At 37.3% G+C, this 144,179-nt stretch overlaps 1 protein-coding gene across 3 annotated transcripts; it reads right to left on the reverse strand.

The window, feature by feature from the left end:
- Positions 1–1,676: 1,676 nt before the first annotated feature.
- Slco6a1 (solute carrier organic anion transporter family member 6A1) lies at positions 1,677–92,325 on the reverse strand. 3 transcript variants are annotated; one of them, XM_016004197.3, is made up of 14 exons: positions 91,826–92,325; positions 89,586–89,846; positions 82,971–83,162; positions 80,877–80,973; positions 75,121–75,236; positions 70,519–70,628; positions 56,509–56,653; positions 46,795–46,990; positions 31,526–31,679; positions 28,073–28,260; positions 23,775–23,839; positions 22,523–22,660; positions 16,929–17,082; positions 1,677–1,835 (listed from the first exon to the last, which is right to left on the reverse strand). In XM_016004197.3, exons 1-13 carry the CDS (start codon positions 92,145–92,147, stop codon positions 16,940–16,942), a joined length of 2,127 nt encoding a protein of 708 aa, XP_015859683.1. In that variant the 5' UTR covers positions 92,148–92,325; the 3' UTR covers positions 1,677–1,835; positions 16,929–16,939. The 3 variants fall into 3 exon arrangements, with proteins under 3 accessions (XP_015859683.1, XP_076405804.1, XP_042115844.1); XM_076549689.1 differs by lacking the exon at positions 22,523–22,660 and having other exon boundaries at positions 91,826–92,310; XM_042259910.2 differs by lacking the exons at positions 31,526–31,679; positions 46,795–46,990; positions 56,509–56,653 and having other exon boundaries at positions 91,826–92,294.
- Between the last annotated feature and the right edge of the window lie 51,854 nt (positions 92,326–144,179).

The raw sequence follows: 144,179 nt of genomic DNA on the forward strand, positions 1-144,179 counted from the left end.
ACACCGTGCTACATGGCAACATATAGATTAATAGGAATGAGTTAAGATGAAAGAGCTAGATAGCAAGAAGCTGAAGCCATAGGCCATACAGTTTGTAATTAATATAAGCCTCTGAGTCATTATTTTTCAAATGGCTGCAGGACTGCGGGTCTGGGCAGGACTGAGAAACATCCGGTTACAAGCTGGTATGAGAAAATTGGCTCCTGAAAACTACCCATGCATGAATTATTGCAGGAACACACACTGTCCCCACAATTAAAGCAAGAAAAAAATCCTAATCCACAAAACACAATTAGAAATGTTTTATAAGAGGAAGCAGATGCAGAAATCCACAGCCAAGCACCATGCTGAGCTCCAGGAGTCTAGTCGAAGAGAGGGAAGAGGGATTGTGTGAGCAAAGGGCATCAAGATCACGATGGGGTAAACCAACATTGCTGCCTAAACATGAGCAGAACAGGAAAAAAAATAGACATGTTAGTGTGGATGGTGGAAAGATCATGAGGTCTCAGCCCTTCTAAGGAATGTGGAAAGTGGAAGAATAGTCTTCCCCATGGAAGCACAGACCAACTGGTTATTCACTGCCAAATAGTCAATCTTGAAAACATATGTACAAGTAACATTATATAGATGATTTAGACGTGTGTGTGTGGGGGGGCGGTGTAGCGTGTAGCAGCAATTAACAAGAAAAGAAACTCAATTTGAAAAGGAACAAATAAGTCCATGGGAGGGTTTGGATGCAGGAAAGGGGAGGAGGAATAATTATGTAATTAAATTGTGATCACAAACAAAACAAATAACTTTAAAAAAAGCGATCACAATGGGGAAATCTACAGAGACAACCAAACCAAACTAGTGGGAACTCATGAACTTTAGACAAATAGCTGTGGAGCCTCCATAGGACGGGACTCGGCCCTCTGCATATGGGAAACAATTGTGTAGCTTGGTTTGCTTAAGGGGCTCCTGGCAGTAGGATCAGAATCTATCCCTGGTGCATGAGCTGGCTTTCTGGAGCCCATCACCTATGGTGGGACACCTTGCACAGCCTTGATGCAGGGGTGTGTGTGGTGGTATTCTAATTATACTGAAATGTGACTTTGATTGTATGTTAATAAATAAAGTTGCCCGGGGGTCAAAGCTATTAGAGCCATAGACAGAGTGTGGCGGTGGTGGCACACGCCTTTAATCCCATAGGTCTCTGTGTGTTCAGGGATACAGCCAGCATTGGAGACATATGCCTTTAAGACCTAGGGGGCTGTACATTCAGACAGTGACGAGGCAGTCACGTGTTTGGGTTTACAACCAATGAGAAGGCAGAATGACTGGAAAATCGATTTACACACAGGAAATAGCTCTCTTTTCAGGAAGCTGGGACAGCAGGAGGAAGGGTGAGATTTTAGCTCTGAGCTCTGACCTCTCGGCTTTCTCTTTTACATTGTTTCTGTGTTTCTTATTTAATAAGACGGTTGGTTATATCTACAGGGGTGGGGCTTGGTCCTACCTCAACTCAATGTATCATATCAGGCTTTGCTGACTCACCATGGGAGGCCTTATTTTTTTGGAGCAGGGGATAGGGGATGGGTTGGGGGAAGACTGGGGAGGAGAGTGGAAGAAGAGATGAGAGGGGGATCTGTGGTTGTTATGCAACAATGAATAAAAATTTCTTAATAAAGAAAAAATGTTTCATAAGAATATTCTTTATAGTGAAAATGAAGATCCAAGTAGATACTTTTCCGCTATATTTTTTCTTCTGAATTATAGTCCAGCACAAATCTTATGAAATCTTCAAAGGATAGAGTGTTATCCTTAGAATTCAGATCCTCACAGGTTCTCCAGTCCTGTGGGTTTAAGCCAAAAAAAGTCAGTCAATTTTCATATAAAACTAGCTTATAGATTTTCATATTGCATCTTCAATCTAAGTAGTGTGAGTACAGTAATTATTTCCTGCTTCATGCTCTCCTCTGCCTGCCATGGTCATGGATGGAACTGCCCTTCCATGTAGGGCCACATTACACTAGTGACTGCTCCCAGAGAAACAGCAGAGAAAACTGGCTTATGTGTTCTTGCTATAACAAAAATCATTTTTATTTAGTATTTGGAAAATATAAAGAAATACTGTATTATATGAAAAATTAAAATCTCTTTGGAAGCACATTTTAACTGGAGAAAAATTCCACAATTAACTGATACATTTCTATATTCAAGTACAAATGTTTCTTTATAAGAAATAGTTGTGATTAATTATAAATTGAAGAATAAAAAAGCAGGCAATTGATTCAGATTATTAGGCACTGTTAATAAAACTCAGGTGAGAGTAAAACATAGAGATATGTGATGACATTAAATTTTATGTCTTCTAAAATAAAAAGTAGCAGAAAATATATACTGCAAATTTTCTGGAGTAATCTTTTATGTCAAATCAATGAATATAATTTTTACTCTTAAAGGTTAAAATGTTCTATTTTGGGAGTTTAATATGATTTTAATTTAAATTTTCATGACATGATCTAGAGGAAAATAACTAATTTGATTTACAGGATTATTGAAAGACAGTTATCCATATGCCAAATAAAAAGTAACAAAAATAGATGGTAGGGGCTGGAGAGATTGCTCAGCAGGCAAAGGCTCTATCCTCCAAGACTGAGGATCTTAGTTCAATCCCTGGGTCCTACATGGTAGAAAGAGAGAACAAAGTCCTAAAATTGTCCTCTGTACTACACATACGTGCCATGGCACACACATGCACATACTGGCAGGCACACACACATATACATACACAAATGTAAATAAATATATAAAATTTAAGTATATATATATATATATATATATATATATATATATATATATATATATATATTTTGAGACAGGGTTTCTCTGTGTAGCTTTGCGCCTTTCCTGGATCTCACTCTGTAGACCAGGCTGGCCTCGAACTCACAAAGATCCGCCTGCCTCTGCCTCCCAAATGCTGAGATTAAAGGTGTGCGCCACCGCCGCCCGGCAAATTTAAATATATTTTTAAAAAATAGATTGAGTCCCATGCTCAAGTAGATGGTCCCATACATATATACACATACACACATATACATATATACATATACATATATATACATATATATTACATGAAATGAACTTGAGAATGGTACATTATGAAAGGACATGAGAGGAGTTGTGGGGAATGAGTGTAGATAACATTTTATTGTATATATGTGTGAAATTCTCAAGAATACAGTAGAACTCTTTAAATAGAATCTAAAAAACTTAGTTAATCCCATATTGCCTATGTCTAGTAACTAATAGGGAAGTCTAACACAAAACATCCAGGATATCTGGGATACCATAAAAAGACCAATTCTAACAATAATAGGAATAGAAAAAGATGATTCATAGCTCAAAGTCCAAAATAAGATTTTTAATAAAATCATAAAAGAAAAATTTCCTAACCTAAACGAAGAGATGAATATAAATGTACAAGAAGCATACAAAAGACCAAATAGATTGGACCAGAAAAGAAAGACCCCTGACCACATAATAATCAAAACACTAAACACAGATATCAAAGAAAAAATTAAAAGCTGCAAGAGAAAAAGGCCAGATAACACATAAAGGCAGAACTATTAGAATTACACCTGGATTCTCAATTGGAAATTCTAAAAGTCAGAAGGTCACAGACAGATGTACTTGAAACTATAAGAGATAACAGATGCCATCCCAGATTATTATACTTAGCAAAACTTTCAACGACCACAGATGGAGAAAATAAGAGATATTCCACGATAAAGCCAAATTTAAACAATATCTATGTATAAATCCCATACTACAGAAGGTACTAGAAAGAAAACTCTAACCTAAGGAAGTTTACTACACACATAGAAGCACAGGGAATAATCTCACACTAGCAAAATCAAAAGAGGGAACACAGACAGACAGACAGAAACACACACACACACACACACACACACACACACACACACACACACACACCACTACCACCACCACTACTACTAACACCACCAGAAGAAACAAAATAACAGAAATCAACAACCCTTGCTCATTGATAACTTTCAATACCAGTGGTATCAAATAGACTAATAGAATGGATGCAAAACCAGGACATATCTTTCTACTGTGTTCAAGAAACACACCTCATCTTTCTAGGATAGATATTACCTCGGGTTAAAGGGTTAGTAAAAGATATTCTAAGCACATGGATCTAAGAAACAAGCTGATATAGTCATGTAACAGCTAGCAAAATAGACTTCAAACCAAAACCAATCAAAAGAAATAAAGAACCACATCACATACTCATCAAAGGAAAAATCAACCAAGATGACATTTCAGTTAACATCTATGCCATAAACACAAGGGCACCCAAGTTTGTAAATAAAACACTACTACCACTTAAATAATATATTGACCCTCATACACTAATAGTGGGAGAATTCAATACTCTACTCTCACCAATGGACAGGTCATGCAGACAAAAATGAAATAGAGAGATATGGGAGCTACAAGAAATTATAAACCTCTTCCTACCCCCTTGCCAAGAAAACAGCCCCCTGTGACACCAGCGAAAATCAGTCATAAGCCCATCCTGCACCCATTGGCAACAGGTAAGACCCTATCTCCAAACTGGGCAGACCAGGTTCCTAGCCCCTAGGACCCAGGGGCACATTTTGTGCCCCTCCCCCAAAGCCATTGGAGCCCCAGGGAACCTCTAGCTGCCTCTTCCCCCACTCCCTCACCAAGAAAACAGGTCCCATCCTGAACAAATTAGGAATAGCTGCTCCCTGAGGCAAAGCCCACTGGTGCCCATAGGACTAAGATCTGCTACCTGAGATGCAGAATCCACCAGCATTGATCAGACCAAGAGCCAGGATTAGACCAAGAGCTCCCATTAGACCAAGAATATCAACTGGACCAAAAGAGGCTCCCTCAGACACAGCACCACTTGCACGGAGTGGAGGAAGAGATGAGTAGACACCAATGCAAAAATACAGTCAACAACATAATGACCAATATGACACCATCAGAACCTACTGGTGCAACATCAGCAAGACCAAAACATCCCAAAGCAGAAGAAGCAGAAGAAATCAACCTTAAAAATGACTTTAAGAGGATAACAGAGGCCTTTGAAGAGGAAATGAACATTTACCTTAAAGAATTTGAAGAAAAGACAAACAAAAAATTGGAAGAAATCAATAAATCCTTTAAAGAAAGCCAAGAAATAGCAACTAAATAGGTGAATGAAACACTCCAAGATTTGAAAACTGAAATAGAGTCAATAAAGAAGATACAAACTGAGGGAATCCTGGAAATGGAAAATCTGATAAATGAATAGGAACTACAGATGCAAGCATAACCAACAGAATGCAAGAGATGGAAGAGAGAATCTCTGACATTGAAGACACAATAGAGACAATAGATTCATCAGTCAAAGAAAACACAAAAGCCAAAAACCTCCTAATACAAAATGTCCAGGAAATTTGGGATACCATGAAAAGACCAAACCCAAAAATAATAGTGATAAAAGGAGAAGAATATCAACTCAAAGGCACAGAAAATATATGCAACAAAATCATAGAAGAAAACTTTCACAACATAAAAAGGGAAATGCCTATGAAGGTACAAGAAGCTTACAGAACACCAAATAGATTGGATCCAAAAGAAAAAGTCCCCTTGCCACATAATAATCAAACCACTAAACATACAGAATAAAGAAAAAATATTAAGAGCTGGAAAGGATTCCAGAAGCCTACCCATAGACCAGAAACAGATCCCGATCTTCCTGCCTGGGTGCCCCCCAAACAGTTCGAGCCAAACAACCGTCTTCCTTATCCAGAGGGCCTAGTCCAGTTCCATGGGGGCTCCACAGCCACCAGTCCACAGTTCATGGGCTTCCACTAGTGTGGCCAGTCATCTCTACATGTCCTCCCATCATGATTGCACAGCCTTGGTGCAGTGGGAAGAGGCTTGGACCTGCCTAGGCTCAGTGTGATGGACTTTGCTGACTCCCCATGGGAGACCTCGATTTGGGGGATGTGGGGATGTGGGGTGGCTTGGAAAACAGGGCTGGGGGTGGGAGGAGGGAGGAGGAGGGTCTGTGGATAGCATGTGGAGTGAGTAGAAAATATCTTAATAAAGAAAAATGAACAAAAATTAAAAAAAAAAGAGCAGGAAAGGAAAAAGGCCAAGGAACATATAAAGGCAGACCCATCAGAATAAAGCCTGACTTCTCAATGGAGACTCTGAAAGCCAGAAGGTCCTGGACAGATGTAATGCAGACACTAAGAGACAATGGATGCCAACCCACGCTATTATATCCAACAAAACTGTCAATTGCCATAGACAGAGTAAACAAAATATTCCATGATGAAACCAGATGTAAGCAATATCTTCCCATAAATCCAGCCCTATAGAAAGCACTAGAAAGTAAAACCCAACCTAAGGAAGTTAGATACACCATGAAAACACAGGCAATAGATAATCCCACACCAACAAACACCAAAGAAGAGAAGCATGTAACACTACCAACAAAAAAAGTAACAGGAATTAACAATGACTGGTCATTAATATCCCTTAATATCAATGGTCTTAATTCACCTATAAGAAGACACAGGCTGACAGAATGCATACAAAAACAGGATCCATCCTTCTGCTATATATAAGAAACACACCTCAACTTTAAAGACAAACACTATCTCAGAGTAAAAGGCTGGGAAAAGACTTTCTAATCAAATAGATTTAAGAAGTAAGCTGGAGCAGCTATCCTAATATCTAATAATAAAATAGATTTCAGACTAAAATCAATCAAGTGATTGGGAAGGACATTACATACTTATCACAGGGAAAATCCACCAAGATGAAGTCTCAATTCTGAACACTTATGCCCAAAATACAAGGGCACTCACATTTGTAAAAGAGACATTACTAAAGCTTAAATCACACATCAAACCCCACACACTAGTAGTGGGAGATTTCAACACCACACTCTCACCACTGGCTAGATCTGCCAGACTGAAACTTAACAGAGAAATAAGGGGCCTAACAGAAGTTATAACACAAATGGACTTAATTGATACCTACAGAACATTTCACCCAACACAAAAGAATATACCTTCTTCTTAGCACCCCATGGAACCTTCTCTAAAATTGACTACATGCTCGGTCACAAAGCAAATCTCAACAGATAAAAAAAAAAATTGGAATAAACTCCTGTATTATGAGACCATCATGGCTTAAAGTTAGCTTTCAACAACAAAAATTCCAAAAAGTCTACAATCTCATGGAAACTGAACAATGCCCAAATGAGTCATCAACAGGTCAAGGAAGAAATAAGAAAGAAATTAAAGATTTCCTAGAATTCAATGAAAATGAAAGTACAACATACCCAAACTTATGGGACACTATGAAAGCAGTGCTAAGAGGAAAATTCATAGCTCTAAATGTACACATAAAGAAGATGGAGCAATCCCATGCCAATGAATTAACAGCACACCTGAAAGCTCTAGAACAAAAAGAATCAGACGCACCCAGGAAGAATCGATGGCGGGAAATAATCAAATTGAGGGCTGAAGTCAATGAAGTAAAAACAAAGAGAACAATAAAAAAATCAATAAAAAAGAGTTGGTTATTTGAAAAAATCAACAAGATAGACAAACCCTTATCCAAATTAACTAAAAGTCAGAGAGAGAGAGAGAGAGAGAGAGAGAGAGAGAGAGAGAGAGAGAGAGAGAGAGAGAGAGAGCATCTAAATCAACAAAATCAGAAATGAAAGGGAGATGTAACAATAGACAATGAGGAAATCCAGAGAATTATTGGGTCATACTTCAAAAACCTGTACTTCACAAAATTGGAAATCTATAAGAAATGGACAATTTTTTTTTCTGCACAGATGCTGCATACCAAAATTAAACCAAGACCAGATAAACTATTTAAATAGACCAATAACCCCTTAGGAATTAAAAACAGTCATTAAAAATTTCCCAACCAAAAAAAGCCCAAGTCCAGATGGTATCAGTGCAGAATTCTACCAGATTTTCAAAGAAGAGCTACTTCCAATACTCTTCAAATTGTTCCACACAATAGAAACAGAAGGAACATTACCAAACTCTTTTTATGAGGCTACAGTTACCCTGATACCCAAACCACACAAAGATGCAACAAAGGAAGAAAATTACAGACCAATCTCCCTCATGAAATTGATGCAAAAATACTCAACAAAATTTGGCAAACTGAATCCAAGAACACATAAAAAAAAATATCCACCGTGGCTTCATCCCAGGGATGCAAGGATGGTTCAACATATGAAAATCTGTCAATGTAATACACCAAATAAACAAACTGAAAGAAAAAAAAAACACATAATCATTTCATTAGATGCTGAAAAAGCCTTTGACAAAATCCAACACCCTTTCATAATAAAGGTCCTAGAGAGATCAGGAATACAAGGAACAACCCTACACATAATAAAGGCAATTTACAGTAAGCCAACAGCCAACATCAAATTAAATGGAGAGAAACTCAAAGTGATTCCACTAAAATCAGGAACAAGAGAAGGCTGTCCACTCTCCCCATCTTTATTCAGTATAATACTTGAAATTCTAGCTAGAGCAATAAGACAACAAAAGGAGATCAAAGGGATAGAAACTGGAAAGGAAGAAGTCAAACTTTCTCTATTTGCAGACAATATGATAGTGTACATAAGTGATCCCAAAAATTCTACCAGGGAACTCCTATAGCTGATAAACTCCCCCAGTAAGGTGGCAAGATACAAGATTAACTAAAAAAATCAGTAGCCCTCCTATATACAAATGATAACCAGGCTGAGAAAGAAAGAAAAGAAACATCACCCTTTACAATAGCCACAGATAATATAAAATACCTTGGGGTAACTCTAACTAAGCAAGTGAAAGACATGTATGATAAGAACTTTAAGTTTCTGAAGAAATTAAAGATCTCAGAAAATGAAAAGCTCTCCCATGCTCATGGATAGACAGAATTAACATAGTAAAAATGGCAATCTTACCAAAAGCAATTTACAGATTCAATGCAATCCCCATCAAAATCCCAACACAATTCTTCACAGATTTGGAAAGAACAATACGTAACTTCATATGGCAAAACAAAAAATGCAGGATAGCTAAAAGAATCCTGTACAATAAAGCAACTTCTGTAAGCATCATGATCTCTGACTTCAAGCTCTACTATAGAGCTACAGTAATAAGAACAGCTTGGTACTGGCATAAAAACTGACATGTGGATCAACAGACTCAAATTGAAGACCCTGACATTAATCTGCACACATATGAACACCTGATTTTTGACAAAGAAGCCAAAACTGTACAATGGAGAAAAAGAAAGCATCTTCAACAAATGGTGCTGGCATAACTGGATGTTAACATGTAGAAGATTGCAAATAGATCCACACCTATCACCATGCAGAAAACTCAAGTCCAAGTGGATCAAGACCTCAACATAAATCCAGTTACACTGAACCTGATAGAAGAGAAAGTAGGAAGTGGTCTTGAACACATTGGCACCGGAGATCACTTCCTAAATATAACACTAGTAGCACAAACACTGAGAGCAACAATTAATAAATGGGACCTCCTGAAACTGAGAAGCTTTTGTAGGGCAAAGGACATGGTCAATAAGACAAAACAACAGCCTACAGAATGGGAAAATATCTCCACCAACCCCACATCCGACAGAGGACTGATATCTAGAATATATAAAGAACTCAAGAAACTAGCCATCAAAATACCTAACAATCCAATTAAAAAATAGGCTACAGAGCTAAACAGAGAATTCTCAACAAAATAATCTCAAATGGCTGTAAGACATTTAAGGAACTGCTTAACATCCTTAGTCATCGGGGAAATGCAAATCAAAATGACTCTGAAATATCATATTACACCTGTCAGAATGGCTAAGATCAAAAACCCTGAGGACAGCTTAGGTTGGAGAGGATGTGGAGCAAGGGGAACACTCCTACACTCTTGGTAGGAATGCAAACTTGTACAGCCACTCTGGAAATCAGTATGGTGGTTTTTCAGAAAATTGGAAATACGTCTTCCTCAAGACCCAGCTGTACCACTCTGGGGCATATACCCAAGGAATGCTCAATCACACCACAAGGACACATGATTAACAATGTTCATAGCAGCATTATTTGTAATAGCCGGAACCTGGGAACAACCTAGATGCCCCTCAACTAAAGAATGTATAAAGAAAATGTGGTACATATACACAATGGAGTACTACTTAGCAGAGAAAAACAATGACAGCATGAAATTTGCAGGCAAATTGATGGAACTAGAAAAAATCATCCTGAGTGCGGTAACCCAGATGCAGAAGGATAAACATGGTATATACTCACTCATAAGTGGATACTAGATGTAAAACAAAGGATAACCAGACTGTAACCCACAGCTCCAGGGAGGCTAGCTTGTAAGGAGGACCCTAGGAAAGACACATGGATAGCTCAGCAAAGGAGAAATAGATGAGATCTATATGAGCAAACTGGGAGTGGGGGAGGGTAATGGAGGGCAATGGATGGGGAATGAGAACATAGGGGAATAGGAGGTTCAAGCTGGAACAGGGACAGAGTAGGAGAGCAAATAAAGAGATACCATGATAAATGAAGGCATCATGAGAATAGGGAAAAACAGATTGCTAGGAAAGTTCCCAGGAATTCACAAAGGTGAGCCCACCATAGACTACTGGCAATAGTTTAGAGGGTGCCTGAACTGGCCTACTCTGGTGATCAGATGGCTGAATACCCTGTCATCATAGAGCCTTCATCTGGTGACTGATGGAAGCAGATGTAGAGATCCACGGCCGGGTGCCAATCTGAGCTCCAGGAGTCCAATCACTGAGAGAGAGGAGGGATTCTATGAGCAAGAGACATTGAGACCATGATGGGAAAAAGTATAGAGACAACTAGCCAAACCATTAGAAACCTATGAACTGTGGACCAATAACTGAGGGGCCCCCATGATACTGGACAAGGCCCTCTGGATAGGAGAGACAGTTATTTAGCTTGAACTGTTTAAGGGTCCCCCAGGCAGTGGGATCAGAACCCATCCCTAGTACATTAGCCAGCTTTTTGGAGCCTATTGCCTATGGTGAGACACTTTTCACAGCCTTGGTGCAAGATGGAGGGGTTTGGACCTGCCTCAACTGAATGTACCAGGCTCTGCTGACTCCCCATGGGAGACCTGGCCTTGGAGGAGGTGGGAAGGGGGGAGGTTGGGGAGGGATGCTGGGGGGCAGGAGGAGGAAGGACAGGGGAATCTATGGTTGGTATGTAAATTGAATAGAAAAATCTCTTAATAATAAAAAAAAGAAATTATGAACCAAATGCTCCTTACAGATATTTATATAATATTTCCCCTCAAACCAAAAGAATATACCTTCTTCTCTGCTCCTGATAGAACTCTCTCCAAAATTTGCCACATACTTGGACACAAAGCAAGTCTCATCAGATACAAGAAAACTAAAGTAACTCCCTGCATCCTCTCATACCACCATGGATTAAAACTGGATATCGACAGCAGAAATCTTTAAACCCTGGAAACTGAACAACTTTCTACGGAAAAAAAAAAATGGGCCAAGACAGAACTAAGAAGGAATTGAAGATTTTCTGTAATTGAGTATGTCTTAGTTAGGGTTTCTATTGCTGTGGGGCATTTTCTTGGGGCTGACTTACAGTTTCAGAGGTTTAGTCCATTACTGTCATGTTGGGAAACATGGCAGCATGCAGGCAAACATGATGCTGGATAAGGAGCTGAGAGTTCTTGGTCTGAAGGCAGTAGAAGGGAAGACTAAGTGTTGAAACCAGGCTTGAGCTTGTATGACCTCAAAGCCCATGCCCATAGTGAAGCACTTCCTCCAACAAGACTATACTTCCTCATAGCGTCACTCCCTATGGGAGCCATATTCTTTCAAACCACTACACAATGAAAATGAACACATAGTATTCTCAAACTAATGAGACACAATGGACATGCTTCTAAGAAGTAAATTCATGGCACCAAACACCTACTTAAAAAAAAAAACTGGAGAGATCTTATACTAGCAACTTAAAACAATACTAGAAAGCTCTAAAAAAAAAGATGTAATCACAACTAAGAGGAGTGGATGGAAATAAATAATCAAACTCAGGGCTGAAACCAACAAAATGGAAACAAAGAGAACAAGACAAATCAATGAAGCAATGAGTTGGTTCTTTGAAAAAAAAAACAAAGAACAAATAGACAAACCCTCATTGAAACTAATTAAAAAGACAAAAGAGGATATCAAAATTAATGAAAGAAAGAAGACGGGAGACACAACAGCAGACACATAAAGATTCAAAAAAGAAAGAATTATAGAGCAGTTTCCCTTATGGACATAGATGAAAAAATATTCAATATAATACTTGCAAACCAAATCTAGGAACACAACAGAAAGATCATCCATCATGGTCAAATAGGCTTCTTCACTGAGATACAGGAGTAGTTCAATGTACAAAAATAAATAAATGTAATCTACCATATAAACAAACTAAAATTAAGAAAAAACTCATGATCATCTCATTAGATGTGGAAAAGGCCTTTGACAAAATCCAATACTCCTTTACCTTAAAAGTCATGGAGAGAATAGAGATACAAGGGACATAACTCAAGACAATAAAGGGAAATTAAATGGAGAGAAACTTAAAGCAAATATACTAAAATCAGGAACATGTGAAGGTTGTCCACTTTTCCCATACACATTTAATATAATAACTGAAATCTTAGCTAAAGCAATAAGACAATGGAAAGAGATCAAAGGAATACAAATTGGAAAGGCAGAAGTGAAAACATCATTATTTGCAGAAGACATGATAGTATACACATGTGACCCTAAAAATTCCACCAGGGATTTCCTAAAGCTGATAAACACCTACAGTAAAGTGGCTGGATACAAGATTAACTGAAAAAAAAAGTAGCTCTTCTATATACCAATGATAAATAAACTGAGAAAGAAATCAGGGAAATAACACCTTTCACAATAGCCTCACATAATATAAAATATCTTTGGGTAACTCTAATTAAACAAATGACAGATTCATAAGATTAAAAACTTCAGGTTTTTGAAGAAAGAATTTGAAGGAGATATGAGAAGATGAAAAGATCTCCCATTATCATATATTGGTAGATTTAACATCATTAAAATGGCTTCCTACCAAAAGCAATCTATGGATTCAATGCAGTCTCCATCAAAATTCCAAAACAATTCTTCACAGGACTTTTGAAGAATTCTCAGCTTCATATGGAAAATAAAAAACTCAGGATAGCTAAAACAATTTTGAACAATAAAGAACTGCTAGAGACCTCACCATTTCCAATATCAAATTGTACTACAGAGCTATAGTAATAAAAATCACATGGTATTGGCATAAAGACAGACATATTGATCAATAGAATCTTACTGAAGTCCCAGACATAAATCACCCCATCTATGGATACCTGATTTTTGATAAAGAAGCCAGAAATACAACTGGAAAAAACAAAGCATTTTCAATGAATAGTGCTGTTCAAACTGGATGTCTACATGTAGAAAATGAAAGTAGATCTATACTTATTACCCTGCACATAAAAACTCCAAATGGATCAAAGACTTCAACTTAAGGCCAGATACACTGAACCTGACAGAAAAGAAAGGGAGGGGAAAGGCCTTCAACACACTGACACAGGAGACAACTTCCTTTACAGAAGACAAGTAGCTCAGGCACTAAGATCACAATTAATAAATGGGACTTCATGAAACTGAAAAAATTCTGTAAGGCAAAGGACACCTTCATTTGGACAGTGCATCAGCCTAAATAATGGGATTTCTTTCTTTCTTTCTTCTTTCTTCTTTCTTTCTTTCTTTCTTTCTTTCTTTCTTTCTTTCTTTCTTTCTTTCTTTCTTTCTTTCTTTCTTCTTTCTTTCTTTCTTTCTTTCTTTCTTTCTTTCTTTCTTTCTTTCTTTCTTTCTTTCTTTCTTCTTTCTTTCTTTCTCTCTCTCTTTCTTTCTTTCTTTCTTTCTTTCTTTCTTTCTTTTTCTTTCTTTCTTTCTTTCCTTTTTACCAACTCCACATCCAATGGAGGACTAATATCAGAATATATAAAGAACTCAAGAAACTAAGTATCAAAACCCTAAATAATATAATTAAATATGAGGTTCAGATCTAAACAGAGAATTCTTATTAGAGGAAACTAAGATGGCTGAGAAATACTTAAAAGAAATGTTCAACATCCTTAGCCATCAGGGGAAATGCAAATCAATACAACTCTGAGATTCCATCTTACACATGTCAGAATGGCTGACAGCACATGCTCTTGAGGATGTGAAAAAAGGGGAACATTCCTCCATTTCTGGTGGGACTGCAAACTTGTACAGCCACTATGGAAATCCATATGGTAGTCACCCAGAAAGATGAAAATCGATCTACCTCATGATTCAGCTATACCACTCTTGGGCATATATGCCGAAAGGACACTTCCTCAACCAGGTTAACTGCTACTTTATTCTTAATAGCCAGAAACTGGAAACAACCTAGATGGTCTTCAATAAAAGAATGGATAAAGACGTGTATTACATGTACACAATGGAGTATTAATCAGCTGTTGAAAAAAAATGACATCATTAAAATTTCAGGCAAATGGATAGTATAAAAATAATCCCGAGTGAAGTAACTTGGACCCAGAAAGGTAAACATGGTATGTATTCACTTGTATGTGGATATTAACCATTAAATAAGTGATAATCAACCTACAATCCATAGACCCAGAGAGAACTTATATATAGAGGAAAGGAAAGGGGGGAACACATGGATCTCCCTAGAAGAGGAAAACAGTAGATTTTATGGGTGGACTGGAGGTGAGTAGGGATGGGAAAAGGAGGATAAAGCAGGAAGTGGGAGAAGAGATCTGGCTAAAGGAGATAAAGTAAGGAGAGACAGCTGGAATTGATGGGCATTTGAGGGATGGTATGGAAACCTATGGCAATCGAAACTCCCTAGCATATGTGAAGGTAATCCAAATGAGGTCCCCTAATTATGGGGGAGATGGAGTACAAAAGAACATCTCGTTTCAAATAAGGCTTCCAGTAGCAGGACTGTGCTGCATCTGATTGAGTTGTGGACTGAAGAGGGCTAATGGAAATCCCCAACCAACCCAGGCTTCTTCTAAGACAATGCGTCTCTCTTAACAAACTGACAGCAGGGCTCCATTGCTGACGGCAACACCCACATCACCCATTGAACATGGAGAAGTCCAGCAGGTGCCTACATGTAGCACCTACATCCTACTCTCTTGGGTGTGGGAAAGTACTCTGCATGCTACCAAAAAAGAAATTTAAACACCAACCAAGCCACAAAACCTTTGACTCACAAAGTGTCCTACATGCAAGATATGCTAGGGAACCGATGGGCACAGAACTCATGGGAGTGGCCAACAAATGTGTGATTTGACTTAAGGCCCACTCCATAAGCCAGAACTCCTACCTAACACTGCTTGGGTGACCAAGAACCAGACACTAGATAGCTCAGAGACCTAGGATAAAACCAAACACTACTGCTCTAAAAAGAATTCAGTAAAATGACCCCTTATAATATTCTGCTATACTCAAAAATCAGTGCCTTATGCAGCCATCATCAGAGAAGCTCTCTCACACAGAGGACAGGAACAGATGCTCAGACCCACAGCCAGACATTATGCAGAGAAAGAGTTCTTGGGACATACAGCTTTAAATGTGATGTTTCCATCACATCCCTCTCCTCAGGAAAACTGACAGAAGAGGAGGAGGAGGAAAGAATGTAAGATCCAGAGGGAATGGAAGACACTAGGAGAACAAGACTCTCTGAAACCACTGGCAAGGCTAATTAATATGACCTCCCAGAGACTGAAGCAGCAAGCACAGGGCCTACATGGATCTGCACCATGTCCTCTGCTTATGCATTATAACTTTCAGCTTATTGTTTTTATGGGACTCCTGAGTATTTGAAGGAACGGGTCTCTGATTCTTGTGCCTGCTCTGGGTCTCTTTTCCTTCTGTTGGGCTGCCTTGTCCAACTCGAAGTGGTCTTTGTTTTATCTTTTTACATTTTGTTTTGTCATGTTCAGTTGTAACTGGCTAGAAGCCTATTCTTTTCTAATGACAGACAGAAATAGAGTGCAACTGGTCTGGAAGGGAGGTGGGGAGGATCTGGAAAAAGTAGCTGGAGGAGAAACTGTAATCACAATATATTGTATAAGAAAAGAATCTGTTTTAAATAAACAGGAAAAAAAGACCTACAATATTTTTAAGATTTATTTATTTTACGTGTATGACTGCTCTATCTGCTTGTACTCCTACATGACAGAAGAGGGCATCAGATCCCATTATAGATGGTTGTAAGATGTGGCTGCTGAGAGTTAAACTCAGGACCTCTGGAAGAGCAGCCAGTGCTTTTAAATGTCACCTCCCCCCCCCCTTTTTTGCTATAAATTTTTAGATACTTTACATAATTCGAATCATACAATGGGATTTTGTGTGTGTGTATGTATGTCTACCTTTGAGTCAGCATACTTTGTTTTTTGTTTTTTCTGCTTTTTGGAAACAGTTTCTTTGTGTAGCTCTGGCTGTCCTGAAACTTACTTTGTAGACCAGGCTGGCCTGGAACTCAGAGATTTGCCTGCTTCTGCCACCCTGTGCTGGGATTAAAGGCATGTACCCAGGATTTTTTATGAGTAAAAAAATGTATTAAGTGCATGTTTCAAAATACCTTCGGCAATCTTAAAACAGACTATATTTTTATGCTCATAATAAAACTTGTAGGAATCATATAAAGCATATGTTAAAATGTAAGTATATCACTATTATTGTTTTAAAAGTTATCAATATGATATTCCATTGACAAATGGAAAATATAAAATTCTTACCAATGAATAAATCAGAAATAATTTTTTCTTTTCTTAGTTTCTTTTGTTTTATTTTCAGGCAGATCCATATCTTCAGCATTTTCAGCTACTATGACATCATATTTAAGAAGTGCAGAAAGAACAAGGAAGGTTGTCGCCAATTTGCAAGCAGTACCTGAATTTAAAAAAATTAGTACTTATAATGTAACTGTATTTTTAACAAAAGTTTTTAAAAGAATGCCATTTACCTGAAGAAAAGATGTACTTTATTGCTGAAAGTATTAGTTAATTCCCAATTATAAAATAAAATTAATATTAGAAACATGTTAAATTAAATATTTTAATATTCTTACAAAATTTCTCATATTCCTCAGATAACCTTTAAGAGATAATGTTTTATCAATTTATGAACTATATTGATTTGAAAACACATCACTGAATTATATTTTTCAAATTTATCTGTCAATAAAAGCTGAAGCTTGCTTAAAGCTTTAAGCAGCTTTAGTGTTTGAAATATTGATCGCTTTCCACACATATACATTAATTTACAGAAAATGCAATTGTTTTTATAGTTTCAAATTTCTAAAAATTACAAGTGTTACATAAAAATAATCAAAATTCACAAACAAAAAGCCCCTCTAAATTAGAGTGAAAATGTTGTAGCAAAACAATACCAGTCATCTATCACAGCTATATCACAAGACAAGAAACATGAATGTTTTCCATTTATCAAATATTTCATATATTTTAAGGGATATTACCTCAAAGGTATAGTTACCTGTGATGCAGTTGTAATTGTACAATGAAAATTATAAGCAATGACTGTCTGTAATGTTCTTTTGAAAGCACAGTTTGAGAGAAGAATGAGAAATTATGAAAAATGCATTTAGTTGTGCTTCTTTGAAGAGTGTAGTGTTAGTAAGAAACTCATCTGACATCAATAGAAAAAGTTCAGAGAATACACTAAAAATTTCTACGTTTAAAGAAATAAAAATTAACATCCAAAGTGGGGGAAAACATCACGACAGTGGCATGGAGTCTGCTTTGAGTACATTTTCCATAGCAGATGTTATCAAGAGGTGCAGAACCACACTTTTATCCCAGAGGAACCTGTGACTGGAGCATTCTGTTGTAGTCTTACAAACACTGAAATGGAATGATTGTGTAGAACAAAAGAGTGCAGAGAAATACCAAGACACGCGCTTAATTCTGAGAGGGCAGAAATTGAAGTAAACAAACTGTAGGACTAAACACTGGCTGTTTTTATTCAGAATCACAGTTAAACAAAAGGAACCACAATGGAAAGAGCTGGTGAGTTCATAGCCTGGTCAGGAAAGAGCAAGACCAAATGTTTGGAAGGAGAAACTGTAAGTGTGGCCCAGTAAGCACTTGCTAATGAGATTAGTGTGACGAAACAGGAGTGGATCCTTGTGCATCCGAACAATGAAAACAGGCCTTCAGAACATTTCAGAACCCTTTGAAAATGCGCTTGGCACCAGAAGTCTGCCCCTTCGATTCTTCAATGGCTGTGCTTTGTCACTTGGAACGGGCTTGCTGCTTAGCGAAACTTTCCCTCCTTGCTTCCAAGCGAGCACCACTAAGCAGTCTTGGCTCAGACTTAAGTACCAACGCTCATGTTGGAAGCACATCTTACAAAGTGGAACTAGTTGTCCAGAGGAGCAAAATGCCAAGTGTTTTGGGATCCTGACAGCTTCAACAAGATTCTCGAAAGGAAGCCAGGGAGACCAGCTCGAAATCTGGGCAAGGTTGGAGCCCACATAGAACAGGCCTAATAGGGCAAGGCCAAGTTTAGCTTTGGAGGTGGACATCTGGAGTAGACAACAGACAGCCAGGACACTTAGCAATACTAAGCAGCATCAGAGAAAGTTGTAAGCAGAATGCAAAGGCAGATCAAAAGAGAAACTGTGGGTCCTGCAGGATCTTCAAAATCACAGGCAACGGCTGCCTGAGGGACCACTCTACGCCATAGTGTTCATGGAAATCAGGTTTGGAGTTTTAAGATTCAGTATCTGCTGTGACACATTTCACTCTTCATTATGGTCTCAGTACTCTTCTCCACCTCCTGCCATCTCCCTTTGGACTAAATATGCCTACACTGTGCTTGTCACACTTCTACTTTGTAGACATTATTATTTTTTTTTTTAAACAACAGCTCATATCTGAAAGTGCTTTCCATGAATCTCAGATGAACCTGTGATTTTGAACTTTGCAGGGATGCTGAAGAGGCCTTGGCACTATGAGGATAGAATTACTATATTTTACTTTATATTTTATATTAGGAGGTCATGGGTCTCAGAGGCCAGGGATAGATTGCTGCAGATTGGATGTTCATGCATTGGAAGCTTGACCCTGTCATACTAAAATCATGGTGATGACTCTTGTAAGAAGTAGGGCACAGTGGGAGACTCATAGAGAACACTAGTAATATGAATATTCTAAGTAATTGACCTTCATTACTTCCCATGGTAGCACTGAGCCTAAGCTCTGGATTTTCTAGCTTCCTGTCTCTTAATGTGATAGCTCTCTAACACACAGGTTCCAGACATTAGGTCAAGTACCATGATCTGATGCAGCTAAAAGGCCCTCCTTACAAATGGTAATCCTATTTGTAATCTGAAGCTCCCAAACTGTGGACTAAACAAATTCTTTTCATTATGAAACACCAAGTTTCAACTTTTTTTAAATAGCAATCAAAATGGAATAATAACATACATGATATCTATCTGGTTTATCCATATTGTCAAAGAGAGGAGTTTTTCTTCTTTTTTAGGGCAGAATGTTATCTTTGGTATGTAATGACCAATTGATATCCATTCATCAATTGCTGCATATTGATAGACTGACTAAATGGTGTTACCTTTGTTAGCTTTGAGTTTTTAACTAGTTCCGATGATTTTTATTTTTTTTTTCTGAGGTTGTCTTTTGTTCATATCCTGTTTCCTTACTGTCTTCTGTTGTCTGTCTCTACAGTAATCTTTTATCCCTTCCTCATGTGGGAATATATTCCAACGTTCTCCAGTGGGTAAACAAAACTACATAGCACCAAACTGCACAGACTCACACAAACAACACACAGACAACATTACTTTGGTTCAATATGCTATTAATTAAATTAAAACACACTTTGTATCCATGTCTTTTACCCACAAATACTTTTTCAAATTTAAGCATTCATCTTGTGCTGGGTCCATCATTTTTGAACTTTTAGGTAAAATATCTAAATTAGCATGGCTTTCTTTTTCCTTTTTTTACAGTTTCATGGGTAAAGAAGTTCTAGGAGTTGATCATAGAAATTTGATCTGATAAGTTTTCTAGTGAAGCACAGAAGCTTATTCTCCTTTCACTGAAAAGAAGCACTCAGTGATTCTTCTCCACCATATCCAGGCATCACTTCTCTCATGCTTTGGGTGCAGTTACTATGTATATAAAGGCCACCTGCACACAAATCCTGGGGTACCACAGCTGTGGACATTAAAGCCAAGATGGCTACTGACAGGTTAGCAGCTACATAAGGTACTTGGATGATGTGAAAGGTACTTGGATGATGTGATGATTTTACATTCTGGAAGGAACAAAAGAGAGTTGCATATTCCCTCATGCCATTCAAAAATGCCCTGTGATTTAACATTTATGAATTAGGCTTTTTCTATCATCCCCCTTTAGTATTTTCAGGCCATAGTTGGTGGATGTGGCATTAGAGCCATGGTTGAGACCCCACTGCTCCACTCTGACAGTTTCCTCAGCTTCATTAAAAGGATGGATTTTGTAGATGTAACCAACCGTCTTATTAAATAAGAAACACAGAACCAATGCAAAGAAGAAAGCCAAGAGGTCAGAGCTAAGAGCTAAAACCTTACCCTTCCTCCTGCAGTGGTCTTACCTCTCCGGATCAGAGCTACTTCCTGTGTGTCTGTCTTTTTATAGTGTTTCTGTTCTGCCTTCTCATTGATTGTAAACCCAACCACATGACTGCCTTGTCACGGCCTGTCTGTATAGACCTCCAGGCTGTATCCCTGAACACACAGAGACTTACCTAGCTCTGCCTACCAAGTGCTGAGATTACAAGTGTATGCCACCACTGCCCTGCTTTCCTATGGCTTGCTAATAGCTCTGACCCCTGGGCAACTTTATTTATTTGTTTATTTATTAACATACAAATAACATTTTAATACAAATAAAGTATCACCATAGGATTTCCATTGTGTCATGCAGTCTTTGGATTTAGGCGCAGGTGCTCTACTTTCCTAGCACACATTATCCCTATGTGAAACGTATATACGTTTTTAAAAGTGGGCCATTAAGGTCCTTTCAAGTGTAATTTTTAAAATTAATTCTTTCAGATTTTTACACATTGCATTTGACATATTCATCCCCCACCCATCCTCCTAACTCTTGCCAAACCCACTCCACCTTACCAGGCCCTTCTACCTTTGTTCCCCCACCCCTGCTTTTAAAAGTAATCTATTATGGTGGTTTGAATGAGAATTTCTCCCATAGACTCAGGTATTTGAACACTGGTCCCCAGCAGATGGCTCTGTTAGAGGAGGTGGCTTTGCTAGAGGAAATATTTTATTGGGGTTAGGCTTTGGGAATTCACAGCCTGATTCCCAACTTTAGTTTACTCTTGCTGCTTCATATTTACAGTTGAAGATGCGATCTCTTAGCTTCCTGCTCCTGCTATCATATCTGCCACTTGCTCCCATGCCATCCCACTATGATTCACTCATCACTCTGGAACCATACATCAAACAAACTCTTCCATAAGTCACTTTTAGTCACTGTATCTTATCACAGCAAGAGAAAAGTAACTGATTTGGTACCAGAGAGTGGGCTATTGCTATGAAGATCTTGACTGTGTTGGTTTTTGAAAAAAAATGTGAAAAACTTTAGAATTGGGAAATAGAAAAGCAATTGGATTCTGTAAGCAGAACTCAATGAGTTGTTCAAGTAGGATCCTGGAAAACAATACTGCTGAGAGAAATGTGGACTATGGAAGCACAGTTCATGAATATTCAGAGGGAAGTAAAGAAAACTGGTCTAGCAGCCATTCTTGTGATGTTTTGATAAAGAATTTGTCTACCTTCTGCCTATGTCCCAGGTACTTGACTGGAGCCAAATTAAAAGTTGTGGACTAATTTTATTGGCAGAAGAAATTTCAAGACAGTAGATCATTGAACCCATGGCTTGATGTTAATGACATCTCTTATGTAGGTTTTCAACAAAAAAGAAGTGAGGGAGATAAAATAAAAACGTACCATTTGGAGAGAAAAGGAGTACTAGGAAGTTTAGTGTTGCAGTCAAGGTACGTGCTGGAAGGGAGGCTGTAATTGTCAACGAGATCAGCACTCGTAAGAAGAGACCTCTGCACTGGAACCATGCTAAATATCATTCCTTCTTAACGAATAATGCAGAACTGTAGCCACTTAACAAACAAGTATTTACATAAGTTCTGCAGTGTAGGTTTATAAAATATTTCCTACACAATTTAATTATGAAAGTATTTACCCATGATTAATTACTTCCTTCTTATAAACAATTGCAAATTCTAAAAATCAATTTTATTTATTTAAATTTATATGATTCCCATCACTTACATAATCCCAACAGTATGTAGGCCATTTTTGACTTATTATAGATCCAACAACGTCCTCTATCTCCACATTTATTAATGTCCCAGTAAATACAAGAATTACTTGCTGATAATCGAAAAATTAGTGGTCCAGGGATGGATCCTATAAAATAGTCAATGATTATAAGTTCTTCATAAAAACACTATTGACTAGGATTAGAATAATTTCTTCTTAAAACACACACACACACACACACACACACACACACACACACACACACACACACATACACGATCCTCTAAACACATTATTTAAAATTCTGTAATACTCTTTATTGATTGGTTCATTAACCTTGCCAATAAATATCCTAATCCCTGCATGCATACAAATGTTGTATGACCTAGAAAAGAAAATATTGATGTTGTGTTTCTAAATGATCATGTTGGAAAATTGCACTCTAAATACCATTTATGTCCATAGATTTGTGTGGCTTCTTATCTGCATCAGAGAAGCTTCCTATTGCAGCAGGTGTTAACACAGACCTGTTACTATTCAAAGTGCTAAAAATATTTGACTGTCTGTGCTCAGCCATATATGTGACATCTCTATGACCCTCCTCTTTTCAAAGACTCACGGGACATCATAGAAGAGGGGACTGAAGGAATGTACAAGCCAGAGAATGGAAAGGAGAGTGGTAAAATACTGTCTTCCACACATAACATAGTTGTTGTAAACATGAACTCATAACAGCTGTTACTACTTTCACAGGCCTGTAAAAGATCAAGCAAATTAATGAATGCCATCATGGATTTGAAATGGCATTGGAAGCCCCAGAAAATGCAATTTGTTCTTGTAGTAATTAAACCCATAGAAACATCACATTAAGAATCATTGGTGATGAAAACATTTTTAAAAAACTTATTCCATTTAGGGACTTCACAAGCATACAAGAAACAGGAAATTACTGTGAGTATGTGGATGTTTTGTATGATCTCTCAGAGTCACTTGTATGAGATGATGAAGATACTTCCATTCCAAATGCATGGCTCCAGATGATACAATTTAATTAATGTATATTTTGTTTAACAGGGTGCCTTTTATTTCACATATTTTCTCTCTGTACTTAATTGGCTCCTAAAGTTTTCAAAGCAATCTCCTATTCATTTCTTCTGTGTTATTTTACATTATTATTTACTTGTAATTTTAAATATACATAATCAGTTTTATATATAAATATGAACAATTAGATACACCAAACATATCTGATAATACATACCAAATAATCTCAAAGTTGTATAAGTCACACCCATGCTTAGTGACTTTAAATTGGGAGGTACAGTTCTGAAAGAAAATAATGATATTACTTATGAATGACATGTGCTAGGTTTATTTTTATATGTAAATATATAAAAATTATATAATAGACATATATTTATAAATTACATATATTATAAATTATACTATAAATATATATTACATAATTTATGCCACAAATCTTTAGCTAGTTGACAAAAGCTCAATTTGATCTATAGATATAGTGCAAATTATTTCACTTCTCCATTTCTAAACCTGCTGCCTACAAAACTCTTTATTCTTCCCAAGAGAAAAAACTTTATGGATCAGATCTGCCAGGGCCTCCTTTTCCTGAAATGACTTAGCTCTTTGCCTCTCAATTTTTCTTTCCTCACAATGTCAGGGACAGTATTGTTTAGAATCTCTTTCACCTTTGTGACGCCCACTCCACATTTTTCTAGTTTGCTGATTGTTATGGATTCTGCCCTCCATAAATTATATTGAGAAGGCAACATTTAACTTCCAGGTTATTGACTGGGTTCTACCTAACTGGTACTTTAGATGAAGGAGAACGGTGAAGTCTAGTTTGTGTCTTCAGGCTTCTCCCCCACAGTTACAGGGGTGACTGAGTGCCACAGAAAGGTGGCTTCCTCACAGGTGCTTCTTTCTCAGTCCCTTGAGTGTGAGGTGGCTGCATGCCAAAATGTGCAATGATTTTTCTTTCGTGTTTTGTTTTGTTTTGTTTTCATTTGTTTTAAGCCAAGGTCTTACTATGTAGCCCTGACTGGCCTGAAATTTACCATATAGATCAGGTTGGCTTTGAATTCAGAAATATTCACCTATCTCTGCCTCTTAAGTGCCAGATTCATAGAAACCACCATGCTTATAAATAAAATGCCTATAAATAAGATAAATAAGTATATTATATACATCAATGTACAAAATAATGGCTTCTAAGCATACAGTGTGCTCATTTTCTGTTCCCCCATCCTATTTCTACCCCAATATCCTTTCTCTGGTTCCCTTTATGTCCCCTAAGAGTTTTCTTCTATGTTAATATGTAGCATGAATTGTTAGAAGGTCTTAATAAAAACAAACCTGGAGGCAGGTATTGGGGTGAACACTTAAAGATCAGAGAAACAAGAACAAGCCACATCTAACTTCACCTTGACAATTCTTCAGCTGATCTTGTTTCCTCACACTGAAAGACTCTGAATGCTCATCAGAATGGATCTCATCTGAACTCTGCTAAAAGCTAAAAGCTTCAAAAGGCTCTAGTTCCTGGTCCTCAGGCCTTATGTACCTTTCTGCTTCCTGCCATCATTTCCTGGGATGAAATGTGTGTGTCACCATGCCTGGCTGTTTCCAGTGTGGCTTTGAACTCACAGAGATCCAAATGGATCTCTGCCTTCTGAATGCTAGGATTAAAGACCTGTGAGACCACTGCCACTAAACCTATGTTTAATATAGTGACTGTCCTCTTCTCTGACCCCCAGATAAGTTTATTGGGGTACACAATATACCAACCACATTCATGACTTATAAAAATAGATTCCATACACTAGATAATTTATACAATGGTTGCCATTCCAAGTCTAGCATATTCATTTAATCGGTTGATCTGTAGTTCTATTAACTTTCCAACAAATGACATAATTTAATTCTTGTTACAATAAAAACATTCACTACTGTGTCTATCATATCTTTGGTATCCTTTCTTGGTTGTTGTAAGCATTGCTTTAGTGAATTTGAGATTTTTCATATATGTACCCTGCATTGTTATAAATGAGTCTTATAGTAATACTATTTTTTATTTTCTTGAGGAACTTCCACATTGATTTCCATGGTGCATATACAAAACTATATCCATCAACTCGGGAGAATGTCATTCCCTCATCTTCACAAGACTTTGTTTTTATTTTGCTTATATAGTCATTCTACTGGAGTAACACAGATTCTGAGTATGATTCTGATTTTCATTCACCTTATGATTAAAGATGCTTGACATTTTGTGTTTTCATTGGATATCTCTACTTTGTAGTTATTAGATATTTATACCCCTTTTGTCAACTAAATTACTTGTGCTTCATTTTTCCTAGTTCTTCATTATTCTGAGTATCAATGTACTGCCAGATGTGTAGCAGGAAGCAATTTTCTCCCATTCTGTTGACTGCCTCTTCCTTCTCTTAATCATTTTCTTTACTGCACAGATGTGTGTGTGTGTGTGTGTGTGTGTGTGTGTGTGTGTGTTTAATATGATGAAATCCCACTTGTCAATTATTCCTTCTGTTTCCTGAACTGTTGGAGCCCTTTTCAGAAAGACATTGTGTTTATATGTTTATATCTTGGGATGCCTTCAGAAAATATTTCAGTTATTTTGTACCTTATAATGTCATTATTGGCTTGCCTTCTCATATAAAGATCTTTGATTCATTTCACATTTATTTTTGCTTTTTGAACTAGTTTCATTCTTCTGCATGTGGACTTCTAGTTTTCCCAGCACCATTTGTTGAAGAGGCTGTATTCAACAGAAACATCGGTTTCTGCAACATAAACTTGAAATGCCTTTGTTGAAACCAGAGGGCTGTTGCTGTGTGGGTTTATTTCTGGGTCTTGTATTCTCTTCCATTACTATACATAATTGGCCTTTATGCTAGTATCATGGTGTTTTTGTGCCTATGGCTTGGCTGTATAATTTGAAGGTGTATAAAGTTCTAGCACTTGATTTTGTGTTCATCATTGTTTTGGGTATTCAGAATCTTTTATATTTACATGTGAATTTTAGAATTTTTCCCTTGTCTTATGAAGAATAACAGAATACATTGATGGTGATTGTATGAATTTGTAGATGGTATTTGGTAGGATTGTTATGTCCCCAACATCAATTCTACTGACCTGTAAACATGAAATATCTTCTAATGGGAGGAAGGGGCGCTGTAGAGGTCAAAGGAAAACTTTCAGGAGGTGTTTTTAACTTCCACCATGTGAGTCCAGAGGATTGAACTCAGGTCTTCAGACATGGTAGAAAGTGTCTCTACTCACTGAGTCATTTCACCAACTCAAGTATGGGTTCCTTTGAATTTTCTCTTCCTTGAATTTTATATATTAGTTAATAGAATTATCATTCTTTTAGTTGCCCAAATGGAAAGTCTGAATATGATCCTAGAGTTCTGTATATTCCATCAAAGTTATAACTTTCATCCTTTTAAGAAATAAATATGCTCTATCATATTATCTCTAAATATCACTATTACACATTCACTTTCTTTTTTTTCCAGTTTCTCCCTTTAACTCCATTTGCCTTTATATCTTCAAACTACCCTATCAAGATGCCCATTTGATTGTAATCCCAGCAAGAAAGGCAGAGGCAGAAGGATAGCGTTGAGGCAAACTGATTATACAAAAAGACCCTATCCACAAAACACTTGAACTACAACAACATAAAACAAAAACAAAAATAGGTATCTCATCAATACTGCTTGTCTATCATAGAGAATTTCATTATGCATATGATATGTTTTGACCAAGCCGAGCCTCTTTTCCCTCCCCTGCAGTTCTTTCTAATTCTCCATTCTGCTTTTTTCCATCAGAACCATATATTTGGTAGGATATTGCACACATTTCTGTCCCTACTTTTACTCCATAGCTAACTGAGATAATGCCAGAAATTAGCTATTGTTTTCCTTTATTGTTGGTCAACTCTCACAGGATATTTAGGACACAAATATACTTGTTAACTTAAAAAAATAAGTTTAGCATAATGTCCTTTTATTCTGCTCCTAGAATAAACATAAATGTTAGGTGAGCTTTACATATTCTGGAAGAACACATAAATGACAAATGTAAAACTAGAGAAAAATACCCATACCAATGAATCAACTTTATACTCACATCTATGCTACAATTAAAAATTTTCCCATTTATGGATTCTTTGTGTGTGATATACAAAGTGAATGTAATCTATGGTTTGTATTAAATTTATTTTGTTACTGATGCATAGGTACCTACATTTTCTAAATAATATTAGAAAGTAATATGTACAATTCCAAAAATATGTATAGTTTCAAAATAAATTGAAACTAATTGTAACATCTACACAAGTTATGTAAATAAACAAGTACAAGGAAAAATTATACACAAACTTTAGCAACATAAATATTTTCCCTCTTTATTTACTACTTTAAAATATAGAAACTCTTTTGCTGAAGTAACATGAACTATTTCTAAATGTATAATTCTTATGTGCCAAATTTATAATAATTACAACTATTAAATACTTACTGGAGGATAACCAAGGTGATTGGTATAGCAGCCGAAGTAGAAAAAACAATTGAAGAAAAGAAAAAAGCAAAAAACAAAGGTAATTTAAAACACCTGGTGTTGCATTTTCCAGAAACAGCGTCAACAAAATCACCTTGGGTGTCTGCATTTGTCAATCCTTCTTTGATGCAAGAACAATTGTAGTATGTCTATGAATATTGAACAAAAAAACCCCAGTATTTCAGAAACAGCAAAAGAATATTAGCTTTATTATTATTAAAATAAAAATTAAATCAACATCCAGAGGGAAACTACCCAGTGTTTTGTTTGTTTTTGTTTTAATATTTTTTGTTTTTAAGATTAAAATATAATCATATTATTTTCTTCTTCCTTTATCCTCTTTAAATCCTTCCCTGTATCTTCCTTTTAAATCCATAGTTTCTTTTTCTTTAATTACTGTTATATATATGCATATATATACATATATATACATGTATATATATGTAATATATCACATATACACACATATATATGCTTACATTTATGTATACACATAAATGTAACTTGCTCAGTCTATATAATGTTACTGTATAATGTTTTCAGGGCTGACCATTAATAACCAGTTGGTGTGCTCTTTCATGGAGAAGACTATTTCTCTTGCTCTCAGCATTCCTTTGACAGAGTCTCACTCTGTAACCCTGGCTGGCCTGAACTTACAGAGATCTGGCTGCCTCTGTTTCCAGAGTACAGGAATTAAAGGCATGTGCCATCACATCCAGCTACAAATGCCAAATTTAATGAATAGCCTCATGCTAAACCTGCCACACATTATTTAGAAATGTAATATTAATTGTAAAATCAGAAATATATTACCTGTCAATGAATTGCTTTTTGTGTAGGTGTTTGTGGGTATAGAATTGTTGTAAAAAAGGAAGAGTTCTATAAATTTAAGAAATAGTAGTCAATTTACTTTATCATTGGACAGAAATATAAGTTAAGGGCAATTAAAAATAATGTAGTGAGTAGAATTAAATTTTAGCTGGGATTTGAAGTATAGACAAGTACCCAACTATAAAAGATTGTATAAGCTTGTTAATACTTTGTTTTGTATACAACTATAATAGGATTTGAGTTTTATTAAGCACAGTAGACACATAGTATCAGAGACCAAATATTTTTAAGAGCACACAAACAGCAAAATAACCCCAGAACTGGAGAGGCAGAAATACACACACACACACACACACACACACACACACACACACACACACACACACACACACTAAAAAGGCTTACACAGTGTTTGGAAATAAAGAGTTCATATAGGAATTTATTAGGCTACTTAAAATGTCCTGAGCTACATAACAATAGTTATAACAGAGAAACAACAACAAAGTAAAAATACTGCCAATAAGAGGTTTAAAGATGGCCTGAGTGGTTAAGAAAATTAGAGTGGCTGGGCGGTGGTGGCTGCACACCTTTAATCCCAGCACTCGGGAGGCAGAGCCAGGCGAATCTCTGTGAGTTCAAGGCCAGCCTGGTCTACAGAGTGCGATCCAGGATAGACACCAAAACTACAGAGAAACCCTGTCTCAAAAAAAAAAAAAAACAGAAAAAAGAAAATCATATCATCCTAGCTGATGAATTAGTAGACACTTTAAATAACATAAATATACAAATACCCTAGCTTAAATTATCATTCCACCAAAGTTTCTAAATGTCTGTGTTCCAAACAACAGTTTAACTTGAGGGAACATATTGTGAACAATACAACAGAAATCTGTTTGCCATTTAGAGAATTTTCTACTTTGGAAGGCAACTAGAGAACACAAAATAAAGTTTTCTATGATGCATATGTGGCTATTATCAAGAAAAAAAAAGGGCAAGGAAAAATTGCAAGCAGTATTAGGAAAAATACTTTTGTACTTAGCAGGATCAGAGAATGCATAAATGATAGGCTGCTATTTGAGAAGACATTTAAAGGACATATGGAAGAAAGTTACGTAGTAATCTAGAAATATGTTCCAGATAAGAGAAGAAAAGCAGTCAGTCATAAAACAGTGGGCCAGAACATACTTAACAAGTTCAGTGACCAAGCACAGTGAGGGCTAGAGCAGAAAGGATGTGAAAGAATCAGAAAACAAAAAACTGGGGTGGGATGAGAAGTGTAAATTGTACAGAAATTGGTACATGTAAAAATTTCACACAGAGAAAGTTTTACTAAGAGAAATTAAGATCTTCAGCCCAAAAAGGCAGCAGAAGAAAACAAGGAAATAGCATATTGATTTTGCTTTTCTTTTTCTATTTTCCTAAGATGCTCCAAGGATTTTTTAAAATATTTTAATCTGCTCAAATTCCAGATGAGAAAGATCCTTAGTGTTATGATTGTGTCCAGCAACAGAGAGCATGTGATTAATTGTGATTGCAGATCTGAAGGATGAAGACACAGTGCAGTAAATGTCTGCAAAGCACAGAAAATAGGTGACTAGGAGCAAGATTGAAAACAAACTTTAGTGGTCAGTTGGTGAGATTTCAGGATATTGGGTTCTACAAGGATTAAAGCATTTGACAAGTCCACATATTATCATGAGCTGAAATTAACGGCCTTGCTGTTGTACAAGATAATTGATATTGAAGTCATGAACTGAGTATAGATTCTGATTAGAAATTAGCTAGGGCTTATTCCATAGAAGCACAGAAGTTTACAAATGATGTAAGATTCATGCAATATTGCTGGTGAAAAGTAATGAAGGAATTATAGAAGTAGCAAATTAGATCCTCAAGATGAATTTCAAAATTATCAGGACCCAAGCTTGAAAATGATTTAAGGCTTGTAGCTTCATCAATTACTCTCTACAACAGAACATGGACTATGAAAAAAATAAATAAGTTCTGGGTTGTTGTAGCAGTCTAAAAAATAAAAATTTCATGTTAGTGCCATGCATATGTAACGAGAGTGTTTAAGCAGATTCAATTCAGTAAAGTCATAGTTCTCTCATTCATATAAATTATCTATAACTCTCAGTTTTCTAGAACATCAGATATGTTCTGTGCAAGCCTTGCTTATCTGATAATATCTGGTGCACAAAGAACTGAGGGCTGGGGATGCAGCTCAGTAGGAGAGCACTTGATTTAATGCCCCATTTAAAATAGTTCCTATCTATATCTGAGTTGTTGTGAAGCAGATAGTGAAACAGCAGGAAACTAGAGAGTAGGCATTTTGAATCTCAGCAAAAGGCACATTTGAAGGAAAGCTGACTCACAGGATAGCACTGGGCAACCCTGGTATGAAAGATTGTGTGCAAAAAAATGTGTTCCAAGTCCAGCGAGTTGGGAAACATAAACTCGGTTTTCTTTTCATGTTGTTAAAACTAAAAGTAAGGAAAATATACAAAGAAAATTTTAGAGAGAGCTAGAAGTAAAATCTAATCACTACTTATAAATTGAGCAAGAGGCATAATAAATAAAAGTTACCTTTTCATTTTGTAAGTATTTTTCAGCTATGCAGCCTGCAAAGCAGGCAGAGAAATATTCAATGTCATCTCTTCCACATACAGAAGCATAGATGGCACTCTCACAACCACAGTGCTTATTGCATGGAGCTGTGAGGTTTCCTAAGACACCTGTCCTGTGAAGTTGAGATTAGATACAATTATAACACCATCACTTAAATTATTATTGCATATACAAGACATCAATAAGATCCACAAATATGCTCATTCAAATAATTTTTTTCACAAATCTACTAAGATATAAAAACATTATAAAAATGCACATTTAAGAGTCTACCCCTTGATACTCCTGGAGAGATGGCTTTGCTCTTAAGAGTGCTTCCTGCTTTTCCAGAAGACCAAAATTCCATTCCTAACATCCACAATGCAGCACATAACCACTTGTAACTCCAGTTCCAGGGAATTTGATGCCCTCTTAAAGTCTCTGCAGGTATCAGGCATGCAGGTGGTACATACACATACATGCAGGTGAATACTCAGACACAAATAAAAATAAATAAATCTTGGGTTTGGGGATTTAGCTCAGTGGTAGAGGGCTTGCCTAGAAAGCGGAAGGCCCTGGGGTCGGTCCTCAGCTCTGGAAAATAAATAAATAAATAAATAAATAAATAAATAAATAAATAAATAAATAAACAAATAAACAAATAAACACACACACACAAATAAATAAATAAATCTTAAAAGTATACCACTTGAACCAGGTGGTGGTGGTGCATACCTTTACTCCCAGCACTCGGGAGACAGAGCAAAGCAGATTTCTTGGCTAGGTTGAGGCTAGCCTGGTCTACAAAGTGAGATCTATGACAGGCACCAAAACTACACAGAGAAACCCTGTCTCGAAAAAGCCAAAAAGAAATATATATATAAAATATACCAATTGAATTTTTATTATGCTATAGTGAAATTGTCACCACAGTCATGTTAACAAAGAGAATCAAGATTGCCTACAATGGGCTGCCCCCACCACCACATCCACACTTAAAAATTTCCTTTACTCATAAGTAATTTCTCTACTTTTTACAAATACGTTCCTATCCATTTGTTCAGATTTTATATAAAAAGTAAACACAAGAAACTTATATTTTCCTTGCTTCTTTTCCACAAATTTTTATTTGCTCTCATATGGACATCTATTTTCATGATTCTTGTGTATTAAAAGTAGAATATTTAAATAGTGCATAAGCTTTTATGGTAACTATTTTAGACTTATTTTACATATATTAGTGTTTTGCTGCAGTGTATTTATGTGTACCACATGAGTGTAATGTGGCTGTGCCTCTTCCTCCTGATTGTTGGCTGCATTGGTCCACAAGGGTGGGGGGACCAGAAGCAGGCAACAGGGTTTAGATGGCTGTGGGTAGGATGGAGACAGTTTTCCAGGAGACAGACGTCTGTGAATCAGCTCAAATTTATTTCAGAGTATAAGGAATATATAGGATTGGGGAGCCTAGGGACAAACCCTAATTTGTATCAAGTGGCACTGCCCTGTCATAAAGCTCCTAGCACAAGTCTTATCATATGTGCAGCAGGGAAGGCTTCTAGCAGGAGTCTGTGCCAAAGGGTCAAGCTAAAGATAAATCAGGCATCTCGCTTAGAGACAGCTTTCAGATAAGATCGGTCCTCCAGAGCCTGGGGACATTCTCCAGGTAAGGGCAGGTAGACAGCAGAAGGTTTCACTGGGTAAGGAGGGAGTCTCCATGTCATTGAGCTTTTCAAAAAAGCTGCCAGGCCATGACAGAATGCAAACTCTGACGAGCCAGCAATGCCTTCCAACAATATAGCATCCATGAAAGCAAAAGTAAGTCATTGGATATCTTGGGACTGGACTTACTGACAGTTATGATCCTTTAATGTGTATGCTGGGAACCAAACCTAGGTGTGACATGAATCTTAAAAGGTCTTAAAATAAAAATCCCAGAGCCAGATATTGGGGTGAAAGCTAAAAGATCAGAGAAGCAGAACAGCCAGCCACTAGCTTAAAGGCGTGTGTCACCACTGCCTGGTTCTGTTTCTCTCATGTAGCCTAGTGTGGCCTTGAACTCACAGAAATCCAGACAGAACTCTGCCTCCTGAGTAATAGGATTAAATGTGTGTACCACTACTGCCTGATCTCTATGTCTATTTTAGTGGCTGGTTCTGTCCTCTCATCCCCAGGCAAGCTTTATTGGGGTACATAATGTATTACCACACTTGGGTCCTCTGGACGGACAACAAGCGCTCTTAAACTCTATTTTTTTTTTTTTTAGCTTTTTAAGAAACAGTTTCCCAAAGTGGTTTATTGTCATATTTCTGCTAGCAGTATACAGAATTTTCAACTGTTCTCCACATTTCTCTGTAACAGTATCATTTCATTGACTACCCATTCTGATTTGGGAACAATAGTTAAGATTGTGATGTTTTGATTCACATTTTTCTAGTGACTAATGACTGTGAATTTATTTCTAGCTGCATATTTTCCATCTGTCTATGCATATTATTTGATGAAAGTTAGCTTCAAATTACTTGTCTATTTTTGTTATTTTTTATTACTAATATAAACACTGTAAGTATTTTTATTTGATCAGAAACAAATCTTTTGTACATATTATTTTCAATATTTTTTACACAGCCCCCCCCCTTTTTTTTTAGTTCTTGAAAGCTAGGCATGATGGTGCAAAACTTTAATTTCAGGATTTTGAAAGCAGAGGCAGGTAGATCTCTGCAAATTCATTCAAGGCCAGCTTGGACTACATAGTGAGTTCAAGAACAACCAGGAATACATAGTGAGACCCTGTCTCAATAAACAATCAAACAAAAAACAGAAAAATTCCCTTAAAAGGAAGATTTTAATTTTTTAAAATTTTTATGTGCATTTGTGTTTTTGCCAGGTGTGTCGGGGTCACCTGAAACTGGAGTTAGAGACAGGTGTGAGCTGCCATGTGGGTACTGGGAATTGAACTTGGGTCTTCTAGAAGGGCAGTCAATGCTCTTAACTCTGAGCCATCTCTCCAGCCCTGGAAGATTTTAATTTTTATGAAGTCTATCTTGCAAATTTCTTCCTAGATTATGAGTTTTATGCCATGTGAAAGTAATTCTTACCAAATTCAAGATCAAAAATATTTTCATTATATTCTTAGAATATCATATTTTACATTTATTCTTATGGTTCATTTCAAATTCCTCTGTATAATACATAGTGGGGATTCAAATTCATGTTTTTATCTAAAGGTCCCAACCCAATAGCATTTTTAAATCTTTAAATTTTTTTTTATATTTTATTTCTGAGCATGCATGTGTCTGTATAAGAACATGCCATGCATGTGTTGGGCATGGGTACCCACAAACAACAAAAGAGGATGTAAGATCACCTGGAGCTGGGACAACAGGCAGTTCTCATCCAACTGACATGGTTGCTGGGAACCAAATTTACTTAACCCTAAGCTATTCCTTTAGCTCCACTAATAGTATTACATACATACATACATACATACATACATACATACATACATATATATGTATATATATAACACACATATATATATGATGTGTGTGTGTAATTTTTGTTCTTTAAATATTTTTTGATTTTGTGATTATAATTTAATTACAATATTTCTCCCCTCTCTTCTTCCCTCTAAACCCACTCTCCTTCAAATTTTTGGCTTCATTTTTCACTAACTAAATTTTATGATATGCATACATGTATAAGTATATATATATATGTGTGTGTGTATATATATTCCTAAATATATATTATGCTCAGTCCATAGAATGCTACCTATATTCATTTTTATTGTCATTCAGCCAGTAGTAATTTGTAAATGACTCTAGAGTCTCTATTTCATTGCATCTGTACCTTGCTAAAGATCAACCTATATATATATATAAGTTTCTATTTATAAAATCTCTCCATTGTATTTAATTAATGTAGTTTTATCACTCTCTCAATTAACATAGTTTGAAAATACATATTGGAAGTAAATAGGGGTAGTCTTCTAATCTTTTTTTTTTAACATTTTTGTTTTTCTAAGTCCTTGCATATCAATGACAATATAAGATTTTATTTCTAGTATCTACAAAGGACAGTCTGAGGGGATTTTGTTATCACTACACTGAATATATAGCAGCAATTTGGGAAGGAGTAAAATCTTCATTAAAAATGAATTCTCCTGTTCAAGAACGTAAGTAACTTTCCTTCAAAAATGTGTCTAATTATTTTCATTAATGTATTTTAATAATCAGTATATATGTTTCTCATATTCTTATATCATTGATGATATTTTAAATACTACTTCTAATTCTTTTCATATAATATGTGAAAACTTATATTCTTGTATAATAACTTTCTGTTTGTAACAAGCATATATACTGTCACAGTTTTTCATATGTATTTATGTGTGTATGTATGCATGTATGCATATATTGTTCTGTGCTAGAATAAAACTCCAAGCCATGTAGAAATTATGAAAATGAGTAATCAATGAGCTACAGCCCAGCTACACAGAATCATGAAATCTTGCATGTTGAGCACATGTGCAATTATCCTAAATTCAGTACATTAGTTCTAGTGCCTTCTTAATTTTCTACAATCATACTGTCTTTAAATAAACATAGTTTGCTAAAAATGCCCTTTATTTGTCATTAGTCAATTTAGCAAAACCTCCAGTAAAATTTGAAAAGAAACGGTTGAAAATAAACATCATTGCATTTCTGATCACATTGATTTCAGATCATCCCCTGAGTATGATCTGCCTGTTTTAATAAATTATCACAGGCTAGGTGCCTTCAGCAATACAGTTATTTCTAGGGCTGTGAAATTAAGCACCAAGATGTTCGTCTTAGAGTTTTTTGTTTGTTTGTTTGTTTGATTTTTATTTTTTTATTTTTTGAGACAAAGTTTCTCTGTGTAGTCTTGGCTATCCTGGAACTGACTCTCTAGAACAAGCTGGCTTCAAATTCAGAGATCTACCTGCTTCTGCCTCTCTAGTACAGTGATTAAAGGTATGTACCACCTTGCAAGGCTTCAGTTAGGTTTTCTGCTGTTGGGATAAAAACATCATGACCAATAAGAACTTAGGAAGGAAAGGGTTATTTCAGCTTACAACTGGCAGGTCACATGTCATCACTGTCAGGGAAAGAACTCAAGGCAGGCATCTGAAGGGTAGAGCCCATGGAGGAGTGCTGCTTCCTTGCTTTCTGGGTTTGTTTTCTTATCTACCCCAAGACCACTCCCCAAGGGTAGCATGATGTACAATGGCCTGTACCCTCCCATTTCAATCATTAATCAAGAAAATGGTCCTCAGGCTTCCTACAAGCTGATCTTACAGAAGAATTTTCTTCACTGAGGCTCCTGCCTCTAAGGTGATGCTAACTTACGTCAAATTGACAAAATACTAGTCAGAATAATGCCAGAGGATCAGATTCCATATTTAGTGATTACCCTCTTACTATATCACAGAGGATCATTTTTTTTTCAATATGCCTTCATAAGGAGTAAAGAGTTGGGGCACTGGACACTTCTTCTTGAGAGAAAACTAATGTGATTCATGGAGACTTCATGCTCATGTTTTCCAGTAAGACTAATTAACATCCCCTAAGTTCCAACTAATATTATAACACAGGGATTGAAGTTATCAAGATGTGAATAATGGGCTAGATTAAAAACATTCTCATCACGAATTTTAAGAATAGAGTTAGCTGTAGTAACTCACAATCCATAATGAAGTACTCATCTTTAAATTCCAGTTTTCTTAATTTACTTAAAAATGTACAATGTGTGTTTGAAATAAAAGTTTTCTCGATTAATATTCAGTATATGCATTTAAAGTGTACAATCCAGTTTTTGGTATATTTGTGTATATCTGAAATTACCATAGTAGTCAACTGTTGGTTCCTTTCTTTTTATTTCTCCCTCATTTTCTCTCCATTTCATTCTCCCTTCCTTCCTTCTTTCTTTTTTCTCTTGTTCCTCCCTTCTTTCCTCCTTACTTTTTTCTTTCTTCCTTTCACACTTCCTCCCCCTCTCTCTTTTTTGTTCTCTGAGACAGATCCTTCCCCTACAGCCTAACCTGACCCAAACTCACTATGTAATCAAGGTTGACCTCCAACTCATGTCAGTCCTCCTCCCTCAGCTTCCATGTGCTGGGGAACATTTTATCACCTCAAAAAGTAACAGATGTTGAATTTTATCATATTATTTTTTTGGCTACCTTCAGAATTTTTCATTTCCTTTTTAGTTTGTTTAGTATAATCTATGTATTGATTTTTCTCTGTAAACCTATTTTCTTGATGATTATTAGTTGATTGTAATTTACATAATCTTAAAAATTCATGAATGTGAATATACAATATTGAGATTTAAGTAATTGTGATATTTACCACTTTAAGCATGTATCATTTCTTTGCATATGGGAATATTCAAATTCCTCTTTGGTACCTGCCATGGAATAATCTTTTTTGTACACTGTGAAGATTTGTCACTGTGATTGGCTTAATAAAGAAGCTGACTGGACACTAGCTGAACAGAATAAAGTTAGGCAGGAGATCCAGATTAGGAGAATGCTGGGATGAAAAAAGGTAGAGTCAGGAGTCACCAGCAGACACAGAGAGAGCAAGATGTGCATGCTGTACTGAGAAGAGGTATCAAGCCACATGGCAAGCCTAGATAAGAAATATGGGTTGACATAAGTGTAAGAGTTAGCTAATAACAAGCCTGAGTGATTGGCAGAGCATAAATAAGTAATTTTAAGTCTCCATGATGGTTATTTGGGAGCAGTCAGTTGGGACAGGAAAACTACACCTACAGTCAGCTGTTTTAAAATATGTAAGAAATTATTAACCATGATTATCTTTTGTGTTATACATTTGAAGTTATTCCTAATATACAAATGCCTCCTTGAATATATTTACAATCCTTTTTTCATCCACTTCTTATTCCCTAAACTACCCCAGCCTCTGGAAGACATTATTTTACAATGTCCTTTATTAAACAGGGTTTTATGATTTTATTTTTATTTTCTTTTTAAAAAAATTAATTTAGGCTGGCCTATAACTTATAATGTAATTATAATTTCCATTGCAGTAATTTATTTCCTCATTTAAATTTACTCTTGGGAATTTTATTTTATTTGCTTTTTGTAACTATATCTAGTAAGGTTATTTTTCTCATAGTTATCTCAAGATATTTTCACATGTTGATATAATATGACAGCATTTAGTTCTTTCCTCCAAACGCTTTGAGACTTTATGGTGTCTGCTCTACTGGCCCTCTCTGATTTCTAAAATTATTAACTTTAATTTCTCTGTTTTTCTAGTTTAGTTGAAGGATGGGCAGTTATTTATTTTTTTCAAAGAAGCAATGTTGTGCTAAACTAATACTTTGGGTTTCAGAGAAATGACTCAGTAGTTAAGAGCACTTGTTGCTCTTACTTCTAGAGAACTCAAGTTCAGTTCCCACAATTGTAGTTAAAAGTTTTCTCTGGTCCCACCTGGCTCTGTAGTCCCACAGCTGCTTATAAAATAATCACTCAGAGGCTTAATATTATTTACAAACTGTATGACCTATGGCAGGCCTCTTACTATCTAGCTCTTATATATTAAATTAACCCATTTCTATTAATCTATATTTTGCCACGTGTTCCGTGGCTTTATCAATCTGCTGGTATGTTGCTCCTTGGGCAACAGGCTAGTGTCTCTATAGACTCTGCCTTTCTCTTTCTTGTTTCTCTCCTGGGATTTCCTGCCTGCCTCTAAGCTGCCTTGCCATAGGCCAAAGCAACTTATTTATTAACCAATATATGTTTCCATTGTCCTAGCAGCAAAACCATTGCCTGTGAACATACAAATTCTTGGACTTGTCATACTAGAAATTATAATGATGGGAGGCAGCAATCAATGTTTTGACATGTATTCTACAAAACTGATATTAACATTGAGAAACAATAGTATTTTTCTTTTATTTTTAATTGTTTAAAATTAATTAATTAATTAATTTTTCTATTATCAGTTTCATAGAGTATGTATTCTTATATTAATAGTGAGATTTTCATTGACATTTGCTCAGTAATTGAGTAAAACCAAAATTTATTATAAGCCACAGTTGTCCTAGGGACCTCCATGCTATATATATATAGCCTCCATGGTTCTGTGGGTTGTAGTCTGTTCTTTATTTTATATCTAGAATCCACCTATGAGTGAGTACATACCATGACTGTCTTTTTGGGTTTGGGTTACCTCACTCAGGATGATTTTTTCTAGTTCCATCCATTTGCCTGCAGATTTCATGCTTTCATTGTTTTTCTCTGCTGAGTAGTACTCTATTGTGTATATGTACCACATTTTTTTTTCATCCATTCTTCCATTGACGGGCATCTAGGTTGTTTCCAGGTTCTGGCTATTACAAATAGTGCTGCTATAAACATAGCTGAGCATGTATCTTTATGGTATGAATCAGCATTCCTTGGGTATATACAAAAGAGTGGGATGGCTAGGTCTTGAGGTAGTTTGATTCCTAATTTTCTGAGAAACCGCCATACTGATTTCCACAGTGGTTGTACAAGCTTACATTCCCACCAACAGTGGAGGAGTATTCCCAATGCTCCACATCCTCTCCAACATTGACTGTCACTGGTGTTTTTGATCATAGCCATTCTGACAGGTGTAAGGTGGTATCTCAGAGTTGTTTTGATTTGCATTTCTCTGATGATTAAGGATGTTGAGTATTTCTTTAAATGTCTTTCAGTCATTTGTGATTCTTGTTTTGTGAATTCTCTGTTTAGCTCTTTAGCCCGTTTTTTAATTGGACTGTTTAGTATTTTGATGTCTAGTTTCTTGAGTTCTTTATATACTGTGGAGATCAATCCTCTGTCAGATGTGGGTTTGGTGAAGATTTTTTCCCATTCTGTTGGCCGTCTTTTTGTCTTATTGACTGTGTCTTTTGCCCTGCAGAAGCTTCTCAATTTCAAGAGGTCCCATTTATTAATTGTTGTGCTCAGGGTCTGTGCTGTTGGTGTTATATTTAGGAAATGGTCTCTGGTGCCAATACATTCAAGAGTACTTCCTGCTTTCTTTTCTATTAAGTTTAGTGTAACTGGATTTATGTTCAGGTCTTGGATCCACTTGGACTTGAGTTTTGTGCATGGTGACAGATATGGATCTATTTGTAATCTTTTACATATTAACATGCAGTTATGTCAGCACCATTTGTTGAAGATACTTTCTTTTTTCCATTGTATAGTTTTGGCTCTTTTGTAAAAAACCAGGTGCTCATATATGCATGGATTAATGTCAGGGTCTTCAATTCGATTCCATTGGTCCGTATGTTGGGTTTTATACCAGTACCAAGCTGTTTTTATTACTATAGCTCTATAGTAGAGTTTGAGGTCAGGGATGGTGATGCCTTCCAAGGTTGCTTTATTGTATAGGATTCTTTTAGCTATTCTGGGTCTTTTGTTTTTCCATATGAAGTTGAGTATTTTTCTTCCCAAGTCTGTGAAGAATTGTGTTGGGATTTTGATGGGGATTGCATTGAATCTGTAGATTGCTTTTGGTAAGATTGCCATTTTTACTATGTTAGTCCTACCTATACGTGAGCATGGGAGATCCTTCCATTTTCTGATATCTTCTTCAATTTCTTTCTTTAGAGATTTAAAATTCTTATCAAAAAGGTCCTTCACTCATTTAGTTAGTGTTATCCCAGGGTATTTAATATTATTTGTGGCTATTGTAAAGGGTGATGTTTCTCTGGCTTTTATCATTTGTGCACAGGAGGGCTACTGATTTTTTTGAGTTGATCTTGTATCCTGCCACTTTACTGAAGGAGTTTATCAGCTGTAGGAGTTCCCTGGTAGAGTTTTTGGGGTCACTTATGAATACTATCATATCATATGCAAATAGTGAAAGTTTGACTTCTTCCTTGCCAATTTGTATCCCTTTGATCTCCTTTTGTTGTCTTATTGCTCTAGCTAGAACTTCTAGTACTATATTGAATAAATATGGGGAGAGTGGACAGCCTTGTCTTGTTCCTGAATTTAGTGGTATCGCTTTGAGTTTCTCTCTCTTTCATTTGATGTTTGCTGTTAGTTTGCTAAGAATTGCCTTTATTTGTTTAGGAATGTTCCTTGTATTCCTGATCTTTCTAAGACCTTTATCATGAAGGACTGTTAGATTTTGTGAAAGTTTTTTTCAGCATCTAGGGAGATGATCATGTGGTTTTTTTCTTTCAGTTTGTTTATATGGTGTATTACATTGACTAGTTTCCATATGTTGAACCATCTTTTCATCCCTGGAATGAATCCTACTTGGTCGTGATGGATAATTGTTTTGATGTATTTTTGGATTCGGTTTGCAATATTTTGTTGAGTATTTTTGCATCAATGTTCATGAGGGAGATTGGTCTGTAGTTCTCTTTCTTTGTTGCATCTTTGTGTGGTTTGGGTATCAGGGTAATTGTAGCCTCATAAAAAGAGTTTGGTAGTGTTCCTTCTGTTTCTATTGTGTGGAAAACTTTGAAGAGTATTGGTATTAGTTCTTCTTTGAAAGTCTGGTAGAATTCTGCACTGAAACCATCTGGTCCTGGGCTTTTTTTGGTTGGGAGACTTTTGATGACTGTTTCTATTTCTTTAGGGGTATTGGTCTATTTAAATGGTTTATCTGGTCTTGATTTAATTTTGGTATGTGGTATTTATCCAGAAAATTGTCCATTTCTTCCTGGTTTTCCATTTTTGTCAAGTACAGGTTTTTGAAGTATGACCCAATGATTCTCTGGATTTCCTCATTGTCTGTTGTTATGTCTCCCTTTTCATTTCTGATTTTGTGAATTTGGGTGCTCTCTCTTTGCCTTTTGGTTAATTTGGCTAGGGGTTTGTCTATCTTGTTGATTTTTTCAAAGAACCAACTCTTTGTTTCATTGATTTTTTGTATTGTTCTCTTGTTTTCTATTTCATTGATTTCAGCCCTCAATTTGATTATTTCCTGGTATCTATTTCTCCTGGGTGAGTTTGGTTTTTTGTTCTAGAGCTTTCAGTTGTGCTGTTAATTCATTGGTAGGGGTTTGCTTCATCTTCTTTATGTGTTCATTTAGAGCTATGAATTTTCCTCTTAGCACTGCTTTCATAGTGTCCCATAAGTTTGGGTATGCTGTACTTTCATTTTCATTGAATTCTAGAAAATATTTAATTTCTTTATTTCTTCCTTGACCCATTGATATTTCAGGTGGGCATTATTCAGTTTCCATGAGTTTGTAGGTTTTCTATGATTTTTGTTATTGTTGAGGTCTAACTTTAAGGCATGATAGTTTGATAACAGGAGGTTATTCCAATTTTTTTTGTATCTGTTGAGATTTGTTTTGTGGCCAAACATGTGGTCAATTTGTGAGAAGGTTCCATGGGTATATTCTTTTGTGTTAGGATGGAATGTTCTGTAGATATTTCTTAAGTCCATTTGAGTCATGACATCTGTTAGGTCCTTCATTTCCTTGTTAAGTTTCAGTCTGGTAGATCTGTCTTTTGGTGAGAGTGGTGTGTTAAAATCTCCCATTACTAATGTGTGATGTTTGATGAGCGTTTTAAACTTTAGTAGTGTTTCTTTTATGAATGTAGGTGCTTTTTTATTTAGGGCATAAATGTTTAAAATTGAGACTTCATCTTGGTGGATTTTTCCTGTGATAAATATGTAATGTCCATCCTGATCTCTTTTGACTGATTTTAGTTTGAAGTCTATTTTATTAGATATTAGGATAGCTACACCAGCTTGTTTCTTAGGTCCATTTGCTTGGAAAGCCTTTTCCCAGCCCTTTACTCGCAGGTAGTGTCTGTCTGTGAAGTTAAGGTGTGTTTCTTGTATGCAGCAGATGGATGGGTCCTGTTTTCTTATCCACTCTGTTAGCCTGTGTCTTTTTATAGGTGAGTTGAGACCATTGATATTGATGGATATTCATGACCAGTGATTGTTAATTCCTGTTATTTTTTGTGGTTGTGTTGTGTTGTCCTTCTTTGGTGTATGTTGGTGTGGGATTACCTATTGCTTGATTTTTCATGGATGTGTTTAGGTTCTTTGGGTTGGATTTTCCTTTCCAGTGCTTTCTGTAGGGCTGGGTTTGTGGACAGGTATTGATTAAATCTGGTTTTATTCTGGAATATTTTCTTTACTCCGCCTATGGTGATTGAGAGTTTTGCTGGGTATAATAGTCTGTGTTGGCATCCGTGGTCTCTTAGTGTCTGCATAAGATTTTCCCAGGACCTTCTAGCTTTCATAGTCTCTCTTGAGAAGTCTGGTGTTATTCTGATGGGTTTGCCTTTATATGTTACTTGGTCTTTTTCTTTTGCGGCTCTTAATATTTTTTCTTTGTTCTGTGTATTTAGTGTTTTGATTATTATGTTGTGAGGGGACTTTTTTTTTTTTTGATCCAGTCTATTTGATGTTCTGTAAGCTTCTTGTATCTCCATCAGTATTTCTTTAGGTTAGGAAAGTTTTCTTCTATGATTTTGTTGAATATATTTTCTGTGCCTTTGAGTTGGTATTCTTCTCCTTCTTCTATTCCTATTATTCTTAAATTTGATCTTTTCATGGTGTCCCAAATTTCTTCAAAGTTTTGTATTACGACTTTTTTGTCTTTAGTGTTTTCTTTGACTGACAAATCTATTTTCTCTATTGTGTCTTCAGTGTCAGAGATTCTCTGATCCATCTCTTGCAATCGGTTGGTTATGCTTGTTTTTGTAGTTCCTGTTCATTTAGTCAGGATTTCTATTTTCAGCTTTCCTTCAGCATGTCTTTTCTTTATTGTCTCAAATTCATTTTTCAGATCTTGGAATGTTTCTTTCATCTGTTCAATTGCTTTTTCTTGCCTTTCTTTGATTTCTTCCCATTTTTTGTTCATTTTTTCTTCCATTTCTTTAAAGGAGTTTTTTTTATTTCCTCTTTAATGGAGTTTTTATTTCCTCTTTAAGGGAATTTTTTATTTCTTCTTTAAGGGCCTCTATCATCTTCTTAAAGTCATTTTTAGGATTGATTTATTCTGTTTCCTCTGTCTTGGTATGTTCAGGTCTTGCAGGTGTAGAATCACTAGGTTCTGATGTTGCCATATAGGTCTTTATGTTGTTGCCTGTATTTTTGCACTGGCATCTACTCATTTCTTCCTCTGCTGGGTGCAGGTGGTATCTGTGTCTGAGAGTGCCTCTCTTGTTCTAATTTTTATTCTTGGTTCACTAGGAGTTCTTAAACAATAGTGTTTTAAGAAAAATATAAATAAGTATTCACAAAAGAGCATATACCTAATGGTTATAATCCCACGGTCCATTTGCTTATATTGTGAACAGTAAACCTGTTACCTCTCATTTTCCCTATGATCTTTCAGCTAGAAGAAAATATTTTTTTTATAAATTTTTGCATCAAATTATATAAAGTGATTGTTTTTCATTTGTATAACCTATCATTAACCATAAAAATAAATGTAAATTTACTTATAAATTTAAAGTATTTTATCTTCTGTCATAAATTCTATCTTACTGTAAGGCAGAAATTTAATTCTATGTTTTCCTAGCACTACAAGTTTTATTGTACATATATAGATCTCTTACATACTGGAGAATTATGTGAAATTGGAAGTAGTGTCTTAAATTTTATTTCCAGTTGGAAAAGTAAATTTGCCAGGAATATATTTTTAAAATATGTAACATCCTTCTCAGCTTGAAATATCTGCTTGACATACAGTAAGTTTCTAAGAATTCATAATATATCACTGGGCTATCTATTCTGGGTCTTGTAAAGATTTGTAGTTAAGACAATACCACCACACTTGTTTTGGCTTCACAATAAATTTTTATCTCCAGCTGTTGAGTTCTCCAACTTGGTTTCATTGCTTTGATTTTTAGGGGAGTGTATTCTCCACTCAAGATATTTTATTTTTTGCTCTGCTTATGTATATAGGTTCTTTGAGGTATGTGGAATTCTTTATTAGAGGGAAAATGATGTAACTCTGTTTTAACTAAAATGCATTTTAAAAAGATTTTATATGAATTATAAATAATTTTCAAATGAATTTGCAGAGAACTGATATGTTAATAGCCTTTTGGTATTTAAATAAATTAATGTCTACCATTCTTTGATACATTTTATTTTATTCATATATGATTTTGTCCATATTGAATATTTGGGAAATTTTTTTGGACATCTTATTTGTTAATTTGCAAACAAATTACTGTTAATGATAAGTTTTTCCATTTGATTCTTGCTAGAGGAAGGGAAGCAGTTAAGTATTTTTGTTGACACATCACTAGTTCTCGAGCAGCAGCAGACTCTCTGAATTTTCATTATTCAAATACTTCTCCATTCTGTAGTATAATCATTCCACCATATTTTTTGCACATTAAAGGCTTTTAATTTTTATTTATTATTTTATTTTATTTTTTTGGTTTTTTGAGACAGGGTTTCTCTGTATAGCTTTGCACCTTTCCTAGGACTCACTTGGTAGCCCAGGCTGGCCTTGAACTCACAGAGATCTGCCTGTCTCTGCCTCCTGAGTGCTGGGACTAAAGGCATGTGCCACCACCGCCCGGCAATTTTTATGTTTTTATAAAATTATCATTTTATTTTTCAGTTACAGATATATCTTTTGTTGCTATGTCTGTGAATTCAAGAACTTCTTCTAAGTCCTTTGGATAAATTTGTAAGAGAAGTGAAGTTAAAGTCATGTTTTATAACCCTGTGAATAGCTCCAATAGCATGTATTGAATATTGGTTTATTTTAGTTAGTCCATTGTAGTTGAAAATGCTATCATTCTCTCTTATCATTTCACTTGATTAAACCTTTGGTTTTCAGTTGCATTTATGTTGTACAATATTTAATACTAACCCATGCTAAACTCATTGAATTTTTTTCATATTTAATTTAAAATATCCATGTGCATGCTCAAATATACTTTAAGCCCCTTCTTGATGTTCACAAGAATGCAGGCAGGTCAGTTCAGGAGCACAAGGTCAAATCCCTTTATACATAGTCAAGTGTCATATTGTACTCGCCGCACACCCTAACATAAAGTTCTAGCTTTGATTCTAAATCACTTACAATAGCATGATAAATAAGCATATCTCTATGAGATATGAACTGCTAATATGAAAAGCAAAACTGTGTTTCATACTTCATTTGCATGTTTAATAATTCTAGGAATCATATAAATATATAAAGTTACTTGATTATTACTCTGGAAAATAGGCCTTCAGTTATGCTTTAAAAAGTTGAGTATACAAACTTATATTTACCCATCATAATCTTCACTGATTCCAGCAAATCGCACTGTTTCACAATGTATAAAAGCTATTAATATGAAAAGCAGAAGTGATGCAATAGATGTCACTATTATAAATTTCATTTTGTTTTTACAAGACATTCTCAACTTGCAAACAATGAAACCTCCCAGAAAATTGCCAATTGCACCTCCTGGGATTAAAATAATTCCTAAGAAAAGGAAAAGAAAATACTGGTAAAAACATATCGCATTGAGAGAAAATACTGTTAAAACATATCCTATTGAGAGTACAAAAAAATTACATGTAGATGCCACTCCTTCTATTCAAATACCGATATTCAAAGTAAAAAAAAAAAGCTAGAAGATGTGGTATTTGAATAAATCTGGACTTAATAATATATAGAATCCTGTGCATGGGAATGGAGCCATTATAGGTGTACTGGATTCTGGTAGTGGTGGTGATGTTTTGCTCCTATACACTGGGTATCTAATACAGGTATCTAATACCAGATATCTATTAAGTAAGCCAGGAACTTAGTTCATAACACATAGAATGTATGAGCTGTCTTATTGAGAGATATTATTACTTTGCTAATTGGATATTTGGTTTATTACAAGAGACTTAAATGAAATAACAGACTTTCTCAAACCATCCTATGAACAAGAATTAGACCAACCAATTCACTGAGATCTCTCATAGATGATCAACATGAACAGTCTTACAATGTGAGAGTTCAGAATATCTAGTATAAGCTATGTTTTTTTTTCCTATTTAAGTATAATATTTAGAAAGCATGACAAGAAAAATATGGGTTGGAAAAACAAGAAAAAGAAGAGGAAGAGAAAATAGAAAACACTTAGTATAATGTAGTAAACTATAGTAAACGCTGCCATCGTACCTTAAAAACATATATTGCTAAAGTAAAAAGGGGGGAGCTAGGGGCTCATCTCTCCTCTCCACATTTTATTCTTTCCCTTGTTTCATATATTTTAAATTTTTTATTGGTGGATTCTGCTGGAATATCCACTGCAGATAAGCATTGGAGGGCTCCTGTTTCAAATCAACCTCTGGTGTGATGAAAGGATCTTTCTACTGACACTTGGAAGGGACCTGATCTGGTGTTGGTGTGGGTCTGGGGATCTGTTTGTGTCTTTCCACAGGACAATGAGGTTCTTCTTTGGGTTTCTGAGAGCTGTGTGCACCCTGTGGCTGCTACTAAATCCCAACATGGCAGAGACCTATTGGGCCTTCGTAAAAAACTCTCCCCTTCTGATGGCAATGGGGATTGAGAGCCCAATATAGCCAGCCTTGGCAAGCATTAATGTAAGCCTAGGAACTGTAGCCATGCAATTCAATTCTTCAGAAGATAATGTATGATAACTTTTTTCAAAAATGTTGAGAATGTGTCACCCAGACACCTTGGAGATTAAGGATAACTCTGAAGGTCACTGACCTTCATTTGTTAACAATAGCATGCCAGTTAAGCCTTTCACATTTTGCAATCCTCTTTGAGCTGGTGTAGTACCTACTTTTCAGGAGTGGCTCTGTACAACATTTATTGGCCTTCTGAAACTCATCTAGCCTCTTTGGAAGATACCTTAAAATTTGTGAGCCTGAAAGTAGCCATTAGAGACCATGAGTTCTGCTCCTTGTTTGTTGTCTGTTTTTCTTTATGGTTCTCAGTTTTTCTTTTGCAGAGATGCCAGCTTAAGTCATGCTGGGATCAAGAAAAATGGGCCTTAGTGGTTCGTGTTCCTGGAGCTGTGTCCATGCCAGTGGACTATGGCATTTAGACACAGATGATGTTCACATGCTCCAGAAGAGAATCTGACATCTGTTGTTGCTGTTATAGTGGTGGTGGCCACTACTGCTACTGTTTATGGGATTGCCATTTCATAATTGGTTACTACAGCTAGCACAATGGAGACCCTGGTAGCAAAAGTAGCAGCCACAGTTAGTTAATCTTTCATTCTATTGGGCATGATAAATTTAATTCTACAATTACACATTTAAATTGTCTTTGTAAGTTGTAAATTTATAAACTCAAGATCCACTTGCCTATGGGATACCACCTTACGAGGACTTCAATTTGCAGTAAGGCTCATAAAGGAAGGGAATGGCTCATTTGCCTTTAGCCTACTGGCTATGGGTGGGTTAGGACAGTTGGTCTTTTCTGTGTTGCACAGATTGCAAGTCCAGCGCCACTTTGAGATCTTTGGCAACAGTTACTCTACAGCTCATGTGGTTGAGTCTGTATGATAATGAGTATTCTGTATTCAGAGATGGGTGATGCCTGGGGGGCAGGCATCTACCTAAGTCAGACTGCCTGTGTGGCCTGGGCAGGTGTCTCTATGACGGGTAAGGTGACCTGCTGACATCCCACACAACCTAAGTCAGAAGCTCATTTTTTAGTAAAAAAGGGGGGGGGGACCTGTATGGCCCTGGCCTACCATATTGAGCAAACTGTTGCCTGCTAGCCAACTTTGACCAGATGCTCTCACTATGCTGATTTCCTTCTTCCTGAATGCTCACTGGAGGTTCTTTGTTTGTGTATCCTGCATTTGGTGTAAACAGCTTAAATGTAAGAATGTAGAACATTGGGTAGTGAACTTCTGCCCTCCAGGGACCCTCCATTGTGCTATAAGCCTGTATTTAAGGTTTCCTCCCTCCTTCAATAAATGACATTCAGCATTCTGCTGTGGCGAATGACTCGCTGTCTCTTGTCTCTATGTTTTAATCCACAGCCCCTCACTCAGACATGGCAAATGGGTGGTGGTAGCGTGGGTGTTACCACAACAGTAAACTCACAAACTAATAAAATCTAATCAGCTTGAAATGTAGACCTCTGTGTGTATAGATTTAATGAGTATAGAAATAAATAACAACAATGACATAAATACAAGATTAAATCTAGTGGTGATTGAATACATACAAATGAAATGTCCATAAAAATGGAAAAAGTAAAAGCAAAGAAAAAAGAAATAAAGGTGACAGGTGAAAAAGAAAAACAAACAATAAAGGTGAACAATAAAAACACATAATTGATAAAATTCAAGTTCAGGTCCAAAATGGTGGAAAAGGGACACTTGGCACTTGTTTTCACTTCCAGGGGATAGAAAAAAAATAGACTTGGAATTTGTCATTGAAGGACAAGTAGAAGTTTTCTGCATAGAAAACGAAACCTGGCATACTCCACAAACTAGAGAGAATGTCAAAGCAAGGTGAGCAAATACCATGGTTCCTGGAATACAAAGTTTGATAGAGAAGTGGACTCTGTTCCTAGGCAGTCAGCGACAGTGGAAGTCAAGACTTGGCATCAAAGGCTGCATCTTACAAACAAGTAGCCAAAATACCCAGGCTGGAGTCTGAAAACAAGCTAGCTACACAAAAGAAATTAACAAGAAGATTGGTGAAATCTTAATGCTAGAGCTTCTGTTGTCAGGGACTGAGACTGGAAATCCCAACATAGTCACATCTCAGACTTCTGTTGGACACCTCAGTGCATCAGCTGGATAGGCAGCAACCACAGGCAAAGTCGAGACAGTTATACCTGGGAGGGTTTCTATGATACAGTATACTGACAGATTTATGCACACACACACACACACACACACACACACACACACACACACACACACACACACACACTGTGAGAGGCATTCTAGGCATGCCCAATGTCCTGGATGCTTTCTGTACTCCAGGTTGCAAAAATCAAACACCTTCAGCGCAAATGGTTCAGCGTTTCCCATAGTCTTTCCAAGTTTAGTGCTCAGTGAGAAGTTTTCTGTAGTCCTAACACAATAGTCTAAATATCCATTGTACAGAATGAAACTTCCTAAGTGAAGACATACCCAAAGCAGTCTACATTCCATCTACATTAAGGATGCAAGAAAGACTCACTGTTCTGCCATAACCATGTTCAGAGCACTGCAGACCTAAAGACTCCAGAGAGTATACATTGCTAGTACAGTCAACAAGTCCTGACTTTGTCAAATGTTGGGCACAGCCTGTTTCTGTTCCCACTAGTTTGGTGACAACTGAGAAGAACTAGAATAATCTGAAAATACAACCTACTATTCTCACCCTATTTATTGAGAATTTCAACTCTAGAAGATCCAGAAAGAAACTAGCCAGGAAGATTTTTTCACTTAAATTTTCCTTCATCTATTTTCATCTTTACATCACAAATCACTTCTTATGTTTCTTACTTTTATCTTCATTTTAATTGAGTTTTCCTCCATTTTCTTTTTCCTTTTTACATTTTCCTTTTTTCTTCTTTTTATACGTATTTTTGTGATTTAGGTTTTTCTTCTTTCCCTTTTAATTTTTTAGATGCTGGGGGTTTTATCCTAAGCAAGTGTTCCACTACTGAGTGACAGCTCCAGCCTTTCAATTTCCCTTTTTTAATTAATATATTTTTTATTATTTAAAAGAGTACTTTTCCCTTTCTCTCTCCTGCATCCCACAAGAACCAAGAATCAATCCCAAGCCCTGCTATACAATGGACTGGCACTATGCCCCTGAGCTATATTTTCTAAAGCATTAACTTAGTTGCGGTCACAACCCAGTCTTGCTTGAACTCTAGTGGGAACTTCTACTTAATAAAATGGGGGAAGCGTACAACCTCACCTATTCACCCATACAGATATGGGAGGCTGAGGGTAGTCCCAGGGCAAATATCTATACCATAGAAATAGAGAGGAAAAACATAATGGTGGGAGATTCCACATCTACATCTATAGCCCATAATAGTCAAACCTGTGACAGGGAAGACTGCATATGAGGACTAAATCTGGCAATGGAGTGTCACACAGTAAAAGCTATGATTCTAATTGTTAACTTTCACTATAATACACCCCTTCAGTCAGCCCATAGACCCTGCAATGTGAATGCAGCAATCAACCCAAGAATCACTTTCACATAAGAGAATTACTATCAACAGAGCATTTAGAAGTCCACAGTTTCTAATAGTGCTATCAATCCAGGAGGAGTCACCATGGAGTAGTCATACCACAATTTATAATGCCTACATATCTGCTTGAAGTGCTAGAATTTATCCACTCTTTCAAGACTTGCAGAAATGCTAATTTACTCTTTTTTTTTAACATGGTTAATCTCTGTCCCAAAACTCTGTTCACAAAGAAGCTCCAAGACATTTTATTATAGACTACTTTTGTAAACAAATTCAACATTACTTGAGAAACCAGTTTTTACAAGTCACACTAAAAGTAGAAAGCAACATATCATGAAGGCCACCATATAAGTAAAGAATTGTCCATGCGAACTCAGTGGAAATCTCCATATAAAAAAGGAAATGAAAACAGCAATATATGACAAATGAACAGTATGAACGAACTAAGAAAGATAATTCAATATAAGAGAAAGCAACTCAATAAAATAATACAAAGCTTAGAAATGAAAAGCTTGATAAGTTGAACCAAAACCAATTAAACTGGGTATGGCAGAGCACACCTGAAAGCAGGTGGAAGACTTGAAGCCTCAGCTACAGATCAAGTTCAAGCGCAAGATCAGTCTGGGCTGCATTCCACCCCATCACATCAAACAAAATTAGTCAAATGCCTTACCAATAGATTAAATCAAGATAAAGAGAAGAGTGTCATTTCAGGGCTAGCAAAATGGCTTCACAAGAAAATATGCATGTCACAATTACTGCGATCCACATAGAAGAAGGAAAGAATGATTTCTCAAAGATGTCCCCTGACTTGCACATGTGTGTTATTGAAAGATCATGAACATATACACACAAAACTTAAACAGTAGTTTAAAAAAACAAATAAAAATTTTCTAAAAATTTATGTTGCTATTGAAGTAATCATATCAATTAATAACACTTCCACCATATATCTCTAAGAACATTTAAATGAATTTCTGTTTTATGTTTAGAAAAATGTTATGGAAAAGTAAATATTTGAATATTTTATGTAGGCATTTATAGAGTTATTTAATAGAAAGTGAAATACATACAGTGTGGGCAATATTTCCAAGTAAATATCATGGATTAGGATTAATTTGATGGACAGTAAGCACCTTAGTGAGAAAATCATTTTACTTTAGAATCTGAGATATAAAGACAGCTAGCAACTGAAAAGAAAGGATGAGGTAGAGAAGAAACAGGAATTCTGAAAGGGTCTTTTAATTTATTTTAGTGAGCTTTATTTTATGTTTTAAAACAATGTTATTGAGTCATGCCCACTTACAATTTTATGATATACATCATTAATTGACTCATACCATTAAATCTTGCTTGAATTGTCATTGTACTTAAAATTACTATAGTTACACCAGCATTTGCTCTGGTTGGGGTTCACATAGTATACATTTTGCATCCTCCTCTTTTCAACTTTTGTGTCTCTGAAGGAAAGGAAAGCTTCAGTTAAGCAATATATATTGCAATTTCTTCCCATTATGGCAATGTTTAGTCTCTTCCTACAGCATACAAATACAAGAATAGTTATTAGGTGATTTTCTCCTATCAGCTTCAATCTTATGAATATAAATATTGAATCAGTCTGCTCTTTGTTCTAAACTCTTTGCTAACATGTTCCTTTGTACTACAAACAGTCATAGATGGTAGAGATCATATCTCTTCCTTGAGAGAAGAGACAAGTTAGCTTATGATTTTAGATGACAAAGACAATGCTCATGCAAAAACTAGGAGAAGAAATGTGTTAACATCTTCCTCGGAAGCAAAGGTAGCATGACTAGTGACCATTATACAAAGTGTGAGTTCTCTAAATTTAGGATTTAATTTGTTTTGTTTTCTATGTTACAGTTCACTATAAGTACAGATATTAACTGGTCTCTTTTCACATTACTTTGTAGGAACTGTGTCTCACAAAAATGGGCTAACTTTTTTTTTTTTTTTTAGAAATGTTGGAGAATTCTACATTCTAAATGAGGCCTCACAGATTACTGCCATTGTTCTTGGTTACTCACTGATTTGACAATAAGTCCCTGTTGTTAAAGACATCACACATTTAGTTATAAAAACACAAAGAAATCAAGGTGGTACTGACATGGATGCTTCAACCCTAATGTCTAGCTTTCATATCCAGGTATTATCCCTGAGAACGATGATAATGACTGGCATGGCAAGATGTACCCACTGTTATAACAGTGAGATGGATGTTAGAGGAGGAAATAGTCACTTTCTGAATGTACTGAAGTCTCAATGAACAAGACAAAATTTATATTTTGTACTATTACTAAGCTGAAAACCTGCCCTAGGAAAGAACCTACTACTATTATTCTGCTAGTTGGATATAGTATAAAATCAACTTCTATTTATTTATTTATTTATTTATTTATTTATTTGGTTTTTTTTTTCGAGACAGGGTTTCTCTGTGTAGCTTTGCGCCTTTCCTGGAACTCACTTGGTAGCCCAGGCTGGCCTCGAACTCACAGAGATCCGCCTGGCTCTGCCTCCGGAGTGCTGGGATTAAAGGCATGTGCCACCACCGCCCGGCTTGATTTATTATTATTCCATAGATTAATGCATCTCTCAACAATCATCTGAGAAGAATCTATCTACAGTAGATGGTGATTAGCAGAGAGGCCCACAATAGCCAAGATCCAGAGACAGAAATTGGAGAATGCTCAGCTCTGCATGGAAGATCACTGGGGAAGAGGAAGAAGCAAGAGTGTAAAAAGTCAGACGACAGTGGATAACTACAAAGAAACAGCGTTGTACACCAAGGCAGAGGCACATATGAAGGCACAGCAGGTACAGTTGTGTCCACAAAACCTGTGCAAGCCCTAGTGAGACCACATCCCAGCATGGCAATAGGAGTTGGGCAAGAACTCCAAGCCTGAGCCATGGAGCTATTGGCAACTGTTAGCTGCTTAGAGTCGGAGTGAGCATTTCTCTTACACATCTACCTTAAGTTATCAGCCATTTTCTCTTAAGAGTCTACATTGAGACATCACCAGTCACATCACTTACTTGAGATACAGCTCTTTGTAAAAGGTGGTTTTATGGATAAGACTCTAAAGAATGGAGGAAGAATCTTGTAAGAGACTTTCTCAGAAAACTACAGACCAATGACTTTCTAAAGTAGGTAGTGTCTCAAAATGTAATATAACTTACTACAGGACACTTGACAAAATCAAAGCTCTGGCAGAGAAGCCTGAAAACTCTGCAGAATGATAGAATTAGGTGAGGCTAAGTCATTACTATTGATACCAAAATTGCATATAAGTTCATCCTTACAAGCCAATGTAGAGTATGCAATTGTTAATATATTTATTATAACTGGGCTGGTGCATCAGGATATAGGAAAAGATATGGAAATATATGGGGACTCTTGATACTGGAAAAGAAAAATATACTAAATAATCTGCTTTTAATTAAGGCTTCTGCACTTGGGAACATTTGTTTTTGTTTTTTCTCCATATGCTTTGTGTTCATTTCTTCTTATCTTTTTCTGGCCCTCTGTATAATTAAAGATTAATGTAAATATTATTTTTACTATTTTTTCACTGGTTACACTAAATGCTATAATATGCCCCCCTGATATTTTTTATGTCCTAAAATGAATTACTATGACATCACTTCTCAATTAATTCTAGATCATTTTAATCCTTCCATTTACAATATCTTTTACAGAGTCAAATTATCAATGCACTTTTTAAGATTGAAAAATAATAATTCCTGTTTAGTGACAAAATAATGAATAACTCTTTGCAAATGAGTAAGAAGAGATCTCAATGGGCTTAAACATTATGATAGTCTTTAGAAGAATTAAGATTAAATCTAATTTCATATCTCTTAATATAATAACAGATACACAATGTACATAATTGTATGTACATAAACAGTGGCCTGTCTTGGCAGTTAAGGAAAAAAAATGAGTACCACAGCATAATAGCTGTGGAACGTCTTTCTGTATCCTATGAATATGTGTTGCTTTGATTGGTTGATAAAGCTGTTTGGCCTATGCCAAGGCAGCTTAGGAGTAGGCGGGAAATCCAAGCAGATAGACAGGAAGAGAAAGGAGAGACAGATGAGAGAGATGCCAGCCTGCAACACAAGGAACAACATGCCAGCAGATCAGTAAGCCACGGAACATGTGGCAAAACATAGATGAATAGAAATGGGTTAATTTAAGATATAAGAGCTAGCTAGCAAGGAGTCTGTCATAGGCTATGCAATTGGTAATTAATATAAGCCTCTGAGTAACTGTTTTATAAGCAGCTGTGGGACTGTGGGCCAGGTAGGACTGGAGAAATCTTCTGACTACACATTAAGTTCAATGCATTAAGTTTAAATCAATGCAATTCTGAAAAATACAATTTCTGGTGAAAGAAATGGAAGAATCAGTAGGGAATTATGTGAATGTTTTAGAAAAACCTTGAGTACAGACACACAAGTAGAAAGGTACAGAAGTAAAGTACACAAGGGAAGGGCATATTGTGGCTTGAGAAGAGTGGTTTTCTAAAAGGGAGGGGAAAGGAAATGGACAGGTATGTAGATGGGAGGCAGGAAGATAGTAAGATATATAAAGAAAAAAGTGAAATTTTATGTATTAAAAACATGGAGGTAGTATTGGAGCATTCTTTTTTTTATAGTTTTAGCAAGTGGCATTCAAATACACTGCACCCTTGTGTCTTCTGCTTATATGACATATTTCTTAAATATACATAACATACTTAAGTATACACATCACAACAAATTTGAAATCTTCAAAGAAAGAAAAAAAAATCTACCTGTGAGCAGAGTGGCAAGTGAAGGTGCTAACAAAAACTGATTTTCTAAATATTTGGGCAAAAATTCTGAAGCTCCAATATAAGTCAGGGATTCGGTGGCTTTGCACATTGCATAACATAACAGCAACGGGTTCCTAAACAGACACTGAAACAGAACAGATCATTTCACAATGATTTCATCTCATCGCAGGCTAGTGATCCATCTGCTGAACTGATTTCCTATGATCTAAACTAAACATATGTGATTTTCCATACAAAACTATAGTTCCCTAGTAGACACATCACATAGCAGATTTGTTGTTAGGTTGCTTTCTACTTCAAACATAGCTTTTAGCACCAGGTCTGTTAGCATGGAGAAAGATTCACTCAGTGCCTTATTAGATACACTCATATTATGCATTTACCTAATTCAGCTAGTAAGTGCTATGTAACTTCGCACCATATGATTCCACTGTATTTATTGGTTCCTATAGGATCAAATATTTATGTCTCCTTCAGCTCCCCCATGTCACAAACACGGTTACAAAAAAATCCCTATGCATGTGCTCTTGATCTATCTTTAGAATTATATTTTCTTGGAAGGAGTTTTTTGATATTAGGATTTATGAGTAATTTATTTCATATTTTGCTCCAAATTTTCTTCAAGTTCTATCTTTTTATAATAACACCTTAATATCAGAGAGTCTAGTTTCCTAACGACACAGCTTATACTCTAAGATTCATTAAAACAATATCTCAGGATTGGCAGGCCCTTATAGAAATGTACCATTGCATTAGTAAGTCACTGAGTGTGGGAAGGCCTTACAATTACCAGCAAGGCCATGTGTGAGTGTTCTAAAACTTAACCAGTAATAATGCTAATATTAGAGCAAAGAAGCCTTGAGATAATTCCACCCTTCAGACTGTGAGCACTTCAGGCAGGTGAGAGGAGTAAGCCTCCTATACATTTTACACTGATAAGTAGAATAGTTTTCTGTCATGCTAAGTTTTGTCATGCAGCAATAGCTAACCGGCATAGACCATATAATTAGAAACACTTGATAACCTTTGCTAACATTCATAGGCTTCCAAAATTTTGTCCTACAGACATACACAAGATAGTATTTCTTTTGTGTTTTTATGTTTTCAAACATAAATGTGCATTTTGGGGGGCTGGAGAGATGTGTCAGTTGGCAAAGCGCTTGCTTTGCTCAAGGACCTGAACTCAATCCCAAGAATCCATATAAAAAAATGCCAGGCACAGTGGTACACACTCATAATATCAGTGCTGAGAGATGGAGATTGGGAAATGGTTCCCAAGACCTACTGATGCAATAGTCTAGCCTACATAGCAAGTTCCATACTAGTGTGTCTCAAAAAAGAAAATAAATGTAGATAGTGCTTGAGGAATGACACCTGAAGTTATTTGAACTACACATGTATGTGTACATATTTACATGTGAAATGGAACATGAATGAACATCTACATATATGCAAATACACACAAACCTGTGTGTTTCTTCATATGATTTAGAGTTCACTAAGTGTTTCTGTGTGTGCGTGTGTGTGTGTGTGTGTGTGTGTGTGTGTGTGTGTGTGTGTGTGCTAGTCTATTACACTTCCTTATGTTTTGGGTAGATTTTTTCAAAATTCTATATATCAACTTCTTGCATTTAGGTAACCATTACTTATGTACTGTATTGTCTACAGATTAATTCATAGAACAAACACTTTTAACTTTATATTATCTAACCTATAAACTTTTATTTTGTATTTTACATTGTTTAAAGCTTGTTTAAAGTACATTTCCATTTCTTTGTTATACGAATCTTCCACTGTCAAAATTAACTACATTATTTTACCTAAAAACTTTGTAAAACTAGAAAGTATCTATGTATATAATATGAAATAGGAATCCTTATATTTACTATTTTCTACACTGAACAGTATTCTTTCCATTGCTTATGTCTTATAGCAAATGCTTCTTTAATATATGCATATATACACACATATAACCATTTTTAAGTTGTCTACTCTGTATTTCATTTAGATGCAGATAAAAAATGCTATGCTATTCTTCCTACTCTGGTATTTTAGTATACCTCATTGTTACCAGATCAATGCTGTTTGTTTTACCTACATTTTGTGCCTATGTTCTGCAATATAAAATTTAGAAAAAATTGTTAATATCTAAAATATAAAACCCATGCCATGTGATTGATTATTACTTCATTGAATTTATAGATTATTTCACTAAGTAGCTCATACAGTGATATAGCATTATATGAATTAGCATTACATATCTGTCAATGTACCAAAGCACTTAATAATGCAGATGTGTTAAATTCTATTGTCTTCATAAATTTTTTTATGTGTAGATTTTAAATGAGTTTCTGAATTATTTATAATTCTGTGATTATGTTTTAGTCTATAATCCAGGGTCAAATAATCACTGTTTAAAGATTATATGCTTTTATGTATATATAAAGTCAATACTAGAGCAATATTAGAACTGATACTTTGCTTCAGGAATTTGTAGCAAAACAAAAATCACACTATAAAATCAAATAGCATTTAAATACTCTAATGAACTTTCTGAGAAAAAAATGGAGGCACTTATAAACAAAATAACTGTCAAAAATGCTCAGAAATGAACCTTGTAAATGAAGCACCTCTATAATGAAAATTGTAAAACACTGATGAAAGAAATTGAAGCAGACACACAAAAATTGAAAAGATCATACATGATCACAATAGAAAGAATATTGGAAAATAAAAAAGTGACCTATATATTCAATGCAACCTCAACTAAACACCATGATGTTATTTCAGAAAACAATATTGGTGTTCATTAGGTAGGGAAAAAGACATCAATAAGTTGAATTAACATGTAACACAACAAAGCTGGAAGTGTCAGCATACCTGATATCAAGACATGCCATAGAGCCACAGTAGACAAAGAAGCATGACATAGAAAGGAAGACAGAGCCCAGTGAGCCAAGGGTAAAGCTATGCAATTATCCAAGAGATAATCAGTCATCTATAGCCAGCTGAATTTTGATAGTCAAAAAGTAAACACTGAAGAAGAGACAGGTTCTTCCATATATGAATGTCCACATGCAGAAAAATGCAATTTGACCTCTGTCTTTCATTCCACAGAGAACTCCAACTCAAAGGTGATTAAAATGTAAACCTAAGACCAGAAATTATAAATTTAGTAAGATGGAACACAAAGCTACACTATATCCATATGAGCAATGATGGTCCTTTTTTTGTCTATGACTCCAAAGGTACAGAAAACAGCAGCCTCATAGATAAATGTGATCATTTAAAAAGCCATAGGCTTCTATTTAGGAAAGAAAACAACCACTGGAGTGAAAAATAACTCATAAAATGGAAGAAAATGCTTGCCACATATTCTTCTGTCCAAGGATTAATATATAAAACAGGCAAGCTTCTGAAGAAACTTTTAATAACACAAAGGTAATCCAATTTAAAAAAAGACATATGGTCCAAGACGGGCCCAGCGGCGGCCTGCTGAGGTAGACAGGCTCAGTGGTGGTGGAGACAAGCAGACGCAGGTAGGCCTGCCACGCCGGCCTGCAGAGGTAGACGGGCCCAGCGGCGGTCCACAGAGATAGACAGGCATGGCGGCGAGGACAAGCCGATGCAGGTAGGCCCTCAGAGGCGGCCTGCAGTGGTAGATGGGCCCGGCGGCGGCAGCCGACAGGAACATTCAGGCCGGGCAGCGGCCCACAGAGGTAGACTGGCACAGCGGCAGCGGCCAACAGAGACATTCAGTCCTGGCGGCAGCCGGCAAAGACATTCAGGCCCAGCGGCGGACTGCAGAGGTAGACGGGCCGGGCAGCAGTGGCCAACAGGGACATATAGGCCGAGCGGCAGCCGGCAGAGACATACAGGCCCGGTGGTGGCCCCCAGAGGTAGACAGACCCAGCGGTATCTGACAGGGACATACAGGCCCTGCGGCAGACCGCAGAGGTTGACAGGCCCAGGGATGGAGACAAGCAAATGCAGCTTGGAACAGGGATGCCCCTAACCCCAACACCCGGAGAAGAAGCTATCTCCGTGGGTCGGAACCAGAATGAATCTGAAAACTCCGTCTGAGGACAACCCAGGGCCCAGCTGCTGATCCTGTGAAACCCAACAACTTGGAGATGTTGGTGAGACTACCCTGCTCAGCTGAAACCCATCTGGGAGAGGATTCAGATGCCTACAGTTTAAAGTCTGAAGAAACAAGATCAGCTGAGGAGTTGACAAATGAACAAAACGTGATCTGGGAACAGAGAAGAAGGCGCTACCCAGCCACCAAACCAGATCACCAGAATCATAAGTATATAATTCACTGATTGAAATCAGCTGCCCCTGAAGAAATAGCCCAATAGCACCAATTTAACCAAGAACCCCTACTAAACCAAGACTAAAAATTAGAACAAGAGAGGCACTCTCAGACACAGACACCACCTGCATTGCACAGAGGAAGAGATGAATAGACGCCAGTGCAAAAATGCAGGCAACAACATAAAGACCTATATGGCAACATCAGAACCTACTGATTCTACACCTGCAAGACCTAAACATACCATGACAGAAGAAACAGAAGAAATCAACCCTAAAAATGACTTTAAGAAGATGATAGAGGCCCTTAAAGAAGAAATAAAACATTCCCTCAAAGAGGAAATAAAATCTTTCCTTAAAGAGGAAATGAAAAACTACCTTAAAGAGGAAATAAAAACTTTCCTTAAAGAGGAAATAAAAAATTCCCTTAAAGAGGAAATAAAAACTTCCCTTAAAGAGGAAATGAAAAACTCCATTAAAGAGGAAATAAAAAACTCCCTTAAAGAAATGGAAGAAAAAACGAACAAAAAATGGGAAGAAATCAAATCAAGCCAAGAAAAAGCAATTAAACAGATGAAAGAAACATTCCAAGATCTGAAAAATGAATTTGAGACAATAAAGAAAACACATGCTGAGGGAATGCTGGAAATAGAAATCCTGACTAAACGAATAGGAACTACAGAAACAAGCATAACCAACCGATTGCAAGAGATGGAACAGAGAATCTCTGACACTGAAGACACGATAGAGAAAATAGATTCATCAGTCAAAGAAAACACTAAAGACAAAAAAGTCGTAACACAAAACATACAGGAAATTTGGGACACCATGAAAAGACAAAACCTAAGAATAATAGGGATAGAAGAAGGAGAAGAATACCAACTCAAAGGCACAGAAAATATATTCAACAAAATCATAGAAGAAAACTTTCCTAACCTAAAGAAAGAAATACCTATGAAGATAAAAGAAGCTTACAAAACACCGAATAGGCTGGATCCAAAAAAAAGTCCCCTCACCACATAATAATCAAAACACTAAATACACAGAACAAAGAAAAAATATTAAGAGCTGCAAAGGAAAATGACCAAGTAACATATAAAGGCAATCCCATCAGAATAACACCAGACTACTCAATAGAGACTATGAAAGCTAGAAGATCATGGACAAACCTCATGCAGACACTAAGAGACCACGGATGCCAACCCAGACTATTATACCCAGCAAAACTCTCAATCACCATAGGCGGAGTGAACAAAATATTCCAGGATAAAACCAGATTTAATCAATACCTGTCCACAAACCCAGCCCTACAGAAAGAACTAGAAGGGAAAATCCAACCCAAAGAAGCTAAACACATCCATGAAAAATCAAGCAATAGATAATCCCATATCAACATACACCACAGGACAATACAACACAACCAAAAAAAAAAATAACAGGAATTAACAATCACTGGTCATTAATATCCATCAATATCAATGGTCTCAACTCACCTATAAAAAGACACAGGCTAACAGAATGGATAAGAAAACAGGACCCATCTATTTGCTGCATACAAGAAACACACCTTAACTCCAAAGACAGATACTACCTCCGAGTAAAGGGCTGGGAAAAGGCTTTCCAAGCAAATGGACTTAAGAAACAAGCTCGTGTAGCTATCCTAATATCTAATAAAATAGACTTCAAACTAAAATCAATCAAAAGAGACCAGGATGGATATTATATAATCATCACGGGAAAAATCTACCAAGATGAAGTCTCGATTCTAAACATTTATGCTCCAAATACAAAAGTACCCACATTCATAAAAGAAACACTACTAAAGTTTAAAACGCACATCAACCCCCACACATTAGTAGTGGGAGATTTTAACACTCCACTCTCACCAAAAGATAGATCTACCAGACTGAAACTTAACAAAGAAATAAAGGAACTAACAGATGTTATGATTCAAATGGACCTAATAGATATCTACAGAATATTCCATCCTAACACAAAAGAATATACCTTCTTCTCAGCACCCCATGGAACCTTCTCAAAAATTGACCACATGCTTGGACACAAAACAAATCTCAACAGATACAAAAAAATGGAATAACCTCCTGTATCTTATCAGACCAACATGCCTTAAAGTTAGACCTCAATAACAACAAAAATTATAGAAAACCCACAAATTCATGGAAACTGAATAATGCCCACCTGAAACATCAATGGGTCAAGGAAGAAATAAAGACAGAAATTAAAGAGTTCCTATAATTCAATGAAAATGAAAGTACAACATACCCAAACTTATGGGACACTATGAAAGCAGTGCTAAGAGGAAAATTCATAGCTCTAAATGCACACATAAAGAAGATGGAGCAATTCCCTACCTATGAATTAACAGCACAACGGAAAGCTCTAGAACAAAAAACCAAACTCACCCAGGAGAAATAGATGCCAGGAAATAATCAAATTGAGGGCTGAAATCAATGAAATAGAAAACAAGAGAACAATACAAAAAATCAATGAAACAAAGAGTTGGTTCTTTGAAAAAATCAACAAGATAGACAAACCCCTAGCCAAATTAACCAAAAGGCAAAGAGAGAGCACCCAAATTCACAAAATCAGAAATGAAAAGGGAGACATAACAACAGACAACGAGGAAATCCAGAGAATCATTGGGTCATACTTCAAAAACCTGTACTTGACAAAAATGGAAAACCAGGAAGAAATGGACAATTTTCTGGATAAATATCACATACCAAAATTAAATCAAGACCAGATAAACCATTTAAATAGACCAATAACCCCTAAAGAAATAGAAACAGTCATCAAAAGTCTCCCAACCAAAAAAAGCCCAGGACCAGATGGTTTCAGTAGAGAATTCTACCAGACTTTCAAAGAAGAACTAATACCAATCCTCTTCAAAGTGTTCCACACAATAGAAACAGAAGGAACACTACCAAACTGTTTTCATGAGGCTAAATTACCCTGATACCCAAACCACACAAAGATGCAACAAAGAAAGAGAACTACAGACCAGTCTCCCTCATGAACATTGATGCAAAAATATTCAACAAAATATTGGCAAACCGAATCCAAGAATACATCAAAACAATCATCCATCACGACCAAGTAGGATTCATCCCAGGGATGCAAGGATGCTTCAACATATGAAAATCAGTCAATGTAATACACCATATAAACAAACTGAAAGAAAAAAACCACATGATCATCTCATTAGATGCTGAAAAAGCCTTTGACAAAATCCAACACCCCTTCATAATAAAGGTCTTAGAAAGATTACGAATACAAGGAACATTTCTAAACATAATAAAAGCAATTTATAGCAAGTCAACAGCAAACATCAAATTAAATGGAGAGAAACTCAAAGCGATACCACTAAATTCAGGAACAAGACAAGGCTGTCCACTCTCCCCATATTTATTCAATATAGTCCTAGAAGTTCTAGCTAGAGAAATAAGAAAAGGAGATCAAAGGGATACAAATCAGAAAGGAAGAAGTCAAACTTTCACTATTTGCAGATGATATGATAGTATACATTAGTGACCCCAAAAACTCTACCAGGGAACTCCTACAGCTGATAAACTCCTTCAGTAAAGTGGCAGGATACAAGATCAACTCAAAAAAATCAGTAGCCCTCCTATACACAAATGATAAAAGGGCTGAGAAAGAAGTCAGAGAAACATCACCCTTTACAATAGCCACAAATAATATAAAATACCTTGGGATAACACTAATTAAACAAGTGAAGGACCTTTTTGATAAGAACTTTAAATCTCTAAAGAAAGAAATTGAAGAAGATATCAGAAAATGGAAGGATCTCCCATGCTCATGGATAAGTAGGATTAACATAGTAAAAATGGCAATCTTACCAAAAGCAATCTACAGATTCAATGCAATCCCCATCAAAATCCCAACACAATTCTTCACAGACTTGGAAATAAAAACACTCAACTTTATATGGAAAAACAAAAGACACAGGATAGCTAAAAGAATCCTATACGATAAAGCAACCCTTGGAGGCATCACCATCCCTGACCTCAAACTCTACTATAGAGCTATAGTAATAAAAACAGCTTGGTACTGGTATAAAACCCAACATACAGACCAATGGAATCGACATTAATCCATGCACATATGAACACCTGGTTTTTGACAAAGGAGCCAAAACTATACAATGGAACAAAGAAAGTATCTTCAACAAATGGTGCTGGCATAACTGGATGTCAATATGTAAAAGATTACAAATAGATCCATATCTGTCACCATGCACAAAACTCAAGTCCAAGTGGATCAAAGACCTAAACATAAATCCAGTTACATTAAACTTAATAGAAAAGAAAATAGGAAGCACTCTTGAACGCATTGGCACCGGAGACCATTTCCTAAATAAAACACGAACAGCACAAACCCTGAGCACAACAATTAATAAATGGGACCTCTCGAAACTGAGAAGCTTTTGCAGGGCAAAAGACACAGTTAATAAGATAAAAAGACAGCCAACAGATTGGGAAAAGATCTTCACTAATCCCACATCTGACAGAGGATTGATCTCCACAGTATATAAAGAACTCAAGAAACTAGACATCAAAGTACTGAACAGTCCAATTTAAAAATGGGCTAAAGAACTAAACAGAGAATTCACAAAACAAGAAATACAAATGGCTGAAAGACATTTAAAGAAATACTCAACATCCTTAATCATCAGAGAAATGCAAATCAAAACAACTCTGAGATACCACCTTACACCTTTTAGAATGGCTACAATCAAAAACACCAATGACAACCAATGTTGGAGAGGATGTGGAGCAAAGGGAACACTCCTCCACTGTTGGTGGGAATGTAAACTTGTACAACCACTGTGGAAATCAGTATGGCGGTTTCTCAGAAAATTAGGAATCGAACTACCTCAAGACCCAGCCATCCCACTCTTGGGCATACACCCAAGGAATGCTGATTTATACCATAAAGATACATGCTCAGCTATGTTCATAGCAGCACTATTTGTAATAGCCAGAACCTGGAAACAACCTAGATGCCCATCAACGGAAGAATGGATGAAAAAAATGTGGTACATATACACAATGGAGTACTACTCAGCAGAGAAAAACAATGAAAGCATGAAATTTGCAGGCAAATGGATGGAACTAGAAAAAAATCATCCTGAGTGAGGTAACCCAAACCCAGAAAGACAGTTATGGTATGTACTCACTCATAGGTGGATTCTAGATATAAAATAAAGAACAATCAGACCACAACCCATAGAAACATAGAGGCTATATATATAGCATGGAGGTCCCTAGGACGACTGTGGCATATAATAAATTTCAGTTTTACTCAATTATTAAAAAAAATGGCCAAATGAATGGAAATACATGAACTATGAACCAAAGGCTGATGGGCCCCCAGCTGGATCAGGCCCTCTGAATAGGTGAGACAGTTGATTGGCTTGATCAGTTTGGGAGGCAACTAGGCAGTGGAACCAAGTCCTGTGCTCATTGCATGAATTGGCTGTTTGAAACCTGGAACTTATGCAGGGACACTTGGCTCAGTCTGAGAGGAAGGGACTGGACCTCCCTGGACTGAGTCTACCAGGTTGATCGCAGTCCTCGGGGGAGGACGTGTCCTGGAGGAGGTGGGAATGGAGGGTGGGCTGGGGGTAAGGGGAGGGGATGGGAGGGGGGAGAATAGGGGAACCCATACCCATGGCTGATATGTAGAACTGAATGGTATTGTAAAATAATATATATATATATATATATATATATATATATATATATATATATATATATTTAAAAAAAGAAAAAAAGACATATGGTCCAAATATATATCAAAAGAAGAAATACAAATAGCTGAGAAATGATACATAAAATGTGAAAAATAATTAACCATCATGGAAATGCAAGGGAAAGCTACAATGAGATACCCCTTATGCCAGTTAGAATGATGTTATGGTCTAGATATAAAATTCTCCCCACAAGCTCACCTAGTCACTAGCTGATGGCACTGTTTGTGGAGATTTGAAACATTTGTGAGAAGGAGTGGCTACCTAGAGAGAGTATGCCTCCACTAGGAAAGCCTTGAGCTTTATATTCCAGCCTTACTTCCTTTCTCCTCTGCTTTCTATTCCAACAAAACAGATGATGAGGGATATCCAACCACCTGTTCCCCTTGCCATGTACCTGACGACAGCCATGCCTTCACTGCTATGATTGATTATATTATCCAAAATGTTAAGTCAAATTAAACTCTTCCTTTCTTAAGTTGCTGTAGGCAGACATTCTGCCTCAGTTATAACAAAAAGCTATTATCAAACTTAAAGAAAAATTCTGCCAAGGATGGAGGAAAAGAAATTGCTATACATTGTCAGTGGGGATATGGCTATTATGAAAAAACCAATTGATTTTACTCAAAAGTCAAGAGCAGATCCACTATATGATTGAGATACTTTATATATAAAAACACAAGCATTTATATTCCTTATAGTTTTAAGGATCAGACCATGGCTGATTGTCTCAGTTCCTTTGGCTCAGGCAGCACACGCTCATACAACCCTTCACTGCATGGTCAGGATAGAAATAAGAGAAAGTAATGTATCAGATTGCCACAGTCCCATTCAGAATACATGCTTACTGACCTAAGGACTTCTGGTTAGGCCTCACCTCTTAGATTTCCTAAAGCCTCCTAATATTTTTTTCTGGGAAATAAGCCCTTCTTACCATACTGAACTTTATGGCACATTAAAGAACTCTTGAAAGTACAGCAATCTCAAAGAGAATTGATCAGCATACCAAAGAAATACCATACCCTAAATTAACTACTATTAACTACTCTAAGAGTCACAAAATTATGATACTCAATTGACCTAGGTACCTATTAATCAATAAACAGATAAAAATAAGTGACTATGTATATAACACATGCATATATATATATATATATTATACATAATATATATGATAAACATATGTGTATGAGTATTGTATAGGTACAAAGAAAATGAAATCCCATCACTGTAAACAAATATATGGACTGCAAGGGAAACAATTATAAGTTAGCCACAGAAAGACAAATACAAAATGCTAGGGGCTGACATACAAGATAAGAAAGATGAAAAAGAGCTTATCTGCATGTAGAACACTGGTTATAATAGGGGAGATGGAAAAAAGATTGGCGACAGATAAAAGGTGGCATAAAACCATACAAGGAATGAATAAGCTGTTGTGTTTTGTACAGTCTGATGACCATGGTCTCCAATAATCTGTTCTGTAATTTATAAGGATTTTCAAAATGGCTTAAAAACCACAAATAAGGGTGGGATGAAAAGACTAATTATCATGATTCAGTGTCTGTTATCTTCAGGTTGTGAGATACCACGATGAGCTCACTAATAGAGTTAATTAACTGTATTCAGACAATTTAAATAACTTTAAAATGCCCATTTTTAAAATTTAAAGAGTATTGTTAACTGTTTCAGATGAACATTTGTCAAGTGCTGTGGTTTAGCTCCTGCATTGTTAAAATGTGTGCATGTAATATTTATATAGAATTAATATTAAGTAGGCTAGTTATGGTGCTGTATACCTGAAACTCTAGAACTTCAGAGGCTGAAGAAGGCTTAACTCTTCAAGAGTAGCCTGATCAGTATAGTACAACTTTAAATTAAATTAAAGACTTGTTGAAATATAATGAATTACTACTAAGAATTCATGATTTAATAAAGAGTAGAACTTGGAGAAAAGGAGCAGGTGAAAATAAATCTTACTTTACACAGAATATATACTTAGTTTTGAAAGAATTCAACTAATATACATCTACCTCTTCAAAGTCAATTTAATCTAAACATAAACACGACTACTCAGTTCATCAAAATAAAAAAAAATGTATCTTAAAATTCACTTGAAGCCGGGCGTTGGTGGCGCACGCCTTTAATCCCAGCACTCGGGAGGCGGAGGCAGGCAGATCTCTGTGAGTTCGAGGCCAGCCTGGGCTACCAAGTGAGCTCCAGGAAAGGCGCAAAGCTACACAGAGAAACCCTGTCTCGAAAAACCAAAAAAAAAAAAAAAAAAAAAAAAAAAAATTCACTTGAAAGTACAAAAGACCAAGAATAGTGAAAACCATCATGGACAATAAGAACACTGGCAAATGTACCACAACACATGATTTCAAGTTATACTACAGGACCATAATAATAAAAGAGCATGGTACTGGCACAAAAATAGACTACTTAATAAAATAGATTATCCAGATGTAACTCTATGGAACTAAGTCACCTGAGCTTTGAAAAAGAAGCCAAATAATATAGATTGGAGAAGACAGACTCTTCAGTAAATGATGATGTGGGATTAGAATCAGACTTGATTCTTGTCTCTCACCCAGCACAGAAAAATAAAAAAAAAAAACAGTTCCAAATGGATAAAAGAACCCAACATTAGATCTGAAACTCTGAAACAACTAGAGGATAAAGTTGAGAGTACATTTAAAGGTAAGTAAAGGAATTTCTATATGTGATTCCAGTGAGTCAAGAAATAATATAAACAATGGGCATGTGGAATCTCATGAGATCAAAACATGTCTGCTCTGCAAAGGAAACCACTAAGAGAATGAGGACGTAGCCTACTAAATGGAAGGAAGTCTTCCCCGATCTACATGTGACATGGAAGACTGGAATAAACAGAGAAGGAACTGGACCTAGAAAAAGCAAACAACACAAATAGCAAACCATCCAGGGGACTTTACCGAGAGTCATTTAAAGAGGAGGCACAAAGAGCTAACAAATACTTTAGAAGGAAGAGGGGTCTCTTCCCTAATAAAATCTATTTTTCTTGCTCTCAGTGTTTCTAGTTCGTTCTCTATATTTGAGAGAGAGCAGGTGCAGGGAGAACATGCATAGGGAAGAAGGGAGGAAAGAGAAAGAGGGAAAAACTATGATATATTTTAATTTTAAAATAAAAATAGTTTTAAAAAGGAACAGGATGTTTAGCAAAGACCAATGAGTAATAAAACAATATCTCCAGCAAAGAGAAAAATAACTGGAAATTGGAAAGACAGAGATACAAATGTGAGTTAGGAAGACTCAGTTGATGTTATTTTAAAGACTTCTGCAAGTTCTATCCAGAGTGAAAAGTTCACTAAAAATAAAGCAAGACTGCATGTGAAAATTACAACATGCAATATATATTACAGAAAGAAAATTTTAAGTAGAAGGAAAAAACATTCACAATAGGATTAAATGTTGTATCAGGCTTCCTCTGCACCCTGGTATCTGTCGCTACGGTAGTCCTGTTTCTTAAATATAGAAAGAAAAGATTTTTCTATTCAATACTGTGATTTATTGTGTTGGAGGGAGTGTGTGTAGACAGAAGTTCTTCCAATTAATTTCATCTTGTTAAATGTCATATTTACTGCTCCAGGGAATATAAACACAAAATAATATAAAATCTATTAAAAATTACAGTTGTGCATCATCAGTCTCTGGCACTAGAAAGGTCCCTAGAAATGCCAAATAATAAAAGTGCTCTTCATTTCTATTACAAGAAAAATGCACACTTTAATTAAGAGACTCCAAAACTTTCACTAAAATTTAGTAAACACTTTGCCATTTTTGGCTCTATAAGAAAATTAACAGGATGACTTAATTGGCTTATTAACAAAAGTATTTTACTTTACCTGAAGAGCATGAAACAAATCCTTCAAACGAGGTCCAAATTTCTTATATCTAAGCTTCTTGTCAAAAGTGAGCGGTCCTTTTTCTCTCCTAAGTTTTAACTTGCGTGCACCTATAGATCACAAGTAAAACAATCTTATTTTGAAGCCAGTAAGAAAATGTACGCCATGCATTTGTACACATGATAGTAATCCCAGTTTGCCATAGAAAGGCAAATAAATTATTTTTGTTTTTTTTTTTTTGTTTTTTTTTTTTTTGTTTTTTTGTTTTTTCGAGACAGGGTTTCTTTGTGTAGCTTTGCGCCTTTCCTGGAACTCACTTGGTAGACCAGGCTGGCCTCGAACTCACAGAGATCCGCCTGCCTCTGCCTCCCGAGTGCTGGGATTAAAGGCGTGCGCCACCACCGCCCGGCTCAAATAAATTATTTTTTTTTTTTTTTTTTTTTTTTTTTTTTTTTTTGGTTTTTTCGAGACAGGGTTTCTCTGTGTAGCTTTGCGCCTTTCCTGGAGCTCACTTGGTAGCCCAGGCTGGCCTCGAACTCACAGAGATCCGCCTGCCTCTGCCTCCCGAGTGCTGGGATTAAAGGCGTGCGCCACCACCGCCCGGCTGAATTATTTTTAAACAAACTAAAACCAATGTGTATTTTAGAATGCAAATTATTCTACAGTAGTGCTTTGCAAAAGACAGTTACATGATAATGAAACTTTCTCACTACTGCATGGCCCAATTCTGCAGTTGTTCAGTATGTATGTCTCAACTGCTGAAAGGGTGCTTCCTATGGCCAAATTAACCAGTTCTTAGTTTAATGTAGAATTCAACAGCCACATTCAAAAAATTATTAAGGGTGGATGACACAGGCCTGAAACACACCCCCCCACACACAAAAAAAACCCACCTTCATATATTACAATGTATTTTGTGGTACTACTAGAGCACTAACAAGTGAGAACTTTTTTGTAATAATACATAGCAATAATGTAATAGTGTTAATAGTAGTACTAAATGTAACTATCTGATATATTGTGTACCCAAATAAACTTGCCTGAGGATCAGAGGACAGGGCCAGCCACTAGATTAGACATAGAAGCCAGGCAGTGGTAGCACACAACTTTAATCCCAGCACCTGAGATCTCATGCCTTTGCTTGGGAAGTACACATGCCTTTAATCCAAGAAAGTGATATGGCAGGGCAGAGAAAGGTATGTAAGGTGTGAGGAAACAGGAACTAACTCTCTTTAGGCTGAAGATTTCGTAGAGGTAAGAACTAGTGGCTGGCTGCTCTGCTTCTCTGATCTTTCAGCTTTCACCCTGATATCTGGCTCTGGATTTTTTATTAAAAGAACATCTGAGATTCCAACAACAATTTTCACTCTAATACACATATCATCATACTTATTTTACTTCTCCCAGCCCCTTTATCTTTTCTTCTTACATAACCTCTTCTCTCCCTTCATGGCATATATATATATATATATATATATATATATATATATATATATGCCATCTCAGCTTTCTTTCCTGGAAGTGTTATGATGTTTCTTTATATCTGAGTGAAGTGCCCTGGGAAACACATTTTCCTTATCCAGTCATCTGTTGGTGGATGTCAAGGATGCTTTTGTATCATGGGTCCTGTTAATAGTGCAGCAGCAGTCATGAAGGATATCTAGTCAGGACTTCCTTAATAATAGCCAATCTGGATGGTGAGAGATTGAATCTCAAAACAGTTTCCATCATCATTTTTTTGATTATGAAAGTTGTTATACGCTTATTTTTAAACATTGTAGATTAGAATATAAAGTAGTTAATTTCATAACTATTTTCAAGCATATATGTTATCATATAGTTGATTTCATAATTGTATTTTCAGGCTTATATGTTATCATATAGTTAATTTCATAACTGTATTTTCAGGCTTATATGTTATCATACTTTGTTCTTATTAGTCACCTTTATTGATTTCATAACTGTATATTCAAGCATATATGTTACCATATAGTTGATTTCATAACTGTATTTTCAGGCTTATATGTTATCATACTTTGTTCTTATTAGTCTCCTTTCTCTATTGCTCTTGCACATGTCATCTTTCCCCTTCAATTTATCCTTAGCTCCTGTTATGTCTCAACACTTGTTTATGTATTATCCGTATTATTTCATTACTGTATATCCAACTTCCCTTAAGCTCTCTTCAGACCTTCACAGGGTCATCTTTCTAGTTCAGGCATCCCTCCCCCCTCCACAACAAACACACACACACACACACACACACACACACACACACACACACACATGCATACACACTTACACATGCATGCACACACATCCACACATATATGTACACACATAGTTTTAAATTCACATCTCACATATGGAAGAGAAGACATGTTATATTTGACTTTCTGAGTCTTACTGGTTTTACTTAAGATAATATTTTCTAGTTCTGTCAGTTGTCTTAAAATTTTTCATTGCTTGGTCTTTATGGCTTAAAAAAATTCCACTGTGCATGAGCCAGGTGTCACTGTGGGAGTCAGGCAATGTAATGCACCATGAAGAAGTCAGAATGAAAACTTGGGTCAGATTGACTCCATTCACTTGGATCAGATCTTGGAAAGTCTGATGCCTAGTGGTTTATTGTCAGCATTTTTAAAAACAATATAAGTTGGAAAAAAAAACAGTTTCTGGTGTAAAACAATCCCAGAGGCACAAGGAGGTAATAATTACATTCAAATTCAACTCAAGGTACATGTCATGTCTTCCAAGAAGATGGATTCTGGAGCTAGGCCACCTGTATTAGCAGCTTAAGGTCCTAAGGAAGAATCTGACTTGGTCTTAGTCACACAAACAGCATTGAGTTTATTTGGGATATTAGCCACTTCTGCTCCTGGTTGTGAAAGTTTAGAGGAGTCCCTGGTTATACGGATAGTATAAAGGTCATTTGGAATATTGGATATCTCAGGTCCTATTGTAGGGTCTTATGGGCATTCCTAACTATACAGATAATGTAAGACTCATTTAGATTACTAGCCACCTCCACTCCTGGTGAAGTGACCTGGCCAAACAGATAAATAACACAGATCACTAGGATGTTAATAACTTCTAACTTTCAGGATGGAAGAACAGATTTTATGTCCATTATTTTGAGAGGACAACCCTGTGTGCATAACATTCCTGGTTTCCCTGGAGATCTGTGGATGTAAGAATCTTTGTGCTCACAACACATAGGTACTATGTTTTCTTTAGCCCATTAAACTATTTATTAACACTAGATTGGTTCAGTTTTCTAAATAGTGTAAATAGTGAGGCAATAAGTAAAGATAAACAGCTATTTCTGTGGTAGAGTCCCTCAGGCATACATATTGAAGAGTGGTATAACTAGGTCATATGGTAGATTTGTTTAAATTTTTTTAAAAAAGATTTTTAGTTATATGTAAATTTGTGTGTGTATGTGTGTGTGTGTGCGCGCGCACGTGTGTATGAGCACACATAAGCAACTGCTTCTGAAGCCCAGTTGTGACCAAGCTCAGGTCCTGGGCAAGAGTAGTATGCATTTCTAATTGCTAAGATCTCTTTCCAGCCTTTTTTTTTTCAGGTTATTTTTTTTCTTTTGAAGAACCACCAGAGAACCTGTATAAGTTTATATTCCCACCAGCAGTGAGTAAGGGTTTATTACCCCAAATCCTCATTAATCTTTACTCTCTTGATTACAGTTATTCTAACCAAGCCAAGATGGAATTTCAATGTGGGTTTAATTTGCATTTCCTTAACGGGAAAAGATGTTGAACATTTTTAAAATATTTAAAATATTAAAATATTTATTGTCATTTGTATTTCTTTAAGATGTGACTGGGTTTTTAGCATGTTTTCTGATAGTGATGAGCTTTCCTTTTTTGGAACTGTTTCGGCTGCATCCCAAATGTTTAAGTATATTGTAATTTCCATTTGTATTGCTTTAATAACTGAATGATCAGACTTTACTTAGGCTACTCTTTGTCTGCTTGCCCTTGCCCTCACTAGGAAGTCCATTCCTTCACTATATTCAAACCTACTTGTTTGGGGTTCCATTGTATAGTGAAGACAGGCTGAGACATCCAGACTTACGGACTGAAAAACTAAAGGACTCTTGGAACCTTCTGTTCATAGGCAACCCCATTGTTGGATTAGCTGGACCACAGCCTTTTAGTCATTCTAATAAGTCCTCTTTCTATATGTATATAACTTCTATAAGTTCTGTTACTTTAGAGAATTCTAACACACTAGATAAATAGATTTGGTTCAGTTCATTTATAAGAGACAATTATAGGAACTTTAAACAAAATTGCTATTATTAAAAGGAAATAAGGAGTGATTATATATATATGTATGTATATTAGTGAATTTGTGGTGCATGAATATAATATTTAGATGTGATATTGCTTGATTTGGTAAAAAACCAAAAAAAAAAAAAAAAAAAACCAACCACACTAGGATACTATGTATCCCAGAGCAATACCTGCAGGAGAAACATATTCACAAAGAAAATAAAGAAATGTAGTGTATCTGTGCTTTTGAGAACGGTAGGTGAGGGTATGAATTACTCTAACTAATTCATAATGTTTTTATACTCACCAGGTAAGTGAGTTGGAAAACACAACAATGGAATAAATGAGATCCATGAAAGTGAAGTGGCAAAAAGAAAACCAGCCCACCAAATAACTTGACGCTGTAGAAAGTTGTGAGCTCTCCTTGAAGAAAGAAACATAAAATTTAAACATAGTTAGGGTTAAATTAGAGATGTTCTGTTAATTTGCATTCATTTGTAACTTGTCACTATTAATTTTGGGGTTTTGCTGACATGAGTCAGTTGTGAATATTCAGTTGCATGGTGTGACTTTGCTCCTGTCAGAGCCTAACTTTCTCACTTTTCTTTTCAGTGACACTACTCAGGTAGCAGAAGCTCCTGTTTGTTTCTAGTGAAAATTATCTCCATTAGGAGTTGTACCCCTGGAACACCAAGTCTCCTTCTTTATCCTGGTCCTCTGAATCTTGCACCTGGACATCTGGGGCAAGAAGCCTTGCCCTGGAAGTCATACAGCTTCTCCTGTATATGGCATCTGACCCTTAGAGTGACAGATCATCTGAAATCCCTTCCTTCGGGTCCCTTGTGTAAGTGCTTTTGATTCTTCTGTGGTCTTTCCATTTTCCACATTGGGTCCATTTGCGTACTTTTTAAGGTTTCCTTCGCTTCTCACAGAGCTTAGCAACTGGCAAGGCAGAGACGGGGTATGAAAGACCCTGTGCTGGGATTTGCTGAGTTTCTCTTCCACAGAGTGACTATGAGCTATCAGTGTCTCTAGTTTTTACTTAAGGCTGAGGACACCTAGAATAACTTTCAAAGTTACCAAGGGTTTTTTTTGTTTGTTTGTTTGTTTTTATCATTTAGGGATAAGATCTACAGAAGTCAGTGAATACATTGTTAATCTTTTTAGCTCAGCACCCATGGGAAATCTTAGCCTGAAGCTACAGAGATGACACAGAGAGAAAATGTGAGCACTGGATGTCCTTGCAAGGACCATGGTTTGACTTTCAGGACCCACATGGTGGCTAATGATCATCTCTAAGTTAATTTTCATAGGATTCAGCACCTTCCTCTCCACTTTGTGGGCCCTTCACACACATGATGCAGGCATATATCCTGTCAAAACACCCACACTTACAAAATACAAATAAATATTTTTAAAAAATAAAATCTTCTCTAGCCAGCTATTGTACTAAAATACTCACTTCCACATAAACTTGTATTGGAGGACCTGTGTTCCTGCAAGTATTAATGAGTTCTTTAGACTTTCTCTTCCATAAAAAAGTGGAAATGTTCACAGTGTTATTCACTGAGGAGGCAACTCCTTGTATTTTGAGGACATTATTCAGGAATGTATCAACACACAATGCCATAGCGGTTTAATCTTCAGTTCCACAATCTGCTCCCATGTATGTTAATATGTAACATCCATAGGAACTACACCTTTCCTTTTTGTTATTTTCCATTTACGGCTATTTATTTATTGTGGTGCTAATGTTTGAGCCCAGGGCTTTCTGCATGGTAAGCAGGAGTTCTATCATCAAAATACAACCAGCCTTTTCAAAAATTTCAAGTTCACTCTAAGCTATGAAGCCAGGCCTTAATTTCACCAAAACTTGAGAGTGCATGGATCATCACTGCCCCTGGCTTTGTGATGCTTGTAATAGCCAGAATTTTGTGTTTCTTAGTATTTTGAATCCACTTATATGGTTTTATTAATGGCATTCACATATGATACAATTGTTTTATATTATGGGTAATTGCACACCTAGAAGAACCGAGGTCTCAACTACATGCAAAACCTAAAATGAAATGTTAAATGCAAGCAAAATTTTGACAGGGTTATCATAGTTACCAGATACATTTTTAAATCAAAAAATTTTCCTCATGCCCAGAAATAAGTGATTTGAAAACTAAAAACCATTATGATTTCACTATGCAACACTCAGCAAACTGTTGAAAGTCTCATGCACTAGTTTTCTGATTCATTTTTAAGAAAGACTATACTAAAAATTCTTCAAACAACAGAAAAAGACTAGAGAAAGTAGCGCAGCCTGATGTTTTCATTAATGGAAAGGTAATAATAATTACAACTAGACATATGAATTTAGCTGAAGTCTGAGTGCTTTGGTCATTAACAGAATGCCAAATTTATCAAGAAGAATTTTTTTAAAACAATTCTTATGTTTAAAACCTCTTTGTCATGTTTGTTTATTTTGTTTTATGTATATGAGTGCTTTGTCTGCATGTTAGTTAGTAGTACACCCTATGCAGAATTCAGAAGCGATTGTTGGACTCCCTGGACTGGAGTGACAGATGTGAACTAGCATGTACTCAAATCCCAACCCAGGTCCTCTGAAAGAACAAGTGTTCATTACTGCTGACCCATATCTTTATTCCCAAAGAGTAATTTTGTGATACTAGACCCTGATAGCTGATAAAATCTAATAATCCCTGTGTGTATCTCTCTCTGTGTGGATTTGTAGACAATTAGTAAAATGTACAATAAAATTTTGAATATTAAAAAATGAGATTTAATATAGAAATAAAAAGTATGTCATGGGGCAGACCAGACAACAAGGAAGAAAAACTATAACTATAAAGATATTAAATTTATTATGAAATTCATTATTACCAATAATTGTTAGAAAATGTATAGAATATGTGTGTAAAATAGAATATAAAGTATATAAAGTGAATAAGGTATATAAAATAGAATCAAAGACAAAAAATAGCATAATCATATCAATTGTAAAAAAATTCCATGGTAAAATCTCAACCCCTCTTCATAGTAAAACCCCAAAGTAGTACTCAAAGATTCATGCACATCTGAGTATAGAGGACATAAGCCATGACTGCAAAACACTGCTAAACAAAGACAATCTGAAAGCATTTTCTTGACAGTGGAGAATGTAAAATGGGTATCTACTCTCTGTACTCTTACTCAAGTGAGCACTTAAAATCTTAACCCATCCAGCAGGATGAGGAAAAGAAATAAAAAAGGAACATACGTAGGAAGGGACAAACCAAACCAATCTATTTAAAGACAAGATTCTACATCTAAAATACCCTAAGGAGTCAGTCTTAACACTCCTGAGAGATTGTGACAAACACTCTTGGCAGAGAAGTTGAATAGAAAATTGTGTAAAGAGATTAGTGACTTTCCTAGAACTAATAAGATGCATATGGAGAGAAAGCAGGAAGATAATCACATTCACAGTTGCACCAAAACATAAAGGACTTAGAGAAAAACTATTGAAAGTAAAAGAAACTATAGTTAATTACACAAAACACTAGAAGGTAAAAACCATTAAGAACAAGAGGGGGGGGGAGGAACTAGTAATAGTTGGATTGACCTCCATGTACATGATTTAGGAGAGTAGCGTGAAAATGGACTGTCTTAGTTATGGTTTCTATTGCTGTGAAGAGACACCATGACCACAGCAACTCTTATAAGGAAAACATTTAATTGACATGGCAGCTTACAGAGATTTAGTCCATTGTCTTCATGGTGAGGAGCACGGTGGCATGCAGGCAGACATGGTGCTGGACAAGGAGCTACTACATGTTGCTATAGAGGCAACAGCAAGTAGATTGAGTGTCACACTGAGTGAAGCTTGAGCAAAAAAGATATCAAAGCCTACCCCCACAGTGACACACTTCCTCCAACAAGGCCACACCTACTGCAACAAGGTCACACCTCCAAATAGTCCCTCTCCTTTTGGGAGTCATTTTCTTTCAAACCACCACATTCCTCTACCTGGTCCCCAGTGCCTTGTAGTCACATCATAATACAAAAAATGTATCAGTCCAACTTCAAAAGTCCCCACAGTCTATAGCAGTATCAAACTAACATAAAAGTCTAGAGTTCAAAGTCTCTTCTGGGATTCATGCAATCTTTTAACTGTAATCCCCTATCAAATCAAAATCGAAAAGCAGATCACATGCTTCCAACACATAATGGCACAGAACATACATTACCATTTGAAAATGTAGGAAAGGGAGCATAGTGAGGAAATAATGGACCAAAGCAAGACTGAAAACCAGCTGGGGAAACTCCAAACTCTGCGTCTCCACATCTGATGTAAAAACACTCTTATATCTTATATCAGATTTCTACTCCGTTCAGCTCTACTGCCTGCCTATCAAGATGTAGCCAGTACCACATCTGCCAGTACAGTGGGGCAATACTCCTTGCCAAGATGATAATGGACTGAATTTCTGAAAATGTAAGCTACTCCAATTAAATGTTTTTCCTTCATAAGAGTTGTTGTGGTCATGATGTCGCTTCACAGCAATAGAAACCCTCACTAAGACACATATTCCTGAACATGGTCTATAGATACAATGGAATACTTATCAAATTCTAATAGCATTTTTTTACATAACTAGAATAAATATCCTAAAATTCAAAGCCCCTAAGAGCTAAAGAGTGTCTGAGCAAATGGAGTACTGGAGAAATCAACATACAAGGTTTCAAACTGTGCATCAGATTCATAGTGCCCAAAAAACTGCAAGGTGCTGGCACAGAAATAGATGTCTAAACAAATGGGATAGAGATGATGACAAACAAAACCTCCTCTACAGATATCTAATCTCAAAACAAAGAGAGACCACCTGTTGGAGAAAAGACAACTTCCTTCAAACCTGGTTCTGGAGAAAGTGGTCCATGTGCACAATAATGGAAGTATATTCTTTCTTCTCTCCCTAAAAAATTAGTTTAAAATGTATCAAAGGTCTTTCTCTAAGGCCTGAAAATTTGAATTTAGCAGAGAAAAACTGAAGGAAGATACTACAGGGTGGAGACATAGGCATTATTTCTGTGACACTAGCTATGTGGGTTCTCTCTTGATTCCTGATGCTCTTCCTCCACCTTCACAGAATATCATTTGTCCTCCTTATTTTTTTAATATTCAATGAAAGATAACAAATCATCAGAGCTTGTCATGCAGTATTTTAATTTTTGAGATGCTTAACATACTCTGTGTTGCCTAAATTTAAGGTAGTAACTTATTTTTGTCCTTTTCTTGAAAATAGATTCTTTTCTCATACAGCATATCTGAATTGTAGTTTCCACATGGGGTCCCAGTCCTAAGCATGAAACTATTTTCAATGGATGCACATTTGCAAAGGGACATAAGTTTTCTACAATAGAGTGTGTTACATTCCATAACGGCAACATTCTAGAGCTGGTTGCATGGCCAGGAGCAGTTGCCCAATTCAAAATGAACTCAATGGGTCTTTTACAACCTTTTTTTTTCATTTTGTTTTGTTTCATCATTTATATTTTGTCCTATTGATCTTTTTATTGTTTGTTTTGATTTTCATTTTTTTGTGGGGGTTGTTTCTTTTTCATTTTTTGTCTTTGTTTTGTTGACTGCATGAGAAAGACAGATTATAATGCTAGGTGGAAAGGAAGGTAGGGAGAATCTAAGAGAAGTATTGTATGGGGGAAGAATATGATCTTAACATTGTGTTAAAAACTCTAAGTAATATGAAAACTTCTTGATATCATGCAAATAATTATAACTACTATACTGTATTGAATGAATATTTTAAGTTTTTTAATCAACAAAACAAAAAAGTTATTGAGCATTAAGTAATGATTCTAGTTACATTTCAAATAGTAAAAATATGAATTCATACTATAAATGTATTTATGTTTACATATATGTACACATCACACTCAGTTGTATATATTTTTCTAAAAGTGCTACTAACTAAATATATTATTTATGAGCTATGGTATCTATTCAAGTATTCTATATGATGTAAACAAAATCGAAAAATAAATAGTATGACATACCCTTCTGTCGAATCTTCAGTGCTTGTAGGCTTAAGATTTGGTGATCCAGTTGTGTAACCCAGACCGTATCCCAGTACTTGTACAAGTTCACCGATACCTTGAAAATCAACCCAACACCAAATAGTTTCACAACCTAACTTGATTATAATAAAAAAACAACTATGTGTGATATCTGAAAGTTTTTTAGGCAGCTCTCTACTAATTGAGAGAGGGAAGATGGGTAGGAAAAGAAGGGGGGATAAAAGAGAGGGAGAGAGAAAATTGTAAATAATTTCTTCAGTTGATTCTAATAAATCCCAAATTAGTAAGGCAGGAGGCTGATGGGAAATCCATGTAAGAGGGTTGACACTAGTCTTGTAGTTGATGCTAGTCCTGAACCACAATCACTGCTTCTTTGGGAAAAGTCACTCTGTGCTGATGGGACTTTACATTGCTTAAATGAGACCTGTTCTTACAGTAAATGTCATCTGTTTTACTCAGTGTCTGATTGTGAACGTTAATTGTACCTAGGACAATGTCAGTGAGCCATTTAGAGTACTGCCTGAAAGTACAACTGGGTGGTACACACTCTTATCTAATCAAGTATCTTATCTAATCAGAAATTTTAATTATGAACTTAATTATATCTTATCTAATCTATATATTTAAGGTAGTATATATTTATATTCAATATGAATGTAAATAAAGTTATATTTCCTTTAATGTGTCACTAAAGTAAGATAATGCATTTTCATAATGACCTTGCATTAAGCTTCCAGGGTAGCAGAAGGTGACATTATATATATATATATATATATATATATATATATATATATATATATATATATGTGTGTGTGTGTGTGTGTGTGTGTATCGTACTGATGTGTGTCTTAATTTCTGTTTAGCAAAACTAAAATGAGTATTTTCTACCAGTTTTGACAAATGCTAATAAAACAAAATCATTTCTTATAAATGTATATATACATAAGTATATCCTTTATTGTAGTCTATTAGAAAGATTTTCTGCTGTGGGATGGTCTGTATGTCAAATTGCTCTGACTGGTCAATAAATAAAACATTGATTGCCCAGTAGCTAGGCAGGAAGTATAGGCAGGACTAACAGAGAGGAGAAAAGAAAGAACAGGAAGGCAGGAGTCACTGCCAGCTGCCACCATGACAAGCAACATGTGAAGATGCCGGTAAGCTATGAGCCACGTGGCAAGGTATAGATTTATAGAAATGGATTAATTTAAGATGTAAGAACTAGATAGCAAGAAGCCTGCCACGGCCATACAGTTTGTAAGTAATATAAGCATCTGTGTGTTTGTATTATAAGTGGGCTGGTGGACTGCAGGGCCTTGGTGGGAGCTGGAAAGAAATTCTCCAGCCACAATATTCTTAGCCTTGGGTGGGAAAATTACATTTTTTTCAGTACAAGTTGTTACTTCTTTGCTGTTGCTGTTTTGAGATATACTCTTATTATATATAGTTCTAGCTGACCTAGGACTTGCTATGCAGCCTACACGGGCTTTGAACTCAAAATCATCATGTCTCAGTCTTCCTGTGGCTAGGAGGACAGGCATACTCCATACTATTTACTCTTTAGATGATTTCAAAGAAAGTATAAAATAATTTCATATTTTTGAAAATGATTTTTAGATATCTCTGTGAAAGCACATCTTCATTCTCTCTACCAGGACCAGATTCTGTTACAGTAAAAGAGGATAGATTATTTTAGGATGTATCAATATTTACTTAATGCAAGTCATAGTTTACAGAAGACTATGTAGAGGAGATGGCACTGCATTCAGCTCTCTCTCTCTCTCTCTCTCTCTCTCTCTCTCTCTCTCTCTCTCAGAGGGAAAGAGAAGCAGAGACATCTATTTTATATTCTTCTAAATATACTCAATGATATTAGATGATTTGTGTAGTGTACCAAATTTCAGAACTAGGTAGATCAATGTGATTCTGAAGTGAAGCCCACAAGCCATCAGTAGTTAGTACAGTGTCATTACAAGGCCATCAGTACTTTGGTGTCAGTTAAAACATACAGAAACCAAGTGAACATTCGAAGTGGGCCAGGAATATTAGAAAAAAAAAAAAGAACAAACTTACCTAGATAGATGCCAGCTGAGTATTTGGCACTGTGTTCGTAAATGTAGGTCACACCAAGGACATATATAGGTATTGCTGCAAATCCCTGGAGACACTGCCCAAAAATGACGAGACCAAGAATTTCTGATCTGTGTGGTACCATGGTTTCCTTACACTCCACTCTTGTCCTGTGTTCCCGTTCTATGCACAACTCTTTTGAAAGATAAGAATTGTATTTTACTGAGCAGAATTCAAAATTAAATGTACAATTAATTTGCAGTTGCTACTGTCACCATGTTTTTTTTATTTTATTTAATATTCTTACATTGAGTGCAGCCATACAATCAATTGATGATCATATTTTAAATAGAAATAGCACAATAAAAGAAAATGTATGGGAATACTGGAAGAGACACATACACTATGAAAGAAACAGCATGATTGTTTAAATGCACAAGATTACATGTACACAGATATGCTTATATACATACACATTTACACATACATAGATACTTATAGTTGGAATTTTCTTTGGGCCACCAACCAGCTCCCAAATAAAGAAAAAGAGACTCATTATTAATTATGAATGTTCAGCTTTAGCTTAGGCTTGTTCCACTAGCTCTTTTAACTTAATTTAACTGGTTTTTATTCATCTAAGTTTTGCCTTGAGGCTTTTTATATTTCTTTCATTCTTTATGTCCTACTTTCCTGCTTCTTTCATGTCTGTCTGGCTAGCACCTTGTGTCTCCTTGGTGTCTCTTTTTTTTTTCTTCTTCAGAACTAAATTCCTCCTTCTTCTTACTCTCCCTAAGTAGAAGTCTCATCTATACCTCCTTCCTCATTATTGGCCATTCAGCTTTTTATTGACCAATTAGGTGCCTTAGGCAGGCAATGTAAAATAGCAACACATCTTTACATAATTAAACAAATACAGTAAATCTTTCATAGTTAAACAAATGAAACACATATTTGCATAGTTAAAAATTCTGCAATATGCACTAAATTTCCTATACTTTGCATCCTGTTCTAATGATTTTTATCTCCAAAATAAAAGTACTCACAATCCTCTGGATGATCTGAATTGCCAAAGTCCACTTTCTGAGTTTAGTTCTGTGTTTTCTTTTCTTTTTTTTTTTTTTTTTTTTTTTTTTGAGACAGGGTTTCTCTGTGTAGCTTTGCGCCTTTCCTGGAGCTCACTTGGTAGCCCAGGCTGGCCTCGAACTCACAGAGATCCACCTGGCTCTGCCTCCCGAGTGCTGGGATTAAAGGCGTGCGCCACCAACGCCCGGCTGTGTTCTTTTCTTTAGCAATCTTTAAATTAAAACATGTGCACTGCTTTGTTAAATGGTTTCCTATTTTAGATTCATGAGCTTCCATAATATATACTCTTATGGTTTGTATATAAAATTTCTCCTTAAAGTCTCATGCACCAAATTCTTAATTCCCTGTGGATATTATTTGGTGGGGTTCCTGTAACTGTAAGAGGGAGACACCAGCTGGTCTCTGACAGGAATGTCTTGTCCTAGGCCCTTCCTATCTTCTTTCTGCTTTGCTTATACCATGTAGTAAATTGACTTCCTTTGCACAGAAAGTTTTCTGGCTGGCCATGGGCTCAGAGTCAATGGAACCTAGTAACCATGGATGAAGCACTCTGAAACCATGTGCTAAAATACATTTGTCCTACTTTTAAGTAGTTATGTCAGCATTTGTTCATAGAAACAAGACAACTAAATGTACATGGGATTATAAAAACAAAGTATTAAGTTGTAAAGGTAGACAGCCAGGTGTGGGGTGTATGCCTTTAATCTGAGCACATAAGATGCAGAGGCAGGAAGCTCTCTAAGTTTAAGGCCAGCTTGGACTACAGAGTGAGTTCCAGAACAGCCAGGGCTACATAGGGAAACCCTGTCTCAAAACCAAAACCAACCAACCAACCAAACAAACAAACAAACAAAAATCCCAAAACATTTCTTCATTTACTACATGGTTATCTATTCATTATATTTAAAAACCTTTGAATGTTTTTCTTATTTTTCTTACTCACAAAGTTATAGGATTTGTGTATTTATACTGGTGGTAGATTGGTAAACCTAATCAGGTGATACTAAACTATATCTATTTTGACCATCTTGGGTGAAATTTACAACATGCACTTGAAATATCATATAAAAACTAGTAAAGATTAAAACTCATTACACTATTGAAATGTAATGTCTTTGCTTCTGTGCAATGATACATAACTCTAGGGAAAATGGAAGCTATCTCTTAAATTATGATTTAACTCAACATGTTCATACTCTCTTGTCTTTTTTAATATAATAATCCATGATGTGTGTAATAGGTTTGTTTATGACTTTTAAATACATGTATGGGATGTATTCTGATCAATTTCATCTCTTTTCTCTTTCTGCTTGTCTTGTACTCTCACCGATTATTTTTCTATTCCCAATTAGACAGCTCATCTACATTCTTTCTTCTTCTTTTTCTTCTTCTCCTATTTCCATTTTTTAATGACTCAATGAGTTGCATTAGAATTGCTTGCAGCATATGGGGTGAAAGGCTGTTTGTAGAAGCACAGGCACCTTGCAGGGGCACCACTGCTGAACTGACTCTCCCTCTCTCAACAACATCTAGCTACATATAAATCTCCAGGAATGCATGGGAAGTGTGCTCTCCTTTCCCCTCCATGACAGGATGTTTACAGACACTATCTTGGATAATTTGTGTGCAGATACTTACAGCTTCTGTGCGTTCAAGACTACAATGGCCATTTCATGCCTAGTCCAGCATGTCACACTACTTCCCACACCCTCCACTTCATTTAGCTCTTCCATTCTTCTTTCTCTTCTGCAATATCCTGTGGACCTTGCAGGGTCATTTTTATCTGAGCATACGACAGTCACTCATTCTTAATTTTTAATCTTATAAATCTTCCAGCTAATGTCTTTTAGTATGTGATCCAAATAATATATAAAAAACCTTATTACAATGTTCCTGTTAACTATCTCAAGTTGTGCCTAACATGTTTCTTCTGTAGTTATCATTGACACTTCTGTATAACTTTGCTCTCTATCACAACAGGCAAGCCCTAAAATTACAACCTTAGTCAAATTATTCCCTTTCCTTAATTTCAAGCTATAGTTTTAGAGCTGAAGAAAAATATGTGGTATTCAAAATCCATTTCGACTTCATGGTGAATAGAATCAAGCAAGTGCTTCATGCTATTTACAATCATAAAGCACCGTTGGAGCCCATTTACCTCTGCCTTGTTCTAGAAAGTTAAACTTACTAGTTTAGCTACTCCCAAGGAGACATTTCTGAGATTTCTATTGAAGAATATCTGAAAACAAATGTTTCCCATCTCTATAATAAATCTAATCTTTTTGAGCCTTAACAATAAAAAAATTAGTCTCTGTTAAGAAAATTGATAAATAACATAAATATCACACATAGCAAACCTCCAAAGAGAAACTATCAAGAAATATGAATTATTCAGTATTACAAATACTGATTAAAGCCCTAAATTAATGAAAAGCAAGTTTTCCTTACAGTAAAGAGCATGAGTTATGTTAACAAGTAGATGGAAGTGATTCTGTTGAAACATTTTGAGGGAAAGTCATGTTGAAGTTTACCACAGAAACAAGTGTAGAAAATCAAGGATTTCCCACAAAATCATGTATGAAAACAAGGAGATTTAAACAGGTGATAAAAAGAGGACAGACCACAAGCATATGTTCTATTGTTATTTTTTAAGAGTGAGAAGAATGTAGAGCTAGGGAGGTGGCTCAGAAATTCAGGACTCTGGGTGTTCTTCCACAGAACCTGGATTCTGTTTCCAGCACCTAATTGGCAGCTTACAACGCTCTGTGCATCCAGTTCCAGGTTTTGACAGCCTTTCTGGCCTCAGCAGGCACCAGGCACACACATGGTGTACATGCATATATATACATGAAAAACACTCAAAGAGATAAAACAAAATTAATATTTAAAAAGGTTAAAGAAATTTAAAAGACCTCCCTCTTCTATCCTCAACTACACTGTAACAATAGTAAAGAACAAGAGGCCATGAATTTGAGAGTGACTAAGCATAGGGATGTCAGGGATTGGAAAGAAATAACATGGGAGGGGTGTGGAGGACAAGATGTGGGAGGGATTAGAAGATGGGAAAGGAAAGGAGGAAATAATGTAATTTGATTTTTATTTTTAAAAATAAGCAAGCATTCAAAATCTAGAAGTGGAATGAGGAGATCTTGATTGCATGTAAGCGTTTGTGAAAACTGATAAAGAAGAGTAACGTGCAGAGAGCGGTATAGGGAGGAGATCAGTACGGAACAATGCATGAGGCAGGAGCACACAGCATGATCACTCTAGGCCACCTCCTTCATTTTAACTGGAGGGAAGAAGTGAAGAATACTAATAAGTAAATGTAGGCCAAATAAATTAAAATTTCAATGTAAAGAAACTAATGCAATTTCCCTCCATGACATCATTCTCCATCCAACACAGGACAACTTAGGAAATCGGTAAGAAAACCTAAAGTCCTTCCAAGGCATACTCAAGACATGTAAGTGAATAGACTAATTTTTGAAGATACTTGTACTTCCACTTGGCAGCAGTAGATTCACCACAGGCCTCAGTGCAGCCTGCCATAGGTAGAGAAGGTGCATGATTCACTCCCAAGGTTTACAAGCAGGAGAGAAGGGACAATGAGAGAAGAGAGCTGAAGGCAGCACTCACTGGAGGAGGCTTGAACGGTTTTACTATGTCATGTTGGCAGAGAAAAGAAGCTACAAACAAAGGGAAATAGCAACCATGAGAATCAGAGAGAGCAGGTGTCACTAGCCTCTAGTCCCAGTGAAAAAAGTTAACCCTTATTCTAAGTAAGCTGTAAGCACTCATGGCTGTCACCATAAAGCTGAGCTCAGTATGCCTGCTGAGACAGATGTGTGGATGGTCACTTTATACAGGTTCTAGAAAACAAAGATGACAACGTAGTACAAGCATTTTCATGAATTTGTGGATAATATTTTTTGGTTGACTATTTCAAGAGGTGGCAAAGTATGATGTCTACATGTGTGCCGAGGCACACGTTTGAAAATAAACCAGTGATCTTTGTAGGTAACAGATGGAATCATAGAGCAGAAAACAGAACAGAAATGGAAAGCTATAGACAATACCAAAGGGGCTCAGGTAACTCACAATGGAAGCACAAAAAGCAGCAAGGAGTAAAAAAAAAATCAGGAGCTGTAGAAAGGAGAAAAGGAGTAAATAAAACAAATAAATGCAGAATCTCTCTCTCTCTCTCTCTCTCTCTCTCTCTCTCTCTCTCTCTCTCTCTCTCTCTCTCTCTCTCTCTCTCTCTCTCTCTCTCTCTGCCAAGGCAAGCAGCAGAGGCCAGAAGAGAGTACCAGATGCCCTAGAACTGTAGTTGTGGGTGGTTCCTAGCTATGGGACAAGGTTATATTTGGAAACCCAAGCTAGGTTCCAACTGTCTTTACAGATTCAATTAAAAAAAATAGGTGAACATTCATTACATTATTAATTCTTCATAATTGGTACATAGTGCATTTAAAGTCTGATGAGATGATACAATCATAATTGACCTTTAAGAATCTACTAATAGAGATAGTTACGAACAGCTTCTAAAATTCAATTGAAAGTATTCATGGGGTTAATGAAGTCATTTTTGTTTTGTTTATAGTTTTTTTTTTTAAGATTTATTTGTTATGTATACAGTATTCTTTCTGCATGTGTCCCTGCTTGCCAGAAGAGGGCACCAGATCTCATTACAGATGTTTGTGAGTCACCATGTGGGTGCTGGGAATTGAACTCCGGACTTTTGGAAGAGCAGCCAGTGCTCTTAACCGCTGAGCCATCTCTCCAGCCCTGTTTATAGGTTTTTACTCACTCACAATACTATAAAACAAACTTCAAATATTTTTATAAAAACCATAAATATAACACATAATAAACTTTAAAAACATTTATATACACATACACACATATACATCTCTCTTATTAATCCTGTCTTGTTAAAACTCAACTTATCATGTACACAAAAACCTGCACATGATGAGGAAAGATCTGGGACAACAGTGTTAGAAATATATTCCAAAGACATTTCAAGTAGATTTACTAGAATAGCAGAATGATTACAAAATAAACAACTACAAACAACATGACAAAGCCATTATCTTTATAGTTCCAAATGGTAGTCAAAGAATAGGGTCCAACTTTTGCAAAGAGAAGAGTAACTAGAAAAGTTAACTCTCCTATGTGTAGGCTCATTCCTGTGTTTGAGCTTATGTGGGTCTGTGCTACAAAGGGAATGAAGAGAGTAATTCAAGTATCTTATGGAAATTAAAATCAACCACTGGACTTCTCAAGAGATTTTTAATGCACATAAAATTGTATAAAAGAAATAATTTTGCAAATTATCCCATAATAGTCTTTCCTAAGGTCATCTCCCCTGTGAGATAAATCAGAGAGCTACAGGTAGTCAGTCAATAAGCATGGCTACATAAACAAAAAATGGCAGGCACACAGACATACATCATGAACTATTTTAAATTCCTTGAAGCAATGATTTAAATGAACATTGATTCAGAATATGAGAGTGTATTTGAAAAATCTCACCTCTGCCTTCTTCTAGTGTTGCTACAATTTCATATTTCATGTATGGAACAGCACAGGAAATGGATCCAAGTCCCACTAAAAAGGCACCAACTGCCACCCATTTTGGCTTGTGCCATTTATCTCCATAGTACGCTACAGGTATTGCTACCAGTAAAGATGCAAAATCATAAGTGGAGGACAGTATAACTTTCTCTGGCCTTGACAGATAAAATTCCTTCTCAAAATGTCCAATACTCAAGTCAATAAAACCAAATATAAAACCTAAAAGTCAAAAGAAAGACAAAAGGCAATATAACACATTTTAATAGACAAAACAGATTACCATTATAATCATTCAAAGAGAACTTTAATTTAGACCAATTGAAGTTTAACATTTCTGAGAATTTTCAATCTTTTTTGGAAAAAACAATATATACATTCAACGTAAATTATTTCATATTCTTAAACATTAAATTATAGCATAATGTACATATAACCATCCATAGCTAGAATTGTTCAATATCTTGGATTCTGTGTTTGAAGTTTAAAATCTTGAGCATTTTCAATCTTTTTGAAAAAAAAAGTATACATTCAATGTAAATTATTTCATATTCTTAACCATTAAATAAATGATAGCATAATGTGCATACAACCCACATGTAAAGAAGGGGAAAAAAGTGTACTAAATGAAATAAAAATAGCTTGATACAAGAAATAGCTATAAAAATATTACATATCTTGGAGTGAAAACAGAAATAGTTACAAATTAAAGCTCGTGCTATGTCTGCAAAGGGGCTGGGCCACAAGTCAGTGCTGCAGTATCCACAGCTGGTGTTGTCCAACTACTTCAAAGCCTCCTTGGCTTGCAGGGATCAGGGAGTCCAGACTCTTCCTAAAGCTACTAAAGCTCTGAGAACCCGCACATCACAGTTGTCACAGTTGACTCAAAAAGCAAGATGCTGCTGAAACATCCATGATTGCTGTTGATAGAATGTCTGTTCCCTACTTTACCTCCAACAACTCTAACCACCCAGTATTTCTCCTGCCACCCAAATCACTACCCAAACCAGAAACCCATAGTAGTGTCCAAATCTCTCACTGGCAACAGATACATGAGAGAGTCAGGTCAAAGGCAGTGGGCAAGTGTAGTATCCAAGTTAACTAGACCTCTTGCAAATAAAAGGAAGTTCTAAAGTGGATTGATGGAGCTCAGTGGGATATATATATATATATATATATATATATATATATATATATATATATATATATATATATAAAATGTGTGTGTGTATATATGTGTGTGTGTGTGCGCGTATGCGTGTGTGTGAATGTGCGTGTGTGTTTAATTTAATTTTACATATCAGCCACGGATTTCCCTGTCCTCCCTCCTTCCGCTGCCCCCCCCCACCTCCCCCCAATCCACCCCCCATTCCCACCTCCTCCAGGGCAAGGACTCCTCTGGGGATTCAGCTCAGCCTGGTAGATTCAATCCAGGCAGGTCCAATCTCCTCCTCCCTTCACCCAGGCTGAGCAAAGTGTCCCTGCATAGGCCCCAGGCTCCAAAAAGCCAGCTCATGCACTAAGGACAGGTCCCCGTCCCACTTCCTGGGGGCCTCCCAAACAGTTCAAGCTAATATATATGTCAGTTTCACTTATCCAGAGGGCCTGATCCAGTGGATTTTTTTCTTTATTTAACAAAAATAGTTAATGACAGTATGAGACTAAAATAATAGAAGAAGAGAAGGAGGAGGAAGAGGTAGGAGGAAAAAGTAAAAAATGTGAATAAAAACACCCTTGTGTTTCTTACTGTGATGTGGACCCAGTAAAATGTCATCATCCCTCAATGCATGATGAGGAAACAAAATCCAGACAGAAGGCTGCTTTGCCAGAGTGCTTCAAAACTGTGAACTGAAACCACCTCATGAAGGCAATGCTGTTTTCAACTTTATTTTAATCCCCCAAGGACTCAACCCAGAACTTAAGTTGGTCATCAAGTAAAAGGAACTGAACACCACCTTCTTCTCATCAGCTCAGTATCTGAAGACCAGAAGGGGAGTCAGATCATGGAGTGCACCCTGCCAGGCGGCGGGTAGCCAAAGACCTGAGTGAGGTAAAAGACCCGAAGGAACAACAAAACATTGGGTTAGCTGATTCTGATTCCATTCATGTCTGGTCATGGACCCTCCCCTTCCTGCCGCGCGTGTCAACCTTGTCTACCTCACTACTCCACTCACCACAGCGACCCTGCTCCTCCAACTTACCTTGAGCTAGGACCACTGTACAGTACATAGAGAGGAAGAAGTTAATGTTGTTGAAACGCTGTAAAGAAGGGAAAACTAGAGAGCCCAAGCCGAACGGCCCCTCCAAAAAATCGCTTTGTTTTGTATCTGGTAACTTCTTGGTGTCTGAAGAGACAGGCATTTTACTTTTTCTGAGGCTTGAAAACTTTATCATGGCAGTAGGAATTGTTGTCAGGAACGGGGATAGTTTACCGAGACCCACAGGCTGCTGCTGGTTGTCCCCATCATTCTCCTCTTCCACCTCCTCCATGCTGCCTTCTGCACGTTCCAGTCCCTGGTCCATGGTTTATCCGATACAGTTCTGTGGACTTCGTGGGCTCAAGTGACTAACGCTGTGGCTAAGAGAACTGCTACTCCAACCCCTGCAGGGAACACTACTTCCCATGTAGGAAGCCAATGTCTGTCTGTATAGAGAGGTTGGCTGACGTGTCAGAAGTTCCAAAGCTGAATTCTATCTTCTCCCCGTCACAGTGGGGCAAAGGAAGAAAGGGAGGGGGAGGAGATGAATATGATCAAACCATGTTGAACAAAATGCTCAAATAACTAATAAAAACAATTTTATAATAGAACAGGGGAACCAACCTCCAGTATCTCCAGGCTTGCTTCAGCTTGGTGTCTCTGCAAATAAAGTACTAAATAATAACAAACAAACAAATAATTAAAACAGGAAATGTGGGAAGACATAGTCACTGTGACAGACTGTGACCGAAGAGTCTTTAAGATTCATAGCCTCTTTTCCTTTAATTATTTTATTTATATGAGTGGTGTGTGTGTGTGTGTGTGTGTGTGTGTGTGTGTGTGTGTGTGTGTGTGTGTGTAAATATATATGTCAGTTTGCCTATGATTATCTTGGAACATAAAGTTCTGAAAAAATTGGTGTTTGAAAATTAGACTTCAAGAGATCAATATAGACTTGTGATCACAATTGATATGGAAACTTTTAATTGGCTTATGAGTACATGTTGCAAGATGCAAAATCTGTTGAAATTCATAGCACTCTCTTTATGATTTAGATGCCAGAAGGGGGTTTCATTGGCTTTTGACTTTATCAGTCACTAATGCTGTAAAAGGTGGTTAACTGCCACCTATGGGGCATGTTGTTTCATATTTCAGCTAAATCTTAAGAAAGTGGATTTAGAGATTTCAAAAATACATCATCTGCTGTTACTTTTATTATTCTTGTTATCATTTTAGAAAATAATTTTATTTATTTCCAATAGTTCCAGCTAGTATTCTATTTATGGTACTTAAACTCAGGTTATTATACACACTATACAATAGATTTCCACACGTACTGGGCTGACTTTTATAATAGCATGCATTTACATTCCTTCAACTTGACTTTTAAGACAAAACTTTTCAAAGCAAAATTATAATCTTTAAATTTTATTTAAAACTCTTGATTAGCAATTACTGATTCACAAACTTTTTAAAGCATGGATTAATTATGAGCATGTTGGGACTCAGAGGATATATACTGAAACAAGGCTAGGTTTTACATGACTGATTACTTTTTTCTCAATGGTAATTTGAGTGAAGAAATGTCTGTATTCTTTCATGTGTACAAAGTAGTGGTCTTTGTATTTATATTCCCCAGAAGGAAATGTTATTGAGGAAAGTTCAGAGTAAGCCATTATGGAGTTGTGGAGCAGTCTTACTTTAGATTTGTTGGAGATGATACTTCTGACTGATGCTACCCAAAAGTTTAAAAACTTTCTGGAAAATAGTATTTCCCAGTGTCATCCAAGGAAGACTAGAATTTTTTTCTATTTCTCTCAGTCCTTCTGGAAAAAAAATAGCCTTTTGCTATTTTTATTATCCTTTCCTCTCCATGGGGAAACATTTTTTTAAGATTTATCTACTTATTATATAGATAATGTTCTGCCTGCATGCTAGAAGAGGGCACCAGATTTCATTAAAGATTGTTGTGAGCCACTTTGTGGTTGCTGTGAATTGAACTCAGGACCTCCGGAAGAACAGCCAGTGCTTCTAACCTCTGAGCCATTTCTCCAGCCCAACATTACTTGTATTTTAACAATCAATTGCAGAATTAGCTATTTCTGGAAAAGAGAACTAAAATTACAAGTCATAAATACACTTTAACTTTTATATTTCTTTATATTAGCGGAACCTAGAACATTTGGTAACCCACAAGGACCAGCATGGGCATCAGAAATGTGTAACATGCATAATTGTAACTACTTTTGAATTTTTAAGTAACCTGGTTCCCTCCTCTCTAATATGGCTTCCACAACCCCCAATTTAAGACTATCCTTACATACGCTGAAGAAGGTGAACTTTGTGGGTAACAAACTCCATCTTACTTTGTTTTCTGGATTTTCAAATAATTTTTTTTCTGTGTCTCATGGCTTGTTTTTGAGTCACTGGCCTCTTTTCAAGTGGGTTCACAATTATGGGAATGTTGAATATGACTTCAGGTTGCTTCTTTAATCTCATAATTGCAAGTATTTATTTTGTCAATAAAGATGGAGAAAGGACATATGACATTCAGAAAACTGCCCTGCAGTTACTCATCCTCTGGTCATCTTAATTCAGTTTGAGAAAATAGGGTGCCTCTTTCATTTCCAAGTCTTTCAACGAAACTTCATCAGTGGATTCGATATTTACCACTTCCTTTCTGTTTACTTTGTCCTCAGTGTGTTCAGATCTTAAAGGCAATTATTATCACTGCAGTTCAATGTTTCATTGCATGAGTCCAAGTTGAAATAGCAACTGAATTTTTGGGAAAAGGGGTGGATGGCAAAAGATTTCTATATTTAGAATTAGGAAGATTTATACAGCTTGAAAAGTCTCAGAATTTCAAGCTTAAGACATGTGTAAGAAAGTGCTGAGGCAAAAGCAGGAGCTGACAGAGTGACTATGTATTTACAGACAATGTTGCCTATCCTCAAATAGAGATAGTTTCAGGAAACTCAGAGCATGATAGCCTGTATTCTTAGAAAACATTTTTTTAAATGTCTTTTGAAATCCTATAGTATATTGTGGAAACATTTGTCACTGTGCATCTTAAGCTGAAATAGAGAATTTGAATGGTTAATGATGCTATAAACTAGAATAGAAGTTTGACAGTTACAGAGCAGTTCTGTGTGCCATTAAGCGATGTACTGGCACTTGGTCTATTGTCTTTTGTTGCCCTTTTCACATGTTCTGTTCATGTTTTTTTTTTTTTTTTTTTTTTTTTTTTTTTTTTTTTTTTTTTTCGAGACAGGGTTTCTTTGTGTAGCTTTGCGCCTTTCCTGGAACTCACTTGGTAGACCAGGCTGGCCTCGAACTCACAGAGATCCGCCTGCCTCTGCCTCCCGAGTGCTGGGATTAAAGGCGTGCGCCACCACCGCCCGGCCTGTTCATGTTTTAATATGGGCTGGAATAACAAACTTTCTCATTAACTGTTTCCAGATAGGTTTGCCCAGTAGGAAAGTAGAAAGAAGAAAGAAACCAGGGTATACACTTAATTCCTATAATTTGAATATGCTTCTAATAGAGTTACTAGAAGTTTGTTCCCCAAGATACTAGTGTTAATTTATTTCTGTGGCTCTTTAACATTTAGGGACTAACAGAACATGGTTAGGTGATAGTATGGCATTGCTCTTTCCAAGGATTGAGCAAGGTTATCATAGTGTGAGTTCTAGTAAGAGCACGTGGTTAGTAGCAGATTAAAACTGCATCTTTCTACTTTTAGGCCTCCTATCTCAAATGTTGTCTCTCTGTCTTGGATACATTCTCATTATGACACCCTCCACCTTTTTGTGACATAGCCAAGGGTACCAAACACAACACCTGTTCTTGTACTTACAGCTTCCAAAAATATTAGCATAAACTTTGTTGTTTTGAGGTATTCATCCCAAGGGATTTTTGCAATAACAGTAGAAAATAGACTAATAAAACTTCTATTTCTTAATTTTCAGTTCCTCTGAGAACAGCTACATCTTTACTAATGGATCTAGTTTTTCTAGATTATCAGAGACATTGTTTGCTCTCTTTCCTTCCAAAAGATTATACATACATACACACACACACACACACACACACACACACACACACATATATATATATATATATATATATATACATGTATATATACATATATACATACACACATATATGTATATATACATATATACATACATACACGCACACAGATATATATATATATATTATATATATATATGAGAATATATGAGAGAGAACCAGTTCCTTACCATGTTAATTTCTAAGTTCCTCACTCTACTTGTTTAGCTTCTCAGTCTTTCCATTATTTTATTAAATCAATTCTTGGCATCAGCTCATTTGTTAAAGAGTAGTCTCTGATTTCTATCTTCCTGATAATGCACAACACACCTGCATACATGGATGTGCCTGTACAGCCTGGTTCTGTGGCCATTCTCCAGTTCTTTCTAGGAAATCACCTTTGGTGAAGTCAAAGAAGACAATAGAGACTCCCTTAAAATAGGCTCATGATAGCAAAAAACAGGTGTAACTTGTAGGTATTTCAGATTGTGGGATATGAAGAGTCCAGACATACTCTATTACACTGCAGAGTCATTGACAGAATCCCATCAATAGAGTAGGGACTTGTAAGTGTAGTTGGGAGATAAAGGTCTGGGAGAATTAAAGGTGAAGGAGAGACATAAAGACATTCTAATATCAATGCCCTTGGACTACATTGATATCTGATATGTCAGAAAAAGGAAATGAGCTTTTTGTAATACTTTTGTAATTCCATAAATCTTTTATTATCCATAATAGACACTCAACTCTATAACCATTATAGCAGAAATAAATGACAGAAAATACATTATTGGGAGGTTAGGAAGATTACTATGTCAATTAAATACTTCCCATACAAGCATGTTGACTTAAGTTCAGATCCCTAACACCCATGTAACAGGTTGAGTGCAGCTGTTTGTCACTCCCGTTAGGGATACAGAGACAGATAAATTCTTGGAGCTTACTGACCATCCAGTTCTTCTGAATCAGCGAACTCCATGTACAATGAGAAACCTGTCTCAAGAAATGAGATGGAAAGGAATGGAGAAGACACCTGATGTCAACCAATAGCATCCACACACATTCACATCACATGTGTATACACAGGAACACATTTACAAACACCATGTACACATGAATAACACTATGTACACTTGCAATAACAAAAGGAAAATATATGGCTAATAACAAGATTAGGCTTCAATAAAACTATGTTTGCAGTAGCAGGCTGGACTTGTTCAGGTTGCGGGTTTACCAAGCCACATTCTAATGAAAAAGGCATAAACACAAGTAATCACAAAACTCAGAAACTAATTGAAATTGTAAGTGTACTATAAATGTAAATCACAAGGGGCTATATACATGTGCACAAGGAGGTCTTCTCTAGGCTAGAGACTAAAAAGATTGCCTCAGAAATTATTTAAGGCAAGACCTAAAGAATAAGTAAGAATTTTTGCCGGGCGGTGGTGGTGCACGCCTTAATCCCAGCACTCGGGAGGCAGAGGCAGGCGGATCTTTGTGAGTTCGAGGCCAGCCTGGGCTACCAAGTGAGTTCCAGGAAAAAGCTCCAAGCTACACAGAGAAACCCTGTCTCGAAAAACCAAAAAAAAAAAAAAAAAAAAAAAAAGAATTTTTAAAGCCAAAGACTAGGTGTGAGAAGAAGGAAACATGCATACCAAACCTTTACAGCAAGAAGGAAGACAGTATCCTCCTAGAACTAGGGGAGGGATGGGAGGCAGCACAGATGGAGTTCAAATGTACACAGCCATTGTTAATCTAGATACCAGAGTTATCAAACTGCAAAACAACGGGAATTCATCAGTTACAGATGATAACAAGCATAAAGTATTCCCCTTGCTTTAGCATGTGTACCCTAAAATAAATAAATAAATAAATAAATAAACCATAAAAGTAAGAGGCCCAGGCCCAAGAAAATATGTGAGGGAGGAGAGATAACTAGGACTTCGTAACACAGAATATGAAGAAAGTATACAGTATATATAATTATATAATTAGGTCTCACTTTAGGAACTCACGAATATTTTTTTTCTTTTTCTTTTTCTTTTTTTTTTTTTTGGTTTTTCGAGACAGGGTTTCTCTGCGTAGCTTTGCGCCTTTCCTGGAGCTCACTTGGTAGCCCAGGCTGGCCTCGAACTCACAGAGATCCACCTGGCTCTGCCTCCCGAGTGCTGGGATTAAAGGCGTGCGCCACCACCGCCCGGCGAATATTTTTATAATATTGTCATACCTTTCCCCAAATGACAATGTCCTAATGTTGGCCACAATCTGCTCTCATGATTGCAATGGCTTTAGGCTTTTTGAACTTAGAGAAAGTTTTACATTTCTACTGGGAAAAATTACAAATCAAAAAGAGGAAAAGAAAATACTAGTCTGTGATAGCTTTCCATAATGTTACCAAAGCACAGATAAATTCGTATAATTAACAAACTTCGAACATAAACAGTAATCCTCTAAAGAGTTGAGCAAACCAAGATATCCTGATTTAAAGTAGAGTTAAATGAGGATGTTAATCTAAACCCCATATGAGTTATTACCCCCACAGAGTAATAACATTTTGATTTTTAGGGGCTACATGACATTGCATAATATAACATGACTTTTTTTTGAGATTTAAAATGCACCCAAATTCTTATAGCATTTAAATATTTGGGAGAATATCTCCCCTTCTTTAAAGAGTATAACACCTTATCAGCCCTGTCCTATTTGACTTTGTCCACATGACACATCCTAGGTTCATCTAAGAAGGAAGCCTCACCTGAGAAACTGACTAGATCATCCTGATCTGTACACATGTCTTAGGGGGCTGTTTTGATTAATAATTGATGAAGAGGTCCCAATCAGCTTCAGAAAGGTAGTCCTAGTTTGTTTTGTTTTCTTCTGTGAAAGGGGAATAATAATTGTTCCCATCTCCTTAAGATATTATGAGGATTAAATGGGTTAGTAGCAGTTGAGAACACTGTTGAAGACATGTGAACATTACAGAAGAGAACATATGACTGATGTGCTTTAGTATATGGGTTAGAACTTCAACGTACTTTTCATTCAATAAACAAATGATATGAATAATCTTTGTCAAATTATTGTAGTCACTGATGTTTCTCTTAAATGATTAAGTTTCATGAAATTCATTGAACTGGCCCTTTGAAATATGAATTATTCTGTGTACCTCTCAAGGTTCTTTGGATTTGAAAAAAGTAGCATTCAAATGTGCACAATTTATCTGAATGATTTGATAAATTAGTTGTTTCTGTGCGCTTTATTTAAGGAAGACTACATAAGTCACTAACTAAATTAAAAGGTGGAATTCAGTGAGATAATTATGCTGACACGTCTATAATACACTGTGACAGAGGACAGTAACTTTGGAGGCTTTGTCTAGTTTTCAGCAGCAAAATCAAACAAGGATTGAGCTACTAGATTGGTGCTCTAAGTAGGCAGGTAGTGGTCTACTACAATTAAGCCTGGGATCCATAAATTGCATTTTCACATTAATTGTCACTTATAAACTAAAAACAACTTAGCAATTTTAACATTTTAAAGCACATAATCTCTCTATGTTAAAGTTTCTACTTATGAAATAATGTAATTCTTGTCCCATCAACCTCAAAGATTTCTATGACTTGTTGGAGCCCACTAGGTTTCCTACTGGTGGGACTAAGCAGGATTGCGTAAGAGGATGTTGGAACATGGGCCTGGGTACCAGGTATTTGTAAGGGTCTACATTTGACTGTAACTAGCAAGGGGGAGGTCTTTTACTCCACCCCTTGGCATTGTTATAAATAGTCATTTGAAACAAAGTTCTAGGCTGGTGGATAAGAATCCAGGCCCACCCAAGGCTATCCTGTGTTTCTCTCCCCTCTTTATTTCTAAGTCTCTTATCCCTCATTCCTCAAGAGGTTCTGAGGTAAATAAATGTGGGGGCTAGTCCCCCACAATGACTCAACAGAAGCAATTTGTGTCCAGTCCTGTTAAAGTCCTGTGATGTAGCTGGAAGGATATAACTCAGTGTCAGAGTGCTTGTCCAGCATTGACGAGGACCAGGACTCAACCTTCAGTAATTTAAAAAAAATCATAAAGTTGCATGGTGTGATTTTGCAAATCTCCTGCTCTATATGACAGGTACCTATCAGGCAATATGCACTAAATTGTTTTCACATAGTCATGGTAATTTTAAAATCCTTGCTCAGAAACACAATGTCCATTTTAAAAATAAGCAAATTGAGACACAGAAAATATAAACAGCTGGTGCCAACTCCTAGTAGGTTGTACAAAATGACTCTCACTGCAGGTACTATAGTACATCTTTAATATAGGGTTGGACCGTGATATATAAAAAAAAATGCCTTGTCATCTAGCTCCAGAGTCATGTCTGCATTTTGTCTAATACCCAACCTCATTTTCTCTAGGTTTTGCCTCTGCCTTGCCATGAATCTGCAAACTGATGAAGTTCTTACTTTGATACACTCAGCATTGACATTTTCTGATTCCAAGTGAGAGCTCAGGCCATTTCAATTCTGTACTCTGAGAGTCCAACAGGATCTGATACAGCAAGTATATGTGGTAGTCGGAGAGGAATAACCCAAAATAACTCTATCAGTGGTGAAGTAAAACCTCAAGACAAAAAAACTTCTCCTTGCCCTTTCTTAGGTGTACGGTCCCCAGAGGTGAACGTCATCCTCCGAAAACTGGAAAGCCATTACCTACAGCAGCAGCTAGCTCGATAACTTACCTTGTCTCGTCTTCCTCTGCCTCCCATTTGACTTTCTACTCACTGCTGCTATATGTCACTGTCCCCCCAATAACTGCTGACACAGGTCTGTTCTTCCGGTCAGCACTCTAGACGGCCCTGGATAAAAACATAGAGTAAACAGAAGGGTGATTTGTGGCTAGGTTCCAAATAAATAAAACACTGGGCATTTATATCAAATGCTAATATAATCATCATCATCATCATCATCGTCATTGAGATGGCTAATAAAGGTTGTCAATTGGACAGTATCCAGCATCATGCAGGAGACAAATGTCTGGGCATGTCTGTGAGGGAGTTTATAGGCTGAGTTAACTGAGGTAGGAAAACCCACCCTAAATGTGAAGGGCAGCATTAAATGGACTGAGGAACCAGACTGAATGCAAAGGAAACAAAAGGCTGAGCACTAGCATTCATCTCCCTGTCTTCCCTCACTCTGGATAAGGTGTGACCAGATTCCTCCCATTCCTGCTGAAATGCTTATCCACAATGGACTGTACAGTGAAACCATGAGCCACAATAAGCCCTCACTTCCTTAAGTTGTTTTTGTAAGGTATTTTGTGACAGCATAATATACTTAGTGTTTCAGATGTTTTGGACAAAACAAAAAGTCAAAATGGGAGATAAGACTCTTGAACCTGATTACAAAGAGAAGGAATTTTACGCTCTAAATATTTTGGCTCAAGACTACTGGCATAATGTTGTATATTGTGTCTGAGTCTCTGAAGGCAGCGAGTCTTCTTTAGGTTCCCACATTTGTGATTTATCTGGTTTTAGTTGCATACCTATACTTCTATAAAACAATGTGCTCTCTTTACAGCTCCTTGAATACAAGTTTTATTGACATTTCGAAAATCATGTTACAGCTAATGAATTACTAATAATTTTTTTCGAGACAGGATTTCTCTGTGCAGTTTTGGTGCCTGTAATTTTTTTTTTAACTTTTGAAGTTATGATTTAATTGCAACATTTCTCCCTTCCTTTTCTTTCCTTTAATCCATACCCTCCAAATTTTGTTCTCTGTTCTTCAAATTCATGACTTTTTTCACTAATTGATATTGCATGCATACACATACTTTCCTAAATATAACCTGCTGAGTCCAAATAACACTACTTGTGTGTATGTTTTCAAGCTCGATTATTTGGTACTAAGTAACCAATTGGTGTGCTTCTTCCTAGGGAGACAGCTTCCTGCTCCCAGATTTCCCCAGATTACCCCGGTTGCCTATAGTGTTTTGTGTAGGGTTTAGGTCTCATTGGCTTTTCCCCATTAAGCTTAGCATGGTCACTGGTGGTCATATTGGTGAGGATTTACAGGTGTAGATTCTGACATTACAACGAGACACAATCTCAAAGCAAATTCCTGATGCACTGGCTGCTACAATCTCTCCACCGCCTCTTCTGCAATGTTCCCTGAGCCTTAGGTTTGAAAGCATTTTGTAGATGTATCCATTACACCCCTCTTCTTGACTTCTCCAGTACTTCCCCTGTCCTCATCCCCCAAGTATTATTCATAAAAATGAACCTGTCCTCATGGATCTTCTCCTTTAATGCTGCTGGATAGTAAAGAAGGAGGCAGAATACAAAACAATGTGATGTTTCTTTATTCACTTGGCAACTAGCTAAGGCAGTGGTTCTCAACCTTTCTAATGCTGGGACTCCTTAATACAGTTCCTCACTTTGTAGTGACCCATCAACCAAAAGATTATTTTCATTGCTACTACATAAATGTAACTTTTTACTGTTATGAATCATAATGTAAATACCTGTGTTTTCCATTGGTCTTAGGTGACCCCTGTGAAAGTGTCATTCAGCTCCCAAAGGGGTCATGACCCATAGATTGAGAACTACTGGGCTAAAGGAATAAGCTACTCCATAGGTGTCACTGACTTTAGAGAAAAACACGGCTTCTGAAGTTGAGAAATCAAACACCATTTTTCTGACATCATTGTGACCACACGGTTACTTTAGTCTGTTAAGAATTTGGACTCACAAATGTTTACTTCCCTAGACCCTGGACATCTCCATTGTTTGTTCCATTTCCCAAAGGAGTGGGAATGGGGATGAATAATGAATTATATGTAGAGATATTGCCATATTTATCCCAGGCTCCAAGCTTACATAACCTTGTAAGGATCTTTATTAAGGTAATTTCTAATAACCTTCTATGCTGGCTACTCTTATGTCAACATAGCTAGAGTTATCTGAAAGTTGGGAAACTCAATTGAGAAAATTCCTCCATAAGATCCAGCTGTAAGATATTTTCTTTTTTAAAATAATGTAATTCTTCATTGATGCTTTGGGAATTTCATGCACCTAATACTATCCACCTTCCAGTCCCTCCATATATACCCTTCACCCTTGCAACATGCCCCCCCCCCAAAAAAAACTCCCCCAAAAATTAATTTTAAAAAATACCTCACTCCCCCATCTTTCCTGTCTCTTCTTCCTTTGTCCTAGTGGCATTGGGAGCTATAGTGTGTCACAGAGAGTACACCCTTTTGTCCAATCAGCCCCACCTACAAATGTTCACTGAAATGAGTCATTGGTCTGGTTCAAGGACTGTGGTCTCTGGCACACCATCATCACTAGACCCTCACTGTAACTCCTCTTGTATATCCTGGTGTTGCCCCGAGTCATGGAGATCCTGTGACTATTGTTCCACAGAACCAGTCCCTTCATGCATCTAGGATGTCATAGATGGGGCAGATGTTAGGTGGACCAACTCAAAGTCTAGGATGTGGGCCTGGGTGGTTGCTGAATTGGTCAGTCCAGGCCACTGGAAGTACCCCCTCAAATGAGGGGAAAATCCAGCTCTCCCATATCTATGCCATCTGGGCCAGCTCTCCCATGCCTATGGTGATGGGTGGGGCTATCTCTCCCTAATGCAAGGACCACCTCTCTCATGAGGGGCAGGGCCAGCTCTCCTGCTTCAGTGTCAGCGAGGGATAATGCCAGCTATCCCAGGGCCAGTGAAGGGTGAGGCTGGCTCAATATGGACCTTGGATTTCAACATGCAAGGTTCCTATGGTTACCTGTGATAACATGGGCCATGGCCATCAACACAAACAAAAGATGCTATAGGACTATGGTTCCTCAGCAGCAGCCTGGACCTGTGTCATCATGGCCCCAGTTGGCAGCATGAGCCACTCAAATAAGTATTTCCTCAGTGGCAGGGTAGCCCTTGGACACCAGCATGGCCTCAGATGGTGGCCCAGATCCCTGGCATTGGCAAGGCCTTTGATGGTAACAGGGGCCATAGACAACAAGAGAGACCCTGACCACTCACTGTAAGGCCATATCACAGATATGGCCCTTGGCAGCAGCTCAGGCTTGGATGTGTCATGGCCCCTGGTGACAGCATAGGCCACTCAGATAGACATGGCCCTGGTGGCAGCATGACCCTTGGACACCATCATGCCCACAGGTGGCAGCCCAGATGCTGGGCACCCTTATGGCCTTGGTGGCAACTTGGGTCATGGATGTCAACACAGACCCTACCTGCAGTAGGACCATGGACACAGACATGGCCCTTGGCAGTAGCCCAGGCCCAGATGGTACCATGGCCCTGGGTGGCAAGCAGGCTACCACATAAGCCTGCTCCTTACCACCTTTACTTCTTCAGTTTTGCCCCTTTCCATAGCACATGAACCATTCTGCTTCTCTTTCTTTCCCACTTTTCTACCATATATTTGTTCATCATAATGGCCCCTACTTACCTATAAAGGCCTGTAGATACCTTCTGCCAGGCTGGACTGTGAGGACCCAGGATGGCGTGTGAACATATTTCAACAACCTTGGCCAAGTGTCCATAAGACATTCTCTTAATTAGTCATTGATGCAGGAGGGCCCAGCCCATTGCTGGTGGTGCCAACTCTGGGCTGCTGGTCCTGGGTTCTATAAGAAAGCAGACTGAGCAAGCCATGAGAAGCAAGCCAGTAAGCAGCACCCCTCCATGGCCTCTGCATCAGCTCCTGCCTCCAGGTTCCTTCCATGTTTGTGTCCCTGTCCTGAATTCCTTCAATGATAACAGTGCTGTGGAAGTATAAGCCAATTAAACCCTTTCCTTGCAAACTTGCTTTTGGTCATGGTATTCCATTGCAGCATCAATGAGACACCTAACTGAGACACCATCACTAGAAATGTCATTAAAATATAGGTAGCACGCATTCTTGACTTTCTTGATATCCATTCCCCCATTTGTAAAACTGAATGCTCAGATCAACTGAGCCCAAAGAAAATAAAGTGAGAAATTTGTATAAAATCTTTATAAACTTCCTAAACTTATTCCTAATATAGCATAGTTACCCCAAAATATATGTTCTTCTTTATCTGACAAATACGAAAACAGAGCCTTTTGTCACTTCTTACTCCACCAGTGTTAATTAAATTCATATAGTAATAACTAACCTCTTGGTGTTTATTCATCATACATTGCAAAGTTCACTTTATAAAAAATTGGTGTATGTGTAGTTATTTGTACATGCAGAGGTCAGAGGACAACTTAGTGGAATTTGTTCTCCCTATCAGTTTTTATGGGTTTGGAGATCAAGTTCATGCCAGCAGTCTTGTGAGGCAAAGTGATGTTATCCAATAAGATTTCCTACTGACTCTGAAGAATACTTTCCACATGGAGCAATGTGAGTTCTATAGTTTACATGCAGACAAAGGGGGAAAGCTGCCTCACAAGTTTCTAATTTACCAGGGTCATACAGCCATCCAAAATTCAAACCGTTTGTGTCACAATAGCCTAACTCTCAGCCACACACAGGGATATTTGTAACTACAACTGAACTATTTGATGATTAATTATTTACTAAATTTTCTTAACTAGCCCATGAGAACTACTAGTGCATGATTCAGACAGCCTCACTGATGTACACTAAAATGAGGCATCAAATTAGCCAGAATTTTTCTTACAATAATTAAGTGGTATTGATCTTATAGATGTTTCACTTGTCACAGATAAATCTATAAGACACAAATTAACTGAGTATTTTGGCAGAAAAATAGAGGTAAATATAGGGCTGGAAGTCCAAAAAACATGATGTGGATGAAGATAGTCTAACCCTACTCTGCTTGCTCAGGCTGTTCCTCAAATCATGTTCTCCATCAATGTTCACATACTATGATCTTGAGGAAGATTAAAGAATACTGATGCCACAGGCCACTCACACTGATTTTATCTAATTGGTCTCAGTCATGACCTGTGATAAAGGGAATTTATAAAGCTCTGCCTGTTTGTATCATGCAGCCAGGACTCATGGCTACTGTTCTGATACAAAAACTGTACTTTTCATATGTTTCTGTTTCTTCTTCTTTTTGTTTTAATTGCTATTCTATGAAAGATAAAGTTCTGGGTGTCCAAGAATTGCTCTCAAAAGCAGACCTGGGGGTTGTTATCCTTGAATATCAATTGCTCACCAAAGGCCTATGAGCTAAATTCTTATTCCCAGGTGGGGTTACTGAAGAGATTGTGGGACATGTAACAGGTAGGGTCCAGCTAGAGGAAGTAGGCCCCAAATGGTTGGTTTGTGGAGATTTTTACTGTTCCTTGGTCCTTAGTCTCTTTCTTCCTTTGTCTGTATGCAGTGTGCTTTCTAAATGCCAAGCTGACTTCCACAAACTCTTCAGTAATTCATTAAGTCGTTGTGGGTTTCAAGGTAAATTCCATATTTTGATTCTATTTAGAATTCATGTGCTACCAACATCATGGTGTAAATATCTTGGAAAAGTTCAAGGGAATACTTTATTTCTTTGCTCTTGTAAGTTCTCTCTCTCTCTCTCTCTCTCTCTCTCTCTCTCTCTCTCTCTCCATATATATATATATATATATGATAAAATTCAAGTAAATAAAATGTTAATGTATCTAATTATATCTATTCTTCACTCTGGCTTGGGTTAAACTAAACCTTTTGTTCACAATCTTCTATATAGAAATCCAGGATATAAGTGTTGGAAGATTTAAAACTTTCTTCCTCTACTCAGCTCCTTCCCAGAGTAACTATCAGTGTTTTGCCTGGGTCTTCTCATCTCCAAGAAGTCCTTGCTCCATGTTAAGAAGAACTATGATACAATAAGGAATAGCAGAAAATGAGAAAAACACGGGCCTCCATCAGTGGCTGGGAGCATCTTGATCTTCCTGAAGCCAAATCTGAGGAATGATGAAAAGTGGATTGATGACTTGTTGATTCTGGATTTCTAGTGAGAGCACACGCTCTCAACCAGAGCCTTAGTGGTTAAGCCTCCTCATCTGAATGTTCCTAGTACATCATGCTATATTCTTGTGAAGCGCTGTAGAGAGATCCGGTGTGAATTATGTCCCAGAAGGAAGGACAAAGGGTTGAGCAAAACTCCTGATTAACTGCACTGGGCCTGTTGTTCATGTCTCCTGGGCGAGGAGAACAACAGGCCAACAGGGGCTGTCCAGCTCGTAGTTTCAAAACAGGATAATTAGCAATCTTTAAAAAATGGCCACTAATTTTTTTTTGGTCTCTAACAAACTATTTTTGTGAACCATGAAACTTCAATATGACCATATTCCCTCTGTAAATGTCCATCAACTTAACATGGATTATATCTTCTTGAAGTGGTAGAGCAAATTTTTTTTTCATGCTATAGCCCTGTTCCTATGAGGACAGAGAACAATTAGTTAGGATCTCTCCAGGCTCTCTTGTCTTTGTTAGTTATCATTATATTTAAGAGTGTACCCCCAAGAAAACAAATCTCGATGAAGCTGTTTATGGTATTTGTAATTTTTTTTTAAACCAAAGTAAAAATGTGTACCTCAGAGCCAATATTGCCTCCAGGAAATACAGTGAGATGCACAGACTGGAACTCGCTGAGGCACCGGGCTTGGCCTGTCGTCTTATTGAGGTTAAAAAGAAGAAATCATTGTTGGAGAACACAAACTGGGTTTAAGTAAGGAAAAAGGTGACCACCCAGAACAGCATGTAAGAGAGGTAAAATAAGAAACTACAAATGTGTATTTTTTTTTAGTAGCTCTAAAACCCAAATGCCCTGGACACTGAGGCTGCTGCAAGGAGAGTCACTATTCAGGCAGTGAAGAACAGGAGTGACAGGAAGAGGCAACAGGAGACACATTGCCTGTGCTTTGTGACCTAACTGACTGAATCCACGGATATTAACATGTTGACAGCTAAAGTTGCATTTACAAATGAGGTTCAACTGCTGTCTTGAACATAGCTTATCAATTCAGTCAGACCATGAGAGAAGGTAGGGGGGAGAAAAGGAGAGTGGGAGAGGAGAGGGAAGAGAAGGAAAGCAAAACAAGCCTAGTGATGACAAGAGACCCTGATGAGATTGGACTAATTTATTATTTGACTAACCGGCCACTTTGTCAAAAATCCATCAGATTAGAACTGCATGTATCTTGATGAAAATCCTTCAATGTGTTACTACTTTAGGGTTTTACTTTCCTAGATGGGGTCTCACTATGTAGCTCTTGCTGGTCGTGAACTCTCTATGTAGACCATGTTGATCTCCAACTCATAGAGATCACCTGCGTCTGCCTCTTGCACACTGGGGTTAAAGGTGTGCCCCATAACCTGAATTCTCAGGACAATGGATTACACTTGGTATTGCCCCATAAACACTTGTAGAACATTATTAAAGGTCCGTGTTCATCAGGTGCTACCTGGTCAGTATGTAGACCCTTTTCAAAGGACGGTGAGGGGAAAAAAAACTGAAAGATTTGTAAGATTCTCTAGGAGACTAGATGGAATTTAACTACATAATGCATACACTGTTTTTTAAAAGTACTTATTCAGTTATTCTAGTGCAGCCTTTTTATTCAGTGTTTATATCTCTTTATTGAATTCAGCTTACAAATCCTGTGTTGCCAACATAATTTCATTTAGCTGTTTGTGCTCTTGAACTTCAATCAGAAATTTCTTTCAGCCTTCTTGAAGTTCAGTCATGTCTTTTCTTGCGTCTTTTTTAATCCCTTGAACGTTTGATCAAACTTATCATTGTTATTTTAAGTTCCATGTCCTGAGGTTTATCTAGGTAATTCCCATCAGAGAACATTTCTCTAGTGGTTTTGGGGAGCCATATTGTTTTGATCTTTCACAATGTTTGTGTTTTTGCAAGGGAACTGGGTTTGTGGATTTAGCTCATAGCTTGTGTGTCGGATACAATATTTTAGCCTGCCCACAGTGATTGAAAGTTTAGTTCTGTTTTTGCTTAGTGCTGCAAAGTAGTACATTTTCAGTCAGGTAGGAGGAATGAACATAGTAGTCCTTCAGACAGGAAAGACTGGGGTGGCAATTCACTGTAACTAGTGGGATACAGAGGTCTTAAGGATCATATGAGATCCGTATCATGTAAAGCCCAAGGAAGTGGTGTGGTGTGGCTCCCACCTGGGTCTGGACTTGGAAAGACAACTCCTGAGCAAGGAACCAGACAGGATCTCTGAAAAGGCAGGAAGATGTGTTGGGCCTGGGCCTAGAGTATAGGTCAAGGGACTTAATTTAGACTCACCAAGGGCTTAACAATGTGGCTCCTGCCAGGGTCATCACATGGCCTGGACAGATAGTTGGAGGTGAGTGAAAATCCTGGATTAGACTAGAGAAGGGAATCTAGGTAGGGAAGCAACTCCTGCTTGGATCTAGATCTGGAGAGTCACAGAGGAGGGGTGGTGACAGCTACTTGGGGTTAGCAATCCATGAGTTCTAGAGTTAGCCTCAGCAAGATAGTGCTCAGATAGGGCTCCTAGATGGGCAGGAACTGGGGGGAGCCACCTGGGAGAAGGAAACTGAATTAGACTCACCAGTAGAGTTCATGGATGTGGCTCCTGCCTGGGCCTTGTTGACATTGTGGATGAGCAGTAATGTTGAGAAACTAAGGTCAGACCACGCATCAGAGTTTGCACCTATAAACTGTTTTTGAAGAGGGAAGAACATGTAAAGGCTGCATTTGATGATTAAACGTGTGTGTGTGTGTGTGTGTGTGTGTGTGTGTGTGTGTGTGTGTGTTTGAAACAGGGCTTTTGAAAACAATGAATAATGGAAACATTAATCTTAAATGTCATAATGTATTTGCTTCAGCAAGAATGAAGAAAAGAACTGTTGTTTAAACTATGGTGTGCCTTTAATTTACAATCTTCTCTCCTACCCTGAAAATGTTAGTCATCAATGTATGAAAAAAAGTCTCCTTTCCAGGTCCCTGCAGGCTTCAGGTGGTCATCTCCCTTTCAAAACTGTGAATCATGGTGCCCTCTGCTGGATGATCAGAGGAGCGTAGCTGAGCCTGGATAAGTAAAGTCTTCTGTGGTGAAATAGCTGTAGGACCTCAGGTTATCAATAAGATAAAGGATGAGTAGGGAGGTAAGGGGCTATGAAGGAATTAGGAGAGGGGAATATAAGACAAAAATATACTGTATAAAAAAATGTTAAGAGTTTTGGTTATAGAAAGTGTGAACATCTTTGTTTCCTTGTTTTGGTTTTCAATACATCCCACACGCAGCTTCCGCTCCCTCCACCCCCCCTTATCCTGCCCAAGAATTCTCAACAGAGGAAACCCAAATGGCTGAGAAACACTTAAGGAAAAGTTCAACATCCTTAACTGTAGCCAGAAGTTTCTCCAGTCCTGCTCAGTCCCACGGTCAGGACAAATCTCTTCCACCAGTATCCTGCAGCCACTTAGTCCCAAGTAAACACACAGAGGCTTGTACTGTTTACAAACTGTGTGGCCTATTGGGCAGGCTTCTTGTTAGCTAGCTCTTATAACTTAACTACACCCATTCCTTTTAATCTATATGTTGCCACGTGGCCATGGCCTTACTGGTCTGCAGGCATCTTGTTGCTCCTTAGGCAGCAAGCTCCTTAGAGTCTCCTCTCCCTCTCCTTTCTTCTCCTCTCTCTTCAGTTTTAATGTACCACCTTATCTTATTCTGCCTTTCCATTGGCCAAACAGCTCTATTTATCAACATTCACAGTGTACAGAAAGACATCCCACAGCAGCAGGGAAATGCACATCAAAACTACTTTGAGATTCCATCTTACACCTGTCAGAACAGCTAAGATCATTAATACAAATGAAGGTAAGGATGTAATGCAAGAGGAATACTCCTCCACTGCTGGTGGGGGTACAAAGTTGTACAAGCACTATGGAAATCAATGTGACAGATCTTCAGAAATCTGGGAATCAATCTATCTCAAGACCAAGCTATACCAACCTTGGAAATATACCCAAAAGACACTCCATCCTACCACAAAGACACTTGCCCAACTGTAGCTAGAGTTTTCCTGCCTTGCCCACAGTTAGGACAAATCTCTGTCACCCGCCAGTCCCACAGCTGCTCAGACCCAACCAAGTAAACACAGAGACTTATAACTGTATGGCCATGGCAGGCTTCTTGCTAACTGTTCTTATATCTTAAATTAACCCATTTCTATAAATCTATACCTTGCCACGAGGCTGGTGGCTTACCGGTGTCTTTACATGCTGCTTGCCCTGGCAGTGGCTGCAGTGTCTCTCCTCCTTCTTCCTGTTTCCCCAATTTTCCTCTCTCTTTGTCCCACCTATACTTCCTGCCTGGTCACTGGCCATCAGTGTTTTATTTATATAGAGAGATATCCACAGCATGCTCACTCAACTTTATCCACAATAGCCAGAAACTAGAAACAACCTAGATGTCCTTCAAGTGAAGAATGTATCAAGAATATGTGGTACATTCCCACAATGGACTATTACTCAGCTGTTAAAAAATGACATCATGAAATTTGCAGGTAAATGGATGGAACTAGAAAAAAAAATCTTCCTAAGTTAGTAACCCAGATTTAGAAAGACATGGTATGGAATCACTTACAATTGGATATTAGCTGTTAAGTCAATGATAATCAAACTACAATCCATAGACCTAGAAAGGCTAAGTAACAAGGAGGACTCAAAGGGGGAATGCATGGATCTTCTTGGGAAGGTGGAAAGGAACAGATTTTGCCTAGTGTACTGGGGGTGAATGAGAATGGGAACAGCAGGGATCAGGTAGATGTGGAGGAATGGAGGAAGAGAGTATGGGAAGGGATGAATGGAATTGGGAAGCATTAGAGGGCAATGTGGAAACCTAGTCCAGTATAAACTGTTAGGATTCTACAAGAGGGTGACCCTAGCAAGTACTCCTAGTAATGAAGGAATCAGAGCCTAACTGCCCATCCTCTGTAACCAGGTGACTTTTAAAGTTGGGACTGGGACACTAGCCCAGCCACAAAACCTTTGACCTATAATCTATTCCATCTGCAAGATGTACTGGGCAGTGGAGGCACAGAATTTGTGGAAGTGGCCAACCAATGACAGATATAATTTGAGGCCCATACCATAAGGGGGAGCCCATAACCTGGATGACCAGGAGTCAAAGACTGGATAGCCCAGAGACCTATGATTAAAAAATTCAATAAGATGATTCCTAATGATATCCTCATATACTCATAAATCAGTGTCTAGCCCAATATTCATCAAAGAGGCTTCCGCTGGGTGGCTGATGGGAGTAGATACAGAGACACACAACCAAACATTAGGCAGAGAGAGATCCCAAATTGGAGATTTCCACCTGATCCCTTCACTTGGAGCTCAGGGAACTCCCTGGAAGAGGGGGAGAAAGAAATATAGGAGCCAGGGAGTCAAGGATGCCAGAAGAACTTGGTTCACAGATCTCAACTATCATAGGGGCTCACAGAAACTGAAGCTCTAATCATGTAGCCTGCAAGGGTCTGTGCTAGGTCATGTGGATATGTATTATTGCTGTTAGCTTGGTGTTTTTTTTTTTTTTTGTCGTTTTGGTTTTGTTTCCTTTTTTATTTATTCTTACCTCATATGTTACATCTGACTGCAGTTTCCCCTCCCTCTTCTCCTCCAGTCCCCTCCTAACCTTCCTTCTTCCCCAGATCCGTTTGTCCTCTATTTCCTTCAGAAAAGAGGAGGCCTCCCAATGATATCAACCAAACATGGCATAACAAGTTACAATAAGACTAGGCACATACTCTCATATCAAGGCTGGATGAGGCAACTAAGTAGGAGGAAAAACGTGCCAAAAGCAGGTAAAAGAGTCAGAGATACCCCTGCTCCCATTGTTAGGAATCCCACAATGGGAGGAAGGGACGTCTCTGACTCTTTCATCTCCTCTTGGGACTCTTTTCCTTCTACTGGATTGCGTTGCCTAGCCCTGATATGGGAGAGCAGCAGAGGTTAGGTAGGGGGCAGACCTGGGAGGAGAAGAGGGAGGGGAAACTGGTTGGGATGTCAAATAAATAAATTTTAAAAATTTGTGCAAGTAAGAACTTTTCTTAGGAAAGAATTATCCCCGTTGATCCTCCTCATATGTCTTTCCTTGAACCCTGGTTAGAAAAGAGTTGGCAATAATTTGATGGCGCAAACAGACACAGTTTTAAGAATCCTGCTCCACAAGAGGCGTCTAAGCAGAGAGCTGTAGAGAAACGCTGGTTTGCTCCAGAGCGCTGTAAACTCAGGTGCCTGACACAGCCCCTGCATCAGTGTTGGTCCTGTTCAGTGATCTGCAGAAGTGGAAGCTGTGGCTGTGGTCGCACAACTGTTTACCCTCTGGTTCCTATTAAGCAACGGAGGCAGAGAGTCAGATCTACACCCTGAAGCACTTCTATTTGGCCACTTAACTTCACCAGGCATCACTTTCCTCACCATTAACTTCGGGAAAGCAACCTTTGCTTCTTAGATCTCCAGGATGTGGCAAGGGTGTCCTCATGTAATGTTCTTTGACTTCCTTTGTGGGAGGAAATGTGTAACACATAAATTCATTTCAAACAAAGCCTTCTAGAACTCTTGAAGCAGGGTAGAACCTTGACTAATCTACACCCCAAAGAGAAGAGTCTGTGGATGCAGTCACACAGGGAGCATGGAACTGCTGCCTGTTAGAAACTGTTCAGTGTTTTTACACACTATTGCACCAAAACTGTACATATACTAATATATGCAATAGGGTAAAGGCTTATGGTTAAAACCTCCTGCAATTTATTGCTAAGCCTGCTTAGAATATATGGAGCTTTTCTTCTATCAATACAGTACAGAAAGTATTTCTTAAAGAGGTTAGAGTTATATCCTTTTATTTTTAACTATTTTAAGTCTTTAATCAAAACTGTACTTGTAACTATACTATAACTAAACTATGTTTGTTATGCAAATTGCGTACTATGGAAAAGAAGCAACCTATAAATTAAAAAGCAAGAAAAAATTGTTATTGTGCTATGAATACTTGAGATATTCCAATAATATTAAACATAAGCACTATAACCAATACTTCAAGCACTATGTATTTAAACTAGATGAGAAACAATTTAGCCCTCGAATACTCATGGCCACAGTGGGAATAACATCATGATCTTGGCCGGTACCGGTCTTTAGGGACAGGTGCTGCTAAGAAACAGAAACATGAGGCTTTCCAACCATTTGGGATGACCATACTAAACAGAGCATGAAAACAATTCCCAAGTCACAATGTCTCTTAAAAAACAGTAAAACAGCTGCCCAGTGGTAAATGCACATCCAGAACAAAGAATGGATTTCTGAAACCTACTGTGAGGACTTTCCCCTCCCAAGTCCAGCATTTACATGGGATATTATTATATCATGATCGTCTTAGAAAGTTAGTCTCATTAACAAAACACAAACACACTGCATATTTTAAAACTCTGTGTAGTAGAGACTATAGAAATACTTATTTTTCTAAAGTAGATCCCTTAAAAAATTTACTTCTCAGAGTATGTACCATGTAACAAAATGATGCCATGGTCTCAGGGGAACTAATTCTAAGATACTTTTTGGCTCTTGGGGTATTGTTCACTGTATCTATCCATTTAAGAATATATTCTCGTCAGACGGTGGTGGCGCACGCCTTTAATCCCAGCACTCGGGAGACAGAGGTAGGCGGATCTCTGTGAGTTCGAGGCCAGCCTGGTCTCCAAAGCGAGTTCCAGGAAAGGTGCAAATCTACACAGAGAAACCCTGTCTCAAAAAAACAACAACAACAACAACAAAATGGTATATATTCTCTATCCATTAAGTAGAGACTTTCCTTAAAGTCCTTCCACCTAATTTTAGAGTTTCTCTTCGAATTACAGACTAGTGACTATCAAATTCCACTTTGTTTCCTCCAGTCAGCACTCCTGTACTAGGTGCTTCACATGGTGTGAAAGTGTGTGAGAACTGCTGGTACTAAGGTACCTGAAAATAGTGAATTCTTAAGACAATTTAAGAAGCCTTCTTATAAATGTATAAGGAAAACTTCATTCCTTTTCTTAATTAGTGAAGGTCTTCTTGTCCTTGCTCACTTGAGATAAGACACAAATGTCATGTAATATCAATAAGATTGTATCAATAATTAACTTTGAGGGACTTGGAAGATGGTACAGTGGATAAAGTGCATTCCACACCAGGAGAGCCTGCCATGGTAAAGAAAAAAAAATGCAGGATGATTGTGCAAGACACTGGCTCAGTCTCTGACCCTCATATACATACAAATTCACATTCACATGTACCCATGCCCACACATATTGCAACATGCATACAAATATGAACACACACACACATGCAAATAAATTATCTTTGGGGATTGGTTTACCTATAATTACACCGGTCTGTAGGATTAGATTTTACTTTTTGTGCTGTTGTTTTTATTTGTATACATGCCTGCCTTCCGATTCAACGTTTAGGTGAACTTCTATACCAAAGGCGTTGTATGTGTGGGGGAGACTTGTCTTTGTATCTGCCACATGCTAAGTTCTGAAACTTAGCATGTGGCAGTTCAGGAATAAAGGAGCAGTTAAATAGAGAATCTGGAGTAAAAGAGCTACAAATCATCTTCCTCCACATTGATTTTTACGTTGTTCTATTCAGCTTTCCACTCCAGTGGCAAAATACCCAAGAGAGGGGGCAACTCAAAAGGAGGGAAAGTCTCATTTCAGCCCCAAGTTACAAAGGCTTCAATCCATGGTTGACTGGCCCCTTTACCTTTAGGTTCGAGGAAAGACAAAACATCATTTCAGCTAGAACAGTGGCAGCACAGTGTGACTTAATTCATGATGAGCAAGAAGAAAAAAGATAGAAGAAGGGTAGAGGACAAGAAATATCCTTGTAGGCTATTCCCAATGACCTATGCCAACTAAGAAGACCTTACCTACTAGAGTTTCTACCAGTTGCTACTAATGCCATCAACTGGCACCCAAGCCTTTGATATATATCCCCATAGGACACATTCAAGACCCAAACCATAATATACTACTATTATAACATCAAAAAAGAAAAAATAAAGAAAATAAGACCTTATGAATTCAGAAGCAGTGAGGTCCCTGTTTTCATGGAACTCTGTTGCAACTTTCCACTTTGGAGAAAACAAGTGTTTTCAGTGGTCAGCCTCTGGGACTTACCCCACATTATAGAGTACTTTCTTCCTATTCTGTCATTGATCAAAATAGCAGTATTTGGAAAGATGTTTATTTCATTTCACCTAAGTATTTCTTTGTCTTTTTCTGCCACAAAAATCATAAGCTTCCATTTATAACTATTTAAATTAAAGTAAAAAATGACTAAATAACTGTAAAGATAAAATTTCTATTTTGATTTTTTTTTAAATCCAATTGGGCACTTCTCCCCATTTATACACTAGATGGAGCCATTTGCTTAAATTGGTTTTAGAAAATTTGGGAAGGTTCCAAACTATTTCCTAGAATGGCATATCACTTTTTAGCTCCACCAGCAGCATGTGAAAATTCAGGAGGCTTCATTCACTGCCTGGCTGGAGTTTTGCTAATTATTTCATTTACTCTTTCTCATAGTTATACAGTTGTACATCATAGTAGATTTTATTTTGTGTGTGTGTGTGTGTGTGTGTGTGTGTGTGTGTGTGTGTGTGTGTGTGTGTGTGTTTTGAGGGATATGTTCCTGTTTGTATAGGTGAGTGCAGTCATGCATGCAGGTGCATGGTCACATGAATGTGGAGGTCAAAGTCAAGCATGTCTTTCCTGAATCACTCTTCAGCACTCTTCACCGTTGTTTGAGACAGGTCTCTCCCCAGACCTAAAGCTCATAATTCTGCTAGGCTGGCTGGCCAATTAAGTTTAGGAATAGGCCTATTCCTGTCTCACTCCTCCCCACCCCACCCCACCCCATCCCAACAACACCATTTTCAGTGCTAACTTGTGTTATAGACTCCAGACATAGTCACCTTTTTTTTCTTGGATGTTGAGGATATGAAGTCAGGTCCTCATGCTTTCATAGCAAGCAGTTTTCCAAATGGGATGGCTCCCCAGACCATCACTGTGGTTTGTGACTTTCTTTAATGACTAATCATGGCAAAAGTTTCAAATATGCTTCTTAGCTCACTTTATATCATCTTTGCCAAACTACCTGTCCAAATATTTTGCTTAGTATTTACTGATTTGTTTCTTAATGTCAATGTACACTTTCTTTATATTACTATAACATGCAGAAATTCCAGTCTGTTGTACTTATCCAAAATAAATGAAACCATATGTCTACACAAAGATCAATTTGCACATTCTTTTTAAACATTGTTATTTATAGGCACCCAAACTAAAAATTTCACATCAGCTGGAGAGCAGACAAACACACAGCATGGAACAGTAACAGCAGTGGAATAAAGGAATTGCATAAAACAGGATGAATCGTCAGAGTGAAACGCTGAGTGAAAGAAATCAGACACACAAGACAGCACGCTGTAAGATGTCCATGACATTCTTAAAAAATACACAGAGACTTCAGAAGTTTGACTGGGGTTAGGGAGAAGAGACTGAACAGAACATGGCACAGATAAATTTTGCAGGAAGACTAAAGTATCCTATCATGGGTTTATACTAGTTATACAGCTGTACATATCCTGGATAGTCTACACCAGCATGGGTTATCTTGGAAAAGAGACATCACTTGAGAAAATGCTCCATCATATTGCCTAGATGCAAGTCAGTAGAGCCTTTTCTGAATAATTAATGTAGGAGGACCACACCTGGTGGGAAGGGAGAGTTTCAGCCCTGGACAGGTGGTTCTGGGTGCAAAAGAAAGCAAACTGAGCAAGCTACGAGCAGCAAACCAATCCTCCATGGCTTCTGCTTCAGTTCCTGCCTTCAGGTTCCTACTTTGAGTCCCTCTTCTGACTTCCCCATGAGGTTCTGTAACATGTAAGCCAAATATAGTTCTTCCTCAAGTTGCTTTTTGGAGTGGTGTTTTTATCACAGCAACAGATTGTAAACAAACACAATCCATTTCTGTGAAGTAATTAACTACACATGTAAAAAGGCTGACTTAGTTCAAATTCATTATTAAAATATTATAGGACCTTTGATTGTTCCAAATTGAATGTTTTTATATTAAATTAACCCAATATACAGAAATTTGCTTTTTGTCTTGTCTATTTTAAAGATGTGGATTAATAAGTTTTTCCAATAAAATTATACACATGTGAGAGGCACAGTTACATGAATATGCGAGGGATAGTGTTTATCTTCACAATGAATGGCTCAGACAAAGGCTGTGAAATAACACGGTGACCTATACAAACCAACTATCCACACATGTTGTTATTTTATAATAGGACACTTTTCTTACTTCCTTGCTCTTGGCCAAGATCAAGCAGAGCAAAAATAGATACTGTCTCTTTTTTTGTATTCAGGTGAATATTACTTTATTATTAGATACTAAAGAACAAAAAGTATTGTTACAAGAATGAAGAGCATCCCAAGATATAATATGTGCATAAGCATACACATGCATATGTATGTTACATATTTCTTATATGTAAGATAAAAGTAAATCAGTACTTGGAGGTCAATAATAAATATAGTTCTAATATTATTGTTATGCCTCAGTATTTATAAATAATTTCCTTTAAATATGCTAGCTAGAATCATTTCATGTAGAGTAGCTAGATGTGGAGTTTTAAAAGAATGATATCTATTATATCTGAAATAAACTTTTATTGTTGATAACCAGAAATTTTGTTGTAAGACTATGTCTCCTTAGCTGGAGAGATGGCTCAGAGGTTAAGAGCACTGACTGCTTTTCCAGAGGACCTGGGTTCAATTCCAGAACCCAAAGACAGCTAAAAATTGTCTGTAACTCCAAGATCTGATGTCCTCACACAGACATAAATGCAGGCAAAACACTAATGTAAATAAAAAAATAAATGAATTATCTAAAAATGACTGTGTCTTCTAGTAATGTCCAAAGCTATATCCATAAAGTCTTATCAGCATGATTATCTAAACATGGGCTGAACAAAGACACCAACAATTGACATGCTAAGGTAGATGGTGAAGGCCTGTAATGCCTCAAACATACTCAAAGAACTACAAGCAACTAAGGAATGTTGAGTGTGGGAAAAATAGTCTTATACAGAGACGCGTACAACAAGGGGTGATGCAATACTAGACGGTCAGTCCTGAAAACACATGTATGACAAGCATTATACAGTCTGAATAGGTTATATTTTAGCCAAATATATGTTTAGTATATATTCATATACATATTTATTTGTATATATATAAATAAACAGGTATAAGAAACATTAATCAGATTGAAAGGTTATATTTTAGACTATATATATTTAGAATATATATATTATATATACAATATACATATGTGGATTTAACAACTAACAAAAAAGAGGCCATAATTTTGAAAGAGAGCAAGTGTGTGAATATTTAGCGAAGTAAAGGGAAGGGGAAAATAATATAACTATAACATAAAAATTAGATAATTAAACATGGATAATTTTTTTTTAAATATTGGTAACTGAATCCAAGAACACATCAAAAAGATTGCTCACCATGATCAAATTGACTTCACCTGAGAGAAGCAGGGATGGTTCAACATGTGTAAATGTAATCTACCACATAAACAAGTTGAAATGCAAAACTGCAATATCGTATCTTTATACACAGAAAAGTCCTTTGGTAAGATGGATACAAGGGACATGCATATTGCTATCCCCATAGATCAGTGCATTGATCAGAACACATCAGAAAAGCTTCTTCTTGCAGTAGATGGCAACTCACACAGAGACCCACACCTGGGCAATGGACCGAGAACAAGAGCACTCAATCTAAAATGGGGTATTTTTATCAGAACCCTCCCCTTAAGGTACAGGGATGTATATAGAAGAGGAGACAGAAAGAAAGACTGTAAGAGCCCGAAGCAGTGAATGATTCCAAAGAAATAGGGTCTTCTAGACACACTTGGACTGATACACATGTGAAGAGTCTGTCACAGCACATGTAACACCTATGCAGTTTGAACCAGACAAAATCCCAGCAAAGGAAGGGAAAGTGAACATACAATCTCTTCTCTAAGAAGTTATTTCAATTAATACCTGTTGGGGAAAGGAACAACAGTATTCTCCAAGGGAGTACCAGGTATATTAACCACTCCATAAGGTAGGCCCGTGCTCAGGAGTAGTTGACCAACACAAAGTGGACTTTATGTAGTTTTTCATTGTGTGGGCTTTTTGTATCATTTTGGTATTTTTGTTTTCTTTGTGTTGTTTTGTTATTTGTTTGAGTTTTTTGTTTTGCTTTAGTTTTTGAGAAAGAAACAGGAAGTTGGAACTGCCATCAGCTGCAACACTTGGGAGGGCAGGCCATGCACCTTGCCTGGGCAGCACAATAGAGCCAGCCCCACTGGCAGAGGTATGGGTGAGCCAGCCCAGATGTTGTCCATGTTGTGAGCTAGGGAGAGCTGTCCTCATTATTCACCTGTTATGTGGCAGAATGGACCAGAGAGAGATGCTCTCCCTCCCCATACCCATCAATGCCAGAGGCAAGTGAGAGAGCTGGCCTTGAGGTCATCAGAACAGGAGAGCTGACCCTACCCACCACCAGATGCAACACTCAGGAGAGCAGGCCCTGCACCTCACCTGTACAGCACCATAGAGCCAATCCTGTTGGTGGAGGTGTGGATGAGCCAGCCCCATAGTTGAGAGCATGGGATACTCTCATGAGAGCATGAGTTCCCATACTCATCTGTCATGTGGTGGCATGGTCAGGGGAGAGAGGCCTCCCCCACTTCCCATCAATGCCTGAGGTGGGTGGGAGAGCTGGCCTTGAGGTTATAAAAGAGGGAGAGCTGGCCCTGCACCTCATCAGCTGCAGCACTCAGGAAAGTGGCCCCTAAGCCATGCCAGGGCAACACAGTAGATCTTACCCTAAAGGTGTAGGTGTGGGTGATCCGACCCCGAGGACATTAAAGCAGGAGAACTGACCCCACCTCTTGCTCATAGCTTCAAGGGATGAACTTTCCAGGACAGTTCAGGAGAGCTCACCCTATTGTTGAGAATAAAAGAGAGCTGGCAGGCTGACCAACTTGCAACAACCCAGGCTGAGAACCAGGGTTTAATGATCTGCTGGAACATATGAGGGATAGGTCCTGCAGACAAAAAGCTGTAGAATTTCTACAATACAAGGTAACAGCATAATCAGGATAATCCAGAGGAGTTCCAATGAGGGCCCAGCATAGATACTGCAGTAGAAACCAGAGGCCTCGAACCACACCAATGCCTCTCTGCAATGAGCACTTGCAAATAAAAATATATGGATAAAAGGATTTACTGTGTGACTCAGTGTGTCACACTACACTTCCATGATGAAACTGATTTTTTCCTTCTCTCTCTTTTTTCTTTTTTCTCTTAAATTTTATTTTATTTTATTTTGTGTTAGAGAGAGAGGTTGCAAGGGCAGAAGACGGGTATGAAGGGGCAGGGAAATGAATGGGATGAAGACGCATGATGTAAAAGCCACAAAAAAATAAATAAAGAGGAGGAAAAAAAGAAACATGAAGTTGGGTGGATTAGGAGGTGAGGAGGATCTTGGAGGCATTGGGGGATGGGAAAATATGAGTAAAATGTATTGCATGACAAAATTTTTAAATAAAAACCAACAAAACAAAACAGAGTCTTTTTTCTCATCTTCCTAAGTTGCTGTGACTGCAGGAGTACATCATTAGCTTCAGCTTTCTTGAGAGTTTGCTAGCATAAGGTTAACAATATCATTTGGTAGAAATCATTGATATTTTCTTAGCGTTAACTATTAAAAAATCATTCTATTTTTACTATATGTATCTGAATAAAGTCTGAGAAAAGGAAGAAAAATTTTCTTTCACATTAAGCAAAAAACAATTCATCTTTTCCAATCTCATATTTTTTGATAATTTCAATTTTGGGTCTAAAAACTTCTTAGACAGACACCTACCCCTATTTGTGGAGGACAGAACACAATTCCATATTTTCATGGCTTTGGTTATATGGGAAAAAGTAAGTGAGAGACAAGGAACATGCTTTCTGCTGTAATTCTTGCTGACAGAATTAAAGCCTCATGTACTGGTTCAGTGGATGGGAAAGACAAGATTCTGCCTTTCCCCCTTATTATTCCTTTTGTCAAATAATAATATTTTTCCTCTTTTTTTTAACAAGATAGACTTAAGTTCTTCAGCTGATTCTGTGAGAGAGAGAATGTGTGCACTCACCAGTATGCGCGCACATGCGTGCACACACATAATCTTCAAGTTATTGCACTCAGCCACTTGATCTGTGATATGAGCATCTCATGTAATAAAGATGAATTTTCCTCATCATGTACATATTTAAACATAGACTAATTGGAAATAAACCAGAATGATGGAGAATGAGGTAACAGGGTGTCTCCTATATATTGTGCTCTTTACTGAGATGCCATCATTGACCATCACTCTCCTGGGAATTGTGCCTGACTCTGTATAGTCTTGTTAAAAATAATTTAAAAAATGCCAGCCTCTCTTTGTCTCATAGCACTCACAACAATGCTACAATTATAGCATCTTTTTTTGAATTGTGTCAGAATCTCTGAACTCTCCTGGCACCAGGTTCTGAAAAAGACAATATGCGGAACAGAGAGAAAATGAGGAGAGGTGTGATTAACTGTCAAAAGAAAAGCACAGGAACATAACTCTCTGTTCTGCCTTCAGTCCCAGCACTCAGGAGGCAGAGGCAGGTGGAACTCTGATTTCGAGGCCAGCCTGATCTACAGAGCAAGTTCCAGGACAGCCAGGACTACAGAGAGAAACTCTTTCTTTAAAAATAAAGAAAGAAGCTCAAGATAATTATCTTATGGTCCCAATAAAAATATTAGGCAGTGAAGGGGACTTTGTCCTGGATTAAGCCTACTATGCTTAGTACTAGCTCAACCAAACATTCCTTTCTAGAGCTTGCAGGTTATTATCAGCCAAATATATAATAAAAATTTATGACCATTAAACAGAGAACCCTATTAGGATAATCATTCTTAAAATGACAAAAGAAACTCAAAATCTTACTATCAAATTATCTGGGAAAAAATAGATGTAAACTTGTTTAGGGCTGGAGAGCTGGCTCAGCAGGTAAAGATGCTTGCTGAAAAGCCTAAGGCTCTGAATTTACTTCTCTACCCACACCAGTGTGGAGAAAGAAGTGATTCTGACCTTCACAGGATGGGTCCAGCATGCTACTCCTCCCTCAACACAAAATCAGTAAGTAAATATAATACATTTTTTAACTGATTTAAAGATTTGCTAATGAACATTTAGTAATAAGGCCTTACACACTATTGTTACTGGCAGTTGCCAATATAATATACTGTAGGCTGGGGATACTGACACACATCTGTTGTGGGAATTCTTCATTCAGCCAATGGCTTTGGGCTAACAAGCCCTAGGGCGTGGTCTTATCTGTGGGTGTGACCACTTAAGAGCTGAGGGAGGGGGTCACAAGCTCTCTTGTGTGGTCAGAGCCTGATGGTGGAGAGTGGCTTGTGGTTTGTCCTCATCGCCCTTGGGCAGAACAGCAGCTGTATCAGGAGCGGGGTGTCTACTTGTTTTGTATGAGTGAGTGTGATCCCCATTTTATTCCTTAATAAATAATTCTTCGTCCCAGACTTCAGTGGATTTCTTGCATTATCTGTTGCCCAACGTGGGGCATGAACCTACAACCCTAAGATTAAGAGTCTCATGCTCTACCGACTGAGCTAGTTAGTTAAAAAATGCCTGGCTCCTAGCAGCCTCGGGTGTCCTTCTTCCCATTTCCGGCAGCGTTTGAGCCCTGTATGCTTGAGTGTGCCAGTGCTCCATCAGTGGTCCAGCGGTCTGCTCCTGATCAGCCATTTTCGCGAGGTATGTCCTCCCTACCCTCTCATACAGGTTCTGCTCCACTGCAGCACTGCGCCAGAGCCTGAGGCTGAGAATTCTCAGCTGTTCTCTCTAACCAAAGGCTGAGAATTCTCAGCTGTTCTCTCCAACCAAATTTGTTCGGTGTAAAATAATCTGCTACCGGGTTGCTGGCCTGGGTAGGACCTTAATTCACAGGAGAGTCAACTCCAGGAGCCCTAGTCTGCCTGAGGTGACCTGCTTTGGCACCACACCTGTGACTCCTGCTGGCTAAACATCATTATTACATCCTAAAATCTTTGCATGAAACAACCATCTAAATATTGGATCTATCTGTGAGTTAATCAAGATTATTACACCTGTGATAATTTTCCAAGGATTTTAACTGAGGTAAATAACTTGATAACTTTACACTTTACAGAAGAACACTAACTATTGGAAGCAATTTGCAAGCCATACAGATAGTCACTAAGGAAGACAATGCAGCCTTCACAGATGAGATCAAAACTTTAGAATTACGTACAAATTTAGAATTATATACAAATGAAGAGAACAAGAAACTGATTTAATGAAGGTTTTGGAAGAACTCACTGTTCAGGAGGCAGACCAGGCCATCTAAGAAGAAATTGTAGACAGGGTGTTCCTAGAAACAATGCTTCCTCTAGGGATGCAGAAGATGTAGTAAATGCCAACATTGGCCCAATGAATGCAGATCAATAAGAGACAAACAAGTCAACCGTTTACCATTGGGAAACACCCTGGTGAGGGCCTCTTGCAGCCCCCCATGTCAAACATGGTCCATTCATTCCTAGGCACTGTGGAGGTAACTCCCCAGAACAACTAGAGGATCCAGTGCCTATTGTAAAAAACCATACTACTCTGGTTTCCAGGAGAAACCATAAAATAGATGTTTTGATAGACTTCTATAAATGATCAAAGACCAAAGCTTAGGGTACCTATAAATGGCATTGTAATTAAAGGTCTATTGGAGACAGGGGCAGATGTGAATATAATTACACCAAAATCATTGGCCTCTTCAGGAGGTAGATGTTCAGTACTTAGGGACTAGAACCCTATCTCAGGTAAAACAAAATATGAGGTGGGTGGAATGTACAGGGTCAGAAGGATAGAGAGAAAAATGGAGGCCATATGTGGCTAATGTTGCAGTGAATCTATGGGGTCATGAACTGTTGCAACAATGGAATACCCAGATTCATATTCCTCCAATCTCAGAAACAGACCATAAACCAACTTATGTTTCTGGAAAGAATATTACAGAACACTGTAAAAAACAGACACCAACCATTCAGGTTTAACAAAAACAGGGCACAATGCTGTTGATGTCACAGAGTTACCAATGGCCCTACCCTTAAAATGGTTAACTGATAAACCTGTCTGGGTTGGGCAATGGCCTATGACATGAGAGAAACTACAGGCCTTAGAACAGCTGGTTCAGGAGCAGTTAAATGCTCAACATATTGAAGTATCAACCCGCCCTTAGAATTCTCCTGTACTTGTTACTAAAAAGAAATCTGGAAAATGGAGAATGCTGACAAATCAGAGAGCCATAAATAAAGTAATTCTGCCTATGAGCTCTCTATGGCCTGGAATAACTTTGCCTTCTTTGTTACTCAAAAGATAGCCTATTATAGTTACTGACTTGAAAGACTGTTTTTTTCCACTATACCTCTACAAGTAAAGGACAAGAAAAATTTTGCCTTCATGGTGCCTACTTATAATAATTCTTAACCTGTTAAGAGATATAAATGGAAGGCTCTCCCACAGGAAATGTTAAATAGCCCTACCCTGTGCCAATATTTTGTTAAAAAATATTGGAACTAATTTGTGTAGTTTCCACAATCTATAATTACCATTATATGGATGATATCTTATTACCCAATTCAAGTGTAGATGCTTCTAAAAAATGTTTAAAGAAGTAAAGAAAATTTTGCCTCACTGGAGTTTACAAATTACTCCTGAAAAAATACAAAGAGGAGATTCTAATAACTTCTTACGTTATAAAATAGGTTTATAAAAAATTCAACAGTCCAAGAGAATTATCAGCTGAAGCTGAGAGAGAAATGGTTCTGGTAAAAAAAAATTATGCCAGATAATAAATTCTTTTCATATTATAATATGAAGCATGTTCCAGGAATACCACACAATCCTACAGGATAAGCAGTTGTACAAAGATCTAATTTCACTTTAAAAGAAATGCTTAATAAACAGAGAGGGGGTGATAAATACCCCGAGAGATAGATTGCATAATACCTTATTCACTTTAAATTTTCTAAATGCTAATGAGAAAGGAACAGCCACTGTGTAGAGAGATATTGGACAATGGAAAAAACTGTTTTTGTCTTTATAAGAAAATAGAAATACCCACCTTCAAGAGCTCAAAAGACCTTGGACATCTAGACATCTGAAGAAGAAGGGAAAGCTATCTGGAAAAAATTAGCAACAAAGAAAAATCTGACCTAATCATATCAATATTCTCTACAGGGTAAAATCTCATTATCTAAACATCAATATCTCTTTACTTCTCAAAATAGTTGAAGTCTCAACTCAATTAAAAATTAGAGCTGGCTTTGGAGTTGGAGTGTGGCTCTCTCCTTCTCTAAATACAAGCATGTTGTTAAAAGAAAAATTCAGTGTCTCTGTCTCATAACAGAAGAGCCACCTGGTGTGAGACAGAAAAAAAACTGTTGTAGTCATAATTCTCTTTCTCCTCATACTTATTTTTGACTCTTTGGAACCTTTATTTAGATATAGTACTATCTTAAAACTTACACTTTCCATTTTGATATTAATAATGTTTAAATTTTCCATGGTGAACAATAAATTTTCCTAACAGCAATCTCTGAAATCTCCAAAAGGATAATGGGGCCCCACAATTATTCTACTTGGTCCATAATAATGCCATTAAGCTGACCAACACCATTCAAAGATCAGCTTTGGACTACAAAATGTTCAGGACAATTCCAAGGTGGCTAGCTGAGATGGTCCACCTTTTCACATCACTAGTCAGAAGTTCAAATAAGTCTTACCCATTACTCTGAGACTGGCTACAAATGTTGCAGCTAGTCCTCATGATACTTAATCATTGTTTTAGTTTTTTAGAGGATCCCAGAGATACCACCACTGCCTCAATAGCAGGAAGTAATTCTAAGGAAACAAAGCCCCCTCTCCCAACAGGTTTTTGTTTTTTAGGGATATGGATAATTGTCATACGTAAGGTGTTGGTTATAAGTTGTTATAGGATTGGGGGTTGAACAATAAAAATAGAGTCAGGAATCCCATTTGAAATAGAAAAAAGGGGATAGATAGGATAAGATAATAAGATAGATTAATATAACTACTTGTAAAATAAAATAGCACCTATCAGTTTTAGATAAGATGCATTGATATGGATTCTTGTATATTGATATAAATTTAAAATTATTTTCCTGTTCCTATTTAATCTATTTAATTTGTATATTGATACAAAATCAAAATTGTATTTGTCATATTGTATACATGTTTATACTTATGTTTAAAATATTTATGTACATTGATGCAAATATAAAATTATATTTATCCTACCATATATATGTTTCTACTTCTGTTTAGGATATTTTGTATATTGATGAAAATTAAGGATACTTTTTTCATATTGGACTATACATTTCTACCTCTGATTAAGATATCTTTGTATATTGTCACAACTTCCATGTCATTGTCCTTAAGCTGTACATCTGTTTAGAGATTGTTTATTTTATAATGTAAAGCTTTAATCTTTTATTTATATAGGTTGATTACAATTACAGGTTATTTGTCACCCATGTTTGTCAAACTTATCAGGTTAGTTAGGTTTTCTAGATATACAGAGATATATTTCAGATGGATAGGTAATCTTCAGACACTTCAAAGACCTATAGAATATGGCATTTAAATGTTTTAATAACTTACAATTTTGTTTAAAAGAGACAGAACTGCTCCTGGCAGTACTGATCTACTCCTGAGGGGATGATGGGCATCAAAGACACTCCATATGAAGTTTGTCTTCTTCTTGGCAAAACTGGCCTATTGCGCAAAGAATTGATCTTGCCTTGAATGCTGATACTAAGTGCATTGCCCAATCTGGACAAGTGGGACATAAAGAAAAGTGACTGCTAAACCTTACCAAACAAGGGTAGGACAGTCTTTCAAATTTTCCTGTTTCTGAAAATGGTCTGTCATAGCCAAAGTAGGAGGTCTTAATGTTGCAGAGAAACGGTGGGTGACTGTCCAGACAGCCAACTATTTTTGTCACTTCTTGCATTTTTTTGGAAGTTACGTGCTTGCTCTTTCTGCTTACTGGGGTAATATTATTTTCCTTCTCGGGTCTTTGATGGGGTTGAACACTAGATAGTTACAGTTGAAACTCTCATACCTTAGCTAAGGGCATATTAGGTACAAGACTTAGATTCTTCAGGATAGGACAGCTATTGGAGTAATCTCTGTAATTTGCCAATTTCCTATGAGCTGAATATTAAGAATGTGTTTCTTGCTTGATGTTATTCTTATAGGTTGTAGTTCATGTTATTACCTTTTTGTTTATGTTATTACCTCTTCTTTCTTCTGGACAATACTTGACACTTGTTCCTATTGTATATAGTTTTGTATTAAGATTAGAACCTTCTTATTTAGGTTAAAAAAAAAAAGGAAGTATTGTGGGAATTTGCTCCATTCAGCCAATGGATTCCGGTAACAAGCCCTAGGGTGTGGTCTTATCTGCATATGTGACCACTTAAGAGCTGAGGGAGAGGGATCTAACTCTTTGGTGATTAGAACCAGATCAGGTGGTGGAGAGCAGCTTTGGGTTGGTCCCCATTGTCCTTGTGCAGAATGGCAGCAGGTGTCTAGCATGAGAGTTTAGGTGTCTACTTGTTTTGTATGTGTGTGATCTTTATTTTATTTCTTAATAAATAAGTCTTCTTCCCAGACTTCTGTAGATTTCTTCTATGACACACCTGTAATTTCAGAAACTAAGGCAAGAAGATTGTGAGTTTGAGGTCAATTTAGGCTAAATACTGAAACTTTGTTTAAAAGAACAACAAAAATAAGAATAATAATGTAATTCACTCTGACACTCATAAGGAAAATCCCATTTGTTATGAAATAAATATTTGTATTGTACAACCTCAAATAGCTTCTGTTAAACTCTAACTTTTGAAGTGATACATTAGGAGGCAGGGCCCTTGTGGTGGTGTTAGTGATTTTATGAGAACAGGAAAGAGAAGCAAACAAGTCTTAATAAGTGATTCCAATCTACTGGTATCTGGATCTTGAACTTCCCAATTCTATTCAAAATGTTCTAAGTGGATAGAAATTAGGCAGTACATAAAAGAGAGTGGGAAGGACCCAGAACTGGTGTTCAAATCATTGAACAATATTTTTCTAAGCTGAGCCACAAACAGGTGGGTACAAAGCTATGTTCAATGTTCCCCATTCATGGTTTCTCTAAATAAGGCAAATTCTTAATAAACAGTCACTTACGGCTGGCATTACACTTGGGATTTTGGCCATCTTTGCTTTTTATTTTTAGCATATCAAACTGTGGAACATCTTCACAAAGCTACCCAAGTCTTTTGGAAACTGAAGAGTCAAAGTCTCTTTTGCACTTATGTGCTTATGAACTAGCCTACTAGGTCTTCATTAAAATACAGCAAGCAATATCTAAGTGTTGACTAAATAAAGGAGGCACTTACCACAAACCATTCAACTCAGAGTGAAAGGTGATTAATGTATATCAGCAATGTGCACACCTGTACAGGACTCACTGTCTTCCGGATGGACTCATTGGCCTGGAAAGGGCCTGGGAAAGGTACAAAATGTGCTCATTTGAGACATTTAAAACTGAATGTAGATTAATAACTCATGAAGGCATAGATATGAGAGAAAATGTTATATATATATATATATATATATATATATATATGGAAAAGTCAACCATTCATACCAAGGTATCTGAATAAGAAATCATTTTCTAAATCATGCAGTATTTTGGAACACATACTGCAAAGCCTTACATCATCTGTTTTCTCTGAAGCTCCTATACAGCTCTATTTATCCAAATGGTGGTTTGTCTTTCTCATCCTCTCTTTTCCTGGAGAAAAGGGATGGCTGTTTTCTTGGGATGCACTTGCTTCAAGGGCTCTCACCTACCTATTTTACATACAGAACTATTTGTAATTTACAACCGAGCTTGACTTTTTTTCTCCACAACTAAAATTTGCTTTCAAGAAGCTCCTTTAATATTACATTCTCTTTCATTTATATTATAGCTCTTATCTATTTTTTAATTGACTATTTGTATGGTATTCATTTTCATCTCTTTCCAGTGAGCTCCATGACCATAAAAACCATGGCTCTCCTATTCGTTGTTACCTTTACAGTATATAAAGTAATTGCTAATACACAATAGACTCTCAGCAAGTACTTGTCAATTTATGCATCTCATTCATGTTTTCTTTAATATGCATCTCATTCATGTTTTCTTTAATTAGGGGGAAAGGAGAGAAGGTTAAAAATATTCTCATTACTTTTAACACAATTTTATAACAAATTTTAACTCAAATTCTTTGAGTGGATGAAGAATATGCATACATAGAAGCACTCACACACAAGCATACACCATAGTCTAGCAAATCTTTGTCTACATCAACCCCACAATTCAATAAAACCATAAAGAATGCATATTTAAAAGAATTAACTGAATAAACCCATGATTAATAATCCATATATTTTATTGAGGAATAAGTCCATGGCTTGTTGTACATGTACACACTAATAGTAGCAATAAAAATGAGGCTAAATAGTTAAACATAAGGATAATTAAAAGTTATCAGTAATCTGATTCACATGGTATAGTATTTTCACAAACTTATCCTTATGAATAGAGAGCACTGATATCCAAGGCTGCTGATTCCTTTGATAAGCCTCTGGCATCTGCTGCTTGCTCCTGTGCCTTTTATGCTGAAGCTCTTGTTCTTCTGAGGGTCTGTTCAGAGGAGCAGGCTCAGAGAGACATGCCCATGTATCTGGCTATGCCAATGACTCCATCACACTTAGGCTGCCATTAACATTGGGGATACACCAATCTCATTACTGCATAGGGAACAATCAGCTCATTTCTTCCATCCTTATTCTGTAGAGCTCAGCAGCATGTCCTCTGTGGAGAAGAGCATAAAAGCTTTCTTCCCTCATCCATAGGAAGGAGGCTTTATCCTCCCTCTCCTACATAAACCCGACAAGGGTATGCTCTAGCAGCATGCCTTTGACCCATGGGTTGCAGAACTAGACTAAAGAACTCTGGGCATCTCACAGAAGTGCACAGAGGGTTGTCTCTTCTAAGACAATGCTGTGTTTCATTAAAATGTACAAAGGGAAAATTGGGCTTGGAATGAAAGCACAAGACATTGAATCCATGGAATCCATGCTCACAACTTGCTGGTTATTTCTAGTTGAATAAGACAGCTTTCTTAGTCTCCCTATGACATGAAAATAATAAAGTTTACATATAAAGTCCTATGGGGACATAAAGAGATGGTATGTGAACAATTACATGGCAAACATTGCTGTCCTAGAAGGTTCAATTGTCATAAGAAGGAATAGGTTGGGCCTCAAGGGATCTATTCTCAAAGCCATGTTACTTGCTACTTCTCATATTTGATACCCACTCGCTGATGTTTTCTCAAAAGTCTTTGGAATTGAAGCTCTGTGAGAGTCTACCCTGTATTGTGCTCTTTATTTTTGTTATTAACTATTCTGGTATGTTTAGAGTAGTCCCTACAGTACAAATATGCCTTCAATATGCTTTTTTAAGAAATCCTTTTGACTTCATGTATTTGGGGAAATAATTGATTAGAGGTGGTATAAAGGGAATATGGGATTACTGTGGGTTTAAAACAAACATGACTTTACTAGGATTAGTCTAATTTACAAAGAATTCCTATCTGGTAGGCCATTCCAAAGATTCACCAGACTATGAAATTGCCCTAGCTTGATATAGATCTTGGTGATTTGAAATGGAGGCTGGGGATATTGTGGAGTTTGGAGAATACTTACTGAGTATTCACAGAGAGGTTTGTATATGCCTCTAATCCCAGAATTTGCTAGGTGAATACAGGAGGATCAGGAGTTCAATGTCAGCCTTGTAAACGTAGGGATTTGGGTATCAGCTTAAACTGCTTGAACTGAGGTTGCCTAAAAATAAAACCACATGGAAAGATAGTGAAAAGATGAAAGTGGGGGAGAAAGGAGGGAAGAAAGAAGGAAAGAGAGAAGCAAAAAGGAAGGAAAAAGAGGAAACAAAGAAAGAAACAAAGAAAACAAAATTCAGAGCAGAAATTAATGAAATAGATACAAAAAGAATAATGGGAAAGATCAATAAAACTGAATTCTTTAAAAAGCAGACGCACACCTTTAATCCCAGCACTCGGGAGGCAGAGCCAGGTGGATCATTGTGAGTTTGAGGCCATCCTGGACTACCGAGTGAGTTCCAGGAAAGGCACAAAGCTACACAGAGAAACCCTGTCTCGAAAAAACCAAAAAAAAAAAAAAAAAAGCAGACGGTATGGACTGACCTAAGCACTCTGTATAGATGTTACAGTTGTATAGCTTGATCCTCTTGTGGTACTCCTAACAGTGGAAATAAGATGCCTTTGACTGGTTTACAGGCCTTTGGGACCTTACTTCCTATAATGGGTCACCTGTCCAGCCTTAATTCCTGGGGACGTGCTTGGTCTTACTACAAATTGATATGACATATTTTGTTGATACTCATTGGAGACCTGCTCTTCCCTAGACAGAAATGGAGGAGGAATGGGTTGGGGAGTGGAACAGGGAGGATGGAGGGAGAGATTAGTAGGAGAGGAGGGAGGGGAAACTGCAGCCAAGATGAAAAATAAATAAATACATTAATTTTTTTAAATAAAAAAACTACATACCAAGAAAAGAAAAACAATTAAAATGGGGTACAGATCTGAACAGAACTCTTGAAACAGGAAAATCAAATAGCTGAGAAATAAAGAAATGTTCAACATATTGAGTCATAAGGAAATGTAAGAATAGATATAATTAGATACATTAACATATTATTTACTTGAATTTTATCTTCTATATATATGAAACTTACAACAGCAAGGAAATAAAACATTTCCTTTTTTTTTTTTTTTTTTGGTTTTTCAAGACAGGGTTTCTCTGTGTAGCTTTGCGCCTTTCCTGGAACTCACTTGGTAGCCCAGGCTGGCCTTGAACTCACAGAGATCCGCCTGGCTCTGCCTCCTGAGTGCTGGGATTAAAGGCGTGCGCCACCACCGCCTGGCAACATTTCCTTGAACTTTTTCAAGATATTTACACCATGATGTTGGTAGCACATGAATTCTAAATAGAATCAAAATATGGAATTTACCTTGAAGCCCACAAAGACTTAATGAATTACTGAAGAGCTTGTGGAAGTCAGCTTGGCATTTAGAAAGCACACTGTATGCAGAGAAAGAAAGAGAGAAAGAGAATAAGGACCAAGGAACAGTTAAAATCTCCACAAACACACCATTTGGGGCCTACTTCCTCTAGCTGGACCCTACCTGTTACATTTTCCACAATTTCTCCAATAACCTCACCTGGGAATAAGAATTTAGCACATAGGCCTTTGGTGAGTGATTGATATTCTCCATAACAACCCCCAAGTCAGGTTTTGAGAGCAATTCTTTGACACCCAGAACTTTATGTTTCATAGAACAACAATAAAAACAAAAAAGAAGAAGAAACAGAAACATATGAAAATACAGTTTTTGTATAAGAACAGTGGTCATGAGTCCTGGCTGCATGATACAAACAGGCAGAGCTTTATAAATTCCCTTTATCACAGGTCATGACTGAGACCAATTAGATAAAAAACTGTGGGGGTGGGCTGTGGCATCAGTATTCTTTTTTTTTTCAATTTTACAATACCATTCAGTTCTACATATCAGCCACGGGTTCCCCTGTTCTCCCCCCTCCCACCCCCTCCCTTTACCCCCAGTCCAACCCCCATTCCCACCTCCTCCAGGGCAAAGCCTCCTCCGAGGACTGCAATCAACCTGGTAGACTCAGTCCAGGCAGGTCCAGTGCCCTCTTCCCAGACTGAGCCACGTGTCCTTGCATAAGCTCCAGGTTTCAAACAGCCAACTCATGCAATGAGCACAGGACTCGGTCCCACTGCCTAGGTTGCCTCCCAAACAGATCAAGCCAATCAACTGTCTCACCTATTCAGAGGGCCTGATCCAACTGGGGGCCCCTCAGCCTTTGGTTCATAGTTCATGTGTTTCCATTCGTTTGGCTATTTTCTTTTCAATAATTGAGTAAAACCGAAATTTATTATAAGCCACAGTCATCCTAGGGACCTCCATGCTATATATATAGCCTCCATGGTTCTATGGGTTGTGGTCTGATTGTTCTTTATTTTATATCTAGAATCCAATTATGAGTGAGTACATACCATGACTATCTTTCTGGGTTTGGGTTACCTCACTCAGGATGATTTTTTCTAATTTCATCCATTTGCCTGCAAATTTCATGCTTTCATTGTTTTTCTCTGCTGAGTAGTACTCCATTGTGTATATGTACCACATTTTTTTCATCCATTCTTCCGTTGATGGGCATCTAGGTTGTTTCCAGGTTCTGGCTATTACAAATAGTGCTGCTATGAACATAGCTGAGCATGTATCTTTATGGTATGAATCAGCATTCCTTGAGTATATGCCCAGGAGTGGGATGGCTGGGTCTTGAGGTAGTTCAATTCCTAATTTTCTGAGAAACTGCCATAGCATCAGTATTCTTTAATCTTCCTCAATGATCACAGTATGTGAACATTGATGGAGAACATGATTTGAGGAACAACCTGAGTAAACAGAGTAGTGTTAGACCATCTTCAACCACATCATGTTTTTTGGAATTCCAGCCCTATATTTACCTTTATTTTTCAGTCAAGATATTCCATTAATTTGTGTCTTATAGATTTATATATGACAAGTGAAACATCTACAAGGATCAATACCTCTTAATTATTGTAAGAAAACTTCTGGCTAATTTGGTGCCTCATTTTAGTGTAAGCCTTACATCAGTAAGACTGCCTGAGTCATTCACTAGTAGTTCTCATGGGCTAGTTAAGAAAATTTAGTAAACCATTAATCATCAAATAGTTCAGTTGTAGTTACAAATGTCCATATGTGTGGCTGAGAGTTAGGCTATTGTGACACACACAGTTTGAATTTTGGATGGCTGTATGTCCCTGGTAAATTAGAAACCTGTGAGGCAGCTTTAACTTTTGTCTGCATGTAAACTGTAGAACTCATGTTGCTCCATGTGGAAAGTATTCTTCAGAGTCAGTAAGAAGTCTTATTGGTTAACATCACTTTGCCTCACAAGACTGCTGACATGAACTTGATCTACAAACCCATAAAAACTGATAGGGAGAACCGATTCCACTAAGTTGTCCTCTGACCTCTGCATGTACAAATAACTACACACACAGACACACACAGACACACACACCATTTTTTTAAAAAGTGAACTTTACAATGTCTGATGAATAAAAACCAAGAAGTTAGTTATTACTATTTAAGTTTAATTAACATTGGTAGAGTAAGAAGTGACAAAAAGCTCTGTTTTTGTATTTGTCAGATAAAGAAGAGCATATTATATTTTGGGGTAACTATGCTACATTAGGAATAAGTTCAGGAAGTTTATATAGATTTTATACAGATCATTCACTTTATTTTCTTTGGGTTCAGTTGATCTGAGCATTCAGTTTTACAAATGGGGGAATGGATACCAAGAAAGTCAAGAATGCGTGCTACCTATATTTTAATGGTGTCTCAGTTAGGGTTTATGTTGCTGCAATGGAACACCATGTCCAAAAGCAAGTTGGGAGGAAAGGGTTTACTTGGCTTATACTTCCACAGCACTGTTATCATTGAAGGAATTCAGGACAGGGACCCAAATATGGCAGGAACCTGGAGGCAGGAGCTGATTCAGAGGCCATGGAGGGGTGCTGCTTACTAGCTTGCTTCTCATGGCTTGCTCAGTCTGCTTTTTTATAGAACCCAGGACAACTAGCCCAGAGATGGCACCACCAGCAATGGGCTGGACCCTCCCACATGAATCACTAATTAAGAGAATGTCTTATGGCCACTTCACCAATGTTATTGAAAGGCACACACAGGCCATCCTGGTTCTTCACAGTCTAGACTCCAGAAGGCATCTACAGGTCTTTATGGATAGGCCATTATGGTGAACAAATATATGGTGGAAAATGGGAGAGAATGAGAAGCAGAACAGTTCTTTGCTGTGGAAAAAGGCAGAACTGAAGAAATAAAGGTGGTAAGGAGCAGGCTTATGTGGTAGCCTACTTGCCACCCAGGGACATGGAAACATCTGGGCCTGGGCTACTGCCAAGGGCCATGTCTGTGTCCATGGTCCTACTGCAGGTAGGGTCTGTGTTGACATCCATGACCCAAGTTGCCACCAAGGCCATAAGGGTGCCCATCGTCTGAGCTGCCACCTGTGGACATGATGGTGTCCAAGGGTCATGCTGCCACCAGGGCCATGTCTATCTGAGTGGCCTATGCTGTCACCAAGGGCCATGACACATCTAAGCCTGAGCTGCTGCCAAGGGCCATATCTGTGACATGGCCTTACAGTGAGTGGTCAGGGTCTCTCTTGTTGTCCATGGCTCCTGTTACCATCAAAGGCCATGCCAATGCCAGGGATATGGGCCACCATCTGAGGCCATGCTGGTGTCCAAGGGCTACCCTGCCACTGAGGAAATGCTTATTTGTGTGGTCCATGCTGCCAACTGGGGCCATGATGACACAGGTCCAGGCTGATGCTGAGGACCATGTCTGGGTCCATAGTCCTATAGCATCCTGTGTTTGTGTTGATGTCCTTGGCCCATGTTATCACAGGAGGCCATAGGAACCTTGGATGTTGAAATCCAGGGTCCATGTTGAGCCAGCCCCACCCTTCACTGGCCCTGGGATAGCTGGCATTATCTCTCGCTGACACTGAAGCAGGAGAGTACAGTTGGAGTTTTCCTGTGTCCACCCAGCTCCTCCAACCACTCAGACCCAAGTAAACACACGGACATATATTACTTCTAAACTCTATGACCATGGCAGGCTTCTTGCTATCTAGTTCTTATATCTTAAATTAACTCATTTCTATTAATATATAAGTTGCCATGTGGCTTGTGGCTTATTGGTACTGTTACATCTTGCTTCTTCTGTGTCTGGCTGGTGACTCCTGACTCAGCCTTCCTGTTCCCAAAATTCTTCTCTCTCTTTGTCCTACCTATCCTTCCTGCCTGGCTACTGGCCAATCAGCACTTTATTTATTAGCCAATCAGAGCAGCACATTCACAGCATATAGAGTGATATAAACAGCAGAAGAGCTGGTCCTGCCTCTCATGAGAGAGGTGGTACTTGCATTAGGGAGAGATAGCCCACCCATCACCACAGGCATGGGAGAGCTGGCCCAGATGGCATAGATATGGGAGAGTTGGATTTTCCCCTCATTTGAGGGGGGCACTTCCAGTGGCCAGGACTGATCATCTCAGCTACCCAGGCCCACATCCTGGACTTTGAGTTGGCCCACCTAACATCTACTCCATCTATGACCTGCTAGGGTGCATGAAGGGACTTGTTCTGTGGAACAATAGTCACAGGATCTCCATAACTCAGGGCAACACCAGGATATACAAGAGGAGTTACAGTGAGGGTCCAGTGATGATGGTGTGCCAGAGAACACAGACCTTGAACTTGACTCTTTGCAGTGAACATTTGTAGGTGGGGCTGACTGAACAAAAGCGTGTACTCTGTGACACACTATAGCTCCCAGTGCCACTAGGACAAAGGAAGAAGAGACAGGAAAGATGGAAAAGTGAGGTATTTTTTTAAATTAATTTTTGGGAGAGTCTTTGGGGGAACATGTTGCAAGGGTGAGGGATATATATGGAGGGACTGGAAGGTAGAAAGTATTAGGGTGCATGTGTGAAATTCCCAAAGACTCAATGAAGAATTATCTTATTAAAAAAAGAAAATACCTTTTAGCTGAATCTTATGGAAGAATATTCTCATTTGAGTTTCCCAACTTTCAGATAACTTTAGCTATGTTGACATAAGAGTAGCCAGCATAGAAGGTTATTAGAAATTACCTTAATAAAGATCCTTACAAGGTTATGTAAGCTTGGAGCCTGGGATAAATATGGCAATATCTCTACATATAATTCATTATTCATCCCCATTCCCACTCCTTTGGGAAATGGAACAAACAATGGAGATGTCCAGGGTCTAGGTAAGTAAATGATTGTGAGTCCAAATTCTTAACAGACTAAAGTAACCATATGGTCAGAATGATGTCAGAAAACTGGTGTTTGATTTTTCATTTTTGGAAGCTGTGTTTTTCCCTAAAGACAGTGACACCTATGGAGTGGCTTATTCCTTTAGCCCAGTAGTTCTCAATTTATGGGCCGTGACCCCTTTGGGAGCTGAATGACGCTTTCACAGGGGTTACCTAAGACCAATGGAAAACACAGGTATTTACATTATGATTTATAACAGTAAAAATTACAGTTATGAAGTAGCAATGAAAATAATTTTTTGGTTGATGGGTCACTACAAAGTGAGGAACTGCATTAAAGAGTCCCAGCATTAGAAAGGTCCGGATAGCCGGGCGGTGGTGGCGCACGCCTTTAATCCCAGCACTCGGGAGGCAGAGGCAGGCGGATCTCCGTGAGTTCGAGGCCAGCCTGGTCTCCAAAGTGAGTTCCAGGAAAGGCGCAAAACTACACAGAGAAACCCTGTCTCGGAAAACTAAAAAAAAAAAAAAAAAAAAAAAAAAAAAAAAAAAAAAAAGAAAGGTCCGGATGGCTGTGGGAGTTCATTGAAAGTAGCAGAGTTAGAGAAGATGTTTTTATCATCATACACTGGGAACTAACTGTAGTTTTCCACATCAAAAGGGAAGAGAGTATTTTGGTTTTGAATCTACTTCTCAGAAGATTTTAGATATAGCAAATGCCAGTTCAGAAAAGGAGGTTTAAAATTAAGAACACATGCATTAAAATATCAGAGCAATTTCAATAAATAAATTAATGATGTATCTTAAGGTTCTAGGAAAAACAAAACAAGACTAATACAAAACAAGTAGAGAGAAATGGAAGGTGAGGATACAGTGCTATTTGGAGTATATTACTGAATATTCACAAAACCTAGGGCTTGATTCCCAGCATCACATAAACCAGGAGTGTTGCTATATGCCTCTACTACCAGCATATGCAAGGTGGATACAGGCAGATCAGAAGTTCAAGGTCAGCCATAAAGAGAGTTAGAAGACAGCCTAAAACAAACAAAATCAAACAATAAGGAGAGAAAAAGAGAAAGAGCAATGGAAAGAGGGAGGATGGAAGGAAAGAGAGAAATATAGTAAAAAAAAGAAACAAATAAATAGTTCTGAGCTGAAACTAATGAGAGAGAGACAGAATAATGCAAAAGATCAATAAAACAGAGTTGGCTTAAAAAACACATAGACTATTATGAATAAAGCTGCTGTGAACAGAGTTGTGCAACCAGACTGCCTTATCCAGCCTTAATAGAAGAGGAGATGCCTAGTCTTACTGCAACTTGATACTCTGGGGTTGGCTGATACCCATGGGACCCCTGCCCTTTTCTGAAGAGAAATAGTGTGGGAGGAGTGGATAGGTGGGGGAGGAAGGTAAGGTAGGATGAGGAACTGGACAGTGGAAAGGGAGGGAAAATTTTGGTTGGGACATAAAAACAAGCAAGTAGAGCCGGGCGTGGTGGCGCACGCCTTTAATCCCAGCACTCGGGAGGCAGAGGCAGGCGGATCTTTGTGAGTTCGAGGCCAGCCTGGGCTACCAAGTGAGCTCCAGGAAAGGCGCAAAGCTACACAGAGAAACCCTGTCTCGAAAAAACCAAAAAAAAAAAAAAAAAAAAAAACAAGCAAGTAAAAAACTCCAAAGTGAAGAATTATTGAAGATTTATGAAATCTCATCAGTTAGTAAGCTAAATGAAAATGAAACACAGGAATGGGCAATGTGTTTTAATTTAATTGACAGCAGCACACTGTACCAGAAAGCAATGTGAGTATGTGCATGTTTGTGTGAGTTTGTACAGTTTGGTGCCATGTAAAGTTTCACACATCCACTAGAGAATCTTATAATATATTCCCCAGGAATAAGGGAAGAATACTGTAGAGATATAAACATCAGAATGCAATCAGAAAACACTAAGTCATTTTCAGTCGTTAAAAATCTCATAGCTGTGTATTTTAAAGATACAACAGCATCATGTAGTTTAGTTCCTTTATTCTAAATATGTTCTCCTAAATATTCCAAGTAAATTCAACAACTGCTTTAAGATACCTTGTAAACAACCACATATACAGAATTCCAAAATAATTTCAAACTACTGACCTTTGTATACTTGCAGAGTTCAGGATATAGATTGCCAGGGTTAATGAGCCAATCTATAAAAGACTATTACAGAATTTTAAATAATGTGTTTAGAGGATCGTGTGTGTGTGTGTGTGTGTGTGTGTGTGTGTGTGTGTGTGTGTGTTTGTTTTAAAAAGAAATTATTCTAATCCTGGCCAATAGTGTTTTTATGAAGAACTTACAATCATTGACTATTTCATAGGATCCATCCCTGGACCACTCATTTTTCAAATATCAATACAAGAGTCTTGCATTTACTGGAACATTAATGAATGTGGAATGAGAGGACGTTGTTGGATCTACAATAAGTCAAAAATGGTCTGCATATTGATGGGACTATGTAAGTGATGTGAAGTGTATAAAGTTAAGTAAATAAAATTGATTTTAGAATTTGTAATTCTTTATAACAGGGTAATAACTATTCATGAATAAATTTTTGTTAGTTAAAGGCTTATACAAAGTATAGAAAGTATTTTATAAACTCGTTCTACAAAATTTATGTAAATACTTGTAGTTTTGTGCTAAGTGCACTAGAGTTCTGTGTTATTGTTTAAGAAAGGGCGATAATTGTATAATTTCAATTTATTAACAAATTTTGGTTATGCATTTATACAGCCATATTTATTTCTCTTATGAATTATTCAATTTAACAATATTAAATATTAGATAATTTTGAGTAAAAATTGTAGTTGTAAATAACAGCATCAACATCTCTCTGAAGGCTAAACTTCACAATTTCTCCTCTTCATGGTAATACTAGACATATATTATGTTATTTTTCAGTTATGAAAACTCTCACAAAATTGCTTAATATCTTTCTTCCAAATGTATTTCCACATGTCATTGTCATGGGTACAGAGTTGGTGTCTGGGAAATAAATACAAAGCATAGAGAGTGATCAGGATGTGGGACAAAGATATGAGTTCTCAATAGCATGAGGAAAAATGCAATCCTCTATTGGTGAAATTATTAAGGCTACTCCATGTAGTTAAAAGGATATTTATTTAATGGCATAACTTACAAATTAAGGGATAGGTAGGTCGCGGGGTCTGGGGAAGGTGTATCACAGTCCAGCAGTGTTCTCCACCGTTCAGGGTCCCGGAACAGAGAGAGTGCTGACCCATCCAGATCTCAGGTCACCAGATGCCTCCCTTGGCCCCGCCTTGTAGGCATGACAGTTGCCAGAGTCTCAATGGGGGTTAGAACATCCAGATCAGCCGGGCGTTGGTGGCGCACGCCTTTAATCCCAGCACTCAGGAGGCAGAGCCAGGCGGATCTCTGTGAGTTCGAGGCCAGCCTGGGCTACCAAGTGAGCTCCAGGAAAGGCGCAAAGCTACACAGAGAAACCCTGTCTCGAAAAACAAAAACAAAAACAAAAACAAAAAAAAGAACATCCAGATCAAAGCTGGAATGGCTACCCACTACATCTCCCCCTTTTGTCTAAGTAAGAAGATTCTAACCTAATACAAGACTATATACAAAGGAATGGTTATCAAATATTGTCCAGGAATAATGAGGGATAATGACCTAGATGAGATGGAGCTACAACCAATACAAACAATATCAAGGCCTTATGATTTTTGGAAGATGGGTATTTTCATTATCCTGGAAAGACAAAAACAGATTTACTGCTACATTTGCTACATATGGCTTCAGCCTTCCTCTCTGTCCTTCTGGCCCTATGCATTCAACTCATCTCGAACTCTGTTTTATCCGAGATAGGGTGCCAATCCCTAAAAATTGGACATCTACCTCTTGAAGAGGCCAATTCGGATGCCATGATTTTGGTGTAATTATAGTCACATCTGTACCTGTGTCTACCAGGCCCTCCAGAACCAGGCCATTAATTTGAATTCTAAGCTTTGGTCTTTGTTCATTTATGGAAGTCTGTCAAAATATTTGTTTTATAGTGTTTTTTGTAGACTGTGATCCATCTATCAAAGCTGTTTTATCATCCATTGCAGTATCGGTTTTTACATTAGGCATTGGTTTATTCAGTTGTCCTGGAGAGGAATTTCTTCTACAGTGGCTGGGAATGTTCGCACTATGTTTGATTTGGGGGCCTGCAAGAGGCCCCCTGAGGAGTTTCCCGCCAGTAAAGGGTTGCCTTGTATATCTATTTTTGATGTGCACTCACTGGTCCAATGTCGGCCTTTGCCACATCTTCTACATAATCCAGGAGGTGGTTGGGGTCTCCTGTTTAGGCTATTCCTGGAAGGAGTATTACTTCTAGGAGTACTCCATGTACAGTTTTTACTTATATGACCTGGTGTACCACATTTAAAACATTTGGTACTACGGGGCCTTCTTTCACCTCTGGGATTTGTCTCTCCTATCCAAGCTTCATTACTGTAGTTAAGAGACTGAACACCATTAGTATATTGAATCCATTCTTCCAAAGGAGCTGATCTGATCTTTAATGGTGTTCTTTTGCATTCTGCATTAGCATTGTTGAACACCAAAGACTCAGTTAATACTTTTCTTAATTCTTTATCTGACACAGCTCTTGTTATAGCTGTGTTCAGTCTTTGTAAAAAATCAGTGAAGGATTCATGCGGTCCCTGAAATATCTTTGTGTATATCTCAGTTGATTTTCCAGGTTCTGGAATTTTTTCTCAAGCATTTAGAGCTGCTGTAAGGCATAGGAATATTGTATGCTCATCATAAGTGGCTTGTACATTCCTGTCAGCAAAATATCCCTCACCAAGTATTTGATCTTGGGAGATCACATAACCTCTGATTTTACCTTGTTGTTCTAAATTTTTTGCCTCTTCTCTCAACCAGCTTTTCCACTGTAACTCCTGGCTATATTCTAGAACAGCTGAAATTAACTGATGCCAGTCATCTGGAATGATTCTATGTGAGGTAGGCCACGAATTTAATATCTGTTTTATGTATGTGGAGTGTATCCTATACGTAACTACTGCTTCCTTTATATTTTTAAAGTCCCTTGTTGAAATTGGTTGTAATATATATGTATTATATGCCTTGGGGTGTGTGTCATCTGCTGGCTTCTCATGGACGATAACAGGATAAGCCATTGTATGAGAGCCATTTGGAGATGTTACAACCTCTATGGTCTTGCCCTTCTGCTTATTAGGTCCCTTGTCATGTTTACTGAGAGTTTCTTGTAGGGCTTGCAAACGAGCACCTAGGGTCTGTTCTAGGGAGTGAACCTCTTCTCTGGCAAGGGACTCCAGATTTCTCATGGAATCATAGAAGTTTTTATGTTCCTCAGAAACACATGATTCCATGGACCTTATCTTATCAATTAATGATAAGCTTTCTTCCTTATAAAGTGTCTGGAGAGTTAGTGTTCTGTCCATTAAATATTCACATTTATTATCAATAAGATAAATTTTCAGTACAAGCCTGTTTTGTAAATCCTGATTAGCAGATTCCAGAGAGAGAATCTTTTTCTGTAAGCCTTCATTGCTATCTTTTAAAGCAGATTCCAGAGAGAGAATCTTCTTCTATAAGCCTTCATTACTATCTTTTAAAGCCTGTATCAGTCCCAATAATGACTCATCTTTGTTCTTGTTATTAAACCAGTGTTTGAACACTGTGTGAATTATTATGATGAATGCCAAAATGGTACAGGCGAGATATACCTTAGGAAGGTCGTATATTTCCAGGAAGATGTCATTCATCATACAGGCAAAAAGGGTTTTAAATTCTTGTGAGGTAATGTTGTCGGCCATATTATAAGAATTACTCAAAATTTGTTAGTCAATTTTAAGGTGTAAAGTTATCAAGTACCTTTACTTGGAACAATATGCTTACCTTTCGTGGGTTTGGGGGGTGTAGCAGCACGTTTCAGCCAGCAGGTGGCGTGTGTACAGCTCCGAAACAGGGCCTGC

The sequence above is a fragment of the Peromyscus maniculatus genome, chromosome 13, assembly GCF_049852395.1.
Source record: "Peromyscus maniculatus bairdii isolate BWxNUB_F1_BW_parent chromosome 13, HU_Pman_BW_mat_3.1, whole genome shotgun sequence".
Classification (NCBI taxonomy): domain Eukaryota; kingdom Metazoa; phylum Chordata; class Mammalia; order Rodentia; family Cricetidae; genus Peromyscus; species Peromyscus maniculatus.

Bases quoted from the DNA above. Each gene is read 5' to 3' on its own strand.
- Slco6a1 (XM_016004197.3), bottom strand. From the start codon at position 92,147: ATGGACCAGGGACTGGAACGTGCAGAAGGCAGCATGGAGGAGGTGGAA. The intron at 83,163-89,585 runs GTGAGATTTTTC...ATCTTTCAAAAG, and splicing joins AACACTAGAAGAAGGCAGAG to AGTTGTGCATAGAACGGGAA. The intron at 23,840-28,072 runs GTAAGTATTTAA...ATTTTCTTTCAG, and splicing joins ATCACCTTGGTTATCCTCCA to AACTGTACCTCCCAATTTAA.